Here is a 106814-nt window from a genome sequence, read left to right on the forward strand (position 1 = left end):
TATTCACACACAATGCATACAGTATACTTCAATACAGTATAAATGGCATCTTAGGTTTCTTTGGATCTTTCAGTTTACCTTCAAAGTTAGGGCAGGTCAGGACCTGAGTGCTGTATGAGCTGAGAGGAGCCACTCGGGCTGAGTGCTTCTTCATCCTCCACTGGGGGCACCACACACTGTCCTCCCCTGGAAGTAGTGTGTATGTAAGTTTAGAAGTGTTGCTTGGCTGCTGCTGCAAGCTCAGCAGCTCCTTCAGCTCGCTCCGTGCATCCTCAGACTCCCGACTCCTCCGCTTCTTTTTCACACTCTTGACTGCCTCCTCCTCCTTTTCCTAGGTCTCTGTCAATTCTTCTGTCTCATTCCCAGCAAGTCCTGACTCTCTGTTCATGTCTAGACCAGCACGCTCGCTGCTGCTGGGGATCTGTCTGTATAGTGCCACAGCTCAGTGGTGATAGCTCAGCGGAAGTGTAGCGAAGTGGAGACCCTACAGTTGCTCTATCATGCCGTGATCCAGCTCTGCCAGTGTCTCCAAGGGACACTGAGCTTCAAGTGTGTGTGGCATGGTGGAATCACTCCCCTCATCTCTTTCGACAACCTGTTCTCACTCCCGACTCGTAAAATACAGGCGATTGGTCAAGTCCCTAAACTTCTGATACTGACGGAAAAGATACCCTTCCACGTTTCTATGAAACGCTGTGGGTTCTCTTTGGGCAAATCTATGTTTGTGGAAGAATGGATGACAAAACGAATTTGGTCTCTCACACATATAATGGTTGAAATTGGAGATATACTTAAATTATATATCAGAGAGGTGAAATCCACAAAGTAGCCAACATTATTTTTTACAATTATAGATATTTTAAGGCTGTAAAACCCCTCACTACACACTTTATACACTTTTCTTATACAGGCATGAACAGTTTTACACTTTTCTCCCTTCTTTAAACACTCTCAAAGTTCAAACCTTTGTAAAAAAACAAAACAAAACAAAAAAAACAAGCATGCAAAATTGCACTAAAAAAACTGGCGAAACAGCGCAGCCACGAAAGGTGAATCGCATTTTAGCGAGGGACCACTGTAATTTTGAAAGTACGTCACAACATACCCTTCGTAAATACTAATGTATAGAAACCCTTACTAGCAATCATTCATTTATTTTTTGTGGCTTTTTTTCAGGGTTTGTTGACATGCTGTGTAGGTGTGTACTTGGCTAGCTGATATTGACATAACGGGGGAAACTTTGACTATTGTTCACCTGTAGTTTGAATGCTGAACATTTGCCTGTTTAAATCATAAGAAGAGTCACTATGCTAGATGAACTGCGCGTGTCGCTGTATGAAAGGCGATGCCTTTGGCCAAAGAGTAAATATGTGGTTAGCTGTTGCTAACCATTGACTATAATCACTGCTGTAAATATTAGTAGTCTAGAATTTAACCTGTAAATACTGCTTAATATTACTCTATGAATATAACCAATGTATTGCATTAATTATTGCTTAAAATAACTCTTGCTGTAAATGCGAGTTAGAGGAATACGCGTGGGAAAATGAAGGGAAGTAGGCAGATAAATAGCAAGTTGTAGAGGGACTGTTTCGAGAGACTGAGAAAAAAATTAGCTCTCTGCGCTGCAGAGCACTGTGTCTGCAGGCAGTTTGTGAACCATCCCTAAGTATGTGGATGAGTGAGAGGAGCATCAGAGCAGTGAAAAGAAATAAGTTTGCAAAAATTAAGAATTGTTGAATATAGAGAGAAAAACAGACACTGCTGCCGAAACATAATGTTGTTGCTGTTTAAATAATTTAAACTGAAAGATCTGCAGAAATAAAGTATTTGTTAAGCAACAATACAAAGTAAAGTGAAAAGGTTGTGGGTAAAATTGACTAAAAGACAATATTAATTCCCAAAACAGGGATAATGAGTAAACAGGGATCGCAGGCACCTTATTGGATCCTCATCCTAATGAAAGTAAGACCAAAAGTTACATAGATTGGAAATAGAGCTGACTGAAGTAAAAAATAAAACAAAGGATAAACCAAACTAGAGCTTAATTAAAACATATCCAAACTAATAATAGCAAGAATAACCACTACAAATTAATACAAATAATAATAAAACGTAGCTGGGATAAAACCCCAGCCTAAAATAAATGGAGGGAAATTAAATAAATCACACAAAAAATAATAAATGAAATGGGGAGATTTGTGTGGTGTGTGGCAAATATAGGAGGGAGTGGTGATGATCTAAGAACATCTAAACATCTTAATAAGGAAGGAGAGATAGAAATCAAATAAATAAGAACATGTTTGGGTTAGAAAGAAGTAAAGAGAGTCAAAGCAGCATCCATAAATACATCTCAATAAAATGCAGGAGTTGTAGAAGAGTTCTAATAACGTCTCAGAGCTTGCATGTGAAATATATATTAAAGTTTGGTTATCACTCACCAAAGAGGAGTGCGAGCGTAGTAAATAATGAAGTTTTGTCTGTTCTAGAGAGTTCTGCTCTCACCAAAAAGCATGCAGAGAGTGCAAGAGGCACCTGAGTAATATGATGTGAAATAAACGAGTGTTGGAAAAAGTTTCTGTCAAGCTTAGAGGAGTTCAAAATAAATGGGCTGACATGTGGGGTGAAGTGGTAGTGAGGACAAATATGAACAAATTGACATAAAGAGACACCTGCTATAGATCTGTTTAAAATGCTGCCGTCACAGATAAGCAGTTGGGAAGAGAAAAGAAGGTAGATGGGGTTAAAATACAACCAACTGGTATACTGAGCATAATAGCTAAAATCACTGGATGGAAAACAGAGAGTTGAAATAGGGGAGTTTTTTCGCATATGGTGGTTTAATAAGTAAGAGATTGTGGACTTAATAATTTAAAGTAAAATTTAGGGCCCATGTCAGTGAAGACGCTTAAACAAGTGATCAAATGCTGAGTAGTAGGAACAAAAAAACAAAAAGAAATGTAAAAAGAATAGTGCCCATTAGAGTGAGGAACATAAAGAAAGAAAATCCAAATATAAGAAAAAAATATTAGATGAACATCTGTGAGGAAAATGATAAGGCAACTATTAAAATAAGAACAGGGGAAGTAAGACATAAATGAGTGAAAGAGGAACGTAATACATTAGAGTAGAGAAGTAGTGGAAAAAAGATAATAACACAATTCAGTGAGTAAACGAAAAGCTTAAATATAATAATAACTGACTAGAGTGTAATGTTAATAGATAATATAACAGTAATTAGAAAGATGTAATAAATAATGTCATTAAGTGTAATATTACAGTAAGTGGAAGCGTAGCAATGAATGCAAAGTGATTACACTTGAGGACTTTCTTTCTTTTGAGAAAAAGACTATTTGGCTGGGAAAAGAAATAGAAATAAACGTGATGGGATGCATGGCTGGTTAACCTGCAGCTGTGGATCATAGAATTGCTGATCAAAAAAAGGAAAAGGCATGGTTAGATGTTGTATGGGGGAAAGGATTAAAGAAGGGATCTTTGGTGTCTAAAACACTTGCCTTGATACTGGTCAGAATGTGTGTAATCCTTCTTCTGATATTTCAGGAATCAGGGTTTTGAATAGTGACAGGGTTGATCCCACAGCGGCATCTTGTCACTTACAGGAAAGTTGAGCAGAAAAACCTAAAAACTGTTTTATAACAATAAATATAAGTATGATAATAAACCCTTATGATCTTGTTTTAATCTTACAAGAAAAATAAAGAAGCAAATATAGATAAATCTGTGCTGCCAGTAAGAAACACAACCCTCCTTCTATAAGCAGTGTGCATCATGCAAGGGGGAGATACACGAGAGCCGGGTTTGGAGGGGAGGATATAGCCTTTGTTCCAGCAAAGGTTAGTAATTAGAAAGAAAACATGTGAATCTAAAATGTAAAAAGGAAAAATCAAATGAGGAGCCTTTGTATTTAAAAAAATATACTACAAAAGTGATTTTGGCTCAGAAGAGGAGAAGAAAATATGAGAAAGTCAGAGATGTAGGAAGTCAGATAAAGGAGCTGAAGAGTGTGTGGGTGATTAGACAAGTGGGACAAAGAAAGCTGTGAGTGAGAGGAAAGGAAGGCAAAAGAAAAAAGTGGAGCAAATGAAAACAGTTACTCACTAACTGATGTATGCACATACTCGAAACAACAACTCTCCTGCTATGAAAAAAAGAAGAAATAACTCCTTAGAGATGGAGAAGCTCACCAGATGAAGGGGAGAAACACAGATCACCAGTGAAAGACAGCAGGTCAAGAGCCCATGGAAGAGAGCAACACTGGCACTGCGAAGGGCTACGTCACTGATGAGGCCTGCACAAAGGTGGAGAGGAGGAGTCGGCCAGATGATGACGTCTAATGGTTGACATGGATAAAAGCCCAGGAACTCCAGAGAGGGGCGTCCAAGGGAAGATCCACAACTCATGAAAGAGAGAGATAGAGGGTGCTCTATCTCCTCGAGTCTAATGAAAGACTATATCTGCAGAGGGCTGGAAAACTGTATTAAAACACACCTTTAGTCAGCTGACATACTCATTAATCTGCTGAGGAGCGACAACCAGTGGCCTCTAAAAAGCAACATCGTCTGCATCTGGGATGTTCCCTGTGTGGATGTTCCTGGAGAACTCCGAGAGGAATGTGGGCAGTACCATTACAACAAGGAATTTACTGCCAAGAGAAATCTTCAGTACATGGACTGTGACTGATACCAGAGTACCTAACTATCCATGATATGTGCAGTGAACAACATGAAGCAGCTGCATCAGTAATGCTCCCAACAAACTAATAAGTTTAAAGCCCTGGGCTCCACCCCTCGTGTTACTCTCCCAGTAGGAAAAGAACATAATTAATAGCAGTTAGACCACATGTACCCATTAGACAGGAAATCATTAAAAACATATTCATTATTAACACTCTGACATTAGAATAATATTGAATGTTTAGGAAAAGTTTAATAGATAAAGGGTGCAGACGTGACTCTTATTGACACTAGGAACCCCAGTTAAGGCATGGGATAGATAAGTTAGTATAGCTGTATGAACTAAACTTAGAGAAGTTAATTATCCAGAAATGACACCTATTGAGCACTGCATTATGGAAGGGATGAAACTTACACATTTACTAAAGGCTGTGGTACTGATGAAACTCGGGATCCCTGGTAATGCGCTACTTTCTAAAGAAAAGAGAAATTGAGACATCTGCTGTTTCTGACCCTGGTACACTGCTCTTGGGTCTGACATTACATTAGATTAGATTAGATTAGATAAAACTTTATTAATCCCTTGGGTGGGTTCCTCTGGGAAATTCGGTTTCCAATAGCACAACACCGACAGAAGTTACAGAATGTGAGCAGAATACCATATATACACATATATAAATACAGAGACATATATAAATAAAGAGTATACAAAAGGGATAAATAGAATAAATAGGAATAAGAATACAAGGGAATTGCACATTTCAAGTCTATTGCACCGTTGGATATTAACAAAAAGTATTGCACAGTGAAAAGGCACTACAGCTTAGTTGTCCCCCCGTCCTTTGTCCTCCTGTTTCCCCTCCCTCTCCCCTCCAGAGAGGAGTTAAACAGTCTGATGGCGTGTGGGACAAATGAGTTTTTAAGTCTGTTGGTTCTTGACTTTGGGAGAAGCAACCTGTCACTGAACAGACTCCTCTGGTTGTTTATGGCTGTGTGCAGAGGATGCCCAGCATTGTCCATAATGTCCAGCAATTCTTTTTAGTTTTTAGTGTCCTTTTCTCTGCCACTGTCACCAGAGTGTCCAGCTTCATGCCGACCACAGAGCCAGCCTTCCTGATCAGTTTTTCCAGCCTGGATGAGTCCTTCTTTGCTGTGCTGCTCCCCCAGCACACCACAGCATAGAAAAGTTAGAAAGACAAATAATACATTTCCAATTTTAATTGGAACTTAATTTGATAAGTCCATAATGTATTTGACAGAAAGATCAATCAAATAGTTAACAGATAATTACCGTCCATCAGTAGCCGGCTGCTGATTTTCTGCCATTCTCTTAAAAAGAATCTTGACAAGTACTAGAAGTGCATATCTCTGGAGAGGCAGACTTTGCTGAATGTTAATAATAGAGGATACATATGACACAGAGCACTCTGGGTCAAGGCAACACCTACAAAGACCTGGTAAGTGTGTCAGTTGTGTGGCTGTGCTTGTGCTTGTTGCATATGTGTGAGGCCTACGTGCAGGAATTCCCCCAAATACTGAGCTGCAAGAGTCTTAGTGTTAAATGCATTTAAATACAGTAATTTTATCCTAGATCCTAATATTTATTATTGAGAATGTATTCTTTGGTGCTTTTAGCCCAATGCTACATGTTATGGAGGTTTTACAGTAGAAATATACAGAAGAATATACATCAGTAAAAGCACAAATATATAGAGATGCCAATGTATTTGCTGCCCTTGTTTATTATTTATTGTGATTATTTAGTTTAAAGTAAGATCTTTCCTTCCATCTCTTTCAACATCTTGCAAAGTGTTGCAAACAGAAACACTTGTGTGCAACTCCATATCACAGTAGTGAGCAGAGCAGTGCTAGGCAGCTGATGTATATTTCATTGTAAATGTGTTAATAATTTCATTTTTAAATGCTTTCCTGTGATTATTTTCACTTTGGCTTGAAATAAAATGTCTCCCTCTGCTGTAACCACAGCTTACTGCAATTTTTGCATGCTTGTATATTTCACACTTTGAAAGAGACAAAGCATGAAATGGTCACGGTGGGCTGGCTCGTCTATAACACGCTTTACCGTGGTTGATGTATGAGATAACACTCAAGTCATGGTAAGCTGCACTTACAGCTATTGTAAGTGGAACAATGAGTTATTGAGTATTGATATGTATCTATACATTATTAGAAGTTTTTCTAATAGAAAAATGTTTTCTATACATGGATATTTCTGCTGTTTATTTATGGGCTTAAATCCTTCCAAAATGTGGGCCTTTTTATTCTGTGACATAACCAAAAAACTAAATAAACTAACTCCTTCAGCTGATGCAGAGGTAATTCAAAAGACTGACTGTGGTGAATTAGTGGATGCTGACAGTCTTCTGAACCACCTACTGGACATGTAGCTGAACAGTTTCCTTAACATCTGCCACTTCATACGGTAATACCCTGTGTTGGTCAAGTTACTTGAAAATAGTAATTATTTACTAATTACTGATTACTTCTCCAAGAAAGTAATCCCATTACTTTACTGATTGCTTATTTTCAAAAGTAATTAGTTACTTTCTTACTTAGTTACTTTTAAAAAAATATGATACACAACCAATGTTCCCTCTAATTTTTCATGTGTCTGAGCGAACACACAAACTCCCTGAGCGATCTCTTGGACCACTGTGAGCAACAGCAGACATGTGCACTGTGGTCACTCCAGCATCTAATCCATCCAAGTTACATGGTTTATTAAAATAATCAAATTACAGCATTTAGACTACTTTTAATTAACTGCTTTAGCCCACTTACAATGAAAATGTAAAAAAGTCTTGTTCATGACCTGTGTAGTATGTTAACACTACTGGAAGTAAAAATAACTTGAACTCCAATTTTGAAAACACAACTTTCTTTCTTTTTAAAATATAAAACTCTGACTTGTATTATGAGTATGAGTCTGTGGTCTGGGAGAGAGTCCTGTAACTCTCTCTCTCTGCAAAATATAGTATATAAAGACCAATGTTGGGCAATTAATTATATAGTTACTTCTTCAAAAAAAAGTAACTGAGTTATGCAAACAACAAAGTTTTTTGCAGCTGTTTACCTAAAAATACAGCCAAGGCATTTTTTTTAAACAAACATTTCAAACTATTTACAGAACAATCAGCTGTTCTGCATCAAATCTGATGCCACACAAACTATTTGTGCCACTCCAAAAAATAATTTCTGTCCACTATGAGATAAAGGAGAATAACAGCCTGATACCTGCAGGCCTGACAACAGGAGATGTATCACTCCTGTAACACCTGTAACATTCAGCAGCCGCCTCATTGTTCTGACACACACAACAAAACTATTGACTACACTACACACTAACTACACAAGATTTGCGCTAAACGTCGCGAATATCTCACATCTCAAAACACCGCCGTTTCGAGCGTTTTCCTTATAAAACGCCGTTTGTACGGTTTCTTCCCGGAGTAAATATAAACAACGATAGTATTCAGGAAGAAAACCAAACATTGCATATATTTTTTTTATCATAACTCTGGTTTTACGTGGCCTATCAACACAATTTAAAAACTGGTATAAAGTCCACTTTTTTTTCCGTCAATTGTTCCGTCTGTCCTGCTCACATCTCCAATGGTTGTACACGTTGTCATTAACGTGGCTTCACTCCTCATCAGCCACGCTGTTTTTCTAGCTAAAACACCGGTGTTGGCACATAAGGACTAAGGAGGCTGTCATAGCCTGTCAACGACGTTGATTAGCTCGGTATATACGAATGTGAATCGAGTGATTGGCTGGATTATGGGATAAGGTGGCATCGTTCTAATCCCATACGGGAGCAGCCAGTCACTTACTGGCTAACACTGCAAAACAGAATTGTTAAAGTTTTAATTTTTATTTCAATTCAGGTTAGATTTTTTTTGTGCGCAACGCAGATTTTTTGTGCGTAGAGACCGTGCCAGCAGTGCGCAATTGCGCACGCGCGCAGCTTAGAGGGAACATCGGAAGACTGAGGGCTATTTCTTTCTTTTTTACAATACTGGATTTAGATTTATTTTACTTTCTTATAATAACCTTATTACAGACATAATAAATGAGCTTTGTCATCGCACGAGATTTGAACCTTTAAGATTATCTGATTATCCTATTGCTTGTAACCTAGCAAAGTATCGATGTCCGTGCAAAGAATTTCATACATGCACACGCCGCCGACTCAACTCAATATAACCCTGAGTAAAAAAGAAAACAAAAACAAAAAACACAGCACACATATTCAGGTATCGGTCCTATTTAGTGTCCCAAATAATTTTATTAAACAATTTCACCCCTGATGAGGTATTTTGGTTTTGTGCAGCCACTCCTTCTCAGACCAAAGTTAAGTGAGGTAAAGAGCTTTTCTTCATTTTTGAGATGTACTTTTACAACAAGGAAGCAGGTCTTCACATTAGCAGAAATGCTCAATAGACAGAAAACAGAACCCTAAAAGAAAATTACCCTGAGATTAAGGGAAACGGCCTTGTTTTACGCACACCACGGGTCAAGAAGGAGTCAGACGACCGACAATAGGATCGCTTCATCCCGGTCAATTACCTCCGAGAGCTCGGGATGCTTCAACTCCCTCTGTCGGATACCATAAGCGTATAAGAAAAAACCCCCGGAGAATTTACAACTTTTTAAAAGAGAGAGAGAGAGCGAGAGAGAGAGAGAGAGAGCAAATCGATCAAACTTTTCTACAGCACGTTATACCACTCCGGGTCGAGAGGAGCGATATAGCATGGACCGGTTGAATGACTATGTCGGATCGAAGCATGACCGAAAGCGTGGCAGGGATTTTCCCTTTGAACTTCTTCCTGTTCCATGATTAACCTCCAACTGTTAAATGTTTCCTCAATATTGCTGTAAGTAACAACAAAGTTAGTTTTTAGGATCAGACAGGGGTCCAGTCCCAAAACTTTCCTTACACATGCCCACAGACTTGAGCTGTCACTGAATTAGCATCTGTGGGACAAATAAGCTTCAGGGACTGACTTGCTTTTTAGAACCGACCTTACGAGGCCTTTAGAGGCCTTTTGATTTTTACCCAAAGAGAAATTTGATCCTTACAAACTAATATCAGATAAAACAAAAAACAAAAACATGATACTGTTTAGTTGTGATGAACAGTAACCACTTACCTCAACTTTGATGGGTTTTTTTTCTCAGCTATTTATTCTGCACAGAGCGTTTCCGGTGTGGCTCATGCAAAAGAGAATTGCAACAACACAGCATGTTTCTCTTCTCCCTTTCACACAGTAAGTATGTCTGTTGTAGACTGCGCTTTATAAATGTCTCTTTGATTATTCAATCAGTCTTTGAAAACTTTATCGTCATCACCAGCATGCTTTGTACCTCAGGCTCATCAGAGACAATCGTATCCAGGTAAAATAATTTTCTTTAATCTACACACTTTTAGGAATTAATTAGCTAATTTCATGGATAATTTCAGTGACTGAATTATTGCCGGTCATTCGTACATTTACTTTATTATATAAAATATATAAATTAAATCTCTTTGAAACTTTTAGAATCTAATCTGTTGGTTTCTTTTTTTCATAGCATTTTATCAAAGTGTTGTCTGCTACAAAGTTAAAAGTATTGTACTAGTAGTAATATAGCATCCACCATCTCCTGCTTGCATATTTCTGAAAACATGTTAGTGGTGTGGCAGCCATGGATTGAGCTAGCCCTGCAAACCCTGTGGATGGACGATGCAGTGGACAGTGGGAGGAAGCATCCTGAAGCTCTCTTTGCAGACCACTGTGTGTGATTCTCCACTCGCCGACCAGAAAAGACAAACGGCAGGTCTCAGTTGCAGCACCTCATCCATCCATGTCTGATCCTGCATCAGCAGATTCAGCAACACAGCCAGAGACTTCCTGTAATCTATTACAGTTGTTAAAAAAAAAAACGGTCCAGGAACAGGTCACTCAGGTTAATCCTGTATAAACAACTGATATTGTTTTTCCTTCTTTAAATATTGTTGGCTTATTAGAAATATTCTTGTTCAATTGTTGTTGTTATTTACTTTATTGCCATCAAATAAATATCCATGTAAAATTGTCCAAAGTTAGCATTATGTTCATACATGTTAAAAATACCTGAAAATAAAATGAGTTCAGTGACAGTTAGTGTTTGTTGTAGTCAATTTATTAATAACAAAAAACTTTTAAACTAATGCAACACATATAACAATGTCACAAAATATTCAAATAAATACATTTCTTAATGCATAACTGATTTTGGATCTGATCTTTCAAGAAGTGAAAGTCTGTCCATCCTCTCACTGATCGAATCGATCGATTCGGGACCTTGTGAATCTGAATCGAAGCCCAACTCGTCTCCACCAAACGCGAGCTCAATAATGGCCACAGTGAGCGTGTGAGCAACTATTTGCCTGCGCTACTGTGCATGTATGAAGTGGACCGACTTGTGATCAGGCACACATGAGGCCGACCGGCTGAGAATACTGAAATCAAAGGAAATGAAACTCTTCTGTCTGGTGAAATGTTATACTTACCAAATCATGCTCCCTGGCCTTATATCCTTTGCAGGTGGAACTGGACCCAGTTGTGAAAACCAATGATTTCGTTCCTGATTTTGTCTGGCCAACAAAGAGTCCAGGCTGGTGATGATCAATTTAAGAACAGAAACACACACTTCTTACCAAAGAAATGAATATTATTTTACAGTGTTGCTGAATCACATGGACGAATTTAACACCTGGACACAGTTATAGCGTGATGACTGGCAGGAGGAGATCTCACCCTGTGTTTCTCTGCCTGTGGTAGAGGTGGAACCAGATCAAGTGGCGCAGATTCTTGAACAGCCTCAAGTCAGAGCTGGATTGACCTTTTGTCACCAGGTACTGATGAGCCCGCTGTGGAGAAACATCACTGATGATGTTCATGAATCCCCAGCTGACTCTGGTAACCTTAATACAGCACAGAAAAAATGTCACCATAATAATTTTATGTTGTTATTATTGTGATAATAACATAAACAGATGAATCAATGTCATTATCTTTGATGTTTTACACTTAACATAATTAAAAAAACATGAGTATAAAAGGTGTTAAAACTCTGATGCCATCTTGGAATACTGCACTTTGCTCATGTCATTACAGCATTTCTCTCTTTCTAATCATACATCTAGATGTTATGTCAACACACATTTAATCTACATTATAAGAGTGCCTTTGTGATAAATGTGTCTTTCATTCTTGAATTAAATGGTTAAATATTTAATCTAACTAAACCCTAAAGATGGAGTCAGAAGACAACAGTCACCTGAAGGGGCTGAAAATTGTAAAGACCCTACAGAACAATCAGTAAATGTGAGTAAATCTGTGATTCTGTGAGTAACACACTGGGTTCAGTTTGGAGGTTGAACTCTCACTCACCAGGCCGACAGCCGTCTGTGCCACAGTTAAACTCATGCAGTGCTAATTTAAAAACTCTCAAATATTTTGGACAATTTATATTTTTCTATCACAAAACATACAAGTCTTCATTGAAGTAAACACACAGAGCAGTAGTGGATTTTTTTTTAAATATTATTTTTCTTTATTTTGATTTGCTGCTAACTGCATTGGTTCTATTTGTAGTTTTTGTAGTAGGGAGCACTACAAAAACTACAAATAAAAAAATCCAATTAACAAATTTTGTGCTCTCTACTATCAGAACCCCTCACTTGAATTTTTGTTTTTCAGTTTAAGCCAATTAAATTCAATCCAAAAATTCAACCCCAACAATCAAGTGATCCCCTATGAGCAAGCACAAGGCAACGGTGGACAGGAAAAACTCCCTTTAACAGGAAGAAACCTGTGACAGAACCAGGCTCAGGGAGGGGCAGTCTTCTGTCATGACTGGTTGGGAGATGAGGGCAAAATAAAATTGAACATAAAGGAGAGCACAGTATAGTTATGACAGGTTGTGGACCGTGGCTGGAAAACATTATTACTGTTTTCAAAAGGCACCCGGTCGACATCCACAATTACAGTAGGGCTGGAATGGATAATAAGGATAATCCCACAGAGGACGGACATTCACTTCAGCTGAAAATATTTGAGACGGCCCAGCAAGCTGCAGGAACAACAACGGCTGCTGTGACAAGACCTAGACCTACTTTAAGTGCGAGTTTGGCACCAGCACGCCACCAACTACTAGTCTGAGCCTCATCAGGAGGTGGTTCTGTGACAGGAGTGTTATGTTCCTCATGTTCAGCTGCACGTGTAATTATTAAACGCTGTGATACTTCCGCTTTGATCACAAGGTTGTTTAAAGCACTCCTGATTTTCGCATTCTCTTCCTTTAGTTCATTTACCCCCCTTTCAATGTTGTCCAGCTTAGTGATAATCATTCTGTTCTGCTCCACGAGAAACCCTTCACACTGACCTATTCTTCTCTCGATTGACTCAAACGTTCTGTGCAACTGCTGCAGAGACTCATGGCATCTGGCAGCACAACGGCACCGACCACTAGTGTGAGCCTCGTCACGATATGGTTCTGCGAAGGAAGTCTCACGTTCAGTTGCGTTTTGATTTGCCACTTGGATCTCAAGATTATGTATAGTTTCCCTGAGAGTCCTGTTCTCTTTCTCTAATTGACACATCTTACTGTTAGCCTTGGCCAGCTTTACAATGAGAAGCGCTCTCTCTCGCAGTTGATGTGATTCCTCTGTATTATCTCTGTCCGTAGGTGAATTATTTAATGTTTCCTCTGACATTTCTTTAACAGTATAAAAGCACAGTGTCAAAAGAAAAAAACTTTGTATGAATTGTATGAATGTAAAAGTATTATCTTTGTCAAAGACAACTCGCTTTGCAAAAACGACTCGCTGTTTCTGAAGCCGCACGAAGGTAAGTAAACTGTGTTAAAGCACCTGTATTTATGGATTCATGTGGCAGAGATGGTGACGTCGACTGCTACGTCACAGTCTCTCCTTTGAGTAGATCAAAGCATCAAAGAAGCGGTCAGTGTCATTCCGCGCATGCTCAGATCATGCGTATTGAAATGAACGGGATATTTATTTATTCATTTTAAATACCTTGCTATATAACAAAGGTGACTGCGCACTAAAAGGACGAGGAGAGTTCAAAATAGGGCTGTTCGATACAACGACACATATCGGATGACGATATGAAAAAGTCTATCGTTTCATATTACGGCAATATTTTTTCATCGTTTTTATGGTCACTGTAGTATTAATTTCCAAACGGCGCCCCATACTCTTTCGCTTATATTTAATATAACCACACTCCGGACGGACAAGCGACTGCTGTTATGCGTTGTCGTTAGCAACAACGACGGTAAAACCATACGCTGGGGCAAGAGGGGGAGATTACCCACAAACTGAATATGGACAAGATTTACTACGGCAGCGGAAGAATCCGCTGGAAAAGGCACAAGATAAATGACAGGTTTCACGTCTCACCCCCTCATTGCCTCCGTCCACTGCAGGCTCACACAGCACTCGGCAGAGAACTCCCCCGGAAACATCCACGCAGCGCATCTTGCTACCACCTTCAAGTTGTACTCAAGTTTATAAAGAACCCATGTTACAGTATTGTGGTTAAGTTAAATCCAATTTATTAACCTACCTCTGAGATGAAGTACAGTCTCTGTTAATTTGAGTTTCCATGAAACCGCGATAAACAGGTATTTGCGGGGGGTTTTAAAATTACTATAACCCTTTTTAGTTTAGTAAATATTGGCTATATTGAGAGGTCTTATTTTATTCTTACTTAATTTTTCTAATTTATTTGAATTATGCCCTCCAATTAAGATAGATTTTATGTTGTTGGTAAAGATCTGGATGGTTATTTCATTTTATTCTTCGGCTACGTCCACACGTACACGGGTATTTTTGAAAACGGAGATTTTCCGTTTTCGTTTTAAAAAATAATCCCGTCCACACGTAAACGCAGAAATGAAGGAAAACGCTGCTAGGAACATGCCAACGCAACAGGTGGCGATATATTCCTAACCATGTAGAAATGTTGGCCAATCAGAAGTCTAGAAGCCTCGGTAGGAAATAGTAAACAAAGATGGGGCATAGAAGCAGAACCGAGTCCTATGTGTGGAGGGACAGTAACTGTGTGTGTATATGTAAGCATTTAAACACTGCAGAGAGTACAATTAACAGTATTGTAGAAATTCATTTCACCGAAACAATAACGTGGCGCACAGTGTGACGTCAAAAAAGGCGCACACCTTTGACGCTGCGTTTTCTCCGTTTTTCTCGTCCACACGTAAATGCAAAAACGGAGTTTTCGGAAATATCCACCCTGGCAGGCGTTTTTAAAAATCTCCGTTTTCAGTGACCGAAAACGCCGTTTACGTGTGGACGAAAGGTGCAAACGCATAGAAAAATCTCCGTTTTCAAAGATACCCGGGTACGTGTGGGTGTTATTGTTGGTTTCAAATATATTCGATATAGCCTATCCAATTAAGTTAAATGTCATGTTTTTAGTTGTTAGAATCAAATCACAAAACAACAATCCAAAGGGGAGGACACGGGGCCGCAGCATATGTGCCCCACCATCTTAACATTTCACTCGGATCAGCCACAGGAAAAAGCTAAATTCTTGGCAAAAACTTAAATCCTACGGTGGCCCTGAGAGGCCAAACGGACTGCAACTTCAGAAAACACTTGCAAAAAGAAAAATGCTTGAAAAAAGAAAAACGCTGCAAAAAGAAAAACGCTGCAAAAGCACACAAGACACAACGGAAATGTTTCTGGGGAGACAATAACCCGACGGACCAGTTGCACGAACCAAAACATGCTAACAAGTGTACTGGGACTGGGAGACACTTCAAAGAAGTGGAACCGGGGCGGCCAAAGAGTAAACTTTCTCTTAGTAAGTTCTGAATATCACGTCACTTATTTATGTGCAAATGTTTAATAATGAAGAACATTAAAACATTACTGTTGGCCACATGCCGGCAAAGTTATGTGACATTAGCGATGTTTGTACTTTCAGCTTTTACTTTGTTTTAAAGCCTTTACTTTATACGCCGTTCGATAGTTGACCTTAATCTTACAGAGAATCTGATGATTTTGTGGATAATTAAAGTCAGTCATATATCCACAAACACAACAAGCTGAAAGTCAGTGATGCTGCTCGGTTTGCAGTCCTGAATATGACGGCACAAGCAGGATTCACTGCACTGTTCATGTTAGCTATGTTATATTGCTGCCTCTGTTCGGTGGTGTCGAGCCAAACGGACTTTAACGTGTGTTTGAACGAGCTGACGGTTCACTCGTTAAGCTGAAAGAAAGATGCTTTAATCACAGGAGTCACACATGTGTCCACTGGACCATCTGGGAACTCTTCTTGTTTAGCACTCGTAATAACACGAACACTAAATCCTCCTTCTCTTGTGCTGTTTTGTAGCAGTGTATACACCTGAGACTGTCACCTGTCTGTCTGTCCTGCACTCTCTCTCTGTTTCTTTCTCTCTGATTGTGGAATAAAAGTATGAACATGTATTTATAAGTTACACTTGTGTTTGAATCCTGCAGCTTATCACACATTTGATTTCCATGTGTGACAACTGCAAGTGTCCAGAGTGAGGACAGACTGAGGGACCCACTGCTGCACATCATCTGTGAGGCTTTGCACCCCTGATGATCCACCAGGACAAACTCAGCAGAGTGTGAGGAAGAGGAGGAGGAAGAGCCAGCAGCAGCTGACAGATGGAGAGAATAGACAGACTGTTCCCTGTTTGTGAAGGACTGCTAGGAAAGTTTAACATAACTAATTGTCTGTCCTGAATCAGTCTTATTAGGTAATGTTCAAATAATTTGATCATTCCAGTGTTTTCAGTGTGGGAGAAAGTACTCAGGGCCTTCAAGTTACACACTATGAAAGGCAGCAACAAGTTTAATATTCAGAAACCTAAAGTATGTATCAGCAGCAGAATGGAGCTAAAAATAAATGTTTGTTTCAGTTCTATGAAGCTTTGAGTATTTTGGATTAGTAGTACTGCTGTGTTTGTTGCATCATATTGCTGTAATTGTTTATATGCTTTATATATTCTGAGGTAAGTTGATCTATAGTGTTACATCATATTCTATAAGGATGTTATGTGTTTGTATACTTTCTGCCCAGTTTGACCCATTTAGCAGAAGTCAGCCTGTTTAAGGCTCTGATATCTATTCTGTATGACTTAAAGCAGTTATGACATGGTCTGATTTTCTCACCCAATAAAGGAATATTTAATATATCAGTCTACTCTTCATTCTATCAGAAACAGTTATCACAGCTCGTACATTTTCATTTTATACATATATGTAAGCACTGAGCCAAATTTAGTAATTCCAACATATTAAAAGAACAATATTTGTCTCTTATATATAATACATCTATATATACACTGTCAAAGATACTTGTCTTTGAGTGAAGATTTAAGGTGATAGGAAATATAAATAAATGCAACTTAAATCTTTACTGAAGCTCAGTATTTGACACGGAGTTCAAACTCACTGCTGTAATAACTAATAATGATTAATATAATAACTTTAATATTGACCATATTATATTTACATTACCAAAGTGAGATGACTTTAGTTTCATTTTTCTTTTTGCAAGTGTTTTTCTTTTTGCAGGTGTTTTTCTTTTTGCAAGTGTTTTTCTTTTTGCAGGTGTTTTTCTTTTTGCAAGTGTTTTTCTTTTTGCAAGTGTTTTTCTTTTTGCAGGTGTTTTTCTTTTTGCAGCATTTTTCTTTTTGCAAGTGTTTTCTGAAGTTGCAGTCCGTTTGGCCTCTCAGGGCCACCGTAATCCGTTTGGCCTCTCAGGGCCACCGTAAGTTTTGGACCCAGATTACTCCGCGAGGCTTCTGACTAGGGTAGCAGTAACGCTCCGACAATCCATCAAGCAGTGCGGCTTCGTAGACCTACTGAAGCCTACTGTAGTCCTACTGAAACATTTTTTGGCAGATTTTTGAGCGCCCTGTACCACATGAAATCGGTTCAAGGTCAGTAAGCACAACCAGAATTCATACATAAGGCGCACTGTTGATTTTTTGAGAAAATTAAAGGATTTTAAGTGTGCCTTATAGTGCGGAAAATACGTTAAGTTGAATTTAATTTTCTAAAAATGCTGCAAATTTTTCAAATTACCCTACAATAAAATGGAAACTGGAAAAGGCGCAGGTCCTGTGTCGCTATGGCATCATTTCTGCATCATATAAATAAGCATAAACCTACAGAAAGAGTGCAACAGTTACTTGGTTTTCTTTTTGCAGTGGTGACGTCTATTGCAATGGCAAGAATTGGACAATCTCCCTATGCTGAACCCAGCTATGTTCAGATGAGCGGAATCAACTTTTTCAGGGATTTCCTTACCTGGATGATTGAGCATGCATCAAGACATTTATTTAGTAAAGTTTCACAGTGGCTTTTAATGCCACTAACATGCTTTAAATTCCTGGATCACAGGGGGAATGCAAACCCGGGGCAAGGGTACTTGTGAATAAGGGACCAGTCAGAAGAAGTTCTCCATGTTTGTGTTTCAGAATATTAAATATGAGATGATAATACTAAAATATGTATGATGTCAGCATAATGTTAAAAGTGGGAAAGTACAAAAAATACAGTACATCTTCTCATTTGTCAACACCAACCACATTCCTCCATCTACAACCATTCATTTTATCTTTAGCATTTCAGAATAACCACAATCAATACATACTAAAATGAATAATAAACCCTTAGTTAATACTTACTTTATTGATGACAATCATTGAAATTGTAGTTTACACATAAATAAGTGAAAATTAATGATTTTGCTTGAGATATAATGAATTATTATGCAAGCATTTATACTCCAATGAGTCCAACAATAAAGCTGCCTTTAAGTTCTGTATTTGGGTCTTAACTCTGCCTGCTTCACACAGCACCTCAGGACAGTAACTTTTGCATCATACATTTCATTAATTTACAAGCTGTCAGGCATCTAATTTAACAACTTTGTCTCATCAGTGAGTCATAATTCAATCTATTAGCCAGAATGATAACAGTTAATCATCTAGTTTAAACAGAGATTTGATTGATGTGCAGTTTATTATCATTAGCACATTTTCATTGCTCCTAATATAACACACCAAAGATGTAGACAGGTATTTGTGGCAGATCTGTAACACTCCTACACCTGATTTTTAGTCTCCCTGCCTTCACTTTATGTTTGGACACTATAAAACTGATATGGCAAAATACAGAAATTTACCCATTGCCACCATCACTGTGTAGATTCACGTTTTTCTGAAGTATCAGAGCAGTATCTTTGTATTGCTCCTGCCACCATGGTTGACATCATCATATTTAATATTGCTATACTTACTCAACTGGCCCTCAGTTATCATTATGTGCTATCACTGTAGCCATTCAATCAGAATGCAAGAGATTAACAAAAGCAGAGATCGTCTGATCAAATTTGATTTCATGTTTTTATTTACAAAATGTCACGGCCGGGATGGCCGGTGTGTTTGACACAGGGCAGGATTAGGTTAACAAAAAGCAAGCTGTTTATTTAGGCTGATAGCAAAACAAAGGCAAAGGCAAACTGAGGCAAAGACTAAATGATGACCTAAACTGGGAACAGCTAGAACGAAACAAGAAAACTGTGACATAAACGTGAACATGAATCCAAACAGGAGCATGCAAAACTACCACGTGAGGAAACCAAAACATGAACCTGAACCAAAGCAGGAAAAAGGAGATTTGAGAAAACATGAAAAATCCATAGCCATGAGGCGAGATAAGCAGACAACCTGATGCTGAACAACAACAAACAGAGGGCTTAAATACACAGAAGGGTAATGAGGGAAGTAGCAACACTTGGGGAAACACAGCTGACACAAACATGATGCCACAGGGGAAGCAAAACTGAACACACTGAACATGGAAACAAGACTTTCAAAATAAAACAGGAAACATGGAGAGACATAGACATGATAACACAAGCTTGACAACATGAAACACGCAGACAAGAAACCCAAGACAGACTGGGGAGACACATGAGAACATATATGGAGCACAAGCACGAGCATAACTAAGTGTTAAAGAGGAGAAGACAGACTAACACAGAAGACAGGAAAATACTCACAAACATGGAAACATAAGTGAAACATAAACTAGACTAAAACTCAACTAAACCCTAGTAATAATAACAACACAAGAACTTAACATATTTCCAGTATAACATAAGAAATCAAAAAATCATGTAAATTTCAGCGGGAACCCTGCAAATGTGAAAAGGTGAGAAAAGAAGTCCATTCATTTAAAAAAAAAAAAGGTTTGACAAGTGGGTGACCATGACATGAAGATCCTCAGTGATGAGAAAATACGAAAGAAAAAAAAAACACTAACCAGCTGAAAGGCAAGAAATGGTGAAGAATGACGGAAAAAGCATGTGCAAATATGCATGAAAATACAGTATAAAAGGCAATAATTCTAACAACAGTAAAAGTTAATATTTTACAATACCACATTTATTCTTCAATACACCTTGAATACTCTGTAAGTAATCTTCAGTTTTCCAGGTTTCTTGTAGGGCATTCAAAACTGATCCCACATCTTGAAAAAGATGTTACCGTCTGAAGATCACACTGCTTTCTTTGCAATCGCTGAGACAAATGAGCAATACTGCATTTACACCACATGATGGAGGCAGAGACTAATAAAAGCACAGTAGGGGAGTATTTCAAGCAGGCTCTATACAGCGCAGTGTGAACTACGTGAGCCACCGCTCTCACTAGATTAGGGTTAACGGGCCTCTACAATCTTTAATGTGGACATGAAAAACTACATGTGTAAATTTAGACCAGTTCCATGGAGCACTACTCTAAACAACTGTCCCAGATGTAACTCTCTCTATGAAGCTGGATTTAAGAAATAAGTGTTTAAAGTTAAAGTTTTAAAACATGTTTAACGCCATCTTGTACCAGTAAACCACATGACGTCACTGGGTTGGTTGGTTGCGGATGAGAACAACACAGAGGAACATTAGTTATGTTTGTGGAGTGAGCACATATAGTAACCTCTTATGTTGTAAACTGTTTGGATGTAATTGAGAAAAGGACCATTTTATTGCATAATAAAGTATTTATTGCATGTAGCGCACATCTGCGCTTCCAACAGCTAGCTAACAATCAATACCCACTTACTGCTAAAATGACAGAGTGAAAGTAGACAGTACCTCCTTGGTACCTCCTTGGTTTATTATCATCAAACTCACTGCTGCAGCCAGGGGAAGTACAACTGTGATCCCCTTAGACCAGGGGTGGGCAACTCCAGGCCTCAAGGACTGGTGTCCTGCAGGTTTTAGATGTGTCCTTGATCCAACACAGCTGATTCAAATGGCTAAATTACCTCCTTAACATGTCTTGAAGTTCTCCAGAGGCCTGGTAATGAACTAATCATTTGATTCAGGTGTGTTGACCCAGGGTGATATCTTGCAAAGAAAAGCGTCTGGACTTCTTTAAGTTGCTTGAAGACGTTTCACCTCTCATCCGAGAAGCTTCTTCAGTTCTAAGGTCAAATGGTGGAGAGTCCCAGATTTAAACCCAGCGGGAGTATCCCCCAAAGAGGGACAAAAGGACCCCCTGGTGATCCTCTGATCACCTGAGCCAAGGTGTGAAAATGGGTGTGGGTCCCAATCAGCCAGGGTTTCGGGTGAGAATCATCCTCTAATCAGGTGATCAGAGCTAAGCAGCAACCAAACAACCCATAAACATGCTCTAAACACTTTAAACAATTATTTCCTAAATCCAGCTTCACAGACGTGTTACCTCAATGACAGTTTTTCAGAATAGGGCTCTACTGTGTTAATTAACCTTTAAACGTGTAGTGTTTCCACTGTAATATTGTAATTGGGGATTCAAAAATATTCCACAGTTAGACATTTAGATTTATCTCATCTTATCTGAGACGTGGTTTGGTTCAAAATGCAGGATAAGTGAGATTTTTTAAAATACTTTACGTAATGACTACTGAGCTCCTTTCAGTGTGAGGAGTTTGATCCTGCCTCCCGGCCTTTGTGGGTTTCCTATGAGACCTCTGATTTCCTCCTAGAGTCCAAACAGGTGATGCAGGCTGGTTTAAGTGAGGTTGGGTGAATGTGATTAATTTTGTAATGTGGGTCTTGATGAGTCCTCTAAACTTCCCTGTGGCAAAATAATACACTACAGGATCCAAAATGCAGTTGAGGCCCATAAGAACCAGGGTGATCTGATGAGCGTCGCTCAGCAACTTACGAGTGGTCTTGCTGTAATTCACGATCTCCAGCACTGCCAGAGTCCAGGGGCCTTGAACTATGTGGTGTGGCAGGAAACACAGAACAAACACTCCCACCACTGCCAGCAACATCTGGAGAGCCCTCCGTTTTACCCCTGTGGGTCGTTTAAACGTGGACGTTAAATTGGGCATTTTAGACTGTGTTCTTGAAGACTGAATTTCCGACTGAGGAGAGTTTTTGCAAATTAAAATTCGAGCAATAAGAATATTGCATATCACAATGAGTAAAAAGACAATAAAAAACAATCCAATTATTAAAAAATGAGTGACAGCCAATGTTTTCTTTTTCTCTTTACTTTCGTTCTGGTATCCCTCAAAGCAGTGAAGGATCTTCATGTTGTTTTTACGGTGCTCGTTGATCCCTGGACTCACCAAAACAGGAACAGACATCGCCACAATAAACGCCCAGATAAAAACACAGGCAATGATTCCACGAATTCTGTGGTCCGACGAGGCTGCGTCCAGAGGCCGAGTCAATGCCCAGCATCTGTTGATGCTGATGGCTGCAAGGAAGAGGATGGTGCCGTAGGTGTTGATGAAAAAGAAGGTGCCTGTCACCCGGCACATGACGTCTCCATAAACCCAGTCTCCCTCACGGATATAGTAGTCAATCCAAAAGGGAAGAGCACACACAAACAGAAGATCAGCGATGGTCAAGTTGATCATGTAGATGTGGATTTCTCCCATGGCCTTGGCTTGATGAAGGCAGCGCAGGACAAACAGCACGTAGAGGTTAGAGATGAAGCCCAGGATGAAGAAGATGATGTAGAAAACCGGGATGAACACATAACGAGGCGGGGAGTCCAGGAACTCAGTGGAAATAATGGTTGTGGACTCCACACTACTCATTGTTGTCATAGTAACTGATTGAGTCATCTTTGTCTGTGGGAGACAAAATACATTATCATCAGTACAATGTCCTGTGACAGATGATCAGAGCTTTACTCAGAGTTTTGATGCAGATGACAAAGGTAGGAATGGAGGGAAAAGCCTTTGTTGTCCTTTCATTGAAGGCAGGTAAAATAAATAAAAGTAACAAATAAATAAAAGCAACAGTAAATGACTACAATAGGTTAAATTAAAAAAAGAAAGTACAGCATTTTTCCTATTCCAAGGACTAAGTTGTCTTTCAGTTTTTGTTTGTAAAAATGTATTTACCAGTCAAATATTGTGTCACTTTTAACACCTTTTGATCCATTTAATTAATTTCAGATGTATTAATGTATACACCGATTATGCATAACATTATGACCACCTGCCTAATGTTGTGTTCCTCCCCCTTTTGCTTTTAAAACAGCCACAGGTTCCCACTGAAGATAAAATGGTTACAAAAGAGAAGTTGAAAAGCTGAAACCAAGGTTATACTGATTTTTATCACTTGACCTGAATTCATTAAAACAACTGAACTAAAAAAGTATGCAAGTGGTTTGAGCAACATGCGGTTATTAGACTATAACCTGCTATAAACAATCTGCTACCGAATGTTGGTGCAAACTCTAAACACCTACAGACACTTAAGCAGAATCTGCCTGTGCAGTTACTTTTCCTTGTTGGGGTGAATGTGTTAACTACTACACCATGGAAAACAAACACACCTCCCACTTACAATAAAGAAATCTAAGTCTAGTAAATGAGTTTTGAGAAGTTGTTTATTTAACTGACGCATTAGTGCTGCTAAACAATCCCAGTTTGTGAAATCAACCTGTGTGAAAAGATGTAACTAATGCCATACATTTTTCTTTCACGTCCTTCCAGGTTTGTAGAAACATATGTCTGTCTTACACAGATCTGTTTAGATATTTCAGTGCTGACCTGACTGTGACAGCTAAGACACGTTTGAACCTGTTTAATAGTCTCTTCTGAACAAGCAATGACCAAATAGCCTTCTGCAGTTTGCAAGAGGTTTGCAACATATTTGCAAGAGGTTTGCAACATATTTGCAGTCTTGAGCAGGCAAAAAATCTTTTTAGATCAGCAGTTGTACCACAAACCGTTCTAAGGAAGCAAAATTGGTTTCAACTGTTGATAATATCAAATATAATTGATTGCTTTTTTAGATGTTAGTCAACCTTTGGTACATGCTATACAAATATCAAGCTAAGAAACTGATAAAGGAAGCACAGCATAAACATAAACATTTCATCATTTGATTAAACCATAAAGTATCAACATTTCACTCACCACATCAGCGCACATGCCGACATGCTGGCCCTACTAAGTTACTGAGTGACACGTCTCATAATTTTTGCTTTGGTAACTTTATTTAGTTTTGCTAATTTCAAATAATTTTTTGGGGGGGGGGATTATCCTCGTCTAATGTCAGTCCTGACACCAATTAATCACTCTAATGATTATTTAAGTGTAAGACACTGCAGCCACTACATCAGCTTCACACCTTAAAATAGGCTTAATCTTATCTCCCTCTCTTTGCCATATAAAAAAACAAATGACAGAGTTACCGTACACTTACCTGACTGCTTTTTCTGTTGTTTAATCTCCTTCTGTATATAAAAACACTTTGAATAAAGCGTTTCAGTTCAGCAACAGCACGACTTCTCTGACAGCGAGGACATTTATGTGTCTGACTGTGTGAGTGGGAGTTTCTCTCTCGGGTCTAGATGGAGGAGGTGTCACTTCTGTCTTCTTAGGAAAGACCTGTAAGATACGAAATATTCACCTACCCAATTTCATGCGCCTGAGAATAACATGAAGAGAAACGCCTACTAGGCTGTGTTAATATCAACACTTCACCGAGTTCTTTTGATTCCTCAGAGGCATCCGACGGAAGACAAAACACTGCTCAGTAGACCATTTAACACTTTATTACTTCTAGAAAGGAAATGCGTCCTGCGTGACACGCTGCCGCGGATCTCAAAATGGTGGTGTGCCCCTAACAGTTTTATTATAGAAGCTCTCTCATTCTTGTCTAAACAACAGTGTCTCAGTAACTTCCCACTAGACATGGTCCCCTCTTTTCTACATTTTTCGCAGGCAAGCGTGAGTGAGAGTCTGCAGCTTTCTACTCCCCAAGCACACATGGTCTCATGCCTTTATTTTTCAGGGCTGTGTCCACTTAATACTACACTATATAACTTTATAACACTTATTAATAAAAAGCATAGCATTATTGAGGCACTGCAAATTATTTAATCCCAACAGCTGCAACATTTTACTAACTTTTTGGCAATTCATAGAATTTTTTTAAAGCACCACCATGAAAGAAATGATGTTACCAAGTAAAGAGATCAGCTTCTTACACAGGAAAACTGGTCCTGAAAAGAAGAATGACTGGCACATGCTGATATGAGACAAGAATTGGGGGTTATAATTGTTAGTCTGTGTATGAAAAGTCACTAACACTATTCAGAGATTTAAGTTGAATTTTTTTTTTTTTTTTTAAATGCTGCAAATTTTTTAAATTACCCTAAAATAAAATGGGAACCAGAGTAGGAGCAGGTCCTGTGTCACTGTGCCATCTTTTCTGCATCATATAAATAAGCACAAACCTACAGGAGTGCAACGGTTACTTGGTTTTCTTACTGCAGTTGTGACATCTATTGCAATAGCAAGAATTGGGCAATCTCCCTAGGCTGAACACAGTGTACAGATAGTTTTACAGATAAGTTTTACAGTGGCTTTTAAAGCCACTAACATGCTTAAAGTTCCTGATTCACAGGGGAAATGCAAACCCCAGGGGGAGGTTGTGTCACAAGCGCAGTGAGTACTTGTCACAAATAAGGGAGCAGTCAAAAGAAGTTCTCCATGTGTGCGTTTCAGAATATTAAAACTGAGAAATCATGTCAGCATAATGTTAAAAGTGGGAAAGCAGAAAGGATACAGCACATTGTCTCAGTTGACAACACCAACCACATTCCTCCATCTATAGCCATTCATTTTATCTTTAGCATTTCAGAATAAACAATTAAAAAATAATAAAATGACTAATCAACCTTTAGTAACTATTTTTGTTATTGATGACAATCAGCGAAATTGTAGTTTACACATAAATAAGTGAAAATTATGGATTTTATTTGAAATATCTGAAAAAAGTCTCTTTCTTACTAATCTGGATTCTGTTCATTAAAGACTCAAGTTTCTTGCAGTATAAAGAGCGTCACAAGAACATCTTTCATTTGTCCCAAGATAAAACCAGAGTCCCTTTAGGTTTTTGAGTGGTTTACTTGTTTTCTGTGTCAATCCCTCAGGGTCCCTCAATCTTATACTGAAGGCTTTGTGTTCTTCTATGGTTTTGGCGATTCTTCTTAGCTTTCAAGATCACAGTTTGGTTTAGAGCCTTTGCATATTAACATGCTCGTAGATTTCCTTTGGTATTTATTATGTTCTATTTATAGACGGTTTGTAGTCTTGTTAATCTTATGGGTTGTTGTACATCTAGTTATCATCATTTATGGTCCCTGTCATCCCCTGTCATCCTGCTGTGTCTGTCTACACTCTATAGGCTACACGTCTATATGATGAGCTAATGATCCCACACTGCTTCGATAATGTTGAGGCCCACGCTCTGGGGAGATCAATCCATGACTCATAGTTTTCCTTTGTTTTCTTTTTCAATCCAGGTATGCCCTTTACTGCATTGGCAGTGTGTTTGGGATCATTATCATGGTGGGAAAACAAAGCTGGTGACCTGTGATTGTACTTTTTTGGGTTCATAATTCCATCAGATTTGACACGATCCACAGCACCACTGGCATAAATGCAGACCCAATCCATGACAAAGTCTCCACCGTGTTTTACAGATGGCTGCAAACACTCACTGCTGACCTCTTCTGTACATATTGATGACAATTTGAGCTAAAAGTTTCAAAATTGGAATAACCATTTTCATTACAGTTCTTGTCTAATTTGGTATACCACAGCTGTTTCTCCTTGGTTGCCTTTATTGAATCACCTTGTTCGTGCATATATTCAACAAAAGAAATGGTAACAATTTATGTATTTGTGACTGGCTGCTAAAATAGTTTTTTGCTAAGTTGTCTGTTATGTGTAGAAACAACACTTCTTCTCTTTAGTGAACTGCCTTTTTATTAGCAAAGAACGGACTTAAAAGGGGTAAGAAAGCTGGCAATTTCCAAAGAAAAGCCTGGAGAATTATTGCTCAAGGCTACTTTAAGAAATTGCAAAGAAGTCTGGCTTGTTGGAAGCAAAATTTAAATAAATTAGGAGTGCTTCAAGACTCTTGTACAGTCCTGTTTATATAATACAGTGCAGCGTTCACAGTGCTTTCTTTGGAGCGGCTAAGATAAGTGAGCAATACTACATTTAAACCACACGATGGAGGTAGAGACTAACAAAAGGACTTTCCCTCCATCTCAAACAGTGCACAGTAGGTAAGTGTTTCAAGCAGGCTCTATACGGCGCTCTGTGAACTGCATGAACCACAACTCTCACTCGGTGTAGTTCAAAGCAGCAACAGCCCCCCTCTGTGGTAAATGTCTAATTCCAGGTCCTATGTACAAGCACACAACACAACACGTCCTCCTTTCCCTGGTGCCACAGTATAATTCCTAGATTAAGGTTAACGAGCCTCTCCAACCTTATTGCTGTAATTATGGCTTGGCAGTGGAACAAGACAGCAGAGCTTTTTGGTGGTTGTGCCCTTCATGACTGCCAGACATGCTGTGCCATTGCAGGGTATAAACTGTAAAAATCTTTTCACATGCAACTTGTTGCTCATGGTTTGGGTGTGGATTCAAAAAGATTCCACAGTAAGTCACTGAGATTTGTCTCGGTCATGAAACGGAGAGCAGCTTATATGAGATGTGGTTTGGTTCAAAGTGTGGTCCCGGATAAGTGATGATCTTGAATATATTTTATACAATAGCCAGTGAGGTCCTTTTAGTATGTTCAGTTTCTTCTTGTCCCCTTGCCTGTGTTGGTTTGCTATGGGGCCTCTGATTTCTTCTCAGAGTCCAAACACATGATGCAGGCTGGGTTAAGTGACAGCTCTGAGTTGCATTTATGCGAATGTGATATTGAAGGCTTTGTCCTGCAGAGATCGACTCCACAGTCACAGTGCACTATTGTCAGTAACAGTGCACTGGGACAATGGAGTCCAGTAAAATACATATACCATCTTTCTTTATTTTTTTTACTGGGTTTGAAAGATGCCTCCATCATTTACAGTCCATGGCAGCGCATGGTTTGAAAACATGCTCAACAATAAGAAAATGGTGTCAGTTTGCTTTTCTTCCAGAGCTCAGTTCTCAAACTAAGCCAGTAAGTCAAATCTAAAGATTAATGGACAATGGATGGAACAGGATTCAGAGGTTTAATATCCGTTTATTATTTTAGATTCCCATCTAAGATTAGAGAAACGAGTCAAAAAGGTGACTAAGGTTGCAAAGGTGAACTAGATGATAATATGATTTCTCCATCCATCCATCCATCCATCCATCCATCCAGTATAGGGTTGTGGTAAGTTGGATCCCAGCTGTTATAGGGTGAGAGGCGGGGTACACCCTGGACAGGTCGCCAGGCTTTCACATAGCTAACACAGAGAGACAGCCATCCATGCTAGCATTCACACCTGTTGCCAATTTAAGGCCAAATATTGCTGAAATGTGGATGTCTTCGGACTAGTCCCCAAGGTTCTTGCTGTGAGATGATGGTGCTAACTGCATTTCTTCTCAGTTATTGTTTTATTTCTTGGTCCAAAGCACCATCCGCAAAAATTAGGCCCCTTATAAAGATGAGCAATTCGAATTATGGACAATAAGTCAATAAGGTCACACAACGACAGTGTTTAGTTTTGGTCATTTTATTATATTCAATAGCATAAAAATATAATACAAATGTTTGCACAATTTGGCTCCCCAGGTGTGCAGTGAGCTTCCTCTTAAAGCTTTTTGTATAAATCTCAGTGACGTGTGCAGCATCTATGGGTGCCATAATGGAAATCGTCATTTCTGTTCGGAGCGTCGACATGTGGAATTCCTTATGAACCTGGACCCCCGTTTCGGATCATTTTAAACTCCAACTGTCATGAATAATCTGCTGCCTCTTGTTTTATGGCACTTCAGTACACAGCAGTGTGTGCCTTTCTTTGTTTTTACTGTATTTGACTTTTGTGTCTCCTAATTCATGCATATATTGTACACATTGCATGTGCACACTAGCTTAGGAGGTAAATGTTGGGTGTGGCATGGTTCATGTCCATGTCCTACAAAAGTTAACAAATTATTTCATAGACTTTACACTGTCCCTTACCTGCAGGCCCTGATTCCTTTTCTCAAATAGTGTTCTCTGCACGGCCTTTAAACAGCCAAGAAAAATCAAAAGGAGTCCAACACAGATTCATGCAGGTGATCCCTGATGTTCTGCACTACTGCACAGGTCAGTCTAAGGAATCCTGCATGTCAAGATCCAGGTGTGCAAAGACAAAGAGTAGGAATGCTGCCAGCTACGGCTACTTTCCACCTGTAAGATCTATGCACTCAAAGGTCGGTTTTAAATAAAGGAGGGCGCAGCCTGTGTGAGGCTCCTCTCGTCCCATTAACACCTTTTTCACAGTTGCTCCATCACCACAGCTCGACCTTGAGGTAGTTCTCCTCTGGCAGACAAGAAAGACTGCTATTTTACACAAGATATTTTATTGCACGCTCGTCAGGAGAACAAAAGGCAAACATGAGGTTGGGTTTTGATAAATAGCCGCATGTCTTTCCTAGCAGATTGTTTTTGGCAGGCTTGAGAGAGTAGGTCTCTCTCAGGCAGATTTACTGCATGCCAGAGGCTGAGGATTGAGGAATGTCCCCCTGCAGTGAGAAAGAGAGGGCCATGGGAGGGTGAACGAGACAGGCTGAGGCATCTGTACTTCCAGATGATATAAGCCCTGACAGTAGGACATGACTTTTTTTGAAGTATCAAAGGATTTGGAGCGCTCGCCCTCTCGCTCCTCTCCCATGAGACATTCTGAGTATTTCCAAATTAAGACTTCAAATATCGGAACTTAATAAGAGCCGTTAGATGTTAACTCTTATTGCTTTAAGCGGAAAAGACTGTTTAAGCAACTGCAAGCCACACATTATTATTATTATTTTTATTATTATCATTATCATTATTAGTATTATTTTTATTACAATGAGGGAATTGAATATGGCCCCTTCAAACACAGCGGTTGCTTGATGGCAGTCGATAAGTGTTTTTCTACATGACAAGCTGCCCCACATTTTGATCCATCAGGGTTACATCTGTTTATACTGGCCATAACCCACCCTGAGAGGACAGTGAATTAAGCACATTAATCCTTATCCTCACTATAAAAAGGATATAAAGCAGGAAAGCTCCACCATAAGCCATATTTGCTTAGGCAGGAGATTCCACTTTGCTCTCATTTAATTTCTTTCGTGCTTGTTTTGTAGTCAAATGCATATCATGGGTTGACTATTGGCCTAACCCTCACACTCCTTGCTACTGGTTGCTTGTAATTTTTAGTGTGCTACATGGGATTATCAGAGATTATCTGCTGTTGCAACCGCTGCAAGCTACTCTAGTTAAGATAAAATGCCTAACATGGGAATCACAAACAGCAAAACAATGCCGGCGTCTGCTTGGGAACCATTTTCTTTTGTTTTTTGTTTTCTTTACTTGACTAGATTGCGAATTGTGCTGTTCACCCACAACTTCTTACTGGAACAAACAAGTTTCTGGCTGCTGAAGGGTGTTGTGTTTAGGAAGGATGTTGGCTAGAAACCTGCTCTTCCTGAATCAGCTTGTGTCTGCCTGCTAGAGTCATGCAGTGTAGGGGATTACATTCCCCTGTAACCCTGTCCTTATGCATTAGATCGCAGTCTGTGCAATGCATTCACATTTATATCACTTGATATATTAAGGCAAATTCCCAAAATGACAGAAGCTTGTCTGTGCATGAGCCAACCCTCTCAAGATGGATGAAACATGACCCATACTCATGCTTATAAAACAAGCCGTTTTCCATTTACTTACATGTCATCTCAGTTTCTATTGCCTTGATGGATTTTTTTAAAGATCAATGGTTATTTTAATGCGTACAGCAGAGCAGTAGCTCTTGAAAGTCAGAAATAAAACCACATCCTACAGGTCCCAACCCTTTGTGTTATTTGTCTTTGAAGAAGACAAGTGTATATATATATATATATATAAGCAAAGACCTATCAAGTGTATAAAAAATGCATAGGCGCTCATGCATATTCAGATGCACCTGTGGTTGGCTTCTCATGCAGTGGCATTCAGGCATGCCCAGTTATGCCTCTGGCTTTCAGCATCATCTGAAAGGATTTAATTTCTCTTTGATTCCTTGGTATCTCTGGTATCTTTCCCCACCAGCCGAGAGTGAAATCATTATTTATACCTCTCTTAGCCCATTGTGTCAAGTTACATGACCAGAATGACTTCTGAGGCAGAGGTATGTTAAACGAGTGGGAAACAGCACAACCAACGAAAGAAGCGTGGGTTTTGTTTTAACAGTGTTATCACGTGCTGTCAAATAAAGCTACGCTTCTTGGGAATCATGTAAAACTGTTTAAGGAACACAAAAACAATCTCCTTAATGTGAGTGAGTGTTTGTGTGGGCAGGACGTCACCTAATTGGCTGGCTGCCTAGCACCTTTTATTCATATTTTATCATCTTGCAGACTTCCAGTGTCATGCAACTAAAAGATAATAAACACCCAGTGGAGAATTTATGGCCGTGCTGCAGAGACAGAGCGAACAATACACCTCTGTTCCAAAACTTTCTGGGGAAAACCAGGACTAGTTTATGTGTATTTGTCTAGACGGCTGTGACAAGTCATTACTATTGGCAAACAGTTACACATGGGGAAAAAGAAAGCACAACAATGCTATAGTATTCATTCAAGTGGCACCAACGTATTAAACAACCACATTTTGAGAGCTGAAAGAGAGGGAATAGAGAGGTGAACTCATGATAATTATTCCCCTAAGGGAAGACTGTGGTCTTGATGGTTTTGTATAATGGTTAGTCCATACATATTTAGAGACATTTAATAGAGACCAACAAGCTTATAGTGTTTGGACATTTCAACTATATTATAGCCCCAATAGTTTTGCGGTAATCAGTATTTTCTTGGGGGGATCCTAATAATATGGATATGATCTTTGAAAGTGTTGTGGGATGCTACAGGTGCTGCTGAGCCTGTGACTTTTCTGTCATTTCTCTGGTATAAATGCCATAAAACAATAGTTCATGCAGCGTTCACAGACAACTGGTTTTTATGATACGTTTGCTCAGGGACAAGCAGTAGCCTGCATCTATGCAGGATCCAGCTCGGATTCATTCCTCCTCACCGGCCTGGCTTGTGTATGTTCTGTGGGAGAGAGAGAGGCGGGACCTTGACGCCGGGAAGGGCGTTCTCTTTGCGGTCAGACCGGGCAGAGTCATCCCGAGGGGTGGGTCCTCCGGCAACAGAAAAGGAAAACCCACCTTTTTTCATTGTTAAGGACGCGGTGGAATGTGATGGTTTGATCTCAAAAGGACCAGGGAGGGGAATATCCGAGAGGAAAGGACCAGCGAAAGCGACTGAGGGAAAGGGGGAAAGCAGAAAGCGGTTCCCCCCTATCGCCTCCAACTCTCTGGTCTTGACTGAGAATATGTGGATGAACTTGTCCCGGCTGTGTCGGCTGCAGCGAGCCCTACCGTCCGCACGAGCTCAACCCGCGTGAAGTTGTGGATTTACCGTTGCGTTTTCCGGACCCGGCGGTGGAACTGCTGAGGTAAATTTGAGTCTTTATTCTGTGTTTGGGGTTGGAGGAAGAAGCGGGGTGTATATTTGGGGATTCACACAGCGGCTTGTTGAGACTCAAAGAGTCCGGACTGCAGAAGTCTGAACTGCGGCAAGTTTTTCAGCCCTCCACCTCCTCCTCCTCCTTCTCGTCGTCGTTCTTAAGCCAAATTGAAGCATCCAGCTCTGCAGGGAAACCTCAGGTGGTTAAAATGTTACCGCACATAAACCGTTCATATCTTCTTTAGGCAACACTGGCATTTTTGTTATAAGGTTGCATTTATCTGCTTCTGTACTCGATACATTTTTTACGGGTTTACGCACATAGTAACGTCAGTCCTTTCAGACTGACTGCCCGGGCTGTAGGAACATGGAGTAGAAGTGGTGAGGCTGCTTGGACGTGTTCTTGACATTTGTTCTGTGTGTGTGTGTGTGTGTGTGTGTATGTATTCTGGCCACTTCATAGCAAGGAAACTATCTTTCTTTGAGCTCCTTCATCATGTACGCCAGTCATCCCTTGGCTGGTTTTCCTCTGTCCTTTTTTTAAAGACATTCGGGAAGTTTTAGGTTTAATGAACTCCGATTGTCTGTTTCTTCTGCTGACATTTAGTATGCAAGCCTTTGTTGCATGTACTCAGACTTTTCAGAGTGTAGGGAGTAAATAATTGTGATATAAACACTGCCCCGTGTTGGAGTTGTGTTGACAAGGGGATGTGATGTGGTCATTGTTTATCATCTTTGAAGCAATGCATTACACAAACTAGTTGTGAAATACATAGCCGAAAACATGTCTTAACTTTGCATGGCAGTCTGCTCAGCTGTGAGTACTCTGCTGCACAGTGCTGTGAATATACGATGGTCTGGACTCTACTGTCATATCGGAAGGTTTTTATACCGAACAATATGATGATATGTGATTGTAGAGTGCCATGCAAACAATATATATACATTGCCTATGTTCAGTTGTAAGCTACATACTTAAAAAACCACAAACTGGGCTCAAAGCCATCCTTGGGCTATTATCCACCAGCCTATGGTGCACACAGACCACCTACTGAATGAGCTTATTTTCAAGTTGGTAAGAAAAGTTTGAACCCCCTTGTTAGAATAGAGGTAATTGATCCATTTCACAGCTGTTTAAACAGTGGACAATCTAGCCTATAAGAAACATATAACCTATTTAAATTATAGAGATTTGCTTGAAATTCTGGTTCAATCTGACTGTCTTTCCTCTTTTTGTCTCAGGGAAACGTAAAAAAATGATATATACATGACTGTTTTTTGGCAAAACTAGCTAGTATTACTCAACAAGACCAATACTGACTGATAACAGTTTTTACCCGATTGTCTGGGTCTTTCTTAGACTGGAATGCAAATACAAAATCAGGCATTTCCATCAGCTAATATAACTGAAATTGCCACGTTAAAGGACAACTAAAACAACTGCAAGGTCCTGCTGCACTCGGATGTTTTGTTAAAGGTACTAACATGACAATACATCCTTATTCTGTTTGAGTATCGGCCTACACGTGTGAAAACAAGGTGGTGGTGTGGTAGGGGCGTAGTCTGAACACTGTGTGTCCTGTATTCCTTCACCAGAACGGTGACAGATGAATGTGTGCGCATGTGTAAACAGCAGAAAAGGTACTTGTGGTGGTGGAATACTAATCTGCCAGGTGGGGCTCATAAAGAGCGGCGAGGGGAGGGGAGGAGAGGAGATGGAGGGGACCTGCCTTGACCTGTTTGAGACATGAAGGAGACAAAAAAAAAAATCCCTGATGAATTTCCAGTAAGGCTCTTCCTCCCAGCCAGCTGTAGAACATAGCAGCTGAGCTACCAGCTCGGACAGGCACTTGCAGGGAAGCTTGTCACAGTGGTAGATGCGCAAAAAGGGCTTATTTTGGTATTTCTGGGTGGGATTATTAAACCGCATGTGGAGGGAATGTTGGCAGTTTATGCTGTCAGTTTGGAAATGTTGGGGTGGAAATGTAAAGGGGAAAATCAAATGAGAGTAACAGCAAAGTGAAGAGTAAGATGTCTAAATTTCCCCTGATTAATGCCCGATCTCTGGCGCGTCCATTCCCCGGAAAATGCGCTCCAAGTTTGGTTTGGTTCAGTTGGCTCTTGCAGGGGGGGGGTATTTCACAGCAGATGCCCTCTTTGACCTTCTCTCTTTAACACCACTGCTCAGCACAATGATAGTTGTTAATGTTGACACAGCAGAAGTGTCAGCACCACTAGCACCTGTTCTGCGATCTTTACAGCGACTGAATGCCAAGAAGTGAAAGTTGCACAAAGAGTTTGCAGCACTTTTTTTTTTTCCTCCGGGAATTGTCGCCTGCCATGCGCAGTAATAATCATACCTCTTTCTCCTCTTTTATGACCTGAGCTATAGCACGCATGATTGGTTTTCCACTCCGCAAAGCGCTGCGACCGCCCTATGAAACTGCCTGCACTGCTTTGGGTGAAACCAAAAACTAATCATTATGGGTGTCCAATAAGGGTAATTATCAGACTAAGCACTGGACCTGTGGATTACGGAGTGGCTAAATAAATGCTCTGGGGATTAAATTAAAATATTGAGGTTTTCTGCCTGGGAGAATCAAACCACCGGGAATGTCAAACCCAAGCCTGTCGACGGTAATATTACTGCCACTCCGGACATCAGGGTTTATGCACACTCCCTCCTGTGAGTGTTGCGCGATCACACATCAGTGTGGAATTACAAGACATTGGCACTGACGTCATACGTTGCAAGTGCAAAGAAATCAGAACGCATATTGTCATTGCTGTGATTGATTGAAGGAACTACTATAGCTGTCAGTCCTTTTCCTATGATATGAAAAAGTGGAGGGGAGAGTTCAACAGTCTATTAAATGAACATTGTTTTCATTTGAGATCAGCTTATTATTTTCCTGATTTCTAACATGTGGAAAATTATATATATATTTGCACTTTATTGCCCCCCCCTGCTGGGCTGATTATTTCAAATAATTACATTTATAGTAAATGTATGTGAAACAACTAAGCCTCCTGTTGCTATTCCCTGTTATACACATAAGAACTCTAAAACCTATAGAACCATGATTTCTATTCAGTAACTGCATATTATAGTAGGTTAGATCATTCTCTGCTCTGTGGTCTCTCTCTCATCACCCAGACTCTCGCCCATCTCTGTGCGTCACAATTAGCATTATAGCAGATTATAGCACTGCATTAATTGAGTGTGTCATGGCTGAAGCCACCAGGTTTAACAAGTGGAGTGACAGCAGTTGGGTCGCTTTTAACATTTATGTTCCTCGTGGCTTCGACACAGAGAGAGCCACAGATTACTTGCAGGTCGGACACGTGCAGCTACGTTAGTCTGACCTGGTCAGATTGCGGCCTGGAGCTTTGCAAAGTTGCAGGAAGCTGATATGATCAGATTAATGGAAAGCGGTGCATTTCTAGGAGTCCTCAAAGGTATAAATGGGAGAGTCAGCACCCACACGAGCAGCATAACCTATACATCCTAATATACTGTAATAGATAGCTCTGCTAGAATTGGGACCGGATGGTGTTGGTTATTCTTAGAGGTAGACTCTCTCTTTCACCCTCGGTAACCCTCTCACCCAGGAATAGAGCAGCGGAGGATGCAAAGTGATGTTGTTACAAACCTACCGGGGGCCTACTTGAAATAGTGGAAATGAATCATGATCTCTGAGCGCCTTCTGTTGAAGCCCACACTCATCCTGTGAGCGCATAACATTTTATGAATGTGTGTGTTTTGTGATAATGCAATAAATGACTCTGTATCCTGGACAAGGGCTGCTGCTGATAAAATGCAGGCCAGCTGGAGCTGCTGTCTGTGTATTAGCAGACTTGTAGGAAGATGGCTTAGTGCCACGATGACGGCAGCGTGAGGCTTCGACTGGACATATTGTACATGTCGTGTGTGTGTATGTGTGTGTTTGTGTTTAAAGTAGAAAGAGCTGAAAGGAGTAGTGAATCAATCAATTAGTTAGTCATCTGAGAAGATCAACATGCAGCTAATCTGACAGTTGATAAACAGTGTCATTTATTTTTAAAGCATAAATGATAAAACACGCTCAGCTTCCAGGATTTCCTTTGTGGAAAACTTGTGTTGTTTATTCCCCTTTTATGATCATAAACGTCAGAGTGCACATTAAGAATTCATTAACTGAAAGGTTTCAGTCTTAAATTATTATTTAATTATAAAAATAAAAAACAAGCTGCTGATACCGCAGATGTTTACACATGTTTCTGTTTGCAGTTCTGTCTTTAAGTGTTTGAACAGTGAATGAATGGGGAAAAATGAAAACGATGAACCAAAAGCAGAAGTTATAAACCAAACATAATCACTTGTCTGTTTCCAGGTGCTGAATTATTTTGATCGTGGTTTGCTTTGTTCTGATTTTCGGTTGATTTTGATCAGCAGTGATGGGCCTGAAACAGGGCAGAGCTCTGTGATTCCAGCTGGAGTTCAAACTTTTTGAACTCTGTTTATTCATGGGCTCATTTTATGTGAGCCTACGCAGGTATTTCTGCATTTGAAGGTACTTTTGCTTAGTGCTGTCATCAGATCCTAGAGGCTGAGAGTGTCAGTCACTCAGCGAGCAGTAGCCAGAGGTACATTTTAGCCCTGAGTGTTCACACGACTTGATAATAACTCATACGCTGACACACTAATACATGCTCTCACTCTGTAAGAATGTCAAGACAAGAATGGATTCTGCTGATACCCCTTCTAGTGTGTGTGTAAGTGTAAACGAATCTCCATTGTTAGTCTGTCAGAGTGTGCCAGACAGTCTCGCAACTCCTCTCGAGGGCTTTTTTATCGTGTAGTTGAATGGCCACTTATGGAGGTTTCAATATTGCACTTATCTCATTTGTTTGCAGCTGTAGGTGTACGTGACTGTGGACCATCTGCAGTGCGATTTCACACTAATGCACGACTTAAAGGTTATAATCTTGATTGTATTTTGTCACGATTTACATTAAAATGTCGACCAATCCTGCACGAATAGGTTTGTGGGATGTTGAAATTGGTTCGGAATTTTTAATTTCAAAATAAAGCTGCTTTACTTTTATTTTCATGCTTTGGATTTATCCATCCTTTGTCTGATCACAACTCAAATGAACAACTTTTGGCCATTTTTTTTACTCATAATTCGTTTTATTTAACAGAATTATGAGTAGTAGGCCCGTACAGGTATTCAGAGTCAGCACAAACATTTTCTTTTTTTTTATCACCGCGTCAGACCACGGTGTAGAAACAGTAGACAAAGGCTTGGATGTGAATAGGGTGTGCAAAAGCTGTATGGTCGTGCAAATGTCAAGGAAGCATGCAAGCATTTATAGATAGAAGTGATAAGCTTTGAGACATACAGTTCCAAAGAGCTGGAAAATTTGGAGCTGCTATGGGATTCCCATCCGTAGTAGCAAATATTGTCTAGCCCTGCCACTCATTTAACCCATTGGTCAAAGGAGCGTATCAAGTATTTAGTGACCTGTAAAAGATTGTGTTGCGTTACTGGGTGGTTATGAAAGTTTTTCCAGCAACAGGGGGTTAAGAAAGGGAAAATGTGCCAGATTGTGATTCGTCGAGTTTGAGGGGAAAAGGGGAGTTTTTCAAACATTTGCCGAACCCGAAGTTTGAGTTTGCAGGGCACGTTTCTATTTCCTTGTTTTCCACTCTTACTGGAGAGCTGCACCATAATGCTTGTAAGTCCTTTTTGCTCTAGTTTCTAGAGTCACCTTAGTAAAACATGCTATGCTAACTGGGATATTAACCAACCAAAAAGGTGCGAGTGTGATCAGTATAATCTCAATAACAAATGTATTATTCTCACAGACTCAAAGACTTTTACTTAAGAATTATCTGCAAGTTTTAAATCGCACTGCCATATTTTAGGTGTCCTAATTCATTCACGCTCATCCCCAAAACCAAGTAGCGGCCCTGATGTTGACCATGTGAGCGTTCTTCGCATGCAACCACGGAGGGGAAACACAAATCCTCATCTGGTCCTCATTTAAGATTCTCAACCGTCCGCCAAATGAGAAGATGCATGTAGCATCCAGTCCATAACTGCAAACTGGAATGTAATCTATTTGTGGTTAACTTCATGCTGATTCACAAATTTTTACGTTTGGCCTTTGTTCCCAGGGCCACAGTCGTTCGGTAATCTGCAGTTTGTTTAGTCTTCGGATTTAACAGAGCCGGGTTTCTAATGCAAGCCAGCTTTTTAAAGTCTCTTATCTTGCTCCTTATCTATCTTTTGTAAACAATAACTTTTTTCTTGGTCAGATAAATCTCGTTGCTGCTTATCACAGGTACACTGAAGATAAGTTGTGTCGTAATGGCTATTTTTTATTTTTTTGATGTATTGGTGAGCACAGTTGCCTCACAGCAAGAAGATTTTGGGTCCTAGCATGTTGCGTTAGCTATGGATCGGGCATGTTTTCACTCTGTGCTGTGTCTGCACAAGTTATCTCTGCATACTCCGGCTTACTTCAGCATCCAAAGGCATCTTTAGGTAAATGGGTGTAGGTGTGTGCGAGCAAGGCTGGTTCTATTAGGAGTAGACTCCACCCCTGCAACCATCCAAAGGACAGAGAAAGTTTAGCAGATGGATGGATGATGGCATTTTAGTTCACGAAGAGGAGCTGTGGCATTTCATGTATCCTGATATCTGCCTTTTGATAAGTCCTCTAATGTTTAATCGGCCGGCTGCCCCACATGGCTTGGAGTTTGGACCAGATTCACTGATAATGTGGGTCACTGTGGTGGTGCTGCTGCTGCTGTGTTTGCCTTTTACATGCTTTCAGGTTGACCTGACAGGGAAGAGGTTTGTCTCTGGGGAATTTTTACTTTTTCCTACTGGTTCCTGTGTGGGATTATGTTCCAGTTTCAGCCTCCAACAAGCTCTTTTACAGAAAGTCCCCTGTGAGCCTGTTCTGTTCCTGCACTGTACAGGCTCCTCAAAAAAAATGGCTACCCTGTCGATGCTGGAAGAAAAGAGGGAAGAAGTGCAAAGGAAACAGACTTCAAAAGCGTGTAGGAAGCACAGCAAGGCGGAGGGAGGGAGGGAGGGAGGGAGGGAGGGAGGGAGTTGGAGGAAGGGACTGAGGCGTTTTAACAGGGGAGAGCTAAAGTTAAGACATAACTAGTAAATTCCTCAGACGCACTTTTATTTTTTCAGTTGTTCTCCTCGTTAACTGGCCAATATTTTGACTTTCCTTCCGATTGTTATCTTGTCTCACTCACTCTCTCCTTCTCATTTTCCTGAAGAGGGGAGAGAACCCCCCACTTACCTATTTTTTTATTTTTTTTCCCCTCTCACTCCCCCCTTCTTGCCCTGCCTGGTCCAGGAGTATTTTTGGAAGTTAATGAAAAGAGAAATCTGAACCGCTTACCCTTAAAAGGCATGTCTGGGTCAGCTGGGTGGAAACTTGTGTTATTAATGTCCTTAACATTTTTTATGCGAGTGGGTCATCTGTGATTATAAGAATGTGTGCGTTCGGAGCTCTGTAAAACGCAGGAATGCTGTGGGTTGGGGGCCGAGAAGGGAAGGAGGGTGGACTAGGAAACAGGCTTACGTCCTCAGGAAAGGAAGGGGGGGGGGGTGTTCAGGGGCATATTTGGCATATTTCAGGAGCCATTGCAGTCTGGTTCAAGACATGTTCTTCTTCCTAGAGCTCTGGACAGAAGAAAGGTGAACATCATGCTCTGTTTCAGTCTCGTGATGCTTCTGGTGGAAGATGGTGCACACTGCCTCGCAATGATCAAGTTAAAGGTTAAAAGCCAACACAGGTGGTAAAAAAAGATGGGAAAACACCACCTCATGCCACCTACACACCAAACACAGATGTCTAAGTCCCCAGCATCGCTGTAACCTCAATAATATCCATAAAAGGCCAAATGTTGAACCAAAGTCCTTCACCCAGCAGTATGGTTTGTATGCTTTGGGTACCATCTCTACAATTTAATAAGTGTTTATGTGCTTAAAGCTGCAATATGTCTCTTGTCTGTGGCCTTATAGTTACAGAAATCATAATATTTTAGTCTGTTATTTGCAGTCAATGGCCGCTGACTGACGTGACGGTGGTTAGTAGGCGTTTGCTATGGCGATACCGGTCCAGTTCACGGTGAGGTCGCGAGTCAAGAGTGTACAGCTTTATTCTTAACCTGCAGCTTTTATTGAATTTAATTTGCGGTTGCCAAAAGTGTCCACTTGGTAATACTTTTAGGTGATTAAATCTTTTTCTCAGATCATAATAACTCCTCTTCACACAAGCTAAGGACTATGGATTAAACTCACAAGAGAGTGAATAACTTGTAATATCCAGTAATTATCTGTCCTCATACAGGTGCCGCCACATTAGGGCGAGGCCCCGAGAGACACTAACGAATGCGTGTGCCGTCTTGTCGTTTTTCTTTGATGTGCCGGGTGTCTTTTGTGTTTTGATCTCTGTCGTTAAATCTGGAATTGGGAACCTCCACGGCAGAAATGTGATGAAGGAAAAACACGAATACACGTTCAGAACAAAGTGTTCGTTTTCAGTGTGAAAAATGCGAAATTTGTTGTTTTTATTGTTAGATATGAACTAAGTCGAATGTGTGCTAACACAAATGTGGGGAACATGTTCTTCAGAGGAAAGGTGTTAACATCCTTCCAGCTTTGAGTCCCACAAAACTGAAGAATCTGTATCAAGGTTCATTGAACAGCATGCTTTTGGTTGCTCTGCATCATAATCAGAGCTCATCAGTTATGCTTTTACTTTTACTTTACTCTGGGGTATTCACAGATGATTGCCTATAATACTGCACTTTGCTGCTTGCGATATCCTTTTTTCTCTAATTTGGACCTAACAGTTTGAAATGGAACCACTCCCTGTGTCTCGCTCTCTACCTTTTTGTTTCGCTACAGATTGAACAAACAAGATATCACTTGTTAATTAGTAATTTTGTCACATTTGGGCAGAGCCAGGTCAGCTGTTTCCTCCTGTTTCCAGCCTTTGTGCTACCCCAGCTCTGATTGGCTAGCAGCTGTAGGCTTATATTTAACTTAAAGATACATTAGATTGGTATCGATCTTCTCATTTTAGCTAAAGTGCAAAATTGTTTACTTATTAAAATGTAAAACTACTTAAATGCTTCGCAGTCTAGTTTACTGTTTAATGTGTAGCTACCTGCTTTTGCTTGCCAGCTATGTTTTAGTGTCAGATTCCTTACAGTCGCACATGAGATGACTGCGGTTAAGACAAATGGACTTTGGATGAGTGATAGCGGTATCAACATCTTCAAAAGAAGAACTCAGAAATCAATTTTGGCTGAAGTGTAACCTCATATATCTTGTGTGTGTGTGTGTGTCGGGGGAGGTTGTGAAGTTTTGTTCATTTGATCATGTGTGACTTGAGCAGTGTGGATCCTCAAATGTTCTTCCTTTGCAAGCGATCTGCCTGGTGATACATGTGGTGTTTTCACTATTTAACACTTTAATCGTGACTGAGCGTGTGAGGGGAACATGTACAGTCTCGCCATCACACTCGCTTTCACACACTACTCCCTGACCTGCTGTAGACCTTGGATCTACGGGGCGGCTCTCAAAATAAAATTCCTCTTGCGGATTATTTTTCTTGTGATCAGAAAATATACATGTTCTCCGAGAGAGGAATGTTCAGACAGACAGGCGGGTTGTTACATACTTATCCCCTCTTCTGTGTCTCCTACCCTCTCGTATCCTTTGCTATGTTGTCTTGTTTTTAGATGTTTAGGTACTTTTTTGTGTTTTTAGAAAGTTCAGAAATAAGTTGTTGAATGGAAAAGGTAATCAAGTTGTCACAATTTGACGTGTATGACCTTTGCTTCCCTTGCTTGGTGTCACATGACATTCCTCCTGAGTTTGTTCTTTTGCTTTCACCCACAATATTTACAACTGCTAAGATGCGTTTCTTCCCCTCAAGGCATCCCTCCCCATATTCTTCCAGCCATCCATCTATTAACAAGTCTGCTTCTTTTTGGAGCTTTCGTCATTGTGGCATTGATGCATGCAGACTCAGACTGCTGGACTATTTTCAGCCTTTTCCCCCCTCCTTTCTGCCCTTTCCCCTCTTCTTCTCTGGTTGGCTTTTACTTTTGAGGGGATCTCTACACTGCTGCCTTTTGTTAAGGGCCGCTGAGGGCCGGGTTTGCTGGTTTTCTCCTCCATGCCAACGTTGCTTTTGGAGCTCCTTCTCATGCTAGCTGCCCTGACCAGGGGAAGTGAAGCAGCACAATGCTGCTATGGTGAAGCCATAAAAATAGACTTGCTAAAGTGCAGCTTTTACTTCAAGAGCCATGAAATGCTTTTATGTCAGTTTTATGTAGTAAGTGGGAGTAGGAAAAAGAAAAATTTTGGCCAAGTAGAGCTACAACTAAAACTTATTTTGGGGTGTTTATTCCCCCATTAGAACAGTCGATCTAGACAGGAAACAAGAAGAGTGTGTGACATGCAACCAAGTCGGGCTGGGAGACCGTTGGAAGTAATTTGGATATTTGTTTTGAAGGATGTGAACATTTCCAAGGTTAGTGCTTGCACCACTGTCACTTAAACACCAGCTTGTGTTCTGGAGTTACCCCAGTAATGTATGACTGTCTCCATTTCCCTTCATGTCTGAGGGATTGTACAAATTCAAAGCAGTAAGCAATATACCCTTATGGTCTCTTAACCAGAACCAGAACAGACTTTATCTGTTTGTTTTTAGCTATATCTAATTGAATTATACTTGTAAAATGAGGTAAAGTGATAGCGCTTCTGCATTTGGCTCTCTATGATGTTAGTGAGAGCAGATTTGGTAACATGGTTATCCCAGGCGCACAACAGCCCCAACGGCCTGCTGTTTGAACCGTATATTGGCATTGTCAGTCTTGCAGACAATGGATGAAATGATGAGTTGCACCACGGCTCCAGTGTAAGATTAAGGATTATTTTAAACTGTACATTATGCAGAGCTACTCTAACAGATTCATAGACTTGAAATGAAAGCATAATAGGTCCCATTTAAAGGCTATTTTACATGATTAAATGGACGATGAGTTGAAAAATGCCCTCATAAAAGCCAAATGTGATGTCATCCAATCAACAAACCTGTCAAGAAATTCTCTGATAATTTAATTGGGCGCCAGTCAGTGACCTTCTAGCAACCACTGGTGCAAAAATGTCCCAAAGTGGTTGTTAGTAGCTGGTGCAATCGATTCACGCAGGCCTAGAGACCATTCAGTGACTCCCTGGTAACCACCAGTGTTTCCCCCGACTTGTTTGCAAGCGATTATGGGAGTTTCCTGGCAGTTGCAAAGAAGGATGCAATGCTGCACCAAAAACCTCCTTGTGATATCTTTGGTCAATACCAGGTAGCAGTTTGCGTTGAAGATGCTGACTTCTCTGCAGAGACTCAAACTACTCGCCAAGTGACAGTGAAACTGTGAAAAGTAAAGTTGCATCAAAGTAAAAGATGTGCCTTTCCACTGTAACAAACAAATTTCAAGAGGAACAACTTTTACATTCTTCATTTACAGTCACACTTTTTCAATTTAGAGCTCGGTGAATAAATGGCAAGTGTTTGCAGACATGTTGGTGTCCTCCATGCACATTACGGGTGACTGTGGGACTCTGTTAGCAATCCAAGCATTCATTGACCATTGTCACTTAGCAACAGCCAGCAACCACTTGCTAACCATTCAGGGAAAATGCATTTTTCCCTAATGAACAGAGGTTTCCAGTGGGTCGCTGACTGGTCTGTGTGACTGAGGCCTTAATGTACTAATCACTTCAGGACTACGGCTGTGTCGAATTCAGTGGGACATTCTCAGACCAGTTCAACATGTTTCAGATAATACGGTCATTACACACATGCTCGCCCATCTGCTTTACTAAAGCAGACACGCACAGCCAGTCTGGCCGTGCCCGAGTCATCAGCTCTTCTCCGGTGGTCCCTTCCCTCTAAGTCAACATTTGGATTATCATCAGAACTATCAAAAAAACATAAGTAACCTGTTTGTTCTGATTTAATTTTGGTTGTTTTATTGGTCAGCATACGCTCATTGTTGCACGATACACTTTTAGACTTGAACATGTGGCTCGTCCTTGGCTGAGGTTTTTGTGTGTGCCATGTGTGTGTACATGTGGACACATTCAGACACTGAAGCCACACAGGAATCCCATAATATCATTCCTGAGTCCCTGAGTGGATCGTTTGTGCACTGTGGAACATTGTGGAATACCAGGCATATTTTATGATCCAACCTTCAGCCGGCTGCCTCGCTTTCTCACAGCGTCTAGTTTATTTGCAATACTAACCCCCACCCCCCCCCCCCACCCCCACCCCACGTCCTCCACCTCAGTCTCCATCACTCTGAAGCAGAATATTTAAACGCTGCATTTTAAGCTAAGGAGTCAAACATGCGAATTTGAGGCAATGAAATGCGATTTGGTCTGTCATCCTGGGAGATGTTTAGTTCTCTGTGTGGGTAGGCATCCATGTATATATGTGCGTGTTTACCCACTGTGGTGACGTGTTTTGACTGCCCAGTCAAATAAGGGCACAGCAAAGCTTGATGCCCCTGTCAAAGTGCTCACCCACTTGGCCAAACCTATAGTCTTCACCTTGTTTTCATTCTTTAACCATAACCATAATTTTTTTTCTTCTTTTCTCTTTCCAAACCAGCTCAAATCTTTCATATCCCTACTTGTTTTAAATACTCTCTCCGTCTCTGCCTCCCCCTTTCTCCCTAGGTGTGGACTGCGCAGAAGAATGTAGTAAAATTAGTGTTTTATCTCTCCTGCCAGCCAGCTGTACTCCCAGACATGCCAAGCATTTGAGACACAATTGACCTTAAAAGGAAACAATAGCAGCCTATCAATTCTGCTCTGCCAGTCAAGCAGTGGCTCATTCGTGCAAAGGCAGGGTCCACCTCGTGTGCACAACACAAGGAAGTGTTTGGAAACTGAACTTTGGAACTGGGAAGCGGGAGAGTCACAGTGCACTCAGCAAAGAGTTTTCCTTTTAGTTTATAAAGTGAGTGTATAAGTCTGTCTTGTTTAGCGTTCTCAGTGTGTGCTTGTTGAAAATATAAAGTTTGACTACGACTACAGAATTTGTTTACCGTGACTAACTCCACCCACGTAGCTAGTAATGTTTTTGTAGCAGGCTTACCTTTGTTCACAACCTATTATGGTGAATCCAAAATGCTTACTCACATCATGTCACAGATATTTTTTTTTTTTTGTTTGTTTGCTTTGTTGTTTGTGTTGTAACCTCTCGGGGCAGGAGTCAGTGTTTCGGGGCTTCCAGCACATAACCTGATGCAGGCTTCCTGTTCTGTTCATTGCTTACAGCCCAGCTATGAATGCAGATAAAATGTAAAGTAAAATGCAATCGAATGCTACGTCGTTACCAGACAATAGCATTTCAGCAAGCACATTTCTCTTTCACTCTTCAGAAAGTGACAGTGCCTGTGTGTCTGAACAGATAATGTTTAGATACAGTTTCAGTTTGCATCTTCAGATTAAAACCTGTGCCAAAAATCACCTTCACCTACCCGAACATAGATATTTTATTTCGTTAAGAGCCTCAGTATGAGCAATCAAAGGATCTAAGCAGCTACAGGAAAATTCTTGAGACGAGTGAAAAAGAGAAAAAGGTTTGATGTCCTGTTATATGATTATAAACAGTACAGTAAATGATATAAGTACATTAAATTTGTTTTTTAATACCTATAATATAATATTATTATATTGATATATTTTAATATATAAGTATGTATGTGCAGCAACTCATTTTCACCTAATTATTAGTCCTTTTTTATCAGCAGTACACTTTATTTTCACTGCAGTTTGGGGGAAATTGTTACGTTTAATCATTTATTTTATTATTAATATTTTGCATTGATACAAGCTATAATTTGTCATATATTACTGAGCTGAGAATGGAAGTAACCGTAAAAACAAGGATGTCAGGGCTTCCTTTGTTCCGACTAACATTTGGTAAATACATTTTGAGGTTTAAATGGCTGTTGTTTAAAAGTGTGATGGTTTAAAGTAATTAAAAGGATGAGTACACTGAGAATCGGTTCATAAAATTAATTCCCTGCAGTATAATTTTTCCGATTCCTATTGCAGGAGCTTATTCTAACCAGTCAATTTGACCTTTAATGACCCCCCCCCCCCCCCCTATTTTGCCAAGTTATCATGTCAGGAAGTTCCTGTCCTCTTGAGTGGTGGCGTGAAGCCAGTAAAGTCGTTCTGTGACATTGCTAGCTGTCATATTACTGTTGTTGGATAATGATTAATGGTGCAAAATAATCTGCCCTTCTAGTGAGAAGTAGCTGTGAATGCCTCAGCTGTTATTTGCGGAGCAGGGAGGGCTGCAGGGCTGTAAGTCATTAGATGTTAGGGCAGGTTCTGCAGGTTCACGGCGAAGTTAAAGAGGTGGATGATTTTCCATATGACAGCTCATCAGCCTGTTAACAAAATTCTTACTCCACCTTCCTGCTCCACTGGAACGCAAATAGCAGCAGGAACGCTGTTGGCAGCAAATGGAAAAACAGCCTCTTTTTCTGCTCTTCACTGCTGTTCCTTCCTCCTTTCTCTTGTTCGCTCCTTCTGTCTGCTGCTTTGCTGTTTCCCTGCCGTTCTCCATCTTTCTCCTCACTCCTGGTTCTTTTCTCTTTGTGTCTCTTTCTAGGCATCTTATTCACAGTGTTTGATTTGGGCATTCCTTTCCCCCTTAGGTCCGAGGTTGTTTTGTCTGCTAACTGAACTGCAAGCCCCAGTGTGCACACACATATACATAGACGTCTACACACACACACCCTTTTTCTAATCACACACAGGAAATGGGCTCCCGTGCAAACGAGGCCCGCCTGGCCGCTGGAACCCAGGATGGCGTTTGAGGACTTGAAATGTTCTCTCGTGGAAGAAACAGAATCGGAGTTCTCTTTCTCCTTCTTTGGTTCTGCCTTGTTTCATTTATTTTATTCAGTTTATCTATGTTGGTCATGTCGTCCATGACGTTTACATTGGAGTAAAACAACAACAACGTGTCGTAAGTTCGGCAGTTGAAAAATAAACTCACACCCCGAACTTTGGCATACTGCATGTGAAAGTGAAAGCCGAAGTAATGAAAAAAATATCAAGAGATACTGCATAAATCATAAAAGGATGATAAAGGCACAGTAAATGACACATTGTGTGTTTATGAGGAATTTATTGGAGGAAAACCCCTTAACAGGGATTTCTGCCCTGTTTCACATAGTTAATGCTGTGTTAACACACTGTGTATGTAATGAAAACTAAATACATGCTTTTACTATTATAGTATGGGGGAAAATAAATAAACTTGGTCTGAAAAAGCAGATAAGGTAACATTAAAACTGATTTAATACAAATGTATCCTCACTTTCCACTTTAGTCTTTAGAGGCATTCTTTCTTGTTCAGTGGTGTTTCTGTGTGCTCAACATTAGTCATTTCAGAGGCTCATGCTTACGGTGCTGCTGAATTGTGTCTTGTTTAACTGAGAGATGTTTCTAATATTTTGTCCATCCCATAAAAGCAAGTTTCCATAATGCCATAAATTTCAGTGGCTGCATGAAAGCTGAGTTTATTGCAGGGATTTACTGCATTGCAGTAGAGCTAGGTGTACCTTTTTTTTTTTTTTTTTTTTTTTTTTTTTTTTAATACAAGTCAGACATTTATAAGACATTTTCCTGATACATAAAAAGTAAAAAGTCAGTTTAAACTTGTGTAAATGACACTTGATGTAAGGAAAGGGGGAAAACTGCATTAGGAAGCAAGTTCAGTACACGAAGAATATCTTTTCCCTATCTGGCTTTACTCCAGATAACGTTGATAATCCCGCTGTTTAAGATCATAACAATATATTACAGCTTAAAGAACAATATAAGAAGTTGTTTTAACATTATTTGCAGCAAACAATTCAAAAATCAAGGAGTAAAGATGCTTCTAAAAATGTGTTTCTTTTCATGCAAATTAAACTTGATGTAAGGGAAAGAAAAACAACTGAACTGGGGTTTGTTTTAGGAACCAAGGATATCTTTTCCTTATCTGGCTTTACTTCGGATAACTGTTTACAGATGATAACTTATATTTTACTGCTTAAAGAACAATATAGGCACTTGTTTTACGATTACTTGCTGCGAATGGAGGAAAAAAAATCAAAGAGATGTTTCCTAAAAGTGTATTTCTTCATTAATGCTCAGCAGCAAAAGCCAAAAAAGACATGTAGATCCTATTACTACATGCGCAGTGAGGTCCATGGGCCATGCAAGGAATGAATTGACTATTTTCCAGTAAACTGACACTAAAAACCCCAGCGTTACCTTGTTAACCCTCTAAACCTTCTTTGTAGTAGACCCCTCAGGTGTCTGATAGGTAAGTCACCAACACGCATTCTGAAGGAAGCTCCACCTCACACTGTTTCACTTAATTCTGCTGAGTAGAATGATGAATTCTCCACAACCTGTATGTATAATGGGAAGCGAGTGGGTGTGAGGGATGAGCGGGAGACAGCTGTTTTTGAGTTTTCCTTGGTTATGGGCTGGCTAACCATCTGAACTTCCTTCACACAAATACGCAACTCAACAGCACACACAAAAGCAGACAAACATGGGTTTATAATTTCTTCGGGACCATAAAAAAATGTGTCAAATCTCATCAGTGAAGTCACACGTTTCAATTATAATCAATTTCATTAATCACACACTCTCGTTTTGTTATGCTCAGCAGAATTACACATTTGGTTTACGGCAGTGCTGTAATGTCATGAATCGTGAGAATGTCGGATGATTCAGCAAAACCCGTGTTATATGGCTGCTTTCATCAGTCTAACATGACATGGCTGAGCGCAGAGCTGCAGGGTTATCTCCTTCCTGCGGAGTAAAGATGTGAAAGAACAAATAGGCACATGGAAAGGGGTTGAGAGTGGCAGGATCAAGTAAAAGGCAAGTGCTCTGTGTCTGTCAGAATGTACTTACATGATCAAGGAGTATTTGAGTACATCACTTGCCACCCTTCCTTAGTTCAGCCTAGGTTAAATAAAGGGAAACTGCTTTACAGTCTCTTATATAAAGTGGTAGGAGAAGTAGTCTTTAAAGTGCCATCACAATGTTTCTATATAATAACTTTCTATATATAGAAACATTTAATAATTTCAGTGTTTCAGCAAAATGTGCAATAATATTTCTGATGATACATAAAAGCACTGAATGTTTTTTTTGTTTGTTTGTTTGTTTTATTTTTTGTTGTTGTTGTTGTTTTTCAGTAATGGCACCTGTCACACTTTGATAGTTAAATCAAAACCGAAAACTTGGATAGTTTATCTTACTTTATCTTAACAGGCTGCCTTTCCGCCATGTACCTGCATCAGTAATTTCCATCCACCGTTTGCTCTTCCTGTCATATGGAGTGCTCTGAGTCACTTGTTTACATTTGGGTCACATATCGGCAGCTGCTCGTATCTCCTCTTTACATACCTTCTTAACCCTGTTGCACACATTGGCGTGTTTCCCCTTTAAAGTGGTGAAACAAGTTTGTTTCCACCATTCCAGGAACAGTTTTCTTGCATATTTTGCCAACTACTCTGCTGGTTGTTGAAGTAACTCTTTTTTTTAGGTGCTAAATCATTATCATCATCATCAGAAGCTGACACATGGCTCTCGGTCTCAGACATGCCTGGCCTTGTCTTGTTGTTGTTGTTGTGCACGCTAACAAGCATAAAAGTATTGCATCCGTATCACTGATATCGTGATGCTTTTGAAAACCTGTAAACATTTATACTGATGTTATCACAGATACACCAATTGCTCAAATATACAAATATTAAAAAAAACTAACCGTGGCCTTGAAGCTCCCACATCAGCATGTTGTAGCTCATTTCCTTTGATCCATTAGACAGCAGAGGGTAAACACAATAGTCTTGTTTTGATGCGTGGGATCATTTGCTTGCTAGAACAGGCAACGAGGAAATTAAAAGAAATATTGAGCGGGTGTAAACTTATTTTTGTGCTTCTGGGGTGATTCATGCTTAACAAAGTCTGAGAACCACAGATTTTGGAGTATTTGTGTTGTTCTTTTTAATCATTCATAAAAACTAGTGTCAACTACACAAGTATTTTCCGTTTCCCTTTTTGTGGGCAAAACAGTTACAAATCAAAGCCTGCTTTCTTGTTCATGAGCCTGCTGTCTTCATCAGGATGGCATTTGTGAATTAGATTCTCAGACTTTACATTGTTCTTCATTTTCCATGTCTCGAAACGCAAGCTTGTTATGTCGTAAATAATGTTCCCTCTCTGATGTACAGTTACAAAAGTGAGCGTCCTGCTGCTGCTTACAGTTTCCAGCAGTGTTCCCTTTCTCTTTCGGCTCAGTCCTCCACTTCATTTCTCAGCCTTTCCCTCTTCATCCTTTAAATTCAGTCCAGACTCGGGTCTTAAATCTGGATTCTTTGCGCTTAACCAAACATATGGAATGCTACTGTAGTGGAATGCTTCAAGTCTGGGTTGTTTCTGTGTGAGTGTGTGTGTGTTTGCACATGTTTTGAAGCAGATGAGAGCTTCTAGGATGATGATGATTATGATAATGGTGCGTGTGTGTGTGTGTTTACCAGTGCCTCCCCAGAGAACTGAATAGGGCCTTCTGTTGTCGTGGCCAAACATTGCTTGTCTGCTCATGCATGAGTCTATTGCAAAGCCTCAGAATGCGCCCCATATCTGAGCAGTTAGCTCATTCTTAGCCTCTTAGCTTGACTGTGAACGATCTCCCTTACAGTGACTGCATTGTCAGCCCGGCCGCAGGCCCCGGGCTTTGTCAAGTGCCAAAGATAACAATGGCGAAAGATGGCATGAGTGTGTGTGTTGATATAATGATGACCAGTGCTTCCATTTTTACTAACCTCACGCCCTCTCTGTGTGTTTTAACCACAGGATGGAGAGTTTGTGGAGCTTGATTTGCTTTAGAGGAAAGGATGCATCTTAAATTAAGTAAGTTGTGGGAAGTTCTTTGTGATTTTTAGGATTTCTGCCAGTGTGTACAAGCCCTGCAGCCCAGCAGGCCTGCACTTACACTCCTGCCAATCTAAGCAGATTTTTTTTTTTTTTAAAGACATAATCTGTAATCAGGAAGTTGGCTAATATAGCCTCTTAACCCACTGTTCTTGTTAACTATTTCACACAAATAAGCATTGAGTGACCAGGCAGATGTTATGACCCAATACAGTTTTATCTGTAAGGCTGATACGTCTCCACTTATGTGAATAAAGTCAACTATAATTTAGTGCTCTCCTTCTCGTCCTCTAGTTCATTCTTTTTCATGTCTAAAGTGGAAAATAAACTGTTTGGTGTTTCTCTTCACCCCTTTCCTGTTTACAGCTCATACGGCAGCACTTCTTCTTTGTCACGTAATTAGCAACTAACATTATCGTGGATGGATAGCACCATTAGTTGAGTGCAACATTGAGTTGTGCCAAATCAACCTCTTCTGAGATTGTCGGGCTAGCTGTTTTCTCGCGTTCTCAGCAGCTCCGGGGACAGAAGTAGTGAAGTTTAGTTTATTAGTGAAGTTTGAAGTTGACTCAAAACCTACCAGAGTATTGCAGTTGGTTTTTAAATGCATTAGGTCATTAACCGTGTTAGACAGCTTCTTAATTTCAGGCTAGTCTGGTTAAACTCTCACATCTTTCCTTTCACTTCTTCTTCTCCTCATCCTCCAGTCTTGCCTACTTTTCTTCCCTTCTTTTCCCCCTCCTCCTTGCCTCCTCGCCTCCTCAACCCCTCCTCTACTCTTTTGTGAGTCTGTTTCCTGTTGGGCACAAATGCCGGCGCCGCATTTCCTTCCCTATAGCCTAAAGTAACACAGGAGTGGTACATACATGTACAGTTGCAAAAAAAATGCAATTTCCAGTTAAATGCGGTTTGATATTCACTGAGGGCACCGGAAAGGACAAATGGTGTGACTAATAACACACAAGCACACAGAGGGATCACTCAACGTAAGTGAACCTCTAAATCTTCAAAAGCTACTGTGAGTCAGGTTTGAAATTAAAGAGATCAAACACAATGCACAATGCAATGCTTACAGGAAGCGAGACCTGTATGAGCACCAACACATCAACAAAAGATGAAGAATGCTGAAGGGGACATCAAAGTTTGGGGCTGCTTTGGTGACCTAAACTCAAATTTGTTTTAAATATTTTTTAGAGGACAACTTCAAGGCAGCGGTCCCTTTTCCTGAAGCAGTTGAGAGGTCTGTCCACAGTGTAGTTGAAAATGTACGTTTTGCAATGGCACAATCAGATTACTGATATTAACCCAACTGAGATGTTGTGACCTCAAGACATCCCAAAAATCCTGCTGAACTGAAACAGCCTCGTAAGGAAGGATGTTCCACAGTTCCTCCTCACTGTTGTGCAATTCTCATAAGAAGCTGCAGAAAATGTATAAAGGAGGCTGTGTGAGTAACTCAATCCAAGAAATGATAACTTCAATGAAGATCAGGTCACATTCTATTATGAATCATCATCTTCTAACTTCATTCAGTATTCAGTGGGTGTGTGGGTGTCTGCGTTCTTACGTCAGATTAGTCAGCAGACACGGTGTGTATCACTGTCTTATCACAATCTCCTCTGCTGTCTGCTCCCACAAGAGTGTGTGTCAATATGTGGCCAGGGCGTGTTCTGTGTGTCTAAACCGAGCTGCCATTAAACATGTTTATTATTCTGAAAGGTAATCCTAAAACTGACAGAGACCATTAAAACAAACAGTAAAACAGGAAACTCTGAAAGCACTTCCCGATCCTATTTATATCTCTCGCTTACAGGAGCATGATTCTTTTCATTTCTGAATGATTTATGCTTTTACACTCAGTTTAGGTTATCATTTGTTTTTGTTTTTTCCCTTGATGTACTTTTGCAATCTGCAGTCACACGCTGCTCTTAGTTATAACGAGACGATCTGTAAGTACTGCATCGTCCCACAGGGACGCACATCTCCTCTGAAACACGTCATCATTTTACCTTCTGCTACATCTCCTCTTCTCCCTCTTTCTCTCCCCTCTTCCTGCAGCCACTGCTGCATTCCTGCTGCAGTAATCCACTCTGTCATCTACCTGCTCTGCATTCTATACAGTCACTCCCCTTGTTTCTCTCCCTCTCTCTCGTCTTCATCTGCTTTTTCTCTGTCACTCTCTGTCATTGCTTCTCTTCCATTATTGCACATGTTTCACTCTGCACATTTGTTTTGTCTGAGCTTCTCTGCTCTGTCTCTTCTCCCTGTGTCTTTCTTTTTCTTCTTTCTCCCCCTTCTCATCACAGAGCCACTGAGATCTCCATTCAGCCGCAGCGGGCTGCTAATGCCAAGGCTCAGGCTGATGAAGCACTGCCAAGCTCTGCCAAGCAAACTCTGTGTGCGCGCGCCCTGTGTTAGGATGGGAAAACGGTGAATGAACAGGATGCAGAGCAGCCAGGCAGAAGGTGGAACGGCTGTATGTTAAGAGCTATTGATGTGTCGGAATGAATTGACCGTGGTTGTCTATTAGCTACCGCAAGGCTTGCGCTCAGAAAATGTCCAATTCATAATCGCAGGAGACTTTGAGGATCAGCTGTCATTTCCTCCTCTCTTCCGTGCAAGGGGAAGGACACAGAAGTGCAGCAGGAAAGCGGGGGTAATACAGTGAAGGTGAAGGGAAGGAAATTGAAGGATATCAGTGACAGAAATGGGGGGCTGGGACATTTAGAGGTCACATGAATGGAGATGATGGTGGCAGAGACGGATGACAAAGGAGAACAATAGCTGGGGTGATGAAAGAAAATAATGTATAGTAATCAAATATTATTAATGTGCTTGGCCTTTTTGGAGAAAGGACAATTATCTCTTGTACTTCAGCATAAATTAAATATCAATTACTGGCATTTAAAATGTTAACAATACGTTTTGCTGATAGGACACAGACTGTGTTGAGACAACCTCAGAAATGAAGTAATAAGGTTGATTTCTGTTCATCTGAACGCAACGTTTTTCAGTGGGAGAAACGTTTCATCACGCATCCATTCTGATTCCTTCAGTCACAGCAGACTTCAGGTTTCCTCAGCCTTATGAACAGTACAGCTGCATAACACTCAAAACCAGCAGCACTGTATAACACTGAGCCACAAGATCTGTTTATTAATCATTGATATGCAAATTGTTATGACCCTTAATCAGCGGCCATGAGTGCCGTTTTCAGAGAATTGGGGAGAGGCTGCAATCACGCGATGGTCCGATAGTGAAAAGTGTGCTGATCCTTTGTGTCCGGAGGGTCAGAACAACCAAGACATGCATCTCAGTGACTTACCAACCCCAATGGTTGGGTCCCTTGGTACAAACAGAGCAATACAGTAAATGAATTTAAGTGCCAATAGGATTGCAGGGAATTATACATCTGGGAAATTAAAGAATCACTGGCTAAACAGATGAGCTACATTGTCAGACTGGGACTCCTCAGTCTATTTACACCTACAGGCCAGTGGCCATTCTTTCAACTGATGAGGATTTGTACATGCTGGACAGGAAGGATTGCAGGTTTGCAGTTCATAGGCAATTTATTTGAGAAATGGAACGACCACTTGAACCCAGGAGCGAGGCCTAAGAGTACGTCTTTACCCTCTTACAATGCTGTGATTCCAGTCATTCCCCATTTTTCTGTGAAAAGTACTGATGGCCATTGGTAAATACTGATGACAATTTGCATCTCCGTGATCTTGAAACTGAGCTTGTGGGTCATTGTTAGGAAATGGTGCTAGTTTCAGTCATTATGCAATTGTTGTTTTTAAGGTTAGGGAAACCTGTCAGCTGATACTCAAGAAGTAGGTCCAGCTGTCTCTAAACACAGTGGTAATGTGTATTTCAGAATAGCAACACACAAGGATAGTATTTTAGATTTTGTAACGTGTTCAGTTAAAGTTACTCAACCTCAATTCCAATCTTGATGTTGATGTTTTAAGTCATGCAGTTAGTTGAGATTGTATCCTTCTTCTTCTTCTCTATGTGAAATAGAGCCTGATTGATATAAATGCTCATTGCTGGTCTGCATATATAATGCTGATATATGAGACAGACGAAAACAGAGTAATACAGAGCATGCTCGATTCTCCAAATGTTCAATAAGCAGCTGGATTCAGTTCTGTATCAGCAGACGAGGGAGAAAATACTGAAAACTTCAAAAAGTCTAAATATGGAAAGAAGAAATGGTATTCATGACTCTAGCTCTCGCCTAACTTCTGTCTGCCTCACCTCATTCCTTTTCTGCATTGCTCACACTTGTTCACACAGTGTTGTCTCTTAACAAGTGTCATCATGTTGTGATGTTTTCATGTTCTCTTATCAGTGTTAAACGCTGACACAAACGCATTCCTTTAGCAGCAGTTCATCGTCACACACAACTTTGCGTATTCGCACACGCTCATTGTAGCATGAGGATTTTACCTGTGCGTGCTGAAATTGTTTGAACAGCCGTTATTCTACCACAAAACTGCAGTTCAGCTCATTATACTCGAGGCTGAGGCTTTAATGCTGCTATGACCTTTAGCCCCTTTGCTCTCAGGTCATCTATGCTATCAACCAACTGCGTGGATGACCCATTGCAATTTAAAGACTGAACAAAGAGCGAGAGAAAGTTGTGAAACTAACGTGACTTGAGAACCGGAACTGGTTTCAAAAAAGAGATTGAAAAAAGCAAGCGAATAGGTTTGCCTATTAGATGTCTACTCATGCTATGCAAGCTTATTGAGAAAGCTCCTCTTTCTTTCTCGGTCTCTTTCTGTTCTCTAATCATCTGATCTAATCACAGCTTATACTAATTTCATGGTATGGTTTCACAGTGACCAAAGTCTCCCCGTCACTTTACAAGTGGGACTTTCTGAGGTTTCATTTTCCTACGAGCGGCACACCCACACACCAATACAGACTGACCCATAAAATCTAAAAATGCTTCAGGTCAAAATTCATGAGCATGACAAATATTTTGTATTCCTCTTTTTTTTTTTCGTTACCACATAGTGAATGCTTTACTAAGATTTGAACTTGCCTTTTATGGACACTTGACTCTTAATCATTACTCATGTTGCTTGGGGATGGCTATTAATCGATTTTACTGATATAAAACAGTCATCAGTGCTATTCCTCAATTCATTTCGGAGCATGTGGAAAAAGCATTCCTACAATGGATTTCAGCATTAAAACATGCTGCTATTATCTTAATTAAAAGCTGTTAAATGTGTTACACAAAACTTCAGGAAAAAGTCGGCAAGCATGCTAACATTTCAGACTGGTGGCCTTTGTGAGAGAGAGAATGGATATGTTCTTTTCAGTGCAGCAGTTTGGCGAGTATTTGATATTCACCGTTTAAACTACATTACAGTGGTTTAATAGCACTGAATTAACTGAAAGGTGTATTATAACTGGATTTAAACACAGTTTATGACTCAGGTGTGCACAGCTCCGTCGCCATGTATCTGAGTCACTGTTTTGGAATTGGCAGCTTCCCGAAAAATATCCCAGGGTTTATTAGCGGAATTGTCATGCTTGGAGGCAATGAGTCCATTGGATTGATGGTTGTGAAACTGGTTGTTACTACCTTATCAGATAGGATTTTATTATGCTTCCTTATTGTAATTTGTTAGCTCCACAACAACCGCACTGTTTGTCAACAAACGTAGACTTTGATTTTCTACGTCGTCCGCCAGTTTACTTTAGAGTCCGACCAATATAGGATTTGTGGGACAGATACTGACACCAGTTTTTTATTATTATCATTATTTTGAAAACAGATTTATCGGCTGATTTGTTTCTTTAAGACACATGAGATGTAAATGCATTTCTTAACATTTGTTATGTGTGGTTATTTACTTATTTACACTCTCCCCAACACTGCTCACATCAACTAGTTGTTGTGTTAGTGGCACTAGATGTTTGTGTTTCCATCAGGGACATTCTCAAATGCCCTCTGGTGGACAAACTATGTAACGTCAATGCTCACAACATGGCTGAAGGGTGTTTCTGCCATCTCTTCTTTACTTATTTTTATTTATGTCGTGTTTAATGGCAAATGGCTAGTATCACAGATAAATCAGCAGCAGCAGAATCCACTCTCTTCATAACAATACCTCCTCCATAAGAGACACATAGGAGTGCTATTTGGAGGGGTTGGTGACCTCTGAACCCAAGCATGGAGGATAACATGCTAAGGACATAATTCATTAGAAGTACGAAAATATTTCTCGAACTATGCGGCAACTCAAATGGGACATAAATTTTAACCAGAACATCAAAATGAAGGTTTTGCTAAGCTCGCCTTTGTCTGAAATACAAGTGTCCATACACACAGCTATTTACATATGTCAGCAATTTAAGGCACTTTCTAACTTTGGGAAAAATAAAGTATATGTTCTCTTCAGCTGGGTGTGTGTTTAATGGTACTCCTTGTCATTGATCAATGGTCTTCGATCAGTGGTTGTTGATCAATGGTCATGACAATTTGCATATTAATGATCAAGGAACTGACCTCACAGCCCATTGTTTGTTCAGTGGGCTAGTTTCAGCTAACATATCTCCCACTGAAAATGCTACATCCAGATGAACGGAATCAACTTTTTGGGATTTACTTGCCTAGATGATTGAGCAAGACAAAGAAATATGTTGGGTTATACAGATGTCTGTCAGAGTGTCTGAAAGTTAGTCTTTAGTATCAAAGGACTTTACCAATCAAAAAGTTGGACTGGGAACAAGTGTGCCACACTTTATTTTTTCTTCATGATAAGAATGTACCACATGAGCAAAGTTTATAGAGTTGATAATGATCCAGTTGATAAGGATATTAAGCTCACTGACAAATAGGCAGGCTATGGATATGAGTTGATGCACACAAAGCAGTTAACTTTAAAGCTCATTTTCTGAATGCTTTTTGTGAAGAAATGGGATTCAAACATCCTCAGTTTAGCTTTCCTGGATCTTAATACCCATGTGGACCTGCATGTGCCGGGCTAAAGAAGGCTAGTATGGTAAAAGCTGTAATGTTCAAAGCTATCTATCGCATTTACCTTCTTTAGAGTTTAATGAAAACATTAATCAGTTGGGGGTAGCGTTTTGCCAATGGGCGTTTTGAAATGTAACTTTTGATACTTCTTTTTATAGCTGTACCTCCATTTCCCCACAGACCTCTGCCTTTTTAGCAGGTCACCATCGAAAATAATGGCTTGTCCGGTTAAGTAAAGGTTACATTGATTGTCTTGTGGCACTGTGTGGAACTGAAATGAAAGTACCGCCCGGTTCTAGTTCAGCTTCAGTTGATATCCCTACAACACATTACACAGCGGACATAAAGTCATACTAGTGGTTTCTTCTGCTGTTAGCTTGAGTTAAGAAGGTTAGACTTTCTTTTTTTTTTTTATAAACACAAGAATTTACAAAAAGTGCCTCCTGAAGATCATTCATGTAATGAGTGAACTGAAAATATATTTTTTGTTTTGATCTGATTATGATCAATTTATCAGGTCTGCAGTAAAGAGATTTTTTTGTTTTCCCTGTTTTTATTCTTCCCCTCTAAAGAAAAACCGAGGTATGAACTGAAACCACAGCCCAGAATTGAAGTATAAACTGACCAGTAGTTTTGGAGAAGCCAGTCAGCCAGTTGGCAGATGTATCATTGTGGCCTTGTTTTTTTATTAGAAGCTGCCTGATCAGAGTAGGCCTGATTCTTCTAATTTGTCAGCACTGACACTGATTTATAGCAAGTAAAGAGACAGCTCTGGGTTTTTAATATCCATGTGCTCTTGGGGATCAAAGAATCCATGCATTTTTGAGATATTTTGTGTTTCTGTTGAACTGACTAGATTTAAGTTGCTCCAGATCTCCTTGGCTGCAGATCTGCCCGAGGACAAGTTAGCTACTGACTGGCTAGTATTTTCGGGTGCTGAGTTTTAAATAGAGCATCAAATATACTTCCCCTGCTTCTCCTGCTTTTCTCCTTCTGTGTTGCAGCAACGGTGGCTTGTGGATGTAATCCTTATTTCTGTTGGAAAACATGCTACAATTCACTGTTTGGCCATAAAGATTAGGAGCAAAGCCCAAAGAAAAAAGCTCTGGGAGCTTTGAGTTGAATTCAATCTCTTCAAAGGCACATCTTCAATCAGGTCATAACCAGAGAAGCCAAAAATGTAGTACATGTTTGGAACAGTAATACTCTTCCAACGAGTCTGACAACTCCTTTTGCTTTTTTTCACTCACCCTGCCACATCTGTCTTACCCTCTCTTCCACCTCTTGTGGGCTTTCTCATCCACATCCTCCCTCTTTCCCCTCCCTCTCATCTACTTATCATGCCCATCCTCACAAGTGTAGTGGTGGTTTAAGCCCCAGCAACAAGGCCCTTGATGTAGACCGACAGGGGAGGGGAGGGGATAAGAGACCTAGAAATGGGTACGGGTTACTAGGCTCACAGGGAAGAGAATGGTTACTTTTCACCAAAGCTTTCAAGCTAAAACTGACAGACTGAGAAATGTGGGTCACAACCATAGACTGGTCACAAGCAGAACTTTTACTTACCTTAAGCATAACTTTTGACCACCTTTCAGCTGGACAGACCTGATACTGATACTCAGAAAAATACTCGATGCAATTTTTGATACCAAGGGGGATAAAATTAAGTAATGGGGGGTGGGGGGGTTGATTAAACAAAGATTTGAACTATAATTGTCGATACAAATGTTAAAGTTGCTACAGTGTTGTTTATTTCCTGTTTCTGTCTAGTTGCCAGTAAACTTTTCTCAGCTTCAATCTGGCGCTTTAAGAGAAACATAACACTTTTTATGAACAATTGATTGTGTTATTCTGTTAAAATAACAGTCTGTTATGACTGATAGCATTTTCTGTTTAGCTTCAATATTAATATTATTGTTTTATTACTAGCCAAAGCCACTGATGATGACCTAATAGATTTATTGTGGGTAATTGCTAATAGTTACATGGCTAGCATTAATCTGTTTGCTGGCCACGTTAACAGTTATGACAACTGTGTAATACTTCAGTCTTGTTGAAATGGGAGCTTTACTGACCTCTCGAAAGTCCTTATAAATGCCAGGGTGTCAGTCTTAAAGATGCTTCTAATCTGATAGTATTTTATTATTATTATTAATTAGTATCAGACTATTAGTTTTTCTAATCTATCGTACCTGCACTACTAGGGGACAAAAGTAAAACCATCCCATTTTATGAATTTTGGTATTAAAAGGTAACATAAGTATTGGTTCTGGTGATATCTCTAACCCTTTTTATAGTGTGACAGATGGCAGACTGTCCTTTCCTTTGTGTGTGTGTGCACACAAATTTTGTTGCTCTCCATCTATAACTAACAAATGTTGGTTTTTCACACTATCCAAAGTCTGTGCAAGTTGAAGTTCATTTTACATCTTAAGAAAAAATAAATTCATACAGTTGCTGAGTAATTCCATCATCTACCAATCTTAAAAAAACCCTGACGTATCACCTTACCTTGTTTTAAGGGGACACAAAATCATCACTAAGATGTGTTTTAACATTAAGTGATGTTCTCCTGACATTCAGACAGCATCTGCTTTGTCTTTATGGTTGTGGTTAACTGCCATGTCCCCTTACATAAACATATCTATTTTTCTACTAGAGACGACGTTCTCTTTACCCACTATTTCACCACATTTCAGTACTTATACTGTAAATTGCTATTTCACTCTGGCGCTTCAGGAAAAATCCAACTTGCTATTCCCATCCCACTTCAGCTTTTTCTGTTGAACAAGCTACACCAACCTTAGCTCCTTATCCATTTTTCTGCTGAAGTGCAACACTGCCTTTCACTTCTTCACCATTTTTCCAGAAGTGGTGCAAAACTGAAAGGGTGAAAGAAATGGAGAAAAAGCAACATGACAGCACAGGAAACCAAACATTATGGGATGTCGGTTTTCTCTTTCTTGGAAAAACGGAAAAATGCAGGCCAAGCATCAGGTCTCTCCACCATCTTGTGGCTTCCACTGCTGCGCCAGCATCCTTCCACTGCAGTTGTCCTTTCACTCACTCACTCACTCACTCACTCACTCACTCACTCACTCACTCACTCGCTCGACACACAAAATACACGATACATGTCACACATTTAAATATTCAAACTGGCAACAACCCCCCTACATGAAGATGTGGTTGAGGCATTTTGATTGGACTGGAGCCCTTCTTTAACTACCGTGTATGAGGCAGAGAAGCTTCAGGCCTATAAGTTCCAACCCAATGTCAAGTGCAACAGAGAGGTGATTTTTTTTTTCTTTCTTTCCTTCCTTCTCTTTTTCATGGAGAGAACAGAATGTACTGAAGGCAGCAGGCAGGCAGGAAGAGAGTGGCTAAAGCCTTAATGATATGGTGTATGATTGTAACCTTGGTGTGTGTGTATGTGTGAGTGTGAGCACAGGGAGAGTGCATGGACCTCCTCTACAAAGTTTTACTTGTATATCCTTCTGCTGTTCTGTGACTCCTCAGAACAACAGTAGTCCCGGGAGGCCCCTCTGCTTTCACCTCTTCTTTTTCTCACCCTCTTCTCTCATACATCATTGTTCGGCCCTTCCATTGCATCGTCATTCGTCTGTTGAACTGGACTGATTCTTATTTTCTCTTCCTCGTTGCTCAGAAATTGATCATCATCAGTCTGAAGATCCATTGGAAAGTTTAGCTGATGTATGTTTAATGTTACACTTGATTTATGTAGACCTTTCCATGAGCAGTGATGCTAATTAATGGGCAGACATGACAGCAGGGCTGTGCATGTGGAGCTTTACACACAGAAACGGCGAGATGCAGCTTAGGCCTGCTGGGCTGCTGGGTTACTAATACGCTGGTGCAAACCTAGGCGAGGAAATAAATAGTTACTATAATTTTTACAATTGACCAATTTTTCCCTTTGTTCCCTTTGTTTAATATAAAAATTATGCTTTTTTTTTTTTTTTAGCTTTATTCCCTACAGTGGCTCAATTGTTAAGATAGAAGAAGCTGTTCAACTTCTTGCCATTTGGTTGCAGAAATTGGCACATTTAATTCTGCACTTTGCAACTTACAGTTAGGACCTTTCTTGCCCATTGGAGGCACAGGTTTAAAGACTGTGATGGCTTTAAAAAAGAATGGTCTCTGCTACAGTTGTGCGTGCATTGTTCATGTGCATTGATGACAATGCCTTGACCATTTCACTTCCTGGTCAAATTCTTTGTCAATTTACTTTGTTCAAATCTGACCAGTTTTCAGAATGGAAAAAAATGTCCTGTGTGGCTTCAGAGCTGTCCGAAAACATGCTGGCATTAAGAAAGGGAATTGATAAGCTTGTAGGCCAATGTTTACAGTGGATTGGACAGTTTTTAACTAGGCTTTAAGTGGAATTTGTTCTTGATTACTTAATCTAACATGCTAAAATCACAGGGCATAATAAATTCATTAAAATCCTTAAAATGATTAAATGCTGTTTATCATCTTTATTTTAATTACAAAACTAACTGGAGTACGGTGTTTCACTTGAATCCCTTATACCCTGAGGGCTGAAGGTAACTGCCTGCTTGAATTGATTGGTAATTCAGTCATGCCTTGGTATCAGTAACACTGTGACCTTGGGTTTTTACCTTCACATGTTCCTGGTTTATTATTCCTTTCTTTCCAACAGCTATCCCCATTTCACTGGAACCACCTTCCATTCATTCTTGTCCTTTTTAACACCAACTCTCTGACTTTTCTCTATTTCCAAAGAACCTCAGTGACTTATTCAGATGGCGTTTACGGTACTCGCTGATCTCATGTTGCAATCAACAGTTTCCGTGCCCTCAGTTTTGTAACAACAGCAAAATAGAGCATGAAGGTCAAGTAGTGGACATCCTGTCCACGTTTCAGGGAAGTGGAAGAGGCCGGCATCATATAGTGACGGGATGAGCGCTCTCCTCATATACAGTTCTATATCAGAATTGGGTCAGATAGTTGCAGGAGTTACACAGGTTTGTCACATAGTCAGAACAATGCAACCATTGCGAAAGAAAATGAATGGGAGGAATGTGTTCAGAAACCAATGACTGAAATATCTGGTTACCAATTGTCCCGATTGACCTGATCATCCGAGCAGACGGGCTTTTAAATATACTCTCTGTGTCTGGGCTGTAATTTATAAACCGTGTTCAAGTTAGGAATACACTTCTGCGAAAAGAGAGAACTGGCCAAGGACAGCTTGTCAGTGTCCTGGATAAGAGCAGACAAGGTAGCATGAGGGACTGCCAGTGCCCTGGTTAGTCCATCATTAGGAATGTGTCTGCATAAAACGGGTCAGTTTCCCTGCCTCAAAGCTCCTGCCCCCATCTAGGTTTTCCATAATTGTCAAACAAAGCACAGAACAGGGGAATGAAACTTGGAGCTGAGTTCAGAATACCTCAGCAGCCCCACTCCTGCCCTACTTCCTTCCCTCTTTATCCTCCCTTTAGCATGTTTTCATGTTCTTGGCTGTACAGAATATCCTACTGACTTATGAGTAGCCAGCTGTTGAAAAACAAAGGAATATAGAGACATAAATGCAGTTTTAAAAGTGCTTATCTGATCTGGATCTTGGATTGCAAAAGAAGGAATGCATGGTCTTTAACTAAATACTGCTTGGATTCTTCTTTTTCATTCATTCATACAGTAATTTCTTTAGTGCTCATTTTTTTGCTTCCCCCCTTTTCCTCATCTTGTTTCTGCTCTCCGCCTTTCACCCACTAGCCTTTTATTTCCCTCTTGTCTTGTCCTGAACATGGATAATGAGGCCCCAGGCCTGCCATAAGTGAATCATGTATGTTGATTGGTTTGGCAGAAGCAGGCCCTTGCCAGAGTCACTTTGCACGCACTGCCACCCCTTGAAAGCGTTCTGTTGGCCGTGCTGGTGTGCGTGTTAGAGAGAGATGAAGGGGAGACATGAGGGAGAGAGAGGGAGGTAGAGAACTGGCAATGAAATAAAGAGTGAATGAGAGGAGAGGTAGGCAGCCTGCCAAGACAGGAGTGTCTGGATCTAGCAAAACACATTTATTAAGCAGGACAGGGCTTAACCGGAGCTGCTTTTCGGGACCAGATTTGAACACTAAGTCAGATTTGGGATTATGTTAAAGATAAAGTTAAAGATAAAATTATTTAAAAAAATAATAAATGTGGTCAAGATCATAGGGTCACCAAACTGGACAGATTTCTACCTAGTTTTGCGGTCTAGAGCCTGAGGCACAGCGATTGTAATTTACTGGACTTCTTTTTGTTTTTCGCTAGGTTTATCTTTCCTGCTTTGTGCTGAAGTCTACAGAGTTGTCTTGAACCTAAATATTTTTGTCAGAGTGTCTGCTCTCTGTTTTTAATAGATCGATGGGAATTTCTCTGTAATTTTACTCTGCTGGAAGGGGATCAGTCAGGATAGCTTTGGAATAGAGCGACTAGCTCTAGACAAGAGAGATAAATTGGTCTACAGCTCACTTAACAAGCCACAGCTGAGCAATGTCAGTGCATCAAAAGTGACTTATAGAGTAAGGTGCTTTGGCATTCAAATAGACAGCTAGGCTAGCAGTTTTCGCTCCAAATTCTCCCATTTGTCTTCCTTCATACTAAGCCCATGTTCTTTATTTCCTCAGTGTCTTACACTCCAGAGAGAAGATTACCAAACCACTAGACCTCATGAAAGTAAAAAATAATTAAAACCCTACAGCCAAAGCCTTTGAGTCCACATTGTGCTTTGTCATTAAGTAATTTTTGCTTTCAAAGCTTACTGCTTTAGTTTATGTTCAACAAGACATTTAATGAACTGTGGGCTGAGCAGTTTGGGTTTTTTACACCATCTGAAACTATAGAAAATATATTATTCTGTCTTGGCGCAAACCACTACGACATGTTTTACCATACTGTATACCATCTACGTACATGGTTCAAAGAGGTGAAATATGTTTGGTGAATTTACTGCACTGGTTGATGTTTTGCAGCAGTAAAAGTTATCTACTTCAAAAGCAAACTGTAGTAGTCTTGTTATGTTGCGGTGTGTAGCTTCAGACAAGCTGCCTGAGCTGAGTCCGGGGTAAAGAAGAGAGACTGCTGATTGTCAGGGGATTAATAAATGATGATGTTGTGTCCTACCCTTAGGTCGATTTTTTTTTTTTTTTTCCCCTCCAGTCAGAATCATTGGGGGGAAGGGACGTAATAGGGTCTAGAAGCACGAGCAGGAGAACTCACTGCTTGAGTCATGATTGACTTAAGTGTGTTGACAGTTAGATTAACCAAGACTCTGCCTACAGTCAGACTGTAATGTGCTAATATTCTGTGTTCTCATCGCACTGAGCCATGCTGAGCTTGCAGTTACGACTCACACTCTAATGGTTGTGAAAATGTCACCCTCCCCCCTTTTTACATCTTTGTACTAACAACAGAAAGACACAGTGACGTAAATATCCCAATTTGCAAGACATTAATTCTTAATTGTGTAATCTGCACTTATGTTGGAGACAATCAAAACCTCCTTGTCACAGTGTTGTCTTTTTAATCGTTACTGTCTGAATGGACTATGACTGGTGTAGTGTTGAGACAGACCGGTAATGTAGTGGAGGAGGTTGGTGTTATTGAGAAATGCCGCTGTCAGCAAAAGCAAGCAGGCAAGAATCGATACAGGATCAAGAACCAGGGACTCAGCATTGTTTGTGTGGGTGTGGGAGCATGTGGAGATGTACTAAAAACCTTGTCATCCACTCGCATCCTTTAAATTATGGGCAAGATGAACTGTATGGCAGTTTAGTGGCAAAAGGGAAGGGAGGCATAGTTATGGATTATGTTTGCTTATCAAAGTAAGGAAGTGTATTTTTGACACAATTTTTCAAATATGAAAAGATGGGCTGACTTTATGGTTATTCAGAAAAAACAATTTCTCATTATGTTGCGCAGTTGTTATATAATCCTGTAATTGTGAATTAGGTTTGATTTATATATAAATAATGTCTATATGTGTGTTTATAATACAGGACTTGTGTGTGGCCTGTCCTTATATGGTCTCCATGTGCGTGCGGCACAAGGTTCAGTGAGCTAATTTCTATGTTCTCTGACTTACTTCCTGTACTCACTGTGTTACGTTTGAGAATACAAATGGTTGTCATTGTGAAATTAGAGATGACTAAGTGTTCTCTCTGTGCCTCCTACAGATGACAGATTTGTCTGCTGAAAACCACTCTGAGGGAATTTTGATGTCTTAAAGAGACGGTGGCAAAACGAATCAGAACAGCCTAACAAGAAAAAGGAGCTTTTCCTTGACAGCCTAAAGAACTTGGTAGCACAACGGCACAGATGTGGACTCCCCATCAGATTTTCATCAGATAATCTGGACAACATAGAAACTTGGCCGATACAATAGAAAGAAATCTGGAACCATGTCGGATCATAAAGACATGACCCATCGCCACCTGAAGCACAAGCTGCAGAGTCTTGGCCGAAGACTTGATGAACTGGAAGAAGCAACAAACAAGCTACAGAAGTCTGAGGATGAGCTTCTTGACCTACAGGTAAGTAGTTGTGACAGTGTGTGGAGAGTTGTGTATGTTTGTGCATTTCACAAGAATGAATGAAGAGAAAAAGAAATGCAATACATGAAAAGAACTGTTGTACTCTCTCCTCTGCAGGATAAAATTATCCAGGCAGAGGGAAGTAACTCGTCCCTGCTCGGTGATGTGGAAGCCCTGAGAAAACGTCTCTTGAAGATCCAGGGGAAAGATGAGGAGGTACGTAAAGCTGAGGATCTTTGCCGCACAGTCAGAGAGAAACTGGAAGAGGAGGAAAACCTTACGAAAGAGCTAAAGGCAGAAATAGAACGTCTTCAGCGACGGATGGCTGAACTCGAGAAACTGGAAGAAGCTTTTGGGAAAAGCAAGTCTGACTGCAGCCAGCTCTGCCTTAGCCTCAATGAGGAGAAAAACTTAACCAAGAAGCTCTCATCTGAGTTGGAGACACTAAAAGCCCGTTTGAAAGAGGTGGAGGGGTCTGAGACAAAGCTGGAGAAAACAGAGCAGGCCTTGGCTATGGAGCTTGAAAAGCTCAAGGGATTCACCCAAACCTTTGCGAATGAGCGTAATAGGCTGCTAGAGAAACAAAGAGAAGATGAGAAGACCATTCTGAAGTTGGAAGAAAAGCTGGCGCACGCGAAGAATCGCTTTGGCATGTCAACGGATTCTGGCAGAGCAGATTTCATGAGCTCAAGAATTGAAGATGAGCTAACATCCACAGCGCTCTTAACGAGTAAGCTGGCTGGACGGAAGAAGAGCCTTGACTACTCAAAGCTGTCTGAGAATGAGAAAAACAGCGGTCTTGAAGGCTCGCAGGAGGACAACAAAGTAAAGGAGCTGACACAGGAGGTAGAACGACTGAAGAACCGCCTCAAGCAGTTGGAGATTGTGGAAGAGGATTTGAAGAACTCGGAGTCCAAAAATGGCGAACTTCACGAGAAGTTCCAGATAGAAAGGGACCGAGTTCGAAAGTTAAATGAGCAGGTGGAACACCTCAGGATGCAGCTGTGTGGAAAAGGCGGAATCGGAGGAAATGGAATTGGTAACTTGGATAAACACGGCAATGGAAGCAGCACTGCTAAGGTCATTGAAAATGGCAAAGTTGAGAATGAAGAGACTATCCTGAAGGGAGGGTTTAGACAAGAAAAGCCCAAATATAGAAGTGCAGCAACTGTCCCAGAGCCAAGTTCCCCAAAACATAGGAACAGGGATTTATCTCCTCAGCATAAATCTTGGAACAAAGATTTTAGCAACTCTGAGAAGGGTTCTCCCAAGTCAGTGAGGAGAGCCCTCAGTCCTGCTCTAAAGAGAAGGACACCCAGAACTACAACTACCACAAATTCATCTGATAATGGAATACGAGATACAGTGCGAGGAGCTGAGGAAAAGCCAAGAGGAACCACATACAGCTCTGTGAATACAACTTCTAGTGATACCAAGAAGATGTCCGTCCTTAGTCGATACCCTCCAGCAGCTAATGACCAGAAGCCACTAAGGACAGCTCACAAGCATACAGATGACATCAAGAAGAGCAGAGAAAAGTTCTCAAAACTGTATGTAGGTAGTGACAGTGAATCTAACAACTCTGATGTCGTGCCTGACAGTACTTCCAGTACCATGAACAGCATCTCTGCTCTAGAGAAGGAAACGGTGCCCGTCTCCGATCAGGAACCAGCAGACCAGATTCAGGAATCTGTATCTTCTTCTATTTCTACTATATCCAAAGCCAATGGCTCATACACAGCCTACAGATCTCACATCAATCCCTTGCTGCCCAATGACCAGGGGTCAGAGGGTCATTCTTCTGCCTCAGAAACAGAATCTACTGGATCAAGGCCATCTGAGCTGGACCCTACAGCTGAAGCAGCTGAGGCAGCTAGCACAACCGTAAGCAGTAGGACTGTAACCTCCAGGTATTCTAGATACCCTCAAGTCCAGGACTCGCATTCAGAGGGTTCCTCCTCCAGGAGCTCCTTTGATGAAGAGCTGCACAGCCGGTCACAGGTAGCTGAGGGAGGTCACCAGGGACCCATGCATACTCCAGCAGGGATTGAAATCCAACGAGTATGCAGTCCTAGAGAGGCACTGAGGTCAAGAGCTGTGATCAAGCCTGCTATTGTTGAAATTGACAGAAAGGAAGTAATGATTTCAGAACCCTTGCCTACAAATGGGAAACCCAAGATCTCGACCAAACCAATAGTGACTACTACTAATAAAATCACCAGTAGTATAACCATCTACCCAAATGATCCAAGCTCTTCCAGAACCAGCAGTCGCAGCAGCAGTGTGTCCAGTGAACCTGCGCCTATTAAAGAACGCCACACATCTACCAGTAACATCGTTATAGGTACGTGTCAACAATTTAGAACGATCTAGTAACTTATACTGCATTTTTCAGGACAGGATCTAGATACTAATTCTAAATAGTACAGTAAAGACAAGATTTTTATTTGTTGTCACTAGAAACCTTCTAATTAGTGCTCACAACTTGCAGCACTCACAAAACTGTAGCACACTTTTTGGACAGGCTGTTAGGGTAATTAAACATGCTACAAGCTCCATTATTAGTCAGAAAAGTTCTCATTAGGGTTCTAGCACCACATGCATCATCATGATGTCCAGAAAGTGGTGCCAGGTGAACGCCTATCAGTCATCAGCATCTGCTTCTCCAACATTAAACCTTAGTAAAGGTAAAGGTTTTTTGTAGCAGTCTGTAAATGTGCTTTTCTCTTCTGTAGGGTTGGGTGTTTTAATGTAATTAACCCCTAGTCATGTTGGCGGCAGAACCACCTGTTTCTGTGCAGAATGAAATTGTGTTCCCTTAGATGATCATCTTTATTCAGTTCAACTCAGAAAATCCCAACAATCCCCCCCACCCCCTCCCCACAAGAAAAGACTTGGTGACAGTAGGAAGGAAAAACTCCCTTCTAACAGGAAGAACCAGGCTCAGGAATAGGCAGCCACCTGCCTTGACTGGTTACAGATGAGGGGAAAGAAAAGAGAGCCTAGTGACATGCTAATATTTGCTAACAAGTATTAAACACAAACTTAAGCTGATAGGATGTCATTTGTTTTTGTCCTGAGCCAAAGTGTTGGACCGAGATTAATTTTGCCTCCCCCCCCCAAAAACTGATATTTTAAAGCACAGTGCAGTACTGTCAGCTTGTTGCATCTGTATAAATATGTCATTTTATTTATATTGCCAGGCCCAAACACTGACCATCACGGCAGTATTTCCGTCCCATATGAGATCTCCATACCCAAGAGTGAGATCACTTTGCGGCCATGCCAGGACCAAGACTGTGGGCCACACAGCCACAGTGATTCATCATCAAGGTCTAAACTCCACAACACTTCCAGGGTGGAGACCACCACCAGCCACCTGTGCTGCCAGCGCAGCAACTTTAGCCTCCAGTCCCCGGACGTCACTTCCTCGGACTTCAACGACACAGAATCAGGATTTGAGAGCAGCAGCAGCAGCAGCACAACCACCGTCACCAGCTGGAGAAGCCAACGGCAAAGCCAACCGTCACACGAAGACAGTTTGCCAGATATGAAGAATGTGACCATGAGAAGCCCCTGGAGGAACAAAAGCGCCATGTCTGTGGACGAGGGAAGTCGAGGAAAGAGTACGAGAGCAATGACAGATGGCGGGTCTGAAGATGAAACAGAAACTGCAACAACGTGGAGGGCTTACAGGGCAACCACCTTTGACACAGAGGACTCTGTAAACAGTGGAAACGGAGGCGGCGGAAATGCTGCAGCACAGAAGGGAGCCAAGCCATCCCCTGCTGAGGTGGGGAAAGTTAATAAGTGTATATCAAAGTAATTTCACACACAAAACAGAAAAGGAAAAAAAATAATAGAGGGAATTTTCTTTTTCTCCCAGGTGTACATGCGTAAGATCTCTCAGTCTCCCCCTATGGAAACTGGAGGGTTGGGAAGGGCCATACCCCATGCACCCGTTACCTCTCAGTCCTGGAGCCGATCATATTCACAGCAGCCTCCGGTAAGGGAAACTGACTTCAGGTTTTTAACACTTTCCTGTAGTAGATTCAGTTTTTATAGGCTTTTGTTTTTATCAGATATGATATTAAACACACGTGGCTATTGGATGCAACTTTATTTTCATTTTTGTTCTGCTTTGAAATATGCTTAATGTTCCTTGAGTCTGTTTTCTTGGTACATTTCTCAAGCATTTGTAAATTTAAAAAAATGAATTGGTGATACTCGATTAATAAAGTTGGTATTGCGCTTAAAGTATTGTTCTCTGCAAATAGTTTTAGCATGAAGATAAAGACTCCACACAGAGTGCAGCTGCAGGCCTTAGCTCCTGGTGTGTCAACTTTGCATTAGAGCTCAGCTGGTATTTTTCCCTGACGCCAGGCTCCGTGACTTCAAGCTTAGCACAGCAGTTCTGCAGGCCCCACTCCTGCTGCCCCAGTAAGCACAAAGAGAAAAGGGTGGGACAGAAAGTAGTGAGGATGGAAATGAAAAAGACCTCAACAGGGGGAAAAGTAGGTTAGAAAAACCTCAAGGAGAAGAAAATAGCTTTCTCCTATGTGAATGTGCTACCACATCAGTGAGAGACTCAGTTTGCTATTCTGGAAGACACCATGTAATAAGCAAAGGTGTCTGTTAAGGTCTGCGACTTTATTTCATGACTTTATTTTGTACATAGTATGTTGTCGCTGTTTAAGAGCTTTTTTGTTGTTGTTGTTGTTGCTTTTTTTTTTCCAATTTAAGTGTGGCAAACTTTTCCACTGTTAGCCTCAAAAATTGCATTGTGATATGTGGGCCATTGTGATTATATTGTGATATCATGTATGTGAGATCATAACTAGAGATTTAAAAATGGAAGGATGAGGTAAAAACCTATTACTGGGGCACAGTGTTAATGTACTTGTGTTTTTGGTATATAGTGGATGCTATGATTTATAAATACATTGTCATGAATCGCTCGGATGCATCTTCAGTGATGTGTCGGGGGAAATGGGGGGTTTCGGGTCTTTCAGCATCATAACCATCTGGCTGGGGTTGATCAGCATGAATCCCTGGAGCAAGCCAAGGATCTCCCCTCTTCAACTCCTCTTCTAGTGGCTTTTTCTGTGGATGCGGCGTATTCCTCCCTCCTTTGTCATTCCATTCACTGCTATCCTCATCAGTGCTCAGTATAGAGACAATGGCGTCACAACTAGGTTGCTAGGCACAGCTTCGGCACGCCTCCACAAATCCCTTGATTTTTGGTGCCTGTTTGATAGAGTCTGAGAAGAAAAGGATGTCAGGTCAGGGTGTAGTATGGGTGACATTCTCTGGGAACTTCAATTGTTTGCCAGTATCCACCCTTAGCTGCAGACATGGGATTCCCTGTCTTATCCAAGCATTTTAGTGGTTTTAGACCCAATCTTGAACAGCTGATTGTTTATCAACATGTCTTCATTTCTTTTGTAGGAAAATGAGCCTGCAGTGGCTCGACTCTTAGTCTTTACTTACATATGCGCACTACTACATACACATACTATAGTATATAGGTTCATTTTATTCAAAGCAGTGAAAGCAGGCTCAGACACTGGAACATTAAGCTGGAGTCTCTCCTCTGAATCAAGCGTGGTATAAAAACATTACAGCTAGCATGGCCTCGGAGCTATAATTGCCTGCTGGACTCCTCCCCAGTCATTATCATCAATGGGCTTAATGCAATCTACCCAACACTGAGCCCCAACCCTCAAACACCCCCTTTCATCACTGATATTTAGCAGACCGGTAGAAAAAGTGTGAAGGGCCTCGCTCTTTTTCTTTATCATAAAACCCTGGCATTAACAAAATAACCTTGAGTTTTATATTTTTTAATGCTCCCATCAAGCAGTGCCCACTCAGTGCCACTCGGCCTTGACCTTAGCTCTGCAATTTCACAACCACAACTACTTAAGATAAGCCTGCTGTCCCACATCACTGATGCTTTGTGGTCCGGGAACCCGGAACCATCGAACAAGTCCCGTCTCTGTTGTTTAAGATCAGCTGTGAACTGTTAAACCACCGTCCCCCTGTTCATTTTTTTGTCACTCGTGCACTTTTTAATTTTATTGTGGGAATTTCCCAAATCCACTCATTCGAATCTGTGGCAGAACCTTGTTCATCATGACATTTCATGCATGAACTGGTCACTCGATTTGGATAGCAATTATGTGCAGAAATTACCCCAGTGCAATAAAAAATAAGTTTCTTCAAAAACATAAGTGGGCTTTGAAGCGTGTCTTGGAGCAAAGCCGATCATCTTTGGTTTGGATTTGTAGAATATTTCAGCGGTCTGAACTGCGTCCGTTCCCAAGAGGCTTGGATAAATACAGCTGTACTTAGGACAGTGGAAGGTTGGGATTAGTCTGTGTTTGCAGTGTCAGAGGTTGATAAAAGAGGGTTGTATTATTACAAGGTTCCAGACGGAGCCGCTCTCAGCATCATTAACTGACACCCCATCAGTTGTTATTCAGCTGGGTGGGCATCTGTGCTCCTCTTGATTCATCAAAGTCTGCGTTTGTTTTTGTTTGACATGTTTGCTCCTCGTAAAATTGTCTTTGAACCTTTAAAATGATGATTGAAGAACATTTTTAAAAAATTGTTTTTCTTCTAGAGATTTAAACATCAGATTTTTGTGACTATCTTTCATGCCCCGGTGATGGAAGGAGAGCAGACTGAAAATCAGCTTTCTGTGGACCAGTGAGAACATATTGATCGATGGGAATTAAGGAGGAGAAAACACTTCCAATTCCTATAAGTACCCTCAGCACCCTGAGCAGACTGATAGCTTATTGATTAGCTTTCACTTTTGAACCTCATGTATAAATTATCTAGAGGTTATTTATAATAGAGACAGACGGACATCTTTTCCTCCAGTGAAAGGTCATGGTCGTATCTAGTTTATCTGAACCAACACTTTAGGAGTGTGGCTAAACTATCAACTGCTTTGGCATGTAGTGATGGCATTTATCGAGCCTCATTCAATCTTTTATCCTTTTAGAGCTTCTATGATGTTCAGATTTGTGCAGTGGCATTCCCATGATCATCAGTTACCCTTTGTGTTTTACAAGTATGAGCAGATGGCTTAACAGTTAGCATTGCTGCTAGCAGGGAAAGCTGTGTGTGCCACAGCTCCACCACACACGTTCACACATACACACGCACACAACCGCTTGCATTGCATTCCAAGCACACTTGATTTGAATTGCCTAACAGGCCGGCATTTAAATAGGGGTTGCTTGTTTTCTGTAGCAGTCACTCCACACCTTAGACTGCGAGAACAGAATGTCTTTGTAGTACTTCCACTCCATTGTAGCAGTAGGAAACTTCAGCCTGCACTCGAATGAGCTGTGAATTTACGTTTGGCCAAGGAGCGAGGCACCAGAAAATATTATACTAGCAGTAAAGTGTGGAGTCGAGAGTTGATCCACTTTAAGCTGTCCTCCTGATTTTTAAAATCTGACAATACTCTCATTTTTTTAATAAAGTTTCACCTCTTGTGAAACAAGTCATCAGCAAACAAGCAACCACAAACAGAAAAAACTGATCTGGAAGAACTCGAATGCACTACTTTATTTATTTCACAAATCTGTTGGCCATAAGTTCATCAAAGAGCAAAATTCATCCTCCTTGTTTTCTCTTGAAATTTCAACATAGATGAGTTGCATAGGCATTTATTAAGTCAGACACACTTAGTCATATTTCAGCATTTTGGCTGAGATGCTCCTTCAATTGGAAGCAGAGAGAGAAGCCATTCTCATGTCAGTGCCCCAGATAAAAGCTGAAGCAGGTTAAACAGCTATGCTGGCTTTGTTAAAAGGACATTCCTGGCCAGTTCTCCCTTGAAAATTAGATTAAATCTCGAGGGATTTACTGGGTGGATAAAGGTGAAATAAATAAATAATCCTGAAAATGTAAAACTCACAAAAATACTGCAACATTTCCTGGTTTAGTCTGTACAAAAAGTGTAATTTGATGTGGACAAAGACTCCAGAAAAACCTGTTTCAACATTTTTTTTTTTAGTCTGGCTTCATATTTTTCATAGCTATGTGAAACTTGAGACTATTTCCCAAAAGTCAAACTAATTTTCTTAATATCTTAGAGTATTTGGCTTGTTCATTTGACATATAAAAGTTGGTCAAAGAGCAGCACTTTTGTGCAATGTGTGTGTATTTGGGGGGTTTTGTTGGGGGTTTTATTTAACCAAGCATTATTTTAATTCCACTGCCATGTGTTGTACGGTACAAACCTCCCGTTGAGTGTAGGAGGAACTCTACATCCATTTCGAGGAAAGTTCGTGAAAACTCCCAGTCTTGGAGCGTTAACTTACCATAGAAGGAGAATATGCCACTTGACGGTTTCCTCCCACAGTGACTGTTGCAGGAAGTGACCACACTGAGCACACCCACTTTGGCAGCCTTCACTGGTGACTGATTTCCTGTCTCCCCCAGGAGACTGTGAAAGGCAGACCAGCAGGGCTCCATTAAAGCCAATTAGCAAGAATGCTTTCTAAAACTGCACCAGAAGCCAACTCCAGCCCACCAAATGTCACTAATTATGGTGCTTATTTAAAAACTGAAATTACAGGAGCGGGGTGCTGTTTCTGTGTGCTTTAAGAACTGCATCGTCATCCAACTCTCGCTTTCTTAGAGAAGGGTTACTGAGGTTATGAGAGGGGACGTGCCATTGTATCCACCACAAACTAGAAACTTGGGGTTTGTTTTCTAGTGAGCCCGCCAAATTATAAATCTCTCAGCTTGGGGTATGTTTGGGGTTTTTGGTTGGGGATTTTTCCCCTGGCAGAAATCCACATGGCAGACTTTACTTGTCGCACACCAGTTAATATTAACGGCATGTAGGCAATGCCCACATAAGACAAAGGTCCGAACAAGGCCCCACAAAATGCCCAGAGCTCCTATAGACAAACTCCAGAGTTTGGCATTAAATTTCAGCAAAGAAATCCAAATTATTCCTCTTAAACTTGGAAAAGCGCTTACTTCGGATGCCAGTTAATACAACAGCCAGTTTTTAAATGTAATTTCTTTCTTTCAGGCTTCTGATAACCTGGACCCCAGTCCAAACCCGAGTCACAGCCCAGCCTCTTGGAGACGACAGATACCCAGTAGTGATCTGGGGACCTCTTACGATCGGATAAGCAGGACACCTGGAGCCTCCTCTAGAGGAGGGGAGCCCTGGTCCAGTCGGGGGCAAGGCTTAGGGGCCAGAGCTGAGGGGAGGAGTGGAGCGGGAGGCAGACCGTGGAGCCAGCGTCAGTCAGAGCAACATTAGACCAAGTGAGGAGGAGGATTGAAGCAAGTGGACAGGTAGGAGATGGCTGGATTTTCTTTTCTATTAACTCCTGATAGTTAATTAAAATATACAATTATTACTTACCTCTTTGGGAACAGTGTCTCATCTCTAAAGGGGCTTTCGCCTCCTATTTATATATTATCGTCATAGCGACAGTGATGAAATCTTTGCATAAGGCAGTTTACGAACTGCGCTGCAGCAAAATTCTCAAGCAGTGAAGTTAAATATGCTTTTTTGGTGACTTCCTCTGGAAAGACTAGCATAATTAGGGATAAATTATGGAAAATGTAACGTTTTCTGAGAGAAAAGCTTATTTTGAACCCAGATAAGCATACAGTAACTTCATTTAGGAATGGAGACCTCATTCCTCCATCATACTAATGATATTCACATTTTACATCTACAGCTGATTTGCCGTATCCTGACTAAAAGACTGGAAATTAAAAATTGTGATTTAAATTGGAGGTCTACCAATGAGCTCGGCCTCTATTTTTTCCCCCATAATTGCTTGCAAATTATCTTGTTCTTTCTGGCAAACTTTCCACAAAATTATAAGGAAATTACAGACCAGTCATGTTTCTAACAAAGATGAATAGTTATGATAACATTTTTGAAAAATGAAGGACTAAATGTGTCTCTTTTTTATTCACTTTTTCCCCCTCCCATAACAACACTCCATTAAGCTCTCAACTGCAAAATAAGGGCCAAGCGCTAGTTTCCCATCAAATGACGGCTACATAGATCACCACCACCTCCAGCAGACAACAGTTTTGCAGCCACACTGAACAACAAACCACCGACCTGATGATGAGTGTACGCTGAGACATGGACGCTTCTTCCTATTCAGAACTGTTCCAGAAAAAGCCGTGCATGGAAGGTCAGCGCCTGTACAGTGTTTTTGGAGGTTTCCTCACCGGCCAGTGTATTATCTTCTGCTTCTTGTGTTGGATGTATTATAGTGTAATCCTGAAACTTGACAAGGGAGAGGCTGGCACGCTGCGCAGGGCTGGAGATTTTCCTGTGCGCCAGAGTTGGAGGAAAACAGACTCAAGAGTTTGTTACAGTAACCTCAGAGTAGCTGGAAATGTCACTTGTGCTTCGAAATTTCAACTTTTCTTCATCACTGAAAAGACAAACCCAATCCTCAGTCAACAGCAGTGCATCTTTCTCTCTCACAGGGCTGGATTTTCCCGTAGGATTCTCCATAAAACCAAAAGATCGCTACTTTAAATGTGACCAAAAACAGGAAGCGAATTACCCTCGGTTTTGTTTCAGACTCGTTTTTCCTCTGAAAACCTTCATCCAACCCCATCCCTTCCCCTCTTCACCAAACACAAGCCATGCAAACGTATCCACAAAACAAGAAGCAAACACATCCACATTTTTAACTTTCGGTTTAATTTCAGCCCATATCCCGACTTTCCAGCACGCGGTAACCTCAAACTGGATTTAATTTGAGGTCTTAGATGCTGAATGAAGATTTGCATGTTTCTAAGTAATAAATGAAGAACACTTGAAAGATTGTGACTCAGCATGCTTAAAGGGTTGCCGGTTGGCTGGATTTTAGGCGCACGCACACACACACACAAATACAGACGTACGCACAGACACATTTTTCTTTTTTCTTTTGTCTTCACAGGCCGGGACCTTGTTTATGTTTTTCTGTCATTTTGATTCTTTTGTAATTCGCTTCCTGTTCTGCATCATCCTTTCGCTTTCTTCTCAACTGTGTCATTTGAAAAAAGAAAGTGGACTGCACGCAATGAAATGGATTGCACATGCAAGAAGAAAAAATAAATAAATAAAAAACATGAGGATGGGGGGGAGGCATTGTTTATAACCTCAAACCATGACACGGTTTCCATGGTTCTTTATTTTACAGCTGTTGCAACTGTCCTCATCCATGTGTTTTGAAAGAGCCATAGCAAAAATGGAGTTTCTGTTTGAACTGAACTTTGGACTTTCGATTACCAGCAACCGTAGCCTGACAGGGCGGACATTTTTTTTTTTTTTTTTAGTGCTGTCATAAGTACTGTGTACACACCAGTCATAGGAACGACCCAAGGGCGTTGGACTTCTAACCAGGAAGTGACAGTCCTGCTTGTACATGACTTGGTTCGCCGTGCGAATCGTGCTAGTGTCTCTCTTTCTTATTTCTATAGAGGTGTATTATTTTGTTACGACGATAAACAACACCTGGTGGGTTGGTATGTTGGAGTAATCACTCATTGGCAGGGGCCACTACGGCGGAGACTGTGCAGTAGAATTCAATTTAGCCACCGGCCAGTAATAAAATGAGGTGGTGTTTTTTTTTTTTGTTTGTTTGTTTTTTTGCTGAGGTCATCAGAAACCCTGCTGACGTATTCAAGTTTCTCCATAAAGTCTTTCAACAGGCACCGGCAGGATCTTGAGACTGTTGCAGAAGATTGACTGCAGAATGACAGGCCATGTAAACTTTTAATCCTAGAACAAAATTTATGAATGTTGCTCAGGAGGAATGCAGCTGAGAATGACCAATTGCTCGATGGCTTGATGCACCGATCCAACACGACTGCATTCTTTGTCTCTCGCATCTGTTAAACTGCAGACGAGGGGGAAAAAAAGCGAGAGAAACATAACCATAACTGTGACAACTCTGGACCAAGTTCTGGATCTGTGAAAGAACTTGGGACTTTTTAAAAGCCTGCTCTCCATCTGGCTCCTCTGCTGTTGTGGATTTTAATGCTGTGTTGTCGGACCCTGCTGGGGATGATCTGGTTCACTTATTTTTTTTTTTTGTTTGTTTGTTTTTTGGTCTCCTGTATTCTACCAGCCGCCATCAAGCTGTAATATTTATTAGTCTCCATATATGTGCAGGTTCTTTTATTGTGAAAAGATCTGCCTAATGGCAGGACCTGTGTCTGTTGCCACTTTGTCACTTTACAGTTTATGCAAGCAGGAGATTATATGCAATTAAACTGTCCCCCCCACCCCCACTGCAATATCTGTAACCATTTCAGCCGTCGTCGTGTACAAAAGGAGGTGATGACTGTAAGTAGGAAGTTTGCTAGGTTAAAACTAAAAGTTTACCTTTACGAATGCACATTTTCACCAGTCTCTTTCCTTTATGTTTACCTTCTAGCAGTAATATCTACAGTATGTTCGTCTGTGCCTTGAGATGCGGAGGTAAACTGTCCCGACAAATTCAGACTCACACCATTTCCTTACACTTGCAGTAAACATAAATAACATGTAATACAAACATGTAAGGTTCAGATTTGTTCGTTTGCTTTTTAATTGCATTTTTCTTTTATTTGAGAATTGTTTTGGTTGACATGGTAAAATTATATTTAGGGGAAGTCCTCCCTGAATGAAGATGAAATAAGACTCTCGCACAAAACACCAAAACTCCTTTTCTAACCCACCTCCAAAGCACCCTGTTAAAGAACATGACCCACGCCGCTGTGTCTTTTGGATTTGACTGTCAGAGTCACAGGGTGCAGCTCTGCCTCTGAAAGGCTTGCTTCGTGGCCAGCCGCCTCCACCGGCTTTATGATGGAGCAAAAACGGACCAGACGCACTGTTTAGAGCTCTCAGTGCACAAGCCAAGACATGATGATCATGTCCTCCTGTGCTCCCTCTGTTATTGTTCCTACTGCGACTCTTCTCATTTACCAAGAGAGAAGGCCCTCTCCTCCCCAGTCTCTCATCTTTTCGACCAATTTTAACTTTTAGGATTTTGCTAAAAACCAAGTGTCCCTTCCTCCTCCCTCTGTTTCTCTGTATTTTCCTTAGATTCTCATTTCCTAAAAGGAAAACCTTTGCCCTAAACAGCAGTGATGTGTGCTACTGGTGCAGAGGCCTGTCACCAGAAAATGATGGGCAGCTCCCTGGGTAGCTGAAAGGTGAAAGGTCAGATCTGGGTCTAATCCTGTCTCTACATCTTGATTCAGGGCTTCTAAATACAGGAGCGTCAAAAATGGCCAGCTTGGCAGTGACGTGCACTTGATGATAATTAAAACACCCGGGGGAGGTATCGAGTGTCCGTTTCTGCCAGATATACACGTGCTCTTCTCTCAGTGTTTGCGTGTTGCTGTTGTTGATATGTCAGCGAGGGTTCTCATTTAAAGCTCAAGTGGCGTCTGCAGATCCCTGAGTTGGCTGGAGGGCGTTTGTGGGTCAGGATGGTGATGCAAGCACCAGAGCCAGTGCCCTAATCCACCCATTATCCTGCCTCATGGCCCATAAAGTTCTTGTTACTGTTTTCTTCCAATCCAATGTGATACTCCTCCACCGATCCCTAAGCAGCACCACTGTGAAGCATTTCTCTGGGGGGTGGCTGCAGTGATAATTTCACAGGTTTTAAGGATTCCAGGGCTGTTTTCTTTTCCTGATATCTCCTCTGATTTGTGATTGATGGTTGAATGTGGACTGAATTACAGCAATGGTGTAATAGCTGCTGTTTAAAAACAAAAAGAGGCTGCTTCTGCTTTCCTGCTAGGATACCAGCTAAAGAGTTAATAGAAATCCTCTTAAGATGTGGTGGTGGTATATCTATAAACATTTTGTTTTTCCTTTTATAAAAGTAGACTAGAATGTACTTAGTGGAGATCGGAGGAATGGCTCTTGGGCAGTTAGCAGGCCCTTGTCCTCAAATGCCTCCATTGTGAAGCCAGGGTTATGGTGTCATTGGATGGCATAGGCTGTAATCTGCACTTAATCAGCACTTAAACAACTAATGCCCCCTTTAAGTCGCCCGTTGTTAAAACGTTTCCTCTTCTGTGCCCCCAAAATTGTCCGTAGCTGTTTGCTGAATGTACCACAGCTGGTTATGTAGGGTTTATTATTTGTTTCTTTTTGTAAATTCTTTTCAAGAATCATCTCAGCAGGTAAAGGAAATTGGCATGCACTCAGTGAAGGAATCATGTTTGTGTCTCAGCCTTTTAACAATGTGCCAGCATCATTCCACAGTATTTACAGTTTACAGAGACGGTGCAAGAGTTTCCCCAGGAGGACACGGTGTCTCTTAAGATTCTGAAATAAAGGGGAAATATAAGTGAGGTTTGTCTTTTCTCTGTCAGCTCTCTTCTTATGGATGTTTTTTTTCTCTTTGTTAAACAAAAGATGTCTTATTTTGGAATCTATATTGGATAGATTTTATTTAAGGAAAAACTAATTTTGTAAAGTGGGCCTTATTATTGAAATATATAAAGTATTTGTCCATCTTGATTTAAAGAGGGGTTTTTTTTTTTCTCCTTTTTCTCTGTCACACTCCTGGAGAGTTCTTCTTCGTGTATTTTGTGCTTGGTAGTTTTAATGCAAGACGTTTCTCACAACCTGGAGACATGATGACGCACCGTGGATGAGGAAAAAGAGAAGCCAGCGATAGTCTTTGAAGAGTGAGAGTTATGTGCGTTTTATCAGAGCTGAGCAGGTCTCCGGTGTTGAGTCCCTTTTCTCTTTTTTTGTTTCATGTTTTTTTTTTTTTTAAATCGGGGACCATTCACTGCTCCAGCCGCTTTGCCGCCCTGATCTCCCTCGCTCATAAATTCAGGGTTTGTACATCTTCTGTGCTGTATGTTTGAAAGTGCTGCCAAAGAAAGAAGCGTGCAGGTCCCCAGACATGTGTATATATTGAAACATACAATCTTAACAGGAACAATCGGATAACGAATTAAAAGAATACATTTTTTTTTTTTAAACTGGATGTTCTCTCTCTTAACGCTGATCCATCCACATCTAAGATTTTCCGAACTGTACAAATGAGGGGTTTATTTGTTTGTTTATTTGGGTTTTTTTAATAGATGAGTGTATATAAATGTGTGTGCAGAACAAGGAGACTAACAGACAGAGGTGTCAAACACAGACGTACATGTGATTAAAATCAGATCAAAATTGTTTTATGATTGATTACTGCTTCTCTGTGTCAGCAATGCCAGGTGTACTGTGTGGGGAGGCTTCTTTTTTTCGTTTTAAACTTAATACATTGTGCATGTTTTAACCTTTCTGTGGCTGGCGCACTCTGCATGTAGGTCTCTTGAAGCTGTACAGCAGACCATATGTATTCCAATAAAAATAAAAACCAACCTGTTTGTAAAGCGTCTCCGTGTTGGAACCTGTGTAAAAATGCAAACGTGTATGTTAATCTCTTTTTATTTTCTTTGTCCAACAAGCTCAGCAAGTTTTGATTTCATAGCGGTACACCCATTTTGTGCGTGTGTGTGTGTGTGCAAGAGAGAATCCTGGTTTGGACGGAGTGGAGAGAACAGCAGCTGATGGTATGCAAAATAAGCAGGGAGACAAATGAGGCAAAATTGGTCAGGTACAAAGGGGGAAAAACCGCAGGCTGCTGTGGAATGCAAAGTCAGCACACACATCTTTCTCTTAAACAGCTACGCCTTGCTTTGTGAAAGCCAGCATTTCTTTTCCTGCAGCTGTAGGTTACTTTGAAATAGCCCCGTCTTACTCAGTAAGTCACTCTTTTTATGATGATTACCATAAAAAGACCCCGAGTCTCAGTTATTTTGGAAATCATAGGTAACACTGGCTGAATCCCAGAGGAGTTGTTATTCCTATTCCAGCTTGAGCTGCACGGTGTTTTCCTTCAAGTGCCAGTTTTGTGCACCTCCAGACTACAAGCCTCAACACGTTCAGTCGAGCTGCCAGGCTTTCAGGTGCAGGACTGAACTTTAAAGATGTCTCATATAATGTACCGTAGACCAGGGATATCAAACTCTTTTTACATCACAGGACACATACAGCCCACTTAGGATAAGTCAAACTCCCATTTCTGTCAATGTAAAGAAGTGTGACTACACATTTAATCCCTGCATAAGAATATATGTTGGCATAAGAAAAAAGTGTGATTTCAACAATTATCTCAGTTTTTCTACTTGATAATGATATGCTGCTGCATTAAAGAATTAATATAATTATAAAGCAGAAAGTTTTTTTTAATTCAATACCCAATGTAAACAATAAAAAATACACTTCTATAGTAGTGAAAACTGGGCTTTTTCTCTCTTATAATTGATTATTTAAACATTATGCTCATTAGTGTAATATGAATGTGTATGGGGCATCCCTTTAATCAGGAGTAAAAGCTGTAAACATTTACAAAAGTGCAGTTAAGTTCCAAATTTATGCCCTCCTTCACATTTTCCAAAGCCATCGAGTGTGCGGGGCCATTTCTGGCCCCCTGGCCTTATGTTTGACACCCCATCAATTTGTATAGATGGTGATTATGTAATATTGCTTTAAGGTTCAATTGTTCCGTCAGCCACATCATTGGGTTTAGTTGCTTATTAATGCAAACGTCAGCTGACATGGCAGCATCACATGACACAGGAGGATTGTTAAACATCTTTGAGCTGATAGGAAAGCAACAGTAACTCTACAGACACTCGTTACAAGGGCATGCAGAGGACCACATTGGTTACTATTACTGTCAGCTAACAATAAAAACACTGAGGTTACAGTTTACATGGAAAAATAGATGATAGGATCAGAATCTGCTCTACCAGCTCTGACCAGAGTGTACACATCTTCTGATGACTGCTTCCAGCAGGATAATGTACCATGAAGGTGTTGATGAGTTCACTGTACTCAGATGCACCTTTGGGATGTGGTGACTGTGCATCCAGTAAATCAAAAAGGGGGAGCAGTTAAGTACTGGTAAGATGTACCTTACGTGTCCAATAAGTAGGTGTTAGTCGTGAAGATATTTTAAAATGTTTGACATGTTACAGTTGATAAAAAATAGTAACAGTTGCTGATTTCCATTCAGTTTCATAGTCCTGGTATTAAAGAGTCACTGCTATTGTCAGTCACAACTGTGGTTTTGCTTCTGCAATGTGAATAAAGAGACAAATAGTCAGCTGTTTCACATCTAGCAAACCAGCAGGAATCAAACTCGTTGAAAGTCACGGGTTAACCTGCTGTTGTGGTTTTAATCTGCCCCACATTCAGATGGAAGGGAGGTGCTGCAGCACCGCGGTGCCTGTTTGGACCCTGGTACTTCTGAGCCTCAGCGCTGATGGCTGACCTGAATTAGTGCTGTGAAGTCAGCCGTAGAAATGACTCAGTGGCACTCCAGGCGAGTGGAGGAGTGAAGCAGGATAGAGATCACACATTACAGCAGGTGTGAAAAGAAAACTGAGTGGGATGTTTACTGAGTGAACATGCAAAGGGTCAGAGGTCAATTGTGCAGAATTATATAACTTTTAGAAATGGCACTAGAGTGATTTTTATTTATTTTTTGTACAGAATTTAGACAACCACGAGTGATGGGAAGATCATTCGTTGTACTGGTATTTAGTCATACAAGTATACTAAAGGAGAGATGTGATGAACAGCACGTGGGAGGTTTTGTACCTGTGTTGGCACACATTCCACCCAGTGGCTATGGAACTGCAGTTACTTGCAGACTTTATAATACTTTCTGCCTCTCTATAAACCAATCAGTTGATGTGGGCTACAGGCTATTATGAAAAATAACCTCACCAGTCAACAGTTACACACTGCTCTGAGTCTATGGTTTACCAGGGAGGTGAAAATATCTGAGTGCAGCAGTCCAAAACCCCAGCTCAAATTACTGTTGTTACATCAAACATCTCCTTTGGTCACGATAATAATAACCACAGCTCTGAGGAGGGGGAAAAAAAGGCCCATGACGCTCAAGAGTGCATGGAAACAGAGGGGCACCGAGCCCTGAAACTTCAGAAAAAAAGCTCATAGCTCAAGGCTGACCATTTTAATCTCCCCCTTCATTCATCAGATCCCCCACTATGTGGAGCTGCTGCCAGGGACCCTCATCTCTCTCTCAAAAACACAAACAGTACCACAGACCCTGGGAGGCGGCCAGACCTGCAATGAAGGAGGGTCACTGAAGGGTCAAAGCAGATGCAGCCATGTTACATGCAAATGAATGTAAAAGCGCAATCACGACACAGTTGCAGGTAGTAGCAGCTCAAGAAAAGGGGGGATTAATCCTGAAACCTGACAATCTACACATTTAAATCTCAGATTTTCCAAAAAAAGAGAGACTTTAATATACGTCTTTTCTTCTTTTAATAAAAGAAACTGACAATACAAAAAAAGTGTTGATCACAATAAACAAAAGTTAATTCTTTGAATAGCACTCTTTAACTTGTAATACAAGTCTTTTTCAATACACTTTCCAGCCTAAACAAATGAAATTTAACAGGCACACAGTTACAGTATATAGTAACATGTTAAGCTTTAAGACAACAAGACAAAAAAAGTCTTCTGGAGGAACAAAAGAACACATAAATAAGACATTCGGCTCTGATAGCTCCACATCGAATCACTCCAAGTACCGAAAGTAATTCCATGCCGGCAAATCTAAAACAACAACAAAAAAGATTTTTCCCTCACGGTTCCCTAGCAACCCAGTCTATGTAGTAGGTCATGTCCTATTCTGGTAGTAGTTTGTAGTTGTACTATCTGCATATTTTCACATTTTTCTGGGAACGCTTAAGAGCCAAACTATGTCTGAAGAACAGAAATGCTCTAAGGCAAAAAAAATCTTAATTACACGCATGTCCAGAAAACTATAAGTCTCATTATTTTATTCTAATAGCAAAAATTATTGGGGGATTTAAAAAAAATTTCATGAGCCCCCTTTTATTTTATCCACTACTTTCTATCAATCTGACGGCATCTGCACGTCTGTTCACTTTTCTGTAAAACTCTGTAATAGTCATCTATCTCACTAGATCTGAAAGATTATTATGATAGATCCTTACTGGGAATGTGTCTCCTGCATCTTTGTGATTTTAATCAGCTCAGCAGAGACTATCCCACAATGAAATAGCATGTACATAATGACCCTGTACCTAACGCCGTTTGAATGAATTTCACCATTTCCCAATACAGAAGAGGAATTTCTGTCTGTGTGGACAGGCACAGACACAAATCACCATCAGTCTGGTAGGTTTTGCCTGAATGAAGCTGTGAGGAACATTAAGGTTTGCCCTAAGTTTGAATGCCATCGTCATATATCTATCCATGTCTAAAAGGGGCTTTAGACCTTGCAGAGCTTTGACCAAGAGATTTATCTAGAGTGTGATGGGAGAATTCACAGCAGGTGGGTGTCACCTGTCCTGCCTGCTGGACGCTCTACCCAGACACCAGCCCTTACCAAAACCAACATTTCCTGTAGTGAGAATGCATCCGTCCCTGCTGTGTGTGAGAAACCCGCAGACTAGATGCTGTCCAGAGTTTGTGTGTAAAAAGACCAATCCAGAAATGTCACCAGTTTATGGGTTAAACCTTGTTTTGTTTTTTTACATTTTAATCACAAATTGCTTTAGTAGATCCAGTCCTGAGCAGGGAGGAACTCAAGAGAAGCTTTTCAAACTGTGGCAGTGGGCGGAGCTTGCTGAGGGTTGCTGGTGGCGGTGGGAGTGGCTTGTCTGGGAAGTGTGTACATGGCACCGAGGAACTGATCTGCGATGCGACCGGCCTCTCGAAGACCGCTGAGGAGTGCCCCGTGAACTGTAGCAGGATAGTTTCTGATGGTGTGCTCACCAGCGAAGAAGAGACGAGGGACAGGCTGCAAAAGAAAAAAAATGCTTTCAGATAAGCTTTAAAATGTTCCAGCGTAAGAGTCAGTTAAAAGAAGACGGGATTGGGAGGGTGGGGGTGGTAGTAAATTGTTGTGGCTCATCAGTCAACACATACATGCGACTTGTTCACATCAAATCAGCACGCCAACATCAAAACAGCCCAGAAACATCTGTGCTGGGAATAAACCGCTCCGCTTTGGTTTGGTTGAATATTGTGGGCAACTTTTCCCCATTACTTTCTCGCTCTCACTCACACACACACACACACACACACACACACACACTCCTGAATAATAAGCGGCCGTCTGCTGAGCACTTACCTGGGAGGCTCCTGGTATCGCTGGGCCAGGCGTGATGGGCTGCGCCATCAGGTCATAATCATTGCCCGAAGAACCTGCTGCTACATACGAGTAGGATCCTCTCGCCCAGGGGTCGGCACGCCAGCGGGTGACCACAGTTTCCTTCGGCTGCCATGACAACACACAACAAAAAGAGCACGCGCTTTGTAAGAATTTTCCATGATGATATTAGAGGGACCTGTAAACAGCTGGATGGTGCACAGCTCCAACGCTGGCATGCATGCATGTGATTTTATCCCATTTGAAACCATAAGCAAATGATTTATAATGAAGGGTGGTTTGGATGCGACTCCCCCCCCATTGCGGGCGCTTTCACATATGCTCGCCGTGTTAAGTTTTGCTGGTTATGGGGGTCAATTCAGGAATGAATTTGACATTCCACTTTAAGTATTGGAAAACTGAGAAAACCCAAATGTTTAAGCTTGAAAATAGCCCCAACCACTACTTCACTGGAGGCTTCAAACATAATATTAAGATGTGTCTGATCAAAAGTGGGGGACAGAACACAAGACGACGCACAAAAGGCTCTACCTGTGGCACAGCACTACTTCCAAATATTCCTTTAAGGATGGCCAGGCAGCGTCCGACAATAACGTCATCACTGATGTTTTCCATAATCCCAGCAGCCTCGCCAGCCATCAGAGCGAGCAGGATCGGGGCTAAAAGAAAGAGTCACAATTCGTTATTTAGACCAAAATATGGTTGGGTTTTTTTGGTTTGTTTTTAAAGAAACAAATTACTCATATGAACAGCACTTAAGCAAAAGTAAAAGCCCTTAAGAGAGTACTGAAGCAATAATAGCATCAACGGCTATAAATATGTGATGTGTAAAGCCACCTTTGTAGAGGTTCCAGAAAAGGAATAGTTCGCCCCGACTTGCAGTGGTGGAGCCGACGTGACCGAACAGGTTAACGCTCGGATCCCAGAACACGCGGTCAAAACACAGCACCACCTTCAGAAACAGGGAGGGTCATAAATTAAAAACAGTCACCTAACAATCAGGAAGCTTATTTAAGACAAAACTCAATCATCTGTGAAGTACATCTCATGCTCAGCACATTGACAGCTCAAAAGAGGTAGACCATGTGAATGGTAGAGCTCCTCCTGCTGGGGAAACGGCGCTAGTAGCAGCTCAGATTGCATAATAATGCAGTACTCTCCTCTGTGATGCAGCAGAATTAGAAAATAAAGTACTCTGCTGCGGATGATGCACGACAACAGAGGGAATAGAGGAGCTGGTGGGGGTCAGGAGTGACGCAGAATGAGCACTCTGATCGGATTACTAACACGGGGCAAAAAGCATCTTTCGTGTGCACGCCATCCAGCTTTGTTCCACCTACACATACACAGCTCTCCTCTAGTTACCACTCATCATCATCCAAACTAACAAGAGGAATAGAACAACAATAGCATAGACATATATTCAAAAATGGGAATCCTAGACTGATTTATGAAATTTAAAAAAAAAAAAAAAAACATACACAAAAGAGATCAGTTCAATGCAGCAGAGGTGCAAGCTTAGCTATTTGAGCGCAGAATAGCAAACCCCTCGGGACTACAATCAATAAATCCTGAATAATGATTTTGCTTTAAATGCAATATCCCTCCAGCAGCTGAAGGTCAGGTTCTCAGCATAATTATGCTGCAGCAAAAACAGAGGGCCATCTCCCTGAGAAACCAGCTCCTCAGTCCTGCTGAAAACACGCTACATGATTTAAAATAGCTTGAGCGCTGAAGCTGAACATGACAACATGTGTTAGGAGTCAGGCAAAAGTTGGGCACATCACTTGCATGTGTTACCCCGCTGTGAATATGAGTTTCAAATTAAAATCTTTGGACTCCAGCATAAAAATCCAACTCTGTTTTTATGAGTAGAACCTAAACAATGCAGAGTTTATCCTTTTCACTTTAACAAAAGCTTCTCCATATATGTAAATCCAACCTTGTTGAGGTTGCCAAAGCCCATCCTCTGTATAGCTGATGTCTTCCACTCTGGCAGTGGGGGAACAAATTGGACTGCAGGGGGCTGCTGCTTCAGCACACCGAGGGGCAGCGTGCACAGCACAGCGTCACACTTGTAGATGAACGTCTGAGTCGTGGAGCGAGTGTTCACAGCTATAACCTCACAGCCTGCAGAATCAACAAGAGTGCTCCTTAAACATTCTGCATTTATATGAACTGCAATACTGAGTTACTTCAGTTCCACTTTTGCCAAATGACAGAAGACACATACCAGATGCTGTATATCGGACCTGCCGCACCGCTGTGTTTAGTTTGATGTCCAGGCCCTCAGCCAAGGCCACAGGAACACACGAGTAACCATTTCTTACTGTTAAGTGGCTGCCAGTGAACTCAAAATCATCATCCTGTAGAAACATTAACATTTTATCTCAGCACAATAATAAACTTCCCCATTTCAAAGCAACAATAGCTTATTGAGCACATGAAAAAGCCAAGACTGTCTTCATGAAAACCAACCGCAGTCTTGCATTGCACAGTTTTGTCTTTTCAAAATGTGTTCGTGTACATACCTGATCCCAGTGCTTGAGAGAAAGGGTGGAGAGAGGTGTAGCGTTGGCAAACTCCAAGTTGGCAAAGTGCCAGTCTAGGATCTGCCGATCCCTGGATGACAGGTAAACGTCACTGTGGGAAAGAAGAGGAAGGCAAAGAGAAGTGAGGTACACTGACAGCTCACGCTAAGTCAACTCAGGCTGCTCTTTCAAATGAAATTCTGAAAGAGTTGGGATGCTGTGTAAAATATAACTAAACACACAAAAATATAACTAAAAACACAAACCCATGATCTGATAAACTGATAACAGATAGAGCCATTTCTACCACTGTGTAAATCCATCGATTTTTGGTCTTGTCCCATGCCTGCAGATTTCCTCAGATTCTCAGAAACGTTTGATGTAGTGCAGATGATGATTTCACAATTTACATTGAGGAATATTATTCCGATTCTGCTCCACAATTTGCAAGTTTTGGAAACTGCTGAACCTCGTGGTGCCCATCTTTACTTCTCTAACTCTGCCTCTTTAAAAAGCTCTTTTTATACCCAGTCATGTTACTGATCTGTCGCCAGGTAACCCAATTTGTTGTCTTTTTAGTAACACTTACTTTTCTTGCCTTTTCTCTTATAAATACTGCTTCATAAAATGCAAATCATTGTAATCACTTTTTATTTATGTCTTGGAAAGCATCCCATACTTTTTTGTGACTGGGTTGGTATTTTAAAAATATTTTTTTAAAAACACTTTGTTTCTTGTTCTCAGTTGTCATAAAGTCAGTGTTCTTTATTTAACCAACAAATTTCCCTCAATCCATATTTAGCAAATGATGCTTCAACATAATCAGTCCAGTATTTTTATCTGTGAAAGCCCCTGAAGATTTCCATCAGTAATGACATCACAGGTTAGTGTTGCAAACCCAACTGTGACTTTCATTAAAGGACCCAGAAAAAATTGCTTAATGATAAATTACAACTGTAAACCTGAAAACAGGATTTACTTTGCCACTAAACACTAAAGTGGTACAAAGTACAGCCAACTTTGGGTATTTGTTCTAGCTCAGAACTCAAATGTAAAAACAACATCTCAGTGAAAAAGTAAGATTTCTTTAGAATCGTCTTTATTTCATTTTTATTGCAATAAACAATAACCCCCAAAAAACCCAAATCCTGTTGGGGTTCTTTGGGATGGAGGGTGGGGTCTTACCTGGGTGGATTTGCTTCCAGCTCTTGGAGCTTCTCTTCAAGTTTGACCTGCATCTCCACCAACTCATCATACTCCTACAAACAAACAGCACAGTCATGTAATGTAGATTTCATTCAGTGTACATACAGCCTAGACGTTTAGCAGTGTCACAAGGGATCACAATCACAGGAAACCTCTTATGCTTCCAGATACTGGGAATATTATCACAAATACATTATTTTTAAGTGTTTTTATAGTCTGGCCTCGATCACTATCTTAATAAATTTTTACTACAGCTTGCATTTAGTATCCACTTCAGGACGCAACATTAGCAATACACCAGTATTTATGTCAAACAGACTTTTGGAGATTGAGTTTCACATGCATGTACACAGTACACACCCTGAGGGTTTCAGGTCATGCAGAAAGGACACACAGCTTTGACAAAAAGAGCTGACTTAACCTGTTCAGTTCACCACAAGAGAAAAAACTAGGACAGTGCAAAGTCTGGTAATACCATGTAGCAGTCGAAGCTCCAGGCAAAGCTACATTAAGTCTTAAGGATCCCTCGCCTCTAAACTAAAAAGTGGCAAGACTACCACAGAATCTCTCAACAAAAAGAATTTCACTGGCTTTAAAATCTTGTTCTACATTTCAGTCATAAAAGAATATAATGTGCATAAACACACACACACACACACACACACACACACACACTCTTAAAAGCCAAGTCTGTCTTGCTCAAAGTGTGTGTATACACATGTGCAGACAGAAAGACTGTAAGACAGTGATTCAAACCCTTGAAGTGGTCTCTCAGACAGCGGATGGGTCGCAGACAAATCCAGTTCAGATACCAGCTGTGTTTAAACTAAATCTTCCCCTTTAAATACACACACAGCAGTAGTGGAGGTGATTTATCCGCACCAAAAATAAAACAGCGGCACTCACTCTAATATTACGTCCAACTGAGGCATTAAACCACTTAAACACAGCCTGTCTGGTTTACTTAGACAGCACAGCATTAAAATTCTGTGAGGCATCCACCCTGAACTAGCGGTCCATAAAACATCCCCTTCAGATGCTAGTACTTCTTTAGCATAATAATCTTAAAATCACTTGTTAAATATTGAAAGTTCTTTCCTACACACTGTGGTGGGTCAACTTCCCGACCAATGGATGAACCTTATAATAAACCTAGAATCTCTAATACTGTCTCATAGTAGCTCAACCTACAGCAAATAAAAACAAAACACAGACACTATGTGACACTAACAAAAATGTAGGAAAGTGTAAGGAGTTGTAGCTATAATGCCCTTCTATGACACTGATTAGTGAGTTTATGATCATGTCCAACCATCCATCCTCTTCTCCTAATCCCATGTGAAATACATTTGCTTTTAATCTGAAATAGTGTTAGACTGGCGATCTGTCCAGTGTCTATTTTCCATTTTTCAAAATGAACATTGAACTTACTTTGCAGAGTGCGGTGAGGTCTCTGTGCTTGCTCTTCACCAGGAATTCAGCTGTGATATCTCTGGGGGGTTTTACTTCACTTGCTTCTTTATACTGCTGATGGAGCTCCTTAACACGTTCCTTAGTGGATACCATCTGAAAGGTAAAGAAAAGAGTTGAGGTAGGTAAGCAGAGCAAGGGGAAGAAAGTGGCAGCTAAGGAAATTCATAAAGTAATTTATGCTCACCTTATTAAGAAGATCCCTGAGCTCTTCTTGTGTCTTTACAATCTTCTTCCAGTGTTCTATCTGCTCATCTTTTACATGCTTCTCCTGCAGCCTACACACATACAGACACATGATTAGAGGTGTATTTAAGTACCTATAAGCGTCTTTGATACTGATACCAGATTCTTTTGTCTGTGAGCTCCTGTAGTGCTCCCCCATACTCACTGTATGACCACCTCCAAAGCCTGACCCAGAGACACTGGTTTGTTATTGAGGAAGTTAAAGTCCAGCTGGTGGCTGAGGTAAGAGGTGGCCTCCAGCAGTCGGTTGAACTCTTGCTCCACCATCTCATCTTTTTCTTTTGGTACCTGGACACCCAAGCAATCGCATGAGAAGGAGGAAGAGAAAGACAGCATAATAAAACTACAGGCACATGAGACATGGCACTAGTCAAATAAACAAAACTACACTTAACTCTTTTGATGTTTAGGGATAATGGAATCAATACTGACAAAAAAACTGATTCACTAATAAAAGATGGTCATGTCTCCTTAAAAAATACTTAGAAATATTACAGTACTTGATCCCTTGATAAACATGCAGAAAGAGTTTTTTGGCATGTTTCAAAATCACAGAACACAGACAATGCAAGAAAAGAGTTAGCTCTATGGCTAAGCATTAGTAGAAAACATTACGCATTATGATCGGGGTGAAACACATGAGGATGCTGTACATTTATCAAAGAATGGAGCTTTCTTTATTTGATTTGATTAATGCATTGAATATTTTTCACAGCCAGCCTCGTCTACTGCAATTTAGTAGAAATATAGCCAATGATATAACTAGATTTTTTGCATAGCATTGCTATTAAAATGAGCTAAAATGTTGTGTTTGTAATGTGTTTTTTACTTTTCCAAAATGACTTTTTCACAAATTGAAACCAGAAATATTAAACTGATTTCTCACTACTTAAAAAAGTTAAATATAGTGTTTTGTCATTTCTTCTAAATGCAAAAGTTAAAAGCATTTTGCTTATTTGCTGTTCTCTTTAACTACTACAGGGATTTAAAAAGGTTACATGATGTGAAGTTCAAATGGATGAGCAGCAATATTTAGTTATAAAACTGGTTCAAAATGAAGTACGAGAAATAGTATGCAAATAAACAGATACATACACTTGTGCACCGTTCACCCTTTAGTAGTTCACCAAAAAGATGAACATGGCAGGGGTTGAAAAGACAAAAGGGGAGAGGGGAAGAGAGAGACAACATATTAAGTAAACATCTTTAAAGTCAAACAGTTTTGCACAAAAGTAAAACATGTACATTTAATTTGCCTTTTCCTGCAGGGGGGGAGATTAGTTACACATGATGTGGCTGCTTCAAAAGATTTCAAAATAGAGCCTTGAAAAGGATCCTAAACATCCTACTAATGTTGCTGCAGTTTAATGGGCAGAACACAAACTAAAGGGTGAAAAAACAATTTAATCACATTAGGCTATATCCGTTTCTGGGCTGTTCAGTTCCTAGAGGAACTAGAGCTGTTGTTGATCAGACGCAACAGTAAGTAGTTAAGAACTCTACCACCATGTTTTGATGAATCTTTGAAAGCCATAACAAGGACAAGTACCAGCTAGGAATGCAAACACAGCACTTTAATGCCAAGAGTTCACCTTTAAAAAAAGAAAAGAAAATCCTAACAGAATGTCCTGGTTTACGTATCTGTACATGTTAAAAGCAGACTCTGTGGCTCTTCCTACATTTATGCATGAATGTGTCTAAAAGCATGGCCATATGCTCGTTTAAGTTACAAGTGCAAACACACAATTTCAAAAACTCAGAAACCACTGACTTGTTGCTGCACATAATAAAAAGATTCATTCAAACATTCAGAGTGACAGAAAAACCATGTGAACCAACAGACCCACAATCATGAACAGAAATCAAATAAATAAACCAGCATGGAGGTGAGTTTTGAGCAATGGTTATCAAACTGCGGGGGATGATGGGGGACAGCCAGGTGGAAAAAAAACAAAAAACATAAGAATTTGACACTAAGATGTATGATGAAGCTACTTTGTGATTTCAACCCTTTTGTTAGTAACTGATAAAAATTTATGGGGCATGAACTTCACACGTGTTTGTTTTCATGAGACACATTTGCCAACTTTAACCACATTTCCACATCAATTACTAAATGATTAAAGCTGCAAACGATTACAAAATCATCTCAGAGTTAGGTAACCCAACAGAAATCATGTGGAATGACCCCAAGAAAGGCGTTCATTGAAAACATCTTCACAAGACAGCTGAGCTAAAGCAGAAAACACAGACTTTAACATGTCTGCTGAACATTGTGCGGGTCTGGTCTGGAGCTAGGGCAAACATAAGTTGTGCATGGAGACTATATGCGTTATTAAATCAAATGGTTCACATAGCTCTGTTACCATCACTGGGAATGTTTAATGGGTGTGTCAGTATGAACAGCAGTATGGTTGAAGCAAGCAAACATTTTTCACACATCAGCATGCATGCCTCTGTTGCTGTTAGCCTATTGCCACATCGTGGTTTTGTAACAAAATTTGGATTTTTACCAAAAAACAACAACAACAACAACAACAACAACAAAAAACCCACAAAGTTTATTGTTACTAAAATTAAATCAAATATATAATTACAAATATCTTAGGAGCCCCATTGAGTTTTGCTGCAACAGGATAATAGACGAGAGGCACCTCAGTATTATTAAGATCATTCATTGTACTTACAGCCTGTCCATTGGCTTCATATAGTGGACACTTCTGTTTGATCTTGGCTAGCTCCATGTTAACCTGCTTACTGACCACTGCCATAGGATTTCCTCCTGAACAAGTGCACACACAGACCCAAAATACAATGACATTACACAGGCTGTTAACACCCTCTACAGGTTAATCAAAGTAAAACTAAACCAATATAAGACTACAATTAAAAAATGGCTTTTTTAACACTGTGACCTCAGATCATGTGACACTAAAAGTTATTTGCATCTTGAACACATGACGCTTCTGAGTTTTGGAATATTAGGAATTGTATACTAAAATATATTCACCTCTACAGCACACAGATGCTAAAAACTCACTAAATGCTGAAGATGATTAACTTCAGCATCTAATCAAAAAGAATCTGATTCTTACCCAGCCCCGTCACTACCATGGCTCCAAGATCTGCAACATAGTTGCCCTTCCTGAATGTGGCCACTCTGCCTCCAACACGGTCCTGTATGCAAAGATTAACATTTCAAAAAGCAAGTTAAAAGTATACATGAACAGAATTTAGAGAATTATTATAGTGAGCATTTTACAATTTCAAATGACTTATACCAACATCTGATTAACAGAAATACTGTTAGTAATGTACCCTGGCTTCCAGCACAGTAACATCCATCCCAAAGCTCTGCAGCTGCCGGGCTGCAGCCAGGCCAGACACACCTCCACCAATGATTATAACCTTCCCAGTCTTCTTTGCTGCAGGACAAGGCAGTATTTTGTTTTTCAACTCAAAGTCATGTAGAAAACATAAAACGTACCAAAATTAGGTTAATTGCTAGTGCTATTTCAGCAATAGAATAACTGGATGAACTTACTGGGTAAAGGCTTGACCCTCTTGTAAATACCAAAGTTAATGAGACCATGCCTTTCCAAGTAGCTGTGTATCCTGTGGACCAACACAGCATCACCTACAAAGAGAACAAATGGACATTAAATTTCTCTTTCAGTATGAGGATGAAAATAAAAATAATGGGGGAAAATGTTTTATTTAACTACTCACTGTTATATGGAGCTTCAAGCTGCTGCGCTGTGGCCTCAAACGTCAGCTGTATTTTAGGGTTGTCTAGCCACAGTTGGAGCTGGATGACATTAACATAAATTACAGTACTGCCCTTTATCTAGACACTGAAACGAATGCATTTATATGAACACATACCGTGCGGTTGCGAATGTACAGAAAGACCTTCTGAGTCTGTTGGGGACCGCTGATGATGTCAGGGAAGCAGGCTGCTTCCTGGGATGTCATACGGTCATGAGGAAGACGGCTCTGGAAAGCAGCACCTTCCAAACCTAAAAATAAACACGCATATTTCTTTTCTGTTAAAATGAAGTCTAGGATCAGTTTAACACACCACTGAGTTTAGAATTACAACCAATTAGCAGGTAAATGATTATACACAATGTTCAATAAGAACATGTCTTCTTTTACTGCTCTAGCATGCAAGTGTTTCACACACCAGACGGTTCGTCTGGTTCACTGTCATTCTCTTCCTCCACTGGTGGGGGTGGAGGAGGGATGACCTGCTTCCTTTCTTTCTCTGCTTTGGCATTCCTCTCCTCCTCTGAGTAGTATTCATCCTCCGAAAGATTAGCCAGGCTTTCGTCCATCTCGCGGTACTCCACCTGCAACAGTAGGCACAATAAAAGCATCATTAAAACCGACATTCACGTAAACCGTTCATTTACTCCCACTTCTCTTAGAAGTGCTGAAACATTTCTCAGGCATAACCAACAACTGCCAGAAATATCACACAGTAAACACTGGGAAACAACTGCCACTTCTAACTTTTCACGGAGGTGCAGACGCAGAAGAGTACCTGTGTCTTGGGATAATGAACACTCCTCGGAAAATGAACGCTCCTGAAGCACAGAATATAATCAATTCTCACAATGCCACAATAAACTAAATTCCTTTCCTTCCCTCGTGAGCATCTATAAACCTAAAATATTTACTTTTGCTCGCTTGCGTCGACTCGTCCTACGGACTTCAGCAGAGTCCTGATCTGCCCCTCCGGGGCCTGACTGGTGGGACAAAGAGGCTCCTCCATGTTCCCCACTAGGGGAAGACCTGTCCTTTTTCTTTGAATCCATAGCTCCAGCCACTGAGGCTGCGGATCCCGTCTGGATGTCAGAACCCGGGGCCCTATCACCTCCCGCTGCAGAAGATGAAGAAGAGGAGGAGGAACCCGCATCTGATTTCTTGCTAGACAGCATTATGGAGGATGTTGGAGGCCTCTCCTAAACAAAAAAGGGAACAGGAATGAGATGTACTCCTTAATGATGATGCTTACAACAACAAAAAGTGAAATGGTTGAAATTTAAATGTTTGCAACAGTGTAACCAATAATAATAAAAAAGGAAAAAAAATATTGGATGAACATGATGATGTGGTTTTGAGCACTGGGTAAATAACTGTGTGCACACATTACTGCACTTTAAGGTACCAAATATATGAAAATTAAAGATTGCAACATATAAAAAGTACAAAATCCATAAGGATAAGAAACAATGCAGAAGGGCCAGCAAGCCTTTGCACTGTCAGTCCAAAAGCCCTTGTAAGTGTAATTCTCAGTAATTGAAGGTTTGGTTAACAATGATTTTTCATCATAAACATTTGAACATCCTCCTGCCATTTGAAGCAAGAACTGCAAAATACTGCCTGGTGTTTGAAAATACATCACCCCAAAATAAAGACATCAATTCATTAAAAAAAAAAATCTCTATGGATGATTTAAACAATGTTGCGTGTGCATGGATGTCATGATTTTATGAAATGAGGGCACCAAGGTACAGTAACCTTGTCTTGTTTTACCCATTTCTCCGTGCACCTGGTAATATCCATTCAAACACTAAGAAATAAAGACAGAACCAGAAATATGGTTACGAACAGGACTGTTTGATATCGGCCTTTTATGTAATTTTGAGTGGATTTTAACTTAGCTAAATTACTTCGTAAAATACTGAAACCCTGCGTGGGACGAAGGTCTTTAACAATGTCTGTCAAGTCGAGATATCTCCTGAAGAAAACAGGAAACGGCTTGCCGTTTGCCCGTCTGTATCCTACTTACTGATTAAATATGCCCAATCCCGTTAGTCAGGAACCGTCTTTCTCTGACTTGTTTCAGCTAGCAAGCTAACGACAAAACTAGCTTAGCAATCATCTGCTAACAGCAGGTTTTCTTCTGTTCAGAGCCTTAAATGCACCATATGAATTTCATATCGTAACCATTTAACGCTACTGCTAAACACGCAATGTACTGCAGCCATATAGATTTCACTGAATTTAATATATTCCTTTCTAATTTCTCATTGGCGACCATGCTAGATTAGCCAATGCTAACAATAAGCTCCGGCTAGCACCAATGGTAGCATAAGAGCACGTACGCCGGTTTTTGATTGAAAATTGATGCGCATTGATACACTGATCGCGAAATCGTTTGCAAACGTCCTCACACTACTCTGCACTACACTGCTACTGTTTTAAGGCAACCGGAAATGATAAAATACTGAAAATATTAATAATACCTCTCAATCCCCCAGAAGATGTCAACACAAAGACTCCACACTATTAGACCTTGCACAACGAACTTCTCTGTGATTGGTGAATGGAAAACGTTACGCAATTGCCGCCCTGTGTAGTTAATGGTTGAGATAACTGCCAATCTAAAACAATGCCGAGCCTTTGAACAGCTTCTACTGTTACTGCTATTACTCAAGGGCGCTTTTCGTGGTTAAATGGCTCATAACTACTGCAATGGATGAAATATTGTTTACCTTTAGATATGAACACTTTGTTGGTGCTCTGGAACAGCTTCTGAATACAGCACGGAAAGAGCATTTATTACTAAATTACAGCATATGTTATACTGAGTCAAAATTTCAAGTCAGTTTATCAAATTTTTAATTCATTTAGCCTTGTAAAGCCTGAAACAAAAAATTAATTAAATATTTTTTGGTTCAGTTGAAAAAAGTAAATTAATATCAGTTTGCCCATTTCAGTTTTAATTTGCATAATTTTTGCTACTTCCGGCATTTTTTGTGCAGTTTATTTAGCGGGGGAAAAATCACAAATCTCAAATATGATACCCTTGGAGTTCCAAATTTGCATAGGCCTAGTTGACATAGTTCAACCCACTATCACGGCTTTTTATTTATTTTTTAGTGGACGAAACAAGCCTGAATGTTCCGCGTTTCCGTCCTGCAAACAACTGACGTCATCCCAAGTAAAGAAAAGAGCAGGTGTGGCAGAGTAGGCGGGGTAAGCAGGTAAAGGTGTTCCGCTCCGTCGGGCTCACGACTCAGGGAAGCATATCGATGTTCTGTTTTTGAGGCTTTTGTATCTTCGTTTTAGAGCTGATTGCACGTAAGTGGCTAAACATATAATACCCAAGTGTTAGGCGTGAATATAATGATAAAGCATTTTGTTTGGGGTAAACTATGTGTCTGAACAAACCCATTTAAAAGTGAGCGAAAACTCAGTGGTGTACTTTTAATAATCTGTATACCGCTGGGGTCGGGGTTTTACATTTCGTGTGTACAGTATTACAAAGGTTTTTGCTGTGTTTTACGTCGAGCTGTGCTACAGTGTTATGTGACGTCAGTTGTCAACACACCTGTATAAATCTTTGATGAACAAATGAGCTAGTATAGCTCATTAGTAGGGGGTTCATACATTGCCGTGTGATAGACACATTTGCAATGCTATAAACTGGATCATACGTGTAAACTTATAATGATTCAATCCAACAGAAGCGAGAAAATGGTGAAACAAGAGTCAGAGTCAGCCAACCGGCCAGACAACACCGCCTTCACCCAGCAAAGGCTTCCGGCATGGCAGCCTATACTTTCTGCTGGAATTGTAATCCCAGGATTTGTCCTCATTGGGCTGGCCTTCATCGGCATTGGAGTCGCTCTCTTGGTCACTTCCAGGAGCATCCAGGTGTTAGAGGTATGACCTCCACACTGAAAGCATATGCCTAGGATGAACAATCAAATGTCAACTGCATGCAGCCAGTATTTTTTTTTTTTTTTTTTAATAATTATAATTATTAAACAGGGGCAGATCTAGAAGGGTGGCATGTGCCACCCTAAAATGATCTCTCACCACCCCAAGTGTCACCCTAGTTTTCCATATGACGTTGTTGTTTATTAAAATAAGATACCATTAACACTTTGAGTGCAGTTACAGTTAGCAGTGAATATAAATTCTACAAATGAATTTATTGCCTAGTGTTACCCCCGTCCACCATTAACAAATGGTTCAGCCCATAGCAGGACCGGCTTTCTTCTTGTTTTCAGCAGCAAGCCATGCATAGGCAGAGCACATTTAGAACAACACCGCCCCATGTTGTGTAGCTTTCTGGATTTTATACGTATTGGGCTACATATTTATTTATTTATTTATTTATTATACAGGCTATACAGTACATAGAATCAAAATTCACGTGTTTTATGTGGATTTTATGTGAAACTAACATGTTTAATTATGTGGGCTACAGAAAATAATTAAGTTATAGACTATATTTATATGAAAAGCATGTATACTTACTGCATTTGAATCTTTTTAACCATATGTCACCACCTGCATATGTGTTTGGAAAAAAAAAAAAGGCTTTGATTTTGCCACCCCATTTGATTTTTCTGCCACCCTCATGGCACCCTAAGAAAATTTCTCTACATCCGCCCCTGTTATTAAACAGTCTTTAAACATTAAAACCAGAAACACACGAGGTTAATAATAATGATCATCTCATTAAAAACATAAAGATCTGCTGGGAAAAACTTCAAGTTCCGCTTCGACCCACATTTGGCACCACATACAGTGGGACAAATAATCCAAGACACTGAACTGGCCCCTAAATCCTAAAGCAACCCAAATCATTATAACACGTGCAGGAGGCCCCAAAATGCCAACCACAGCACCCAAATGATATGGGGAGAACATCCTGCTGCCAGACACAACACAGTACCCTGAGATGTATATGTCTATGCCTTAAAGGGTTTAGAGCTGCTTTGGTAGCATTTGGGGAACCTACACATTTATATGGGATCATTCTTATGAACAGTTAGTGACCATGCTATCTACTTACAGACTTGAATACAAGAATGAAAATAGGTGTTTTTGAGAAGTAAGAATTCATACTTTCATGTTCTTTCCCACACAGTTGGACTACACTGGGGATGGCAACGGATCACCATGTTCTTCCTGCTCCCAGTCAACTACAGTAAACTGCAAGTGCTCACTGAACTTCACCCTCGATACTCTGTTTCAGGTTGGGATGGATCCTTACTTTATATAATTTATGCCAGCAAAACTGTACTCCTGCCTCTCAATCCAGTGGGGGTTTTTGGTTATTGTTTTTTTTTGTTTTGGTTTGGTTTTTTTAAATGTGGTTTTTGTTTCCCTTAATCCAGGGCCCTGTGTTCTTTTATTACGGATTGTCAAACTACTTCCAAAACTACAGAAGATATGGGGCATCCAAAGATGATAACCAGCTATACGGAGACCTGAGTTACTTTACAGTGAGTTAAGAACACACAGTATTTCACAGACACGCACAGACTTGGATGTGTAAAAACGTGCAGTTTCTAAAGCTGTGCTGATTTTACTTTTACAGTTCTGTAATTCATGTAAATCTTACAGATCATGAATTTTAAAAAAAATTGTCTGTATCTCTTGAAGAGCCCCAGTAGTTCCTGTTCTCCCTATGACTACGACGGCAGCAAAAACCCAATTGTGCCATGTGGATCAATAGCAAACAGCATGTTCAATGGTTTGTATGGGATCTCTAGTAACTGTGGAGATTAAACTATCTGCTGTAAAAGGAAGTGTTAATTTTTTTTTCTTTTAAAGACACCTTCACGCTGACTAGAACTGTCAGTGGGAAAACAGATAGCGTGCCCTTGGATGGAAAAGGGATAGCGTGGTGGACAGACTACAACGTCAAATACAGAAATCCAAGCGTTACACCTCTGAAGAATGCCTTCAATGGTAGTCCCTTTAGTTTAATTTATCATAGGTTGTGTTTAATAGAGGTTAATACAGTGCAAATTCCAGGAACTTAACATAGTTTGGTAAATGTTGGCCTACTCTGACTTGCAGGTACTGTGAAACCCATAGATTGGGCCAAGCCTGCTTATGAGTTGGACACATCAGATGCTAGTAACAACGGGTTTGTGAATCAAGATTTCCTGGTGTGGATGAGGAGGGCAGCACTGCCAAATTTCAGAAAGCTGTATCGACGAATCGATGCAAGCGGGGATTATCAAAACGGTCTCCCAGCTGGAAACTACACGATTGACATCACCTACAGTATCCTTATACTCATTACACAATATACGGTGATTTAAAGGCTGATGCATATGTATAATATATGTATTTATACACACGTATAAATAATGATATGAAACCAATGATATTTAACACTTACAAAATAGCCTGCTGTTTAAAAAAATAATAATTTTTCCACCGATTTCAAGATTTGCGAGGCTCCAGTGGTCGTGTTACAGCCACAGCAGTGTATTCGTAACCTGTTCAACAGGTTGGGTGTGTCTCTATGTTCAACAAGGCACTGGCTTGAGCACAATGACTCAGGAGTTCCTTAAGGTGACCAAAAAAACAGGCAAATTTTCTGACATAGTTAAACAAGCTAGGCAAATAACGTTTGATTGTTGTGTGCCAAGGCAGGATTTATGTAAAGCTCTCCATATCTTTCACTTTAGAAAACAGGACTAAGTTTGAATACTTTCAATACAACATTTAAATATATTTGTGTGTTTGCAATGCAAGCAAGACATTTTTTTTATTTTTTTTTATGAAATGAAAAATGTACTTTTTGATTTAACTTATGTCTTTTCTGCTTTAGTGTTATTGTTTTCCACAATTGGTATTCATTTGTATCTATTCTCAGTGTATATCCTTAACACCTGTGCCCCAGACTATCCTGTTCGGGTTTTTAATGGGGCGAAGAAGGTTGTGTTCAGCAATGTGTCCTGGATGGGTGGAAAGAATGAATTCCTCGGCATTGCCTACCTGGTGATTGGTTCCCTGTGTGTCGTGATGTCCGTAGTTATGCTCATCGTCTATGCTAAATTCAAGTTCCCCGATGAGGAATGAGCATCCTGTCACGGACTTCAGTGGATGTATCGACTCGATCGACGTTTTCAATCATCTTTTCCGTCTTTTTGGCCTTGATTCGATGAGGTGATCAAGGAGCGGTTTAGTCCTCATGTGAAATGCTCAAATTACGTATTTTATCCTGGGTATGAAGATTTATCTCCGGAGGTGCAGACAAAATCTGTTTTTAACTTTCAAAGGACTTGATGGTGATGTTACTGTATTGATTCCATGCAACTAGTGAGCTAGCATTATTTAAAAAAAAAAATGTTGGTATGTATAGTTGTCCACCGGCACATCTGTTAAATAATCCTTTACTTGTCTTGGCAACTAATAGTCATTGTCAGCAGACCTCTTAAAAACATGCTTCATCAAAAACTGAGCTGCCTTCTCACTTTAACTCAGTAACAATATTAAAGCCATAAATCATTGAAAAGCTATTTAATCTGTGGGGTGTGTAATAGAAGTTGCAAATGTTGCTGTTACTCAGGGATGCGGTGTATAGGCTAAGCCCCTAATTACATTTTCTCTTCAACTTGTTCCAGTTTGAACTGTGTTTACTCTTTAAAACTGATGCTTTACTTTATCTTGGTATTTATTTAAATAAACATGACCAGAACCATTGTGTCCTACTTCTTATTATTGCAAGATAACAGTGACCAACAGTAACATGCAATGGGTAATATTTTAACAACCTGTGTTTGGGTTTAAGGTGATTTTTTTAGCCACATAGAACAGTTTTTTTTTCTGGTATGCTTTCTTATATTATAATTTCCAGGTATCAGATCTGGTATAGTTTAAGAAATATACATATATATATTGCATTGAAATTAGCCTTCTTTTTTTAACCTTAATTGTTTCCTTTTTTCTTAAACAAATGTGGCAAAATCTGTCTTAGATAAGTGAGGTAGACGCATACCATAAAATATAACATTAAACACACATTCACAATATCGCCTATCACCAGTGAGTAGTTTATTTGATAATGACACTAAAGAAAATTTGTTGTTTAACTTACAATTTTGAATTCTGTATCTTTTTCATCATATCAGATTCTGCAGTCAAAAAGCTCAATTTAGTAGATGACATTTTATTTTATTATCAAATGTGTAATATCAAGTGCTGGTGGGTCTGCCTTGATGAAATACAACATCCAAGAACACTTTTATTCATCAATCTTTGGCTATATGTACTTTTTTTTTTTTTTAATGTAAGTAAGAAGTACTTTTTGAAAAATTTGTGCTGAATGTATACAAAGCAGCTCTGATCCATTGGGGCATTGACAGAGTATTTCTAATAATATCCTATATGGTGTCTGGCACAGGGACATTGAGATGTGATCTTTTTTGTCCTGTGAGTTTGTGGGTGGGGTCTCTGTACAAGGGACTTGTTCCGGCTCTTTGTCCTGTTCTTCCAGCAGTTCCTGAAAACTTTTTGGGGCGATACTTCTCACATTGTCCTGCCGGGGTGGGGCCCACTCATGACACTTCATTTAAATGTGATCCCATGGAGTGCCGATAGAGCACATGTCCAGAGGCCCCATTCCCACCATGCCACCATTACTGTCTAACAATGGGATGGAAAGGGTACTTTACTCAAACACACTTTTCATATAGTTAAAAATATGCTAGGCTACTTTCTTTTTCTACTCCATTTTGAATGCAGATACTGTACTTTGTAGTCCATAACATTTATTTTAAAGCTTTAGTTATTATTTTACGGAACTTTAGATACAAATCTACACACAAAAGGAAAGATTAGCTAACTTGTATGTGCAGTTCCAGGGCAGGTTAAAAAAAGTATATAAAGTTAAAATCTATCAACAGGGACACAAACACACAATTTTAAGCAGTCATAATGAAATAAATGCTCACAAGATGAAGTACTCAAAATCATTTTTTTTAATATCACGACTAAAAATAAAAATCTATAAAAAGTTTTCAAATTTTGGGGAAATATATTCCAGTCATTAATTGCTTATTAGGAGAGAGCTGACTGCGCAAAAATAATGCATTGCCTCGGCGCACCTACATGGTGGACTTTGTTGCTCTACGCATTTGCCCAGAACAGGCTGGATAAATCTCGTATTGTATTCAGATGAACTAAATACATATCTGAATTCAATAGTATTTAGAATTTGTTTGTAAAGTGATCTGATGAACTTTAAGTCAATCTTATTCACCTGTGAGCAGCATGACATGCAGAAATGAGAGTAAGAAAGATTCATTGCATTCAGATTTCCAATCTGTTACCTGATTTATGGAATTACCACAATAACTTTAATGTGCCAGGGAATATACTTTTCTCACTTTTGAGTTTGATAGTGTTGAGAGAATCTGATTCATATTTGCATCATCTGTGTGGTTAAAATTCAAAATATTTGTGCTAGTTAAAACCAATCGGGGACTGCATTTCTGGAGGACTAGCACTAAGCTCTAAAAACAAATTAATATGAGGTTTTATATACTTTTTAAAATTTATAAAATTTTGTATTGTCCCATTTACTTTAAGTTTTATGGGTACACTTTTCAGGTTCTCTTTTCCTAAGAGTTAATCAGTCCTTTTATAGATCAGTTTAATATTTTCTTTCGTCTGCGTTATGATCTCAAGGAACAAATTTGCTTTGGCCTTCCTATGATGTCTTATGACTTTATTTTGAAAACCTTCAATTAATTCAGTTAATTGTATATTTTAGATATTGGGCAAAGAGTGTTAAACATGGAGCTGCCAGGCAGGAGGAAAAGAGGAAGACCACAAAATCATGGATGTAGTGAAGGACAACATGCAGATAGTTGGTGTAACAAAGGAGGCTATTAGGGATAGAGTGAGAGGGAGAATAGAATGACCAGTTGTGGCGACCCCTAGAGACAATAACCTGAAAAGAAG

General features: G+C 40.4%; 3 protein-coding genes and 3 long non-coding RNA genes across 13 annotated transcripts; 4 read left to right on the top strand and 2 right to left on the bottom strand.

The window, feature by feature from the left end:
- The first annotated feature begins 9168 nt into the window (after positions 1 to 9168).
- LOC112843037 (uncharacterized) lies at positions 9169 to 10624 on the top strand. The gene is made up of 2 exons (XR_003215129.1): positions 9169 to 9592; positions 9897 to 10624. It is a non-coding gene; the product is annotated as an uncharacterized LOC112843037 (long non-coding RNA).
- A 994-nt stretch (positions 10625 to 11618) lies between these two features.
- On the top strand, positions 11619 to 13591 carry LOC109195849 (uncharacterized). Its single transcript, XR_002057328.1, has 2 exons — positions 11619 to 11659; positions 11997 to 13591. It is a non-coding gene; the product is annotated as an uncharacterized LOC109195849 (long non-coding RNA).
- A 7695-nt stretch (positions 13592 to 21286) lies between these two features.
- On the bottom strand, positions 21287 to 24656 carry LOC100702776 (platelet-activating factor receptor). Its single transcript, XM_005465154.4, has 2 exons — positions 24500 to 24656; positions 21287 to 22911 (listed from the first exon to the last, which is right to left on the bottom strand). The coding sequence occupies exon 2, from the start codon at positions 22903 to 22905 to the stop codon at positions 21712 to 21714; it is 1194 nt and encodes a 397-aa protein (XP_005465211.1). The 5' UTR covers positions 22906 to 22911; positions 24500 to 24656; the 3' UTR covers positions 21287 to 21711.
- Positions 24657 to 32384: 7728 nt separating this feature from the next.
- LOC106097260 (leucine zipper protein 1) lies at positions 32385 to 82780 on the top strand. Of its 3 annotated transcripts, XR_002057308.2 has the most exons (9): positions 32385 to 32757; positions 51746 to 51802; positions 66848 to 66898; positions 67025 to 67381; positions 67499 to 69725; positions 70585 to 71174; positions 71268 to 71387; positions 76446 to 76717; positions 77387 to 82780. It is a non-coding gene; the product is annotated as a leucine zipper protein 1 (long non-coding RNA). The 3 variants fall into 3 exon arrangements; XR_002057307.2 differs by lacking the exon at positions 66848 to 66898; XR_002057306.2 differs by lacking the exons at positions 51746 to 51802; positions 66848 to 66898.
- A 2954-nt stretch (positions 82781 to 85734) lies between these two features.
- On the bottom strand, positions 85735 to 99491 carry kdm1a (lysine (K)-specific demethylase 1a). 4 transcript variants are annotated; one of them, XM_013267174.3, is made up of 22 exons: positions 99338 to 99426; positions 98625 to 98661; positions 97766 to 98050; positions 97270 to 97438; positions 96969 to 97102; positions 96813 to 96891; positions 96628 to 96720; positions 96402 to 96508; positions 96179 to 96260; positions 95771 to 95865; positions 94179 to 94196; positions 93229 to 93371; positions 93025 to 93115; positions 92799 to 92933; positions 91347 to 91420; positions 90162 to 90273; positions 89864 to 89996; positions 89573 to 89760; positions 88468 to 88582; positions 88162 to 88289; positions 87592 to 87738; positions 85735 to 87258 (listed from the first exon to the last, which is right to left on the bottom strand). In XM_013267174.3, the coding sequence occupies exons 2-22, from the start codon at positions 98652 to 98654 to the stop codon at positions 87058 to 87060; spliced, it is 2559 nt and encodes an 852-aa protein (XP_013122628.1). In that variant the 5' UTR covers positions 98655 to 98661; positions 99338 to 99426; the 3' UTR covers positions 85735 to 87057. The 4 variants fall into 4 exon arrangements, with proteins under 4 accessions (XP_013122628.1, XP_013122627.1, XP_005465209.1 ...); XM_013267173.3 differs by having other exon boundaries at positions 97270 to 97435; positions 98610 to 98661; positions 99338 to 99407; XM_005465152.4 differs by having other exon boundaries at positions 98610 to 98661; positions 99338 to 99407.
- A 486-nt stretch (positions 99492 to 99977) lies between these two features.
- tmem30b (transmembrane protein 30B) lies at positions 99978 to 104555 on the top strand. Of its 3 annotated transcripts, none has more exons than XM_025900920.1 (8): positions 99978 to 100078; positions 100562 to 100760; positions 101977 to 102084; positions 102227 to 102334; positions 102495 to 102585; positions 102666 to 102803; positions 102915 to 103124; positions 103750 to 104555. In XM_025900920.1, exons 1-8 carry the CDS (start codon positions 99993 to 99995, stop codon positions 103926 to 103928), a joined length of 1119 nt encoding a protein of 372 aa, XP_025756705.1. In that variant the 5' UTR covers positions 99978 to 99992; the 3' UTR covers positions 103929 to 104555. The 3 variants fall into 3 exon arrangements, with proteins under 3 accessions (XP_025756705.1, XP_025756706.1, XP_003459596.1); XM_025900921.1 differs by lacking the exon at positions 103750 to 104555 and adding an exon at positions 103292 to 103432 and having other exon boundaries at positions 102915 to 103153; XM_003459548.5 differs by having other exon boundaries at positions 100019 to 100175.
- The last annotated feature ends 2259 nt before the right edge of the window (positions 104556 to 106814 follow it).

The sequence above is a fragment of the Oreochromis niloticus genome, linkage group LG19, assembly GCF_001858045.2.
Source record: "Oreochromis niloticus isolate F11D_XX linkage group LG19, O_niloticus_UMD_NMBU, whole genome shotgun sequence".
NCBI lineage: Eukaryota > Metazoa > Chordata > Actinopteri > Cichliformes > Cichlidae > Oreochromis > Oreochromis niloticus.

Excerpts from the sequence above, each read along its gene's own strand:
- LOC100702776 (XM_005465154.4), bottom strand. The coding sequence starts at position 22,905 with ATGACTCAATCAGTTACTATGACAACAATGAGTAGTGTGGAGTCCACA.
- kdm1a (XM_005465152.4), bottom strand. The coding sequence starts at position 98,654 with ATGGATATTACCAGGTGCACGGAGAAATGGGTAAAACAAGACAAG. Across the intron at positions 89,761-89,863 it reads GGTCCGATATACAGCATCTG|GCTGTGAGGTTATAGCTGTG; the intron begins GTATGTGTCTTC and ends TTGATTCTGCAG. Across the intron at positions 88,583-89,572 it reads GCTTTGGCAACCTCAACAAG|GTGGTGCTGTGTTTTGACCG; the intron begins GTTGGATTTACA and ends CTGTTTCTGAAG.
- tmem30b (XM_025900920.1), top strand. The coding sequence starts at position 99,993 with ATGTTCCGCGTTTCCGTCCTGCAAACAACTGACGTCATCCCAAGTAAA. Across the intron at positions 102,335-102,494 it reads GAGACCTGAGTTACTTTACA|AGCCCCAGTAGTTCCTGTTC; the intron begins GTGAGTTAAGAA and ends TATCTCTTGAAG. Across the intron at positions 102,586-102,665 it reads AGCAAACAGCATGTTCAATG|ACACCTTCACGCTGACTAGA; the intron begins GTTTGTATGGGA and ends TTTCTTTTAAAG.